General features: G+C 35.0%; 8 protein-coding genes across 12 annotated transcripts in view; 4 read left to right on the forward strand and 4 right to left on the reverse strand.

The window, feature by feature from the left end:
* Positions 1-586: 586 nt before the first annotated feature.
* Positions 587-61,538, reverse strand: LOC131850629 (epsin-2). 5 transcript variants are annotated; one of them, XM_059200926.1, is made up of 11 exons: positions 61,349-61,538; positions 24,693-24,782; positions 21,562-21,853; positions 19,762-19,934; positions 17,057-17,292; positions 14,388-14,511; positions 11,880-11,996; positions 9,184-9,316; positions 8,148-8,335; positions 3,374-3,603; positions 587-1,820 (listed from the first exon to the last, which is right to left on the reverse strand). In XM_059200926.1, exons 2-10 carry the CDS (start codon positions 24,780-24,782, stop codon positions 3,388-3,390), a joined length of 1,569 nt encoding a protein of 522 aa, XP_059056909.1. In that variant the 5' UTR covers positions 61,349-61,538; the 3' UTR covers positions 587-1,820; positions 3,374-3,387. The 5 variants fall into 5 exon arrangements, with proteins under 5 accessions (XP_059056909.1, XP_059056912.1, XP_059056911.1 ...); XM_059200929.1 differs by lacking the exon at positions 61,349-61,538 and adding an exon at positions 60,887-60,962; XM_059200928.1 differs by lacking the exon at positions 61,349-61,538 and adding an exon at positions 46,716-46,762.
* A 524-nt stretch (positions 61,539-62,062) lies between these two features.
* Positions 62,063-76,968, forward strand: LOC131850635 (nuclear pore complex protein Nup85). Its single transcript, XM_059200936.1, has 9 exons — positions 62,063-62,227; positions 62,301-62,993; positions 64,006-64,128; positions 64,532-64,753; positions 65,903-66,012; positions 66,335-66,552; positions 67,441-67,659; positions 69,566-69,665; positions 75,186-76,968. The coding sequence occupies exons 1-9, from the start codon at positions 62,159-62,161 to the stop codon at positions 75,385-75,387; spliced, it is 1,956 nt and encodes a 651-aa protein (XP_059056919.1). The 5' UTR covers positions 62,063-62,158; the 3' UTR covers positions 75,388-76,968.
* Positions 76,969-83,100: 6,132 nt separating this feature from the next.
* Positions 83,101-83,908, reverse strand: LOC131850638 (oxidized purine nucleoside triphosphate hydrolase-like). The gene has a single exon (XM_059200939.1). The coding sequence runs from the start codon at positions 83,797-83,799 to the stop codon at positions 83,293-83,295; it is 507 nt and encodes a 168-aa protein (XP_059056922.1). The 5' UTR covers positions 83,800-83,908; the 3' UTR covers positions 83,101-83,292.
* Positions 83,909-90,414: 6,506 nt separating this feature from the next.
* Positions 90,415-94,665, forward strand: LOC131850622 (ecdysone oxidase-like). The gene is made up of 3 exons (XM_059200916.1): positions 90,415-90,556; positions 91,914-92,047; positions 93,061-94,665. Exons 1-3 carry the CDS (start codon positions 90,415-90,417, stop codon positions 94,663-94,665), a joined length of 1,881 nt encoding a protein of 626 aa, XP_059056899.1.
* Positions 94,666-104,226: 9,561 nt separating this feature from the next.
* LOC131850646 (uncharacterized) lies at positions 104,227-108,800 on the forward strand. The gene is made up of 4 exons (XM_059200947.1): positions 104,227-104,342; positions 107,647-107,785; positions 108,045-108,215; positions 108,753-108,800. Exons 1-4 carry the CDS (start codon positions 104,299-104,301, stop codon positions 108,798-108,800), a joined length of 402 nt encoding a protein of 133 aa, XP_059056930.1. The 5' UTR covers positions 104,227-104,298.
* Positions 108,801-114,949: 6,149 nt separating this feature from the next.
* On the reverse strand, positions 114,950-118,362 carry LOC131850626 (uncharacterized). The gene is made up of 4 exons (XM_059200921.1): positions 118,262-118,362; positions 118,054-118,171; positions 116,798-116,960; positions 114,950-115,149 (listed from the first exon to the last, which is right to left on the reverse strand). Exons 1-4 carry the CDS (start codon positions 118,315-118,317, stop codon positions 114,968-114,970), a joined length of 519 nt encoding a protein of 172 aa, XP_059056904.1. The 5' UTR covers positions 118,318-118,362; the 3' UTR covers positions 114,950-114,967.
* A 722-nt stretch (positions 118,363-119,084) lies between these two features.
* LOC131850652 (uncharacterized) lies at positions 119,085-125,931 on the reverse strand. Its single transcript, XM_059200953.1, has 5 exons — positions 125,599-125,931; positions 124,223-124,352; positions 120,641-120,772; positions 119,732-119,855; positions 119,085-119,217 (listed from the first exon to the last, which is right to left on the reverse strand). The coding sequence occupies exons 1-5, from the start codon at positions 125,878-125,880 to the stop codon at positions 119,148-119,150; spliced, it is 738 nt and encodes a 245-aa protein (XP_059056936.1). The 5' UTR covers positions 125,881-125,931; the 3' UTR covers positions 119,085-119,147.
* Positions 125,932-142,697: 16,766 nt separating this feature from the next.
* The window catches only part of LOC131850623 (lipase 3-like), a 1,580-nt gene continuing 98 nt past the window's right edge, over positions 142,698-144,179 (forward strand). The window contains exon 1 of the mRNA XM_059200917.1: positions 142,698-144,179. This exon is cut by the window's right edge and continues 98 nt beyond it. Within this exon, the coding sequence (XP_059056900.1) occupies positions 142,707-144,179 (1,473 nt within the window). The 5' untranslated portion in view covers positions 142,698-142,706.

The following is a 144,179-nucleotide window of genomic DNA, read 5'->3' on the forward strand; positions in this document are numbered from 1 at the left end:
TTTTTCTTTATTTAGTGTCGATATTAAAATTAATCGAAAACTAGGAGAAAATTCATTTAGACAACTAATATATTTAATTTATTGTTTTTAAAAAGATATATATTTCTTTATTTAGTGTTGATTTCTGACAATCAACAAACATCTGTACATAATCGGTGCTACAGGCAGTCCCCTTTGTTGGGGCTGCATTGAGGCTAATGTAACGGCCGCTCACGTAATCCTGGAGTGCTTGCAGTGTCCACACAACGAACACAAATCCTCGGAACGGTGAGGTCGCTCCGTGAAACGTGTGAAGACACAAGAAGTCTTCTGTACTTCTGGGAGGAGCTTGGCTGGCAACGTTAGTCTCCGATCTACACGCACAACGGCCCAAAAGAGAGGTTCATTGCGGAAAATGGAGTCCACACTACATTACATTATAATGTCCAATTCAAAAGTAATCGAAAACTAAGAGAAAATTAATTTAGACAACAAATATATATCTTTTTAATTTATTGCCTTTAAAAAGATACCTATATCTTTTTAAGTTTTCGTTCAGAAATACGTGATAAATTTTCTTTTTTTTTATTTCATTTTTAAATCCCTCCTAATTTAGTTGGTCTCCTTTCAACCGAAATCCACAATTTACACAATCAACTATTGTACTAAGTCATCGTTACACAAACTAACATTATTGACAATAAATAATTACATTTTGGCGTACAAAAATATATTGTAATTTTGACATTTTTAGGTTATTTATACCTGACAAATAAAAAATATATTTGTCAGGTTATCTTAATATGACATGTTAACTTGCCACAAGAGTAGGGAACTTTTGAATCACCCATCAAAGTTATAACAAAATTATTCTAAATATATCTTTTATTTTAAACCTTATTCCTATGGTCCTGGGTTCGAGTCCTCGATGCAAACATTTGTATTCACGAGTATGATTGTTTAGTATCTGGGTGTTTTCTATGTATATTATGTATGCATTTACTGATCTATCTAAATATTTATAGCAGTTGTCTAGTACCCATAATACAAGCTCTGTTTGTCTTGGGACTAGATGGCGCTGTGTGCATCGTCTAGAGACAGTATTATTATTAAATTTGATTAATAATACATAAAAAGTGCGTCAGTTCTTCTCTAAGTAGCAAAAATTTCATTTAATATCACTATATTTAAAAATAGGACGCACAACAAACTTATATAAATGTTTTGTCCTGTTCCTTCAAGTTATTCTCATAATTAGTAAGTGAGAAAACACTACAATACATATATTAGGTTAGGCTGCTGATATACAGTCGGTCAGTACAAAAATTATCACAGAATTACCACTTTGTCGCATATATTTAGAATAGTTTTCATTGAAGTTTTGATACGCATTCCAAATGTTCCCTACTTATGGCAGTCGTCTCTTAATAGATGGAGGTGCGAGTGAGACAGGTGTATATACACATCCTCTTTACGCGTACTCCATATTTAGCTACGTGTCTATATAAAGCCGTGTCTGCAGAAACTATTGACTTGGTTGGTCCGTAGTGATTTACACGAAGCAGCGGACACGGCTTTTTTTACCATGAATTAACTATTGCGATTATAATGCATTACTAGATGTATTCTAATAAAATTCACATTATTAAAATACATTTAGTAATACAATACCTTATTCCAGCATCTCTACACGCATATATTACCTCGAGTAGCATTTACAATAAATAGTGTCATACGGGGTACTCGGATAGTGCGCGTAGTGTGTAGTGCGTAGTGTGTAGTGTAGTGTGGAGCAAGCGACGAGTGCGTGCAGTGGCGCGGCACACTGGTTTATCTCCACTCTGTAATTATAAACAAAATGCATTGATTATTATCACCTCATCACTGTAGCGTTATATGTGACGGCCGCGATGATCTAGATCCAATTCCCAAAACGGGGGTACGTGAAGTTACACCGAGGGTTTTTTTTAGGACTACTCTAATGCTGTTGGCCGCAGCTGGCCTTTACAGCTTCACCGGACGATAGGAGGCGAGTGCAGATGGCACTCCAAACCAAAGAAGGAGTTATGGAGCGGCTGAAGGCCAACTCCTGCCTGACGGATACGACTTTAGTTGGAGGGCACCGCTAGGGGTTCGAACCTCGGCTCAGGCCGTCGTAACATCGGTCCCCGTTTGAATCGGACGGGGGATCGATCGAAGGGGACACCAAGGAGTATGTGCGGCTATCAGTAAAACAAAAGTGCACACACACTCACAAACTTTCACATTTATAATATTAGTGCGAACGTTATAATAAGGGGCACGCAAGGTTTGAGATCTCTTTTCAAGTGGTACGCAGCAAAAACTATTTGGGAACCACTGGTTTAGATATTTAAAAGAAGAAAGATATTTAATTCTTATTGTGATGAGACACAAGAGACAGATTAAAAGAACAATGATAACTATGACTATACAAAAGTGCTTAAATTAAGTTTATTTGAGTAAATGATTTTCTATTCTACTCTATTCTAGCTGTTTAGCATACATTTACTTCCGATAGTCGCGTGTTCGATTCCTCGCACAGTACAAACGTTTTTATTAATGTGTATGATTGTTTGTATTGATCTGGGTGGTTTTTATATTATGTAATTACAATAAGAAATGTCTAAGTATTCGTATCCGTTATTTAGTACCCATAACACAAGCTCTGCTTACTACGGGACTAGATGACGTTGTGTGAGTTGTTCCGGGGGAATAATAATTATTATATACGATGTGATGAGGTGTAGCTACTTAATTTATATTTCTTTTATATATATATATATATATGTAATAAATGTACAGGTGAAATAGTTGTACTACATTAGAAATATAAATAGAAATAATCTATATTCAAATAAACTCATTACAAGCACTTTATTAATAGTCATATTTTGAGTCTACCATTATTCATTAGTAAGTTTATTTGATAGTGTGAGACAAAAATTTATAATTTTAACTCAAAAATAATATTTTTATTGTAAGTTGGAATAATGATTAAATTTTAAATGTTATCACTCGTTAATAAGGCAAATTAAAGATATATTAAAAATATTGCCAGAAAATGTACGTCAGTTTGTATGTAACTTTAAACATCGTCCATTCGGTCCCAACCTGTCCGAAACGTAAACTCTGAGCGCCCGGACTTTACTATATCATTTTAATTGATAAATAAATATATGTATTGGCATAGAATGGAATAGAATAGCACAGTTAGCAATAAAGATATATTCTATTCTATTATATGCCAATACATATATTTATTCAACAATTAAAAACATATTATATGTTATAGTGTCATAATAGGCAACACTAGCCCCTTGCCAAAGAAAGAAAATAAAATAAAATATATATATATCTATATAAGGGTGCATACCAGTGCGCGGAGGGCTAGGAGAGGAAGGGGTTGGGGGTCTGCCGCGAGTGAGGCGGCGACCACGGGGACGTCGCTCTCGGCGCCGCCCACGGGTCCGACGCGGGGCCCACGGGGCCCACGGGACCTGCGGGGCCCATGGGAGCTGCGGGGCCCATGCCCGCGCCCGCGGGGAAGCTCACGCCGCTCAGACCCATCTGCTGCTGCTTCAGCTCGTTGATTGTCAATCTCGCCTGCACACACACATTATGATATTAATACGTACGTACAATATTACGAGATTCAGACGTAAATGAACCTTTGAAAGTTAGCAAATAATCTAGAAAATAAATTGAATTCAATTATTGAATTGAAAAAGCCACAAAAATTGTTTCACGTATTATTATTGAATAACAAGTGAAACAATTTTTATGGCTCGGTAATACGAGAATATATATAAATGAAAGAATGACCGTTGTCCTGCAACAACGAGTGCTGCTTGTAGGGACTGGTCTGCTCCTGTCACTACGACTGATTTAATCTTATTGCATGATTATATTTGACCCAAAAAATTTGTGCTTGTTGGTGGTTTGTATCCACACGTTTCGACTTGTAAATGTAAACTTACAAGGATTATTTAAAAGAGCAACACACAAGTTTCTTGCTCGTTCTTCTTGTGACGAGACAGCTTTCCGAACGAGTGGTAGATAAAAAACAAATTGTTATGACTATTCACAAGTGCTTGAATTAAGTTTATTTGAATAAATGATTTTCTATTCTATTCTATTCTATTCAGGAAAGAAACTATACCCTAGTGCGGTTTCAGAGGAAGGAAGCTCCTCTGAAACCAGCCAGCATAACATCGTGGAATAAACTACCTGCCGAAATTTTTCTAGAGATTACAGCTTTGTGTTTTTTAAGTAGAGTATATCAAAGTTAAAAGTAAGTAACGCGCACGTGACACATCTAGTATTTCAGGCATCCATAGACTAAAGTAACCGCACTTAGATTGTGGAATTAACCACATGTCGAAGTTTTCTCTAAAGTCTACAGCATTGTTTTTCAAGTAGAGTATATCAAAGTTAAAGTCAGTAACGCGCACGTGACACATCTAGTGTTTCATGCGTTCATAGCTACGGCAACATTTTACCATTAGACGAGCTGGTAACATGTTTTCTAATATCATTAATACATAATATAAAATTAAGTCGCTGTCGCTGTTTGTCCGTCGCTATGTATGCTTAAATCTTTAAAACTACGCAACGGATTTTTTAAATAGTTAGAGTGATTCTAGAGGAAGGTTTATATATATAATACATGTACACTCATGTGAAGCCGGGGTTCAAAAATCGAGGGTTGTTCATTTTTTAACCTTTCTTTAATTGCCTGTAATTTCATAAACATAAGGGTATATTTTTTCTGATAGCTCTGATGACTTGTTATTATTTCCTGTTTTCGGTCTATCGACTTTTGAGATCTGTTTGATATTAGATATATTATTATAAATTTAGTCATATACAATCCTCTCTCTAGTGTTAGTGTTTTTTTTTAAATAAATAGATCACCATATTTAAACATTTGAAGAGGTGTGTGTACACGCCCCTTTACGGTTTAGGTCTAGGATCTACTTCGTCGAGCACCTGAGAGCTTGATAGATGAGAGAGACAGAATAGAAGTGTGTTTATTGTATTTTTTTTCGGACTACTCTAATGCTGTTGGTCGCAGCTGGCTTTTACAGCTTCACCGGACGATAGCGGGCGAGTGCAGATGGCACTCCAAACCAAAGGAAGGACTTATGGAGCGGCTGAAGGCCAACTCCCGCCTGACGGACGACTTTAGTCTGAGGGCACCACTAGGGGTTCGAACCTCGGCTCAGGCCGTCGTGTAAGAAGCACTATTTATGATGGACGACTGAGGCTTTGCAGCTGGCTACCGCAAGGGAAACCCCAAGTAGCGCCCGTGACTTGTGACACGGGTGTAGGTTTAAAAGGCCCTTTTAGAATGAATTAACACTCACCTTCACTACTTGCAGCTTCCCCCCAGGCCCAACTAAGACCGGGATAAACCCATTGCTAATACAATTCACTTTAATATCCAAAACACAACTGGCACGCACTGCGCTCGTCGACTGAATGCCGCGGCTCACGCAACGAAAGAGGATTATTCAACTACCGACCTCCGTATTTGTAGACCAAAGTCAGTGTAGTAGGTTGGTCTATAATAATAAATACTAGATGGCGCTATTTACAATATTCGTAATAATCCTTACATTGGGTACTTCATTAGTACTAAAAACAGACTACCTTTTTTTAATATATTTTTAAAATATCGGATTTTTTCTACAATAATGATGTGAATTCTAACAGTTGTAACATTGATCTCCGTTGAATTGGACGGGGGATCGATCGGAGGGGAAAAAATATTTCGGCCTTATATAACGATTTTACACGTGTCGCGATTAAGCGCAGCTGCAAAAAACAGCAATATTCATAATATTAATACTAGATATAAAGACAAACTCGCTGTCCCCAAGTATCGTTTAGAAAAAGTTAATAGGTCTTTTATGGGAATAGGTATCAAAATTTACAATAAGATACCAAAGGATATGTTGGAATTCCCTTAAATAAATTCAAAACATCTGTTAAATCATATTTACTGAGCAAAGCCTATTACTCACTAAACGATTACTTGAACGACGAGTGTGCATGGCAATAGTTGTTCATGCACTGAATTTTCATTTAATGTTAGACATAGACACCTATATAAATATACATTGTAAATAAACTGGCTTTAAAAAAAAAAGTAATTTAATTGAGTTTCTTGCCAGTTCTTCTCAATTGGACCTATATACCGAACTGGACGGTAGGGAAAAATAAAATTATAATGTAAAAATTTGACGTTCATAAGCGGTTAAAATGTCCTACATGAATAAATGATTTTTGAATTTGAATTTGAATTTGCAGTTAACGACGGCCCGAGGGTCGCGCAGTTGCGTTTCTAATGGTACACGTGCCGTGCGATAAAGATTCTAGGAAGTGGACGGTGGTACGTGTAGAAACTGTGTGTGTGTGTGTGTGTGTGATGTTGATCGATAATAGTTTAGTTTAGTTTCATTTATTGACCAATGTAAAAAACATCTTTACATATATGGCAAGTCATATACAATAATGATATTTATAAAATTTAAATTCGATTACAATTATATTATTAAATAAAATAAAATAAATTAATTACGTACACAATACACGGTATAAACAATTATAATACGTTATAATAATGTTTAAAAATCATGATTACGGTATAATTATATAATTACATTTTGAGTCATATATTCTGTTATATTATAAAAAGGATGTTTTTCAAAATAATATTTTATTTTCAATTTAAATTCTTTTAGGGGTAACTGTCTGATAGTAATAGGTACCTTATTATACATTTTTATTTTTAAAGTAATGCCATGTTTAAAAGTTTTATCGAGTCTTGTTTTTGGCAATTGTATATTATCTTTATTTCGCGTGTGGTAATTATGATTATCTGAAATCTTACTTAGCTCATTTCTTTTATCGTTTATATTTAATAAACTGTGGTAGTAGTGTAATAATGACTATAAACATCACATCAATCACCATATTTATGGATGATAATAAATGATAGACATAGAGACACATTTTTATATACATACAGTACGTACATATGATGACTTTATGCATTACATTGTAACGTGATTTACTAATTGTATTCACCCTTACCTGTTCTTTATCTTTGGCTCTGACCCGTTTAAATGTTTCACTGTATTGTTTTTAAATAACCAATTTATATATAACTTTAATATTAAAGATTGTTCAAAATCTACCCTGTATCATCGTAAGCACAGATATTATATTATATTAGAGTCCGTTAGTTTTCTGTTCCCGCGCTTTCACTTCCCCTCCCTAACTAGTACTGAACCGACTGTACGGCGGCCATGACGCGCGCGCATTGTGTTGTGAATTAAAATAAATTAGAACTGTGAAACCTACTGTGAAACTGGAAAGCTAGCGAAGATATCTTCGAGACCCTGAAGCCCAAGAAATCCGCAGAACCATACAGGTACGTGACTGACGTTTCCCTAACATTTTGGTAGCAGAGTAGTTTCCCAAACAAAGATAAATTCATGAGATTCTGTTATTGGGTTTACTAACTATGTAATACTATATATTGTCTATAAATTGTATAAGCTGTTTGTTGCAGGTGAATAATACGATGTTGTTGGTCGAGACGATGTATATTACAGATGTTAATAGACTGACAATGTGTACATAGAAATAATGATCTTATATACTAAATAACAATAGGAAAATGTAAGGTGGGGTGACACAGTTTAGACACAGCAGTGCTTAGTAGACAATATTGAATTTGTCTTACTAGACATTATTAAATTCAATTATTATTTTGTTGTATCTAGGTGACTGTGTCCTATACTGTTGATTACCTAAAATAAATAATAATAATAATAATCTCAGGACAATTCACACAGCGTCATCTAGACCCAAGTTAAGCTAGCTAAAGCTTGTATTATGGGTACTAAACAACTGATACATATACATAGATATTTTTTTGTAAATACATACATATTATACATAGAAAACACCCAGACCGTTACAAACAATCATACTCATGAATACAAATGTTTGTGCCGTGCGAGGAATCGAACCTGCGACCGGTCGTAAATCGGTGTGCTAGACCGCTAGACCACCGAGGTGGTCAATAAATAAATAGACATATAATGTGATGGTGATGGTGGTGAGGTGTGGTGTACCGGGTGCGGGGGTAGGAACACGTTCCGTGCGGGCTCGGGGGCTGCGAAGGGGTTGGGCGCGGGCGGGTCCAGCGGCGCGGGCTGCAGCAGCCGCTCCAGGTTCACCAGCGACGAGTTCTCCCCGAGGAACGCCGACGGGGACTTCTTCATCGCCGCCACCGGAGACGACGGCTTAGCTAGGTTGTCACCTGGAAACCGTTATAATATCATGACGATTCGCGCAGCGCCATTTAGACCCAAGTTGAGCTAGCTGAAGCTTGTGTTATGGGTGCTTGACAACTGATATAACATATACATATATATTTTTTTCGTAAATATATACATATTATAAACTAGCTTTTGCTCGAGGCTTCGCTCGCGTTAATTTATCCCCTTGGAGGTGGAATTTATCAAAATCCTTTGTTAGCGGATGCTACGTCATAACATCTACCTGCATGCCAAATTTCAGCCCGATCCGTCCAGTGGTTTGGGCTGTACGTTGATAGATCACTATGTCAGTCAGTCACCTTTGAGTTATATATATTAAGATAGAAAACACCAAGACTGATACAAACAATCATACTCATGAATACAAATGTTTTCGCCGTGCGAGGAATCGAACCCGCGACCATCAGTACAGCGATGAGTTAAACCGCTAGACCACCGAGGCCGTAAAATCTATACATATAAATAAAATTAGAGTATATGTTTGTATTATTGAAATAAACATTTTTTACAATTTTTGTCTGTCTGTCAGTTTGTTCCGGCTAACCTCTAAAATGGCTGGACCAATTTTGCGGAACTTTTTTTGGCAGGTAGCTAATGTAATAAGGAGTAACTTAAGCTACTTTTATTTTAACGGCGTGGTTAATTTAATTGACTTATATAAAAGGAGGCAATTCTAGTTTCTAATTATGAAAAATGTCATTTTTATATTTAATCGATATATATTTATATGTCTACACCACTACCCACCACATTTTAATTTTAGAAAAATAAGGTTAAGTTCCTCGCGGACGAAATCGCGGGTACAGCTAGTATAAACCAACAAACATACCGAGTGCAGTGAGGTCGAACGGGTCCGGCTCGATGTTGTTGTTCTGATGGGTGCGCGGCCGCTGTGACAGCGCATCGAACTGTTCCAGCTCCGAAGACGAAGGCGATGACAGCACCGACGCTTGCGATTTACTCTGCACAAACAATCAAACAATATTTCATTTAAACACATCTATTTACGCTACAATTCGTTTAAATGCCTCTCGTGTATTAGACAAGGACAGACATACTCCACGATGTAGGGCCGAAATGAGCCGAGTACACCCGCGCCGCTGCTGCTATTTTAATATCGAACTAGTACCAAGGTGTACATCGTGTATTAGACAAGGACAGACATACTTCACGATGTAGGGCCGAAATGAGCCGAGTACACCCGCGCCGCTGCTGCTATTTTAAGGGGGTCTTCCTATGTGATGGGTTGAAAAAATCGATTTTTTTTTTTTCATAAATTGCTCCCTTAACATGTCTAGAATACGGTAGTAAAGCGATTTTAGAAAATTCGAAGTCGTTTTAAAGATACAGCAGGTAAAAGAAAGAGCGGTTCGGAGCGGTGAGTTGGCAGTTAGAGACCGGGCCTATTGTGTACCGTCGGCTTTATACCTGGCCTCCCTTTTATTAATATATTTGTTTATACAAGTTTAGACACGTTTCTACAGACTTAAACAGAAATTAAGGAATAGGAGGAAAAGGAGCAGGTAAACTTACTGATAAAGTTATCCAAGAAATTACAAAATTCTACGGATTAGCAATTCGACGCCATCCAGATTCGCTTGAAGATATGAGAAAGGAAGTTTGGGCAACGTACTATCACAAATGTTCTTCTGATGAAAACCCTCAGCATCAATTTTGTCCAGAAGGCGAAGACAGTTGGTGTAAATGGCGTAAGGCTGAAGCTAATAATGAACTGGACCAATTTCATCACGATAAACCACCTCTAATTCCGCAAGTCCAATAAGCTATCAAACCGGTTTTCGAAGATTTATCGAAAGACGAATTATTAATTCGTTGTTTAGGAGCAGAGACACAAAACAATAACGAATCTTTGAATTCTTTGATTTGGACTTTCGCTCCTAAACATCTTCATTCTGGTCCCAAAGTTGTTGAAATTGCTAGCTACTTAGCAGTTATTATCTTTAATGAAGGTTTTCAAGGTATTTTAAAAGTTATGTCGATTATGGGATGCCCTGTTGGTCGTGAAGCCCAAGCGTATGTTGAGAAACGGGATGAAAAGCGAATCTTACGCTCTGAGCGGCGCGTAAGTGATGTCGTTAAACAAGCCAGGATTGACTCAAGAGCTGAACAATCTGCTTTAAAAAGAGTTTCACGAGGAAGAGGAAGGAATACTCTATGGACCAGGCATCGCCGATTGAGAGTAAGTTGATATTTTAATAGTTTTTAACGGACTTGAAACTTTAAACGCGTTTTTCTCAAAACTGTGTTTTTCAAACTTTCCTCCATTGTATCTCAGAAACGGCTGGACCGAATTACTTGAAATTTACAGGGCACACTCAATATATGTAAACGCATGGAATGAACTATTATCAATCGAAAATTTTCAAAACTTCGATTTTTTTATAGCAAAAAAAAAAAAAAAAAAAACGCCTAATTTGCAACTTTTATTTCAAATGTCTATCAAAAATCCAATTTTTTTTATATTCATTTGATTATAGGTCATTCCGTGCTTTTAAGCCTACAAATTAAAACGCCGTTTTTTTTTTTTTTCAGATAAGCCGATCAGCCGGAATCGTGGAGGAAGTGGGAGCTCTTTTTTTCGAGGCGGGGGTGTTCAGAGCGCTGTAACTCTAGTTTGACTGAATATTTTTAGCTGAAATTTTATATTTATACTGTCCAAATATGTGTTAATAAATGATAAAAAACTTGAAGCTCTAAATATTTACTGGTCGTAGAAAAAAAATCCTAAAATATCCCTAAAAAACAGGCCGTCACATAGGAAGACCCCCTTAATATCGAACTAGTACCAAGGTGTACATCGTGTATTAGACAAGGACAGACATACTTCACGATGTAGGGCCGAAATGAGCCGAGTACACCCGCGCCGCTGCTGCTATTTTAATATCGAACTAGTATCAAGGTGTACATCGTGTATTAGACAAGGACAGACATACTCCACGATGTGAATAAGGTGAATATCAAAATGGCTTAATTCAAAATATACATTTCAAGACAAGCATTTAAAGTATATTTTTTTTAATTTGAGTTAATTATTTTTTCCTTTAGTAGGTAGATTAAAAAATGTAATGACTATTCAAAAGTGCTTCAATGTAAGTTTATTTGAATATATGATTTTCTATTCTATTCTATTTTAAAGTTTTAAATTTACACAGAAGTGTTATATATCATTTTAAAAGTATTTAGATAATGATTAAAACGGCGCGGTTAATTTAATTGACTTATATAAGAGGAGGCAATTCTAGTTTCTAATTTTGAAAAATGACATTTTTATATTTAATCGATATATATTTTTATATCTAAAACACCACCTACCACATTTTCTACAATAAAATTTCATTTCATATCATTACTCATGTATACAGATGTTTGTACCGTGCGAGGAATCGAACCCGTGACCATCGGCAGTAAAGCGGTGTCCTAAACCGCTAGACCACCGAGGCCGTCATGATAAAAGTAGCAAATAACGAGATAATGCCATTCGAGCATGAGTTGTGAAGTGGTTACCTGTGTGAGCGGCGCCCAGGGATCCGCAGGTAGAGCTGCGGGGGGCGCGGCCGCGGCGGAGCCCCAGGCCTCCCGCGACGGACTGCCCACCGCCGACCACGACTCCGGGGACGTCTCCTGCACACACCACACAATTACCAAACATATTACGTCACAACAGAGTTTATTTGTTTATGTTATCACTTTCGCTGTTTCGAAAGTAGCACAAGATGGCGGCGTATGAACAGTGATTCGAACAATCAAGGCATTAAAAAAGTAATTCAAGTGAGTTTCTTGCCAGTTCTTCTCAATTGGATCTATATACCGAACTGGACGGTAGGGAAAAAAAATGTAAAAAATGTAACGTTCATAAGCGGCTAAAATGTCCTACAAGAATAAATGATTTTTGAATTTGAATTGTACAAACAGCTCACAAATGGAACGGATGAGTCGTGCACAGGTTTCTAATCTATATATATAGACATAAAATTGGAGTGACTGTTTGTAATATTGAAATAACCGTTTTTTACTACTTGCATATGAATATAAATACGGTACATACACCAAAATAACATTTTAAACAATTTTTGTCTATCTGTCCGTTTGTTCCGACTAAACTCTGAAATGGCTGGAAAATAAAAGTAGCCTAAGTTACTCCTTATTACATCAGCTACATGCCAATAAAAGTCCCGTCAAAATCGGTCCAGCCATTTCAGAGATTAGCCGGAACAAACAGACAGACAGACAAAAATTGTAAGAAATGTTATTTTGGTGTATGTACCGTATTTATATTAATAAACGGTTATTTCAATATTACAGACAGACACTCCAATTTTATTTATATAATAGATTTAACACTGTATTATTCTAAATGATTCAAAATTGTATTATATTAAACTACGTTTAAATTTTGTTTGATCAGGCCACCAAACTGTGACTCCGACCAAAAAACAATACAAATCTATTAAGTAAACTACTTACATATACACATATACTATGACATATGTGAAAGACACATTCTAGCGTACAACTCCACAACACAAGTGCACTCATCATCCTTACCATAGATTCGGCGAAAACACCAAAATCCATATGCATCGACTGACAAACATACTTTTTATATAATACTTCAATAATAATAATAATAATAGACCTATTACAAAAAGCCGTCATACTAAACACATGCCGAATAGTCAGAAAATTTCTATCTTCATCACATAACTCATCCATGCTTGGCTAAGGCCCGCGTGTTTGAATATATTACCCCCGTAATAAGGGAGGTATAATTCATATAATATATGTATGTAATAATAATAATAATAATCTCAGGATAATTCACACAGCGTCATCTAGACCCAAGTTAAGCTAGCTGAAGCTTGTGTTATGGGTACTAGACAACTGATACAAATACATAGATTTTTTTTTGTAAATACATATATATTATACATAGAAAACACCCAGACCGATACAAACAATCATACTCGTGAATACAAATGTTTGTGCCGTGCGAGGAATCGAACCCGCGACCATCGGTCGTAAAGCGGTGTACTTGACCGCTAGACCACCGAGGTCGTCAATAGAAATTCAATGAAATAGAAATCTTATATATACAATTCTTGTGTCACAATGTCAGTTACCATACTCCTCTGAAACGACTTGACCGATTTTTATGAAATTTTATATGAATGTTCAGTAGGTCTTAAGAATCGGCTACTATCTATTTTTCATACCCCTAAGTGATAAGAATTGTCCACCCCTAACATTATTTTTACTTTTAGGGCAATATTTTTTTATTTATATTTTTTTAATAATAAACCCTAAATTTTCACCCTTCTATCACCAACCCCTATTTTTTTATAGCGTTATTAATTTAAATGGCAAAACAACGTTTGCCGGGACAGCTAGTATCTTAATAATATTATAAACGCGAAAGTTTGTGAGTATGGATGGATGTTTGTTACTCTTTCACGCAAAAACTACTGAACGGATTTTGATTGAAAATTTAAAGTAATATATCTTATGCATCAGAATAACACATAGCCTATATTTTATATACAACTAGTTTCTCGCCCCAACTCCGCACTGGTGTACATGTATTAAACATATAAACCATCCTCTTGAATCACTCTATCTATTAAAAAAACCGCTTCAAAATCCGTTGCGTAGTTTTAAAGATTTAAGCATACATAGGGACAGACAGCGACAGCGACTTTGTTTTATACTATATAATGTAGTAAAACCGCGGGCACAGTTAGTTTGCCATAATTTTTATTTAAAACCTGTTTAAGTATATTAATAAAGATATAGTTATTGATAAAAATGTATTTTTGGCAAATAATACCTTTTTTCCGGACTACTCTAATGCTGTTGGCCGCAGCTGGCCTTTACAGCTTCACCTATCGATAGGGGGCGAGTGCAGATGGCACTCCAAACCAAAGGAAGGACTTATGGAGCGGCTGAAGGCCAACTCCTGCCTGACGGGTAATGTGGAATTAAATTAGTAGAAATTAAGCAATCGGTTACAAGTACCTGTCTTTGTTGTGGCGACGTGAGCCCCCATGGATCAGTGGCTGGTGCAGGTGACAGGTTCACATCCAGTAGGTCCAACAGGTGAGACTGCTGCGGCTCTGGCTTCTTTTCCACACCCGTAGCCCTGTAATATTCATTCATTCATTCGTTACTGTTCATCGCAATACTCTATACATATAAATAAAATTGGAGTGTCTGTTTGTAATATGAAATAACCGTTTTTTACTATATACATATGAATATAAATACGGTACATACATCAAAATAAAATTTTTTACAATTTTTGTCTGTCTGTCTGTAAGTCAGGATAATATTTTAAGAAAGGTGTTACATATGAATGTGGATGGTTATAAGGGCAGAGGAAGGCCGAAAAAGAGATGGATGGACTGTGTGAAAGATGATATGGTAAGAAAGGAAGTAAATAACGAGATGACTGCGAACAGAGATGAATGGAAGAGAAAAGCATATTACGACGACCACAAATAAATCGGATAAGGAAGAAGCAGATGATGATGTCTATCAATCTGTTTGTTCCGACTAATCTCTGAAATGGCTGGACCGATTTTGACGGGACTTTTTTTGGCAGACAGTTGATGTAATAAGGGGTAACTAAGGCTAGCTACTTTAATTTTAATAATGAAATTTTACACTATTCTCATCTAACGGTTTACGCAGACACTATTGGAGGAGGTAAGTGACAAATACACATACATGAAAGTTATACTATTTACAATGAGTTTATTTATATATTACTACTTATATGTGAATGTTACTGTATTACACAATGATACGAGATTCGAACCGGCACTAACACAGTCATGCTCGGTTGGAAGCACTCCATGCACTGGAAGATCCAGCATTGTTGGTTCTCTTCACAGGACTTCAAATTACCACTGCAATTGACCCACCACTCTTGACGGAGAAGTTTCTCCAGTCTGACGGGGAAGGATATGGAATAAGATGGGAAAGGAAGAAGGACTAGTTATAGAGGCATTGGAACGTGTAGTTATATATATATATATATACTGTCTTACTGATTAAGTTTTTTTTTGACAATTCACACAGCGCCATCTAGTTCCAAGCTAAACAGAGCTTGTGTTATGGGTACTAGACAGCTGATATAAATAAATAAATATACAATTTTTTTGTACATAATATACATAGTAAACACCCAAACCGGTACAAACAATCATAATCATGAATATAAATGTTTTGCCGTACGAGGAATCGAACCCGCGACCATAGGAAGTAAGGCGGTGTGCTAAACCACTAGACCACCGAGGCTGTCTTGATGTGAAATGAAATTTTATTGCGTATTGACCTTTGTTATCACAATTATTATCAAATCGAATTATATAGCTGCCTTTACACATATGCTCTTATACCTGCCGAATCACCTTTCACTAAGGAAAGAATAGAACAGAAAATAATTTCCAGGGTCATTGGGCTCCCTAAAATATAGTCGAGCGCAGTGATGGCTGGCTCATCCGTCATACTCGTGAACGAGTGCTGCTTGTAGGCTTGCTTGCTCTTATCACTACGACTGATTTAATCTTATTGTGTTATTGTATTTGGTTCTAAGTATCATTTTCATTTAAAAAAAAAAATTAAATGAAAGGAATCTACGAATACTAAAATATAGTCGAGCGCAGTGACGGCTGGCTCATCCGTCATACTCGTGAACGAGTGCTGCTTCTAGGGACTGGTCAGTTCTAATCATTACGATTGATTTAATCTTATTGTGTTATTATATTTGGTTCTAAGTATCATTTTCATTTAAAAAAAAAAATTAAATGAAAGGAATCTACGAATACTAAAATATAGTCGAGCGCAGTAATGGCTGGCTCATCCGTCATACTCGTGAACGAGTGCTTGTAGGGTTGCTTGCTCTTATCACTACGACTGATTTAATCTTATTGTGTTATTATATTTGGTCCTAAGTATCATTTTCATTTAAAAAAAAAAAAAAAATGAAAGGAATCTACGAATACACGCCAAAGAGTGAATATAAAAAAAATATTAAAATGCATTTTAAATGACAGTGAAATTACACGAATCGTACAAACAAACACATACGAAAGAGTTAACAAATCACTCACGTATACGGGCGCTACGATATATACAATTTTTTTTCGGACTACTCTAATGCTGTTGGCCGCAGCTGGCCTTTACAGCTTCACCGGACGATACAACTCACTTTAGTATCCAAAACACAATCGGCATGCTCTGAGCTCGTCGACTGAATGCCGCAGCTCACCCAACGAAAGAGGATTATTCAATTTTTTTTCGGACTACTCTAATGGTCTTTACAGCTTCACCGGTCACCGGACCGACGACGACGGCTGAAGGCCAACTCCCACCTGACGGATTTTCAGACTACTCTAATGCTCTAGTCCGCAGCTGGCCTCTACAGCTTCACCGGACGTTAGGGGGCGAGTGCAGATGGCACTCCAAACCCGCGGAAGGACTTATAGAACGGCTGAAGGCCAACTTCCGCCTGACGGATACGACTTTAGTCTGAGGGCACCGCTAGAGGATCGAACCTCGGTCAGGCCGTCGTAATTTCGATCCCCGTTTGAATTGGACGGGGAATCGATCAGAGAGGACAAAATAATCGTGTAAAGGCCATGTATATAAACAAGATAAGTAATAGTAATAGTAATACTGACTGGAAGTCGTTCTGCGACTGGCTGATAGCGAGCTGCAGGCGCACGTCATCCGAGCGGCGCCGTCGCTCCTCCCGCTCCGCCTCCTCGCGGGACATGGCGAGCGCCAGCTGCAGCTGCAGCTCCTCCTCGCCGGCCGTGAGGGGGCGCGCCAGCTCGGCCTCCCGCCCCCCTCCCGCGCCCCCGCCCGCGCCCCCGGCGCCCCCGTTCGCGCCCCAATCGGCGAACTCTCCGCCCATCTGCGAAGCCGTCGCGTCACTCTGCGTGTTTACGCGCTCGCTCAGACAGGGGACCGAGCCCCACGCACTGTCAGCCGTGATACCTCTGTCGCGCTTGTTCCTGGCTACTTTATTCTCGCTCTGCAATATATGTTCCGGTTCGTGTACGTCATTTGACACGAGGACCGCCACCGTAATCCTGCATCCATGGATAAGACCACACGAGGGACATATATATCAAGGACGACACAATATATTATGTAATATCCCTGATCAACGTTCACGATTAAACCTACATACAAAAATGAGTACTTAATGATATAATTTTTTTAATGATTTCAAACAAGCTCACGGTCTACCTGATGAATGGCAACCGTCGTTATAAAACTATACATATATAGCACCACGGGAGTAACGTCGTCACCTGACGCTAACCGTATCCCTCATGCGTTCCCACTCCTGAGGATAAAGATGTCATTCCTCTATACCCTATAATTCCTCTGCCACATAATTCAAACCGAAACACACAAAGCAGTATATAAAAATAACCCAGGACAATTTACACAGCGCCATCTAGTCCCAAAACAAACAAACATTGTGCTATGGGTACTAAACGACAGATAAAAATACTTAAATATATTTTGCATACAATCAACTATCATAAAACAATTTCCTCCAACGGCGAGGCAATGAACCCGCGACCGTCGGAAGCAAATCGGCAGTCTAGCGGTTTAACCTTTCGAACGTTTTGACACAGATCTGTGCAACACTCTTAAACCGTATTACCGTCTTATCACAGATCTGTGCCCGCAAAACCGTGACTTCTTTTTAACCAATTTTATCATTATTAAAACGAAATAAGATTCAAATTCAAATTCAAATTCAAAAATCATTGATTCATGTAGGACATTTTAGCCGCTTATGAACGTCAAGTTTTTACATTATATTTTTTTCCCTACCGTCCAGTTCGGTATATAGATCCAATTGAGAAGAACTGGCAAGAAACACAATTGAATTACTTTTTTTTAACATCCAGTTTATTTACAATGCATAGGTATTTATATAGGTGTCTATGTCTAACATTAAATGAAAATCCCGAACATGAAAACTATTGCCATGCACGCTCGTCATTCAACGCTTGAAACAATGACGATAGAACAACGATTGAAACGCATTTGAGAAAATACAACAGGCGCGCGCATACTGCCTCTTCACTTTCGGTTGCTACGACAAACGACATACATTCGAAAGGTTAACACACCGGTATACCGTCGACATCACCATAATCATCACACAACCGCTAATAATCAATTGAAACTATTTTATCACAATAAAACGAACAAAAAAAAACATAACAGCGCATCAAACTCGGACAAACACAATTTTATTTCTAAAATTAAATTGGCAGCATGTACATAATAATAATAACAAAAAAACTAACAAAGTACACAGATCTAGCAATAGAATTAAAAAAACAATGGAAAGCACACACCATCCACATAGTACCCATAGTTTTGTCATCCACAGGAATTATACCAACAAGTCTGAACAAACACCTAGACACGTTGCATATCCCCTCCTCTACAATAGACCTATTACAAAAAGCCGTCATACTAAACACATGCCGAATAGTAAGAAAATTTCTTTCTTCATCACATAACTCATCCATGCTTGGCTAAGGCCTGCGTGTTTCAATATATTACCCCCGTAATAAGGGAGGTATAATTCATATAATATATGTATGTAATAATAATAATAATTACTCATTAAAAAAACTGTACTTTAATAGAACATTCTTCATTGAACTCCAGAAATCTACAATGATACATGTTCTATAGTTAGAAAATTTTTAATAATACCTCACATTCCTACTGAATAAAATAAAATATGCGAACAAGTGACTTGGTAAAAAAATTTTGGTAAAATACATATAATAATAATAATAGAATAGTCCGCAAATTTTGTCATCGTAATCATTTATTTAATCATTGTCATTGGTGATATTCACCCGCAATGACAAGTTTAACACCTCATCAAAGGGAGATATATAATATATACATATATATAAAAAAATAATAATAATAATCGGTACTAATGACCAGCTTAAGCTGTGAAAAAGAGATAATAAATAATGATAAAGGATGTGTGTTACTCTTTCACGCAAAAACTGAACTGATTTTGATGTAACTTTGCATCAAAATAACTAGGCTATTTCATATTGAAATTTAACGCAGTCAAACCGCGGGTACAGCTAGTAATATTATAAACGCGAAAGTTTATGAGTATGGATGTTTGTTACTCTTTCACGCAAAAGCTGAGCTGATTTTGATGAAACTTTACAGTAATATAGATTATACATCATAACAACATATAGGCTATAAAAATCACGCGGATGAAACTACGAAGCAAAACAAAAAATATATATACATTGACTTATAAATGACAAACTAACATACAATTAATGATTTATATATATTATAAATATTATACCGCGGGATAGCCAGGACTAGAGGGCGTGTCGAGCGCTCCATCGCTGCCGAAAGCGCTAGCGCTTTGAGCGAACCGCTGTTTCGCTTTCAGCGCTCGCGCCCGTTCATTCTTCAGTCGCTCGTCATCTTTCAACAGATTGACCAGCTGTTTCGCTTTCTCTCTAACATTTAGACCTGGAATTTAAATATAATAATAATAATCTCAGGACAATTCACACAGCGCCATCTAGACCCAAGTTAAGCTAGCTAAAGCTTGTGTTATGGGTACTAGATAACTGATACATATACATAGATTTTTTTGTAAATACATATTATACATAGAAAACACTCAGACGGATACAAACAATCATACTCATGAATACAAATTTTTGTGCCGTGCGAGGAATCGAACCTGCGACCATCGGTAGTAAAGGTGCTTGACCGCTGGACCACCGAAAATAATCTTATATATAAAATTCTCGTGTCACAGTTTTCGTTCCCATACTTTATATTCTATTAGTTCATAATTTATATTTTACTAGCTATCCACCCCGGCTTTGAACGGGTGTACATGTATTGTACATATAAACCTTCCTCTTGAATCACTCTATCTATTAAAAAAACCTCTTCAAAATCCGTTGCGTAGTTTTAAAGTTTTAAGCATATATAGGGACAGACAGCGAAGGCAAGAATGGATAAGATAAAGAATGAATACATTAGAGGAAGTATGAAAGTGGCGCCGGTGTCAGAGAGGTTGAAGAGTAATCGTCTATCATGGTATGGACATGTAATGCGTAGGAACGAGGATAATATTTTAAGAAAGATGTTACATATGAATGTGGATGGTTATAAGGGCAGAGGAAGGCCGAAAAAGAGATGGATGGACTGTGTGAAAGATGATATGGTAAGAAAGGGAGTAAATAACGAGATGACTGCGAACAGAGATGAATGGAAGAGAAAAACATATTACGACGATCACAAATAAATGGGATAAGGAAGAAGCAGATGATGATATGGACAGACAGCGACAGTGACTTTATTTTATACTATGTAATGATTTTATTACCGAACTGGACGGTAGGGAAAAAAAATTATAATGTAAAAACTTGACGTTCATAAGCGGCTAAAATGTCCTACATGAATAAATGATTTTTGAATTTGAATTTGATTATTTATCCGTAGATATTGTCACATATAGTCATATGTGACAATATAGTAGTCACTATGAGTGTACTATGCCCTTCAGCCAGTATTTGGGACGTGGGATTTGATGTCCGACCTTGTGTACTATGAACTCATATGACTACAATACATACAAACAGGACGAAACAATAGAAATGCTATCACAGAAATCACATAACTATTATCTAATTGTATAATTTTATATTATACTTTTTACTATAAGTCCAGCCGTATGTGTTTGTTTAACGGATTTTGAAGCGGTTTTTTTTTAATAGAGGGAGTGATTCAAGAGGAAGGTTTATATGTATAATACATGTATAGGAGGGGAATGTGATTGTTAGTAATGTGGACTCATGACCCCATTACTAGCAATGTACCATATCAGGTTGACCTCCACGCGGTTCCCCCTGGAAACCATCGTGATAAATTTCCGGTAAATTTGTCATGATGTGCTAACTGACCTGGCCTTATGCTCATCTTATCATCCTCCACTGGTGCCCCGCCAGCGTAAACCGTTAGCGCAGGCGGGTGCAACATTTCATTATCACCCCCAAAAAAACAACCCACAACCTTTGTATGTACAGTAGTATGTTAAACCACTAAATCATCGAGCTCGTCAAATAGCAGTAAGTAAACAAACCTTGATCTTTACATTCCTCCATATACTGAAAGTCCTTCAGTGTGTGTATAGCGTATATATTCTCCTTGCACTGCATAGCCACCTTCTCACTACCAGTCTTGATCAGATACTCCATCAGCACCAGCGCCTTGTACACGTGCCGCCAGTTCTTGCCGTGGTCGTTCAGCCTCTTCCAGATCATCTGCATGATCTCCGTGAAAGCCATCACGTTGTAGGTCAGGTCGGCGATCTCCGCCATGAGGGTGCTTGATGGGCCCCATGGGTCGTTCGATGTGGCCTCGCGCACTTTGACCTGCAAATGTAATGGGAAACCATAATCGTGATGGCTGATTTGATAGGCCAAAGTCACGTGACAAAGTAGTCAATGTGGACCTCTATTATTTCTTGCAGCCGATATGCAGTTTCTTTATTAGTTTTAGTAAGGATTCCTATTTTTTTCGGAAATATAGCTTATGTCACCCAAGGATAGTGCAGTTTCCTAATGGTGACAGAATTTTTCAAATCAGTCCACTATTTTCGGAGCCTATTCAATATAAACAAACAAACAAACCTTTTCTCTTTATTATATTAGAACTAGCTATACCCGCGACTTCGTCCGCGTGGATTTAACAAAAAAGTTAGAGAATTTTTCTAAAATAAAAGTAGCCAAAGTTACTCCTTGCATTACCTACCTGCCAAAAAAGTCCTTTCAAAATCGGTCCAGCCATTTCAGAGATTACCAGGAACAAACAGACAGACCAAGAGGCAAGAATTGTAAAAATTGTTATTTTGGTGTATATACCGTATTTATATTCATATGCATGTAGTAAAAAACGGTTATTTCAATATTACAAACAGACACTCCAATTTTATTTATATGTATAGATTATAGATGTAGATATGTCCTGAAGATTCAGTCTTTACATTGTAAATGCCGAAAAAAGATCTAAAGGAACGATGTCGACGCCGCTCTGTTCCTTTAGATCTTTTAAACTACGCAACAGATTTTAATGCAGTTTTCAGCAATAGATAGAGTGATTTAATAGGAACTTTTATATGTATAATACATGCGTATTACAGTATAGAACAAGCCGAGAAATTCAAAGAATAATAATACACCCGTGCGGATCCGGGACCGGAAGCTTGTGCTAGAACAATAAAGGGGATTTTAACTGATTGTTTTTAATTCACGTCCTCAACGTCTGATTTACCTATATTACTGTAGAGTTTCTTCAAAATCCGTTTAGTTTTTGAGTGAACGAGTAACAACATCCATCCATCCATATATACATATATATGACGGCCTCGTGGTCTAGCGGTCTAGCACACCGCTTTACGTCCGATGGTCGCGGGTTCGATTCCTCGCACGGCACAAACATTTGTATTCATGAGTATGATTGTTTGTATCGGTCTGGGTATTTTCTATGTATAATATGTATGTATTTACGAAAAAGAAAAAAATTATCTATGTAGTTGTATCAGTTATCTAGTACCCATAACACAAGCTTTAGCTAGCTTAACTTGGGACTAGATGGCGCTGTGTGAATTGTCTTGAGATTATTATATTATTATTATTATATATGTGTATTAAGTACACATAATGTTTGAAAGCGTTTGTAAACTACACACATATTAAAAATTACATAAATATATAAAAAACATACATCATTTATAATTTAATACAAGCCAAAAAATACTTGAAAACGGGCTGTTAAAATTTTCATAATCGAATCGGCACTGAACCTTGACCTCGTAGGTGTATACACTACGGGTAAATTCATTAGCATTCACTACGCCGATCGTGTGAGAGAACCTTATTGTTTTTCCTTGGTTATAAGATAACCATGGAAAAACTATAAATCTCTTACGACCTTGTATGTTAAAATGCCGGCCAATGTGATAAACTCCAGTGAATGTTAGCGTAACAAATGTGGAAGTTATATATATGAAAGTAGAAATAGCAATAGAAATAATCTTTATTCAAATAAACTCATTACAAGCACTTTTGAATAGTCATATTTTGATTCTACCACTCATTCGGAATGCAGATTCATCACAAGAAGAATGAGCAATAAACTTGTGTGTTGCTCTTTTTAATATATGTTTTTTTTATATAAATAATTACAGTATAACAAGAGGCATGCGATAATCAACATAGATATCGCTACGCACGCAAAGTATGTCTGTCTATCTTTCTGTTTCACGACTAAATGTATGAATAGATTAAAAAAAAACTAATTTTTTTATCGAATTAGGTGTTAACTAACTTATATTATAGACGCGAAAGTTTCTGAGTAAAGATGGATGGATGTTGTTAACCTTTCACGCAAATACTAAACAGATTTTGATAAAACTTTACAGTAATATAGGTACATTAGAATAACACATCCTTGTTAATGATCGGTTCAGTAGTTTTTGTGTGAAAGCGTAACAAACATCCCAATTTTGACATCTATACATATAAATAAAATTGGAGTGTCTGTTTGTAATATTGAAGTAACCATTTTTTATTACATGCATATGAATATAAATACGGTACATACACCAACATAACATATTTTACAATTTTTGTCTATCTGTCTGTCTGTTTGTTCCGCCTAATCTTTGAAATGGCTGGACCGATTTTGACGGGACTTTTATTGGCAGGTAGTAGATGTAATAAGGAGTAAATTACTTTTATTTTAGAAAATTAAAGTGAAATTCCACGCGGACGAAATCGCGGGTACTGCTAGTTTATAATATAGTGTGTTGGTGAACTACATGTGGACTGATGATCTTATTACTAGCCATATACCATGCCAGGTTGACCCCCACGCGGTTCCCCCTGGAACCCATTATCATAAATTCTTGGTGAATTTGTCACGATAACGCATTAGCCCAGGCGGGTGCACAATTCCATTATCATCATCATCTGCTTCTTCCTTATCCCATTTATTTGTGATCGTCGTAATATGTTTTTCTCTTCCATTCATCTCTGTTCACAGTCATCGCGTTATTTACTTCCTTTCTCACCATATCATCTTTCACACAGTCCATCCATCTCTTTTTCGGCCTTCCTCTGCCCTTATAACCATCCATATTCATTTGTAACATCTTTCTTAAAATATTATCCAATACAATTCCATTATCATACATAAAAAAATCTACATTACCTGAGCATCGGAGTAGTTGTGGGCGAGGTTCTTGATATTTCTCCTCAAACCGGACACGTTGACTTGCATGTCGTCCCGCCCTCGGGGCATCTGAAATGTATCACATCTTAAATTAATACGTCTAACAAACAAACATACAGATAATAATAATAATAATAATCTCAGGACAATTCACACAGCGCCATCTAGACCCAAGTTAAGCTAGCTAAAGCTTGTGTTATGGGTACTAGACAACTGATACAAATACATAGATTTTTTTTTTTCGTAAATGCATATTATACATAGAAAACACCCAGACCGATACAAACAATCATACTCATGAATACAAATGTTTGTGCCGTGCGAGGAATCGAACCCGCGACCATCGGACGTAAAGCGGTGTGCTAGACCGCTAGACCACCGAGGTCGTCAAGATGTGAATGAATAATGGCAAAGTAAAAGTTTATTTTTATTTATTTATTAACTCTATTGCACCAGACAAACAATTATACAAAGAACATACAGATAATCTATACATATAAATAAAATTGGAGTGTCTGTTTGTAATATTGAAATAACCGTTTTTTACTATATACATATGAATATATATACGGTACATATAACAAAATAACACTTTTGATAATTTTTGTCTGTCTGTCTGTTGGTCTGTTTGTTCCGGCTAAACTCTAAAATGGGTGGAACGATCATGACGGGACTTTTTTTGGCAGGTATCTGATGTAATAAGGAGTAACTTAGGCTACTTTTATTTTATAGAAAAATAAAGTTAAATTCCACGCAGACGAAGTCGCAGGAACAGCTAGTAAAAAATAAAATTTAAAAGAAAGATATGACTTTGAAACGCGCGCAATCTTGGCGCGTGACGAGAGACCATGAAAAATAATAAATGTAATTCCTCAGAATTGCGCGCGTAAAATTTAAAAGAAAGATATGACTATGAAAAAAGATATGAAACACGCGCAATCTTTGCGCGTGACGAAAGAACATGAAAAATAATAAATGTAATTCCTCACAATTGCGCGCCCTGTCTTTCCGGCGCTAAATCGTGTATGCTCCTGATCGCGAGTGAAACGTGTCGTGTAAAGGTAGCTATTAAACATTACGCTATAGCCCCAGGGATCGTGAATTTGTGTGACCCTGTGCTAAACCTAATTATATTACTCAACTAAAAAAATACACCGACCAAAAACAAGCGACCAGAAATTCCCCGTACCTTTCGCTAGACGCGTACTTGCATGTGTTGATTGATCTCAGGGTTGCCAACCTTATGATAGGTTTTTTAACATTGTCTATATTTTTTATATTCTAAATATAGTGGAAATTGGGGGCTCTTCGTATCCTCGGGGCCCTGGGTTGCAGCCCAAAAAGCTTAGGTAGATCCGCCCTATAGCCCTTTACAAAAAAAATCTAAAAAGAATCGTATGATAAGTTTTTTAACATTGTCGAATTTTTTTTATATTCTAAATATAATGGGAACTGGGGGCCCTTCGTATCCTCGGGGCCCTGGGCTGCAGCCCAAAAAGTCCTTAGGTAGATCCGCCCCTGCAAAGCCCTTTACAAAAAAAAATCTAAAAAGAATCGTATGATAGGTTTTTTAACATTGTCGAATTTTTTTTATATTCTAAATATAATGGGAACTGGGGGCCCTTCGTATCCTCGGGGCCCTGGGCTGCAGCCCAAAAAGCCCTTAGGTAGATCCGCCCCTTTACAAAAAAAAAACTAAAAATAATCGCTAAGCGAAAATCATATCTTGACGACCACTGTACAAAGATTTAAATGTATTGACTGTTCCATGTCAATATATCTACGAAGTGTGCATATTTGTAAGAATGCACATCAAATTATTTAGAAAAAAAGGTGAATACTGTAATTTTAACGTAAGGAATCCAAATAATCTCATTCTCCCATACAATACTACAAACTTGTATAGCAGAAATGCCTATTGTATATCAATAAAAACTTACAATAAGTTGCGGGATGATATAAAAATACTAGCGATAAATATGTTCAAGAGAGAGTTAAAAAGATGGCTGATCAATAAGTGTTTATACTCTGTTGATGAGTACTTTAATTCATGAAGTAGGTAATCGTAGTACTTTGCCCAGAAATTTAAATTTAATTTAATAATGATCACTGATAATAATGAAACTGAGAAATATGTATACTCTTATAATAATAAACGGACACTGTTAATTTATGCATGCCAGTTTCTGGTGAAAAGTGTGATACATAAATTATAATTTTTAAAATCCTGTAAACCACCTTTCAGGCAAAATAAAGATATTTGATATTTGATAAAGCGACCCCCGAATGCCCTTGAAACTAAAGGGTAAAGTTTATAAATCTATCATAAGACCTGTCATTTTGTATGGATCTGAATGTTGGGCCGTAAAGGGGATGGACGAAAGGCGTGTGCATGTGGCAGAAATGCGAATGTTAAGATGGATGTGTGGGGTTACCAGGAATGACAGAATAAGGAATGAGTATATACGAGGAAGTTTGAAAGTTGCGCCGGTTATAGAAAAGTTGCGAGGTAACAGATTGAGCTGGTATGGGCATGTTATGCGGAGGAATGAGGACCATGTCTTATGGAAAGTGTATAATATGAATGTGGATGGATGTAAAGGGAGGGGACGCCCTAAGAAAAGATGGATGGATTGTGTTAAAGATGATATGAATAAAAGAAGAGTATGTTTAGATATGACGACTGATAGAGAGCAGTGGAAGAGAATGACATACTGCGCCGACCCCAAATAATGGGATAAAGGCAAGGCAATGATGATGATATTTGATAAAGTGGGCGGGATGGAAAACGACGGTGATTTTTTAATAAAACGGCAAGTGAAACCACGAGGCAGTTTCTATTGTAATTCAGGTATGGACGATAAACGATTAAGAAATGATGAGTAATGATAATTATCATGTTAGATTAAGATAATACGGAGGTATAGATAAACATGTCTCGGATGACTCAAAATGATGAAATTTTGCATAGTTTACGCTTTTTGTTTTTATTTAATTTTGTTTTTATTTATTTTATTTTTATTTAAATCTCTAAACATTGTATAATTATAATTTATTTAGTGTAGCATATATAATATAAGCATCATATATTATAATGTAAAACCTTGACGATCATAAGCGGCTAAAATGTCCTACATGAATAAATGTTTTTTGAATTTGTATTTCATAATTTGTTTAACTTATATCACATTTCGGTTGGGGGCCTGGTGATCTGTATTACTGGTTATGACTATCTCAGACACCAGCACCTCACAGCAAATCGATTCAAATAATAAATGAAAAAATGTATTTGTTATTTGAATGGTCAAGAAGCTGACTGCACATCTGATGTTGACTTTATTTAGGGTCGAGTTAACTGACTATGTCTATGTGACTATGTGACCCTGGGCTTTCCATCGTTTAACATCAGATGGGCCGTATGCTTGTTTAAAAATGGTATTACTCGATTGATGTGTTTTTTAAATTAAAAACGATATACATAACAAATACTGCAAGCTAAATTTGAAAAATAATTAATTTTTATATGAACACAATGTTTATTGCGTTATTGTGAATATAATAGAATAGAAAATCATTTATTCAAATAAACTTAATTTAAGCACGTCTATACCAATATTCAGCTCTATGCGAATTTTGGCTAACTGAAATGTCTATTTTGACTGGACTATTACAAGTGTAGGCACACTATATATTGCTAAAAAGCCTCATCATCATCATCATCGCAGCCCGGAAGACGTCCACTGCTGGACATAGGCCTCCCCCAAAGATCTCCACGACGATCGGTCCTGTGCTGCTCGCATCCAATGCCTTCCAGCGATCTTGAAGCTATAACGCCTCATATATATTGTCAATAAAATTTTGTCACTATGATATAAAGACTGAGTCATTACATAGTATAAAACAAAGTCGCTGTCGCTGTTTATCCGTCCCTATGTATGCTTAAATCTTTAAAACTACACAACGGATTTCGAAGCGTTTTTTTTTATAAATAGAGTGAGTTATTCAAGAGGAAGGTTTATATAGATAATACATGTACACCCGTGCGAAGCCGGGGCGAGTAGCTGTTTCTACATATACAAATCGCAATCGAAAGTCCACATTGTAACTGTGATATTAAAGTCAAATTTCAAAATATTTAAAGTTCTGTATTACACTAGTATTGTACTGGATATGCGATGTATTGTGACGACTATAGGCGAGTCACCAAGCTCTTGTAAAAATAATCATAATATTAATTTGAAGAGAATACCAGCTGAGTTTCTTGTCAGTTCTTCTCATCTCGAAATCATCCGAGCTGACGGTAGATTTGACATATCATAAGACTCTATAATAGACCTACATGAATAAAGATATTTTGTTGAATTTAGAATCGAAATTTATTGCCAACCAGCTGTTCCCGCGACTTCGTCCGCGTGGAATTTAAATTTATTTTTCTAAAATAAAAGAATTTAACTGATATAAAAGTTACTCCTTATTATATTAGCTACCTGCCAAAAAAAGTCCCGTCAAAATCAGTTCAACCACTTCAGAGATTAGCCGGAACAAACAGACCGACAGATAGACAGACAAAAATTATCAAAAATGTTATTTTGGTATATGTACCGTATATATAATATATTCATATACATGTAGTAAAAAACGGTTATTTCAATATTACAAATAGATACTCCAATTTTATTTATATGTATAGATTAGGTACATTTCTATTATAGTAGTATGTAAAAGACAACAACCTCAGCTAAAATGTTTGTAAACAAAGAAATCTCTCAATAAATGAAATGCGGACGAGTTGGGCGGGCCAACTAGTAGTATATAATAATAATAATCTCAGGACAATTCACACAGCGCCATCTAGACCCAAGTTAAGCTAGCTAAAGCTTATGTTATGGGTACTAGATAACTGATACGTATACACAGATATTTTTTTGTAAATACATACATATTATACATAGAAAACACCTAGACCGATACAAACAATCATACTCATGAATACAAATGTTTGTGCCGTGCGAGGAATCGAACCAGCGACCATCGGTCGTAAAGCGGTGTGCTTGACCGCTAGACCACCGAGGTCGTCAAAATTATACAAAGGTCATTAACATTAGAGATAAATGAATCTACACATTGACACGCTGCTTTGTTTACGCCCAAAATAAAATTTCCTTCAAACAAGCACGCCCCACTTGACGTCGCAGCTTTTCCAAACAAAGCTAAATATAACTTAATCAGAGAGAACAAGATGTATAAATTCTTCTTTAATTTCCTTTTTAATACCCGTTGCGTTTTAATTACAGTAGACCCGCGGTAATCCGGCCCCGCTTGTAATCCGACATGGTCTATTATTTATTATTGAATCTTTTTTTGACAATCGTCGCTAATGCATGATTGAACAAGTTTGAACTAGTCTTGTATATATCCACTGTTATACTCAACGCCTATTTGATTATGATTGCTTAGTTGAATTTGACTACTCCCATGTGATGAAGATAGTGGTGTTCATTGTTTACTGCCTTTTTTCATTGTGTATCACCTATCAGTTCAGAAGCGAAAGCACAAAACACTGACAATTCAAGAAATATGTGATATTTCAGACCACCTAATTCATAACGAATCTTTTAGTAGTTGACATACATAATGAAGTAATATTTGTACATGCATACATATATAACATAGAACCTTATCACTGGACCTGTAATTTGTCGGATTACAAAGTACTCTTTTGTAAAAAAAATCCGGACTATAAGGGACCCCTTAGGCCCCCTCTATGATCCGACAAATTCGATTGTGCGACACTACCCTGCAAAACGATTGTCGGATAACCGCGGGTCCACTGTATTTATAAACTTTCGTGTTTAATATACATTATTTATATTATTAACCGGTGTTCAGTTTGAAATTTCTGTGTATCGAATATAATAAATGTACAATCCACACAGCGCCATCTAGTCCCAAGCTAAGCAGAGCTTGTGTATGTAGAATTGCTAACCGTCCTGTTTTCTCACGACCCGACGACTTTTTGTAGTGTCGTGGGACATCCTGAGTAGTTAATAAACAGCATATTTTATATATATAACTAGCTGTCCCGGCAAACGTTTTGCCTTAAAAAAAAATTTGGGGTGGACTACCCCTAACATTTAGGGGGATGAAAAATAGATGTTGGCCGCTTCTCAGACCTACTCAATACGCTCACAAAATTTCATGAGAATCGGCCAAGCCGTTTCGGAGGAGTATGGGAACGAAAACTGTGACACGAGAATTTTATATATAAGATTATAAATAATATACATATATAATTATAAAAGAAAATCCAATACTTGTATTTAAAAATTTAATTACTCTATTCCATCTATTTTAACTGCATATGAATTTAACTATTGTTTACTGGTTTTTGCAACTCTTGTTTCTAAAATGTAAATTATGGGGTAACAACCCAGTGTTATGGGAGCTAGACAACTGATATCAATACTTAAAAATATACATTTTCTTCATACCTAAGGTTTCCTTTTTTTTTATATTAAAATTTGAGCGTGTTTGACCGCAATCTCACCTGATGTTAAGTGATGATGTGGTCTAAGAGATAATTACAATAAAAGAGTTCTGATTTCATTTTACTTGGGGCTGGATGGCGCCGTGTCGATTCTCAAAAAGAGAAAAAATCAACATTAATAATGCACGCGGCTTTGTTTATTCCCAAAATAATTTTTCCCGCCAACTCTACCGTGTACATGACCGGCTGGTTTTGATAACAAAGCCGCTAAATATATTTTGGGATCGACGACCTCATGCTCTCCTTTATGTTTATCTAGAGATGACAATGACAAGATGGCGGTGCTAGTTCGATTAGTACACCGCCGTCCGATGGTCGCAGATTCGATTCTCGGACTATACAAACATTTCATGATTATTATTGTTTATATAACTTTGGCTGTTTTCTATATACTGTACTTTATATATATTTTATTTGCTTATGGCGGACTTAACACCATAAGGTATTTTCTCCTAGTCAACTATTGGGCAAACAGAGATTTATGTGGGCAGTGCATATAAAAAAAAATGTATGCCATTTCGATAAGGGGTTTGAACTATTAATCGGTAATAAAGATACCTGGCTCTGCCACTTGCATAGATCTATTGTGCTTGCCTTTTTTCAGAGTTCGCTATTCGCTCTTCACTAGACCCGTCAGGGACAAGAATTGAAGGATATTCTTAGGAGTAATGGTTTTTATCTCCTCAAGATAGAGTGCGTACTTTCCGAATGAGATATTTCGTTTATACAAGAGCGGGCTACAACCACATAGGATAGGCTGTGGTGTTTCCCCTTTCATTTGCATGTACTATGTTACGGATTTATATAAAAAAAAATGTTATATATTTCTACTACTACATTAGTAGGGGGTAGTTAGTAGTGGGGAGAATGGTTTTTATTTCCTCAAGATAGAGTACTTACTTTCCGAATGAGATATTTCGTTTATACAAGAGCGGGCTACAACCACATAGGATAGGCTGTGGCGTTTCCCCTTTCATTTGCATGAACTATGTTACGGATTTATATAAAAAAATGTTATATATTTCTACTACTACATTAGTTAGTAGTGGGGAGAAAAATCCGCCGATTGCTAGCAATGTACCATATCAGGTAGACCTCCACGCTGTTCCCCCTGGAAACCATCGTGATAAATTTGTCACGATGGGCTTACTGACCTGACCTCATGCTCATCATCCTCCACTGGTGCCCCGCCAGCGTATACCGTTATCGTAGATGAGTGCACCTTTCAATATTCTTCCATAACAACTTCATTGATAATTTTCTATAAAACTATATAAGATGGTAAGGTTGTATGTATATAGTGATAAAAAAAACTTACGTGCTTAAAATAAATAATAAAAAAATGCTCTTTATTCATGTAGGTCTATTACAGACTCTTATGATATCAAATCTACCGTCAGTTCGGAATGATTTCGAGATGAGAAGAACTGACAAGAAACTCAGCTCGTAGTCTTTTCATTTAAACTCTTTTACAATAATACAGAATCATTAAAATGGTGGACTGGGAGAAAATGCCTTATGGAGTTAATTCCGCCATTTGCACCTTTTTTTTTGTATTTATGCATTAATGTTTTAATAAATAAATAAAAATAAATTAAATACAAAATTGGGAGAATAGAGTGAACACCAGCATCTGCTATTGCAAAAGCAATTTTAATATATAAATAAATGCTATTCTTTGAGACTTAATGAATTGAACGTATATATCTATATATACGAATATAATCTAACTATATTATTATTAACTAATTGTGTTAGGACATGAAACCTCTTTTTGTATAAAAGCTACAAAAATATTGTAATTAAAGGGAAATAAAATCTTTTCTATCTGTAAACAAAGTATGTTATTTATTATTAATTTCGTTAATCTTCTATACATATAAATAAAATTGGAGTGTCTGTTTGTAATATTGAAATAACCGTTTTTTACAACATGCATATGAATATAAATACACCCAAATAACATTTTTTTAAATTTTTGTCTATCTGTCTGTCTGATTGTTTGTTCCGGCTAATCTCTGAAATGGCTGAACCGATTTTGGCGGGATTTTTTTTGGCAAGTAGCTGATGTAATTAGGAGTAACTTAGGCTACTTTTATTTTAAAAAAATTAAGTTAAATTCCACGCTGACGAAGGACAAAGTCCGAAAGACAGAGATTAGCCGGAACAAACAGACAGACAGACAAAAATTGTAAAAAATGTTATTTGGATGTATGTACCGTATTTATATTCATATGCATGTACTAACAGTTTATTTCAATATTACAAACAGACACTCCGATTTTATTTATATATATAGATAATTACAAAATAGAGCATGAAAATTTGTACGGAACAATTATTTTTGTCTTTATTTTTAGCATTTTATAATTAGCCTAACTAAAATAAAATTAATAACAATATATACAGATTTTGTTGACAGGTAGAAAATAAGTTTTTTTATATCTTTTTAATAACAAATCAGCTTTAAAACAAAAATAGGTTTCATGTGCCAACAAATTGGACAAACCAAATCGATATTCGATAGCGAAAAATGGAAGCGAAAAACGTATGATGTTGGCGGGTAGCGCGAAACTTACTTTTGCTGTGCAAAAAACTCGTGTTAGATTTGCTTTTAGTCAAACACTGCCAATGCGTGCGGTGACCGCCTCTGTAGACAATAACGTTATGCACAATAACTCTTATAACCGTTAGTATCACATGCAGTTATATATAACCATACAACATACAAAATAAATCATTTATTTATTATAGAAACGATAAATATCTCGAAATTAAAATCTGAAATTTAACCATCAATAACATACTTTTATTGCATTTAAAATTACATAATTTTCTCATCATATACACAAAAACTTTTAAATTATTGTTCTATGCCATTTTAATTTTAAAAAAAATTACACATTTTAGAAACGATAAATATGACGATCATATTATTAACAGCTGTAATATTCTGAAATTTACCATAAATATATACATGCTTTTATTGTATTTAAAATTACATAATTTTCTCATCATATACACAAAAACTTTCAAATTATCATTCCATGCCAGCTGTAATTAAAAAAAAAACGTAAATATATTCAAAATGAGGCTTGAGCATTTAACGTGATTTATAAACGTGTTAACCTCAAACATTTACATAAACAACACGAAAGTTATATTAAAAATTAATTTTAACATGGAACATATGAAAATTCTTTTAAAATTAATTTTAAAAATACACACAACAAATTAGTAATCAGTACTTTCAAACATCACATTATGATAGCATTAAAAGACTTAAAAAACATGATTAGATTAAAAAAAAAACAGTGCACAAAAATTAGCATGTACATAGGCAGATGACGCGCAGCCATTTGATGTGAAATAATGAAAATGCAAAAACAAACAACTAGCTAATACTAAGCAGAAACTTAAACACAACGCTTCAATTAAAATAATTCCTTTGCCTACCAATACACTACGCTAATTAAAAAAAAAACGCAATTTGCAATTTCAACTAAGAGCAAAAGGGATGGAGTAATATAGTTCTGTTCTATTCATTTGGAATGCACTTTTGAAAATGGAATGTAATAATTTACTTACAATATTTAAAATACGAACAGTTCATTTGAAATTGGATAATACTTTTTAAATATTTACTCTGTGCTGTTGATAGCAGAGTGCAAACGTTTTCTGTAGATATATGAAAATAAGTTACATATTTCGGTTTGTTCACTGACTGTAATGGATTACTTAGTGGGAGGAAGCCGTGCAAGACCTACCAACATAGACACAGACCTACAAATAACCTGCTTTATAGACGCTACATACTGAAATTATGGATGTATGATACTGTTTTCTCGAACTTATTTTATTTTTTATTACATGAAACCTATTTAGTTCGGCCTTATTTTTTATAGACACGTTTCTAATTTCGAATTTTTTTTTCTAAACATTCAAATAAATATTAGTTTAAAATTAACGAAGTTTCATAAAAATGCATTTTATAAAAAAAAAATGTTAAATACATATTGGTCTATTTTCTTAGTAGTGACTCAGAAGGGGGTACCGTAGAGGACATTGTGCAATGTCACCCTTTGATTCCTCGCGCGAAACAAACATTTGTATTCATGAGTATGATTGTATCTGTCTGGACGTTTTGAAGGGAGGGCATCCTAATATCCACCAGAAAAAAAAAGTTTATTATACTTAGTACGTCATTAAAGTTTTATTTTGAGTGAAATGCGCCATCACAATCAAATTGTATACACATTATATATTATAGTTAATTGACGATTGTGACAGTCTCGATGGTCCAGCGGCGTACACACCGCTTAACTTCCGATGGTCGCGGGTTCGATTCCTCGCGCGATACAAACATTTGTATTCATGAGTATGATTGTATCTGTCTGGACGTTTTCTATGTCTAATATGTGTGTATCTATAAAAAAATATGAATCTATGTATTTATATCAGTTGTCTAGTACCCATAACACGAGCTCTACTTAGCTTGGCACTAGATGGCGCTGTGTTAATTGTCCAAGGATATTTTTATTATTAATTAAAGAGTATTTACACGTACGTACAGTGTACTGTCTTATTCGATCCCAAGTACAGTGCACACAACCTGCCACACACCGAAGTCAGCAGATTGGGGTCGACGTCGTACCCGTTATGTGTCGGGTATGGAAGTTTCATTCCAGCCGGATGATCTGGCGCCGGTGTCGGAGAGGTTACAGAGTAATCGTTTATCATGGTATGGGCATGTAATGCGTAGGAATGAAGATCATAACTTAAGAAAGGTGTTACATATGAATGTGGATGGTTATAAGGGCAGAGGAAGGCCGAAAAAGAGATGGATGGACTGTGTGAAAGATGATATGGTAAGAAAGGAAGTAAATAACGTGATGACTGCGAACAGGGATGAATGGAAGAGAAAAACATATTACGACGACCACGAGCAACACATAAGTTTCTTGCTCGTTCTTCTTGTGATGAGACGGCTTTTCGAATGAGCGGTAGATTAGAAAAAAATGATATAAATGATTTTCTATTCTATTCTATTCACAAATAAATAGGATAAAGATGTATTATACACAGTACTTACAGTGATAACTTTAGTTGAAGGTTTACTTTGACAGAAATTCGCCATCACAATCAAATTCCTCACAATTTATAGTCAAACAAAAAACATAATTTTTACGTTCAATATATATTCTAGATCACTGCTCTGTTATCTATATTAATACTAGCTGACCTACGCAAACATCGTCCGAGTTACATTTTCGCCGGTTTTGCAAAACTTTTTATTGCTGCTCCGAGCCTAATGATCGCAACGTGATGTTATATAGCCTATAGTCAAATAAAAAATGTAACTTCTACGCTTAATATGTCTTCTAACTTGATAATCTGTAATCTATACTAATACTACCTGAACTACGCAAACATCGTCCGAGTTACATTTCCGCCGTTTTTGCAAGACTTTTTCAAATTCAAATTCAAAATATCTTTATTCATGTAGGTCTATTACAGACTCTTATGATATGTCAAATATATCGTCAGTTCGGAATGATTTCAAGATGAGAAGAACTGAAAAGAATCTCAGCTCTTATTTTTTTTTTAGATAAATGTACATATTTATAATAATACATTTCATTTAAATTCAAATTTGGGAGAATAGATTGAACACCAGCATATGCTATTGCAAAAAAATAAAAATCTAATCAGTGTTGAGAATCTGAACAGACCAGTCCCCACAATTTTCATTGCTCCGCTCATATTGGTCGTAGCGTGATGTTATATAGCCTATAGCCTCGATAATGGGCTATCCAACACTAAAACAAATTTCAATATCGGTTCAGTAGATCCAGAGATCCATACAACCTCACAAACTTTAGCTCTTTATAATATTAGTATAGAGTGAACAGGGGATTGTTAATAATGGCTTCGGTGGTCGGTGGTCTAGCGGTTTAACCGCCTCACTTCCGAAGGTCGCGGGTTCGATTCCTCGTACGGCACAAACATTTGTATTCATGATTATGTTTGTATCGGTCTGGTTTTCTTTGTACATTATGTATGTGGTTACGAAAAAAACCTATGTATTTGAACGCAGACGTATACTAAGGGAAATATTCTAACAATCCTTTTATGAGTTTTCTCAATATAAAACAGGGGGTGGCCAATAGGTCAATCGCGATTGCTAGTCCATTAGATCGTGGCAAGGCAAAAAATATAAATACGTAGACCAGAATGCGCAACGTAACCGTAAAAAAGTTTCCCAATTTCCCAATATAAATACGGTACATATACCAAAATAACATTTTTTACAATTTTTGTCTGTCTGTCTGTCTGTTTGTTCCGGCTAATCTCTGAAATGGCTGGACCGATTTTGACGGGACTATTATTGGCAGGTAGCTAATGTAATAAGGAGTAACTTAAGGTATGTTTATTTTAGAAAAAATAAACTTAAATTCCACGCGGACGAAGTCGCGGGGACAGCTAGTAATATATATAACTATAGTACACTAAATACACTATTTCACTATTAACTGTACACTTTATTTCTTTATAAGAGTCTACAGCACGCTGCTCTGTCCGAGTGCTAAACACAAACTGATGATGTCAATTAAAGGACAACCACTCTGACTCATGATGAGGTGTTCAAATATCAAAGTCATGACTAGACTTAACATCATGAGAACTCGATGCATCTTTTTTTCTAAATCATTTATATATGTAGGACATTTTAGCGGCTAAAATATCTGATTTATTTAAGAACATAAAATTTTTTATTTATAATTTTTCCCTACCATCTAGTTCAGTATACAGATTCAATTGAGAAGAACTGGCAAGAAACTTAATGTCTTCGGATAGGTAATGCAAAGCGATGCGAGCCTTGAAGGTAAATAAGATTTTTATCTATCTATCTATAGTTTGTTTTTTAATGTGGCGGCGTGGTGGGCCGGGTCATTGGGCTCCCTAAAATATGGTCGAGCGCAGTGATGGCTGGCTCATCCGTCATACTCGTGAACGGGTGCTGCTTGTAGGGACTGGTCTGCTCTAATCACTATGACTGATTTCCTCTTATTAATTGTTTAACCAGTTGGTTATGTATTCAATATTTTTTGTTTTTGAGTATTTAATAGAATTAGTGCTAATCGGTGGTTTGTATTCACACACTTAAACTTAAATTGTAAGTAAGAATAAATTATTTAAAAGAGCAACACACAAGTTTCTTGCTTGTTCTTCTTGTGATGAGACAGCATTCCGAATGAGCGGTAGGTTAAAAAAAAAATGTTATGACTATTCAAAAGTGCTTCAATGTAAGTTTATTTGAATAAATGATTTTCTATTCTATTTCTATTCTATTCTAATCCCGGAGACTAAACTGACACGTGTAAATATCAAATTTTCATAGAATGTTACCACCTATAGCGGGGTAATGGTGTACCTGCGATACCGATTTATTTAAAAGGCAATTTTAATTTTAACAGATTAGTTTTAAATCTTTAAAAGACGTGTCCACAATAGAATCTAAATATCTAATTGTTATAATGTAGATATTAATCATCATCTGCTTCTTCCTTATCCCATTTATTTGGGGTCGGCGTAATATGTTTTTCTCTTCCATTCATCTCTGTTCGCAGTCATTCCGTTATTTACTCCCTTTCTCACCATATCATCTTTCACACAGTCCATCTATCTCTTTATAATGTAGATATTAATATATGTAATTATTAGATTTATTAATAAAATTTGCATGATTACTGAAAAAAGGTTTATTACAGCGCAACCTACTATTGTCACTGGGGCTTAACTTTATGTGCATATCTGTCTGTAATGCGAATAAATGACTTAGATAGATAGATAATAGTTTTTATTTGTATCTTAGTACACACATATAGGCTTAATTATAACATCAAACGACAAGTACCTACAATATAACAATTCAATAAGAGTAAACCTGCATGTGTGTACTACAGCAATACAAAACTGCTACATAGCTCAGTGTGGAGAATCACTAAAGGAGCAAAACACTGATTTTCAGCTAGGTCCTCGAGGGTGAATAATGTACCTTGTATTTTTTTTTTAATAAAGTAAAATGAACTGAACGAAATAATGTGAAATAAATAAGTAATAAAGGAACTTGGAAAGTAGGAAACAGTTAGAGTACCAGAACGTTATAAATACTGAGATACTATAATTTAATTTGATATATATGAATACTATGAATAGGAATATAATAAATGTGTAAAAAATAAATAATTATAGCCATGAAGGAATGAAAAATGTATTAATGGAAAGGAAAAGAATTAGAACTTACATACTTACATACAGAATTTTAAAATTTACGTATATATACTAGTGTTTTCATTACTATCGTCGTATTTATACACGGGGTATATTGACAGACAATAGGGGCGTCCGTCGAAATATGTAATTTTTTGTAAGTACCGTATATATAATATATGCATTTCATTTAAATTTTATCTTAATATACAATAAAAATAATTTTTATACCATAGTGATATGATGGCCATGCAAAATATATTTTTTTTAATCTCTCTTGATTCAGCATTAAAAAATACATGCAATCCTAAATTCTCACCCTTCTACCATCAACCCCTATTTTTTAATATTAGTTTATATGACAAAACTATGTTTGTCAGATAAGCTACTTTATTCATATATATTTCATGGTGTATAAGTACCAAATTCAGATGTAATTTTTTTTATCGGGGGATTTCTGACTATTGTCATGTGCCAAGACCTGTAACATTGCGACCTATATAGATCTATGCTCGCCCTTTTTCAAAGACCCGTGAGGGACAAGAATTTCAGATGTAATAAAAAAACAGACAAACCAAAAACAACGACTAAAACCTAAGTCTAGGTGTCGCCATACATCTATACATATAAATAAAATTGGAGTGTCTGTTTGTAATATTGAAATAACCGGTTTTTACTACATGCATATGAATATAAATACGGTACGTACACCAAAATTTATACATTGTTTTCAATTTTTGTCTGTCTGTGTGTCTATCTGTTTGTTCCGGCTAATCTCTAAAATGGCTGGACCGATTTTGACGGGACTTTTTTGGCAGGTAACTGATGTAATAAGGAGTAACTTAGGCTACTTTTATTTTAGAAAACTAATGTTAAATTCCACTCGGACGAAGTCGCGGGAACAGCTAGTTACATATATAAACGTAATACCATATAACATTCTGCCTCCCCTTAGCAATACAAACATTAGCGAAATGGAACTGTTTACGATGCTTTCAACTGCCGAGCTCGTCCAAGTACAGAAGTACTTCGTAAGTACTAAATTATATTGCATATATATATACTAGCTTTTGCCCGCGACTTCGCTCGCGTTAATTTATCCCCTTGGAATTTATCAATATCCTTTCTTAGGGGATGCCTACGTCATATCAGCTTTATGCATGCTAAGTCTCAGCCCGATCGGTTTAAAATTGACAAAGTTTCATACAAACTTTCATCCCCTATTTTATCCCGTTGGGGGTAGAATTAATCAAAATCCTTTCTTAGCGGATGCCTACGTCATAACATCTACCTGCATGCCAAATTTCAGTCCGATCCGTCCAGTGGTTTGGGCTGTGCGTTGATAGATCACTACTTCAGTCACCTTTGAGTTATATATATATATATATATATATATATATATATATATATATATATTATATATACAAGTTGACCCCGCAAATGATGTTTTGCCATATAAATTAAAATCGCTATTAAAAGAGGGGTTAGTCCAAAAAATAAAAAAAAATGTTAGGGGTAGACAGAGCTTATCACTAAAGGGTATGAAAAATAGTAGGCGATTCTCAGACCTACTGAATATGCATAAAAACTTTCATAACAATCGATCAAGCCGTTTATGGACGAGTATGGTAACTAACATTGTGGTACGAGAATTTTATATATATAATATACAGACATACATATATTTTTTAATTATCTATAAGTGAAAGAATTTTTCTTGTATCTCTTTTTAAAGTTGGTGCAATAAAGCATTATAAATAAGAAAAAAGTGTAATTCCAATAAAATGGCAGATAACGCAAAGTTTGGTAGACTGTCCAATGAGCCTCCTAAACCTACATCTATTGTTGCAAAACATCTTGTCCAAAGCACGAACCGGATCTGCCTTTTCCTGGGATTTTCCTGATTTTCCTTTCCTTCTTGATAAGCTGGTCATATTCAAATACTGAGGATCAGGGGGTAAGGGGATTGTTAGTAATATGGACTCTTGACCCCATTGCTATCAATGTACTATGATAAAGTTATAATCAAATACTGAAGATCGTATATGCTCAAATTATCACCCTCCAGTTGGTGCCATTATCATTTCATTACCACATACAAAAAAAAAATTACTGAGGATCTTATACAAGTTGGTGCAATAAATAATCATTATAAATAAAAAAAAAGTGTAATTCCAAAAAAATGGTAGATAACGTAATCTTTGGTAGACTGTAGATGAGCCTCCTAAACCTACATCCATTGTCACAAAACATCTTGTCCAAAGGACTAACCGAATCTGCCCTTGCCCTCTTGATAAGGTCATATTCAAATACTGAGAATCGTATACAAGTTGGTGCAATAAATCATCATTATAAATAAAAAAAAAGTGTAATTCCAAAAAAATGTCAGATAACGCAATCTTTGGTAGACTGTCCAATGAGCCTCCTAAATCTACATTACATCCATTGTCGCAAAACATCTTGTCCAAAGGACGAACCGGATCTGCCCTTTCCCTCTTGATAAGGTCATATTCAAATACTGAGGATCGTATACAAGTTGGTGCAATAAATCATCATTATAAATAAAAAAAAGTGTAATTCCAAAAAAATAGCAGATGACGCAATCTTTGGTAGACTGTCCAATGAGCCTCCTAAACCTACATTACATCCATTGTCACAAAACATCTTGTCCAAAGGACGAACCGGATCTGCCCTTTCCCTCTTGATAAGGTCATATTCAAATACTGAGGATCGTACACAAAAGCTGAACAATACACACTCACAGGTGACATGACGTCATTCTTTATCGTGACTGAGCATCAAATGGTCATCACGTTATCTTATAAAGTAATTTACAATAGAATCTATAAATATAAATAAAATTATAGTGTCTGTTTGTAATATTGTATGAACAGTTTTTTACTACATGCTTACGAATATAAATACTGTACATACACCAAAATGTCAATTTTTACCATATTTGTCTGTCTGTCTGTTTGTTCCGGCTAATCTCTGAAATGGCTGGACCGATTTTGACGGGACTTTTTTAGCAGGTAGGTGATATAATGAGGAGCAACTTCGGCTACTTTTATTTTAGAAAAATAAAGTAGCGGGTACAGCTAGTTATATATATAGATGCCCTTGGAAGATGACTACGTATTAATTCTTAAAGGCCTTTAAAAGTCAATGAACTCAACGGTAAAATGCTAAAGAATAGGCAAAGTGGAAACGAATTAGAAGAAACCAATAAATATGAACGTAAAGTTAGATAGACTAAAACTAGACAATATATAGAACGAGATGATAATGAGAATTTAGCAATTAACGACAATAATGTACCAGTAATTCCCAATTGAATCAACACGTGCACTGACTTTGCACGGATTAAAGATAAAGTTCAAAATTAACATAATAATCTAAAAATCTAATAAATAATCTCAGGACAATTCACACAGCGCCATCTAGACCCGAGTTAAGCTAGCTAAAGCTTGTGTTACGGGTACCAGATAACTGATACAAATACATAGATATTTTTTTGTAAATACATACATATTTAGCATAGAAAACACCCAGACCGATACAATCATACTGTGAATCATACATGAACGCGCGACCATCGGTCGTAAAGCGGTGTGCTAACCGCTAGACCACCGAGGTTGTCAATTATTTAAATAAATACTATTTCCTAATTGTGATATATGATGTATTTATGATGCTTTATATTTCGAATGCCAAATTCTAATTTTTCTCTTTATTCTATTGTTCCTTTCATTTTACTTCCTGGCCCTAGTTTTGTAGTTTATATTTGATGTTATTCTTACGACAATTCCTTAGTTTCCTTTATCGTAATGGTAACTATTAGGTACAGTGGTTTGGGCTGGCAAGAAATCTAGTTATATATTTTGCTAATTCTTACGACAAGTTTCTTTTGCACAAAATATATCTAGTTTTGTCTGTTCGAGTGAACAATGCACTTGCAAAGTGTAAAGGTGAAACGTTGAAATCCACGTATAGCTTCGGATTACTGCAAGAGGTTCCCAAGAACGAACTGACTGTAGATGCCACGTAGATTTAGGGCACTCGTGCATCTGAGATACCGTTAGTTGCTTCACATAATGAGTTCATGTCTTACATCCATATCTGATGGCTGAAATCTACACATATAAAGAGTGTCTGTTTGTAATATTGAAATAACCGTTTTTTACTACACGCATATGAATATAAATACGGTACATACATCAAAATTTCATTTTTTACAATTTTTGTCTATCTGTTTCGGCTAATCTCTGGAATGGCGGGACCGATTTTGACGGGACTTTTACTGATGTAATAAGGAGTTACTCCTTATTACACTACTAGGCTACTTTTATTATAGAAAATAAAAGTTAAATTCCACGCCGTCGAAGTCACGGACAACAACTAGTTTTATAATATATTTTTTTACAAAGGAAGTGTTTCTAAATCTTCTGATTTAGAACATACTCTGGTAGTTTGTTGTAAAACCTTACGCAATTTTCATAAAACGAAATACTTAGGTAAAATCAGTTTGTTAGTTTAATTCTACAACCAATGTCATTGGCATGACAGTTTTTTTTTTGTTTTTTTTTTTGTGGATGATAATGAAATGGTGGACCCGCCTGCGCTAACGGTTTACAATGGCGGGGCACCAGTGGAGGATGATAGGATGAATATAATATCAGGTCAGTTAGCCCATCGTGACCAATCACTAGGAGTTTATCACGATGGTTTCCAGGAGGAACTGTACCATGTTAGGTCGACCTCCACGCGGTTTCTCCTGGAAACCATCGTGATTAGCAATGGGGATTACTAGTTCCCATTACTAACAACCCCCCTCTGGCATGTCAGTTATCTAATCCAAGACAACGTTTATCGATATCGATATATATATATCGATATATATCGATAGTGTATCCAAGACAACGTTTCTTGGATACACTATGGATAATAAATTCAGTCATAAATCTCATATCGGAAAACTGTGTAATAAACTCGCGTCAGCCAACTTTGCCTTAAGTAAATTAAAATCATTAGTTAACAAAAAAAGCGCTGAAGTCTGTATATTACGATACCGATACCGATATAAACAAAATACTCAGGCAGCAAAAGCTAGCAATAAGGATTATTTGTGGTCTCCACAAGCGCGTATCAGCCAGACCATACTTTATAAAAGAAAAAATTAGGACTGTAATTTCATTGTATATCTACCACAGCTTATTGACTATACACGATTAAAGCAATGAGTAAAATAAGACTTCCGATAATCATAATTACCATACGCGTAATAAAGGCAATATACAGTTGCCTAAAACAAGACTTGGTAAAACTTTTAAACAAGGCATTAGTATAAAAATCAAAATGTATAATAAACTACCTATGCACATAAGAGAATTACCCCAAAACAATTCAAAACTGAAAAAAATCCTTTTTAATATTATAAAAAGGATTTTTACCGGATTTTTTTTGACCTAAATATAATTAAAACACTACGAAACATATTATGTTATTAGTTATTATTAATGTAATTTTATTAATTAATATAATTTTATTTAAAAATGTAATTTTGTTAATTAATGTAATTTTATTTATTAATGTAATTGTAATTTGATTGAATTTATATAAATATAAATCACTGTATATTATGACTTGCCATATATGTAAAGAAGTTTTTTACATTGGTTAATAAACGAAATATGAAATATGAAATAATCATGTGTCATGAGCCCGAACTAGACGCGTTCTAACCACATCATCACGAATGATCGAACCATTCAGCACAACATCACACTGAAACTATGAAACGACGAAATCAAGTCATTCCCCTCGCTCGTATTTGCGCGGATATGATTAGCTATTGAACATTGCTATTCAAAATGTAACTTTATTGCCAGTTCGTACGGTATCGTTTGGTGTTTTAAAATTGTTCGTAGTCCCGTTGTTATTGTTATTGCTGACTAGCTGTACTCGCGACTTCGTCCGCGTGGAATTGAACTTTATTTTTCTAAAATAACAGTAGCCTAAGTTACTCCTTATTACATCACCTACCTGCCAAGGTTCATTGCTATTCAAAATGTAACTTTATTGCCAGTTCAAACGGTATCGTTTGGTGTTATAAAATTGTTGAAAAATCTTTCATTTTAGAAAAATAAAGTTAAATACTTTATTTTTCTAAAATAAAAGATTTTCTAATACAAAAGTACGTTAAGTTACTCCTTATTACATGAGCTACCTGCCAATAAAAGTCCCGTCAAAATCACCAATCACTAGGAGTTTATCACGCGACTTCGTCATTTGCGTGGAATTGAACTTTATTTTTCTAAAATAAAAGTAGCCTAAGTTACTCCTTATTACATCAGCTATCTGCCAAAGTTTATTGCTATTCAAAATGTAACTTTATTGTCAGTTCAAACGGTATCGTTTTGTGTTATAAAATTTGTTGAAATTAACTTTATTTTTCTAATACAAAAGTACGCTAAGTTACTCATTACATGAGCTACCTGCCAATAAAAGTTCCGTCAAAATCGATCCAGCCATTTCAGAGATTAGGCGGAACAAACAGACAGACAGACAAAAATTGTAAAAAATGTTATTTTGGTGTATATACCGTATTTATATTCATATGCATATAGTAAAAAACGGTTATTTAAATATTACAAACAGACACTCCAATTTTATTTATATGTATAGATTACCATTTTCCACTAGGTGACTAGTCAGTTCGTTTGTCACTTCAGTTGCAGTAAATATTTACTTTCCGTCATACACATGTTCCTATGGTTTAATTTTGTGTAATTTTCCTTTTAATATATCCGCAGTAAACAAAATGGGAGTATTGGGTTTTCCGATAATAAATCATTACATCTAATAACCATTACAACTGTTTACCATTCTGGTTACATTTATAAACACTTTAAAAATGACTTTAATGTTCGCCAGAAAAAAAATATATTCGTCTGTAAAAAAAAATAAGTATTTAAACTTATTTTTTATATACTACGATGTTGGCAAAGAGGCATACGGCCCATCTGATGGTAAACGGTTACCGTAGCCTATGGACGCCTGAAACACCACGGGTGTTACGTGCATTATATTCAGTTACATAAAAAACAGTTTTTAATATACATTATTTATATTATTAACCGGGTCTTAACACGAATAATTTTACGGCAAATAAAGGTATTTACCTCTCTCGACGTTTCGACTAGGTTGCACTAGCTGTAGTCACGATCATCTACTGAACGCTGGAACAAATCACTGGATTGAACTACATGCGCCTAAGGTCCTCTACTGATCGCCACTATTACCCACGAATGGTCCGGGGGCGATTGAAATTAAAAAAACATCCCAATTTGAACAGAGAGGATTGCTTAAAATTATCATCTGCGTGGAATCATCAAGAACACATATTGAGACAAAAGTCAAACCCGTTTCATTAACACAGTTAAAATTAAAACTTTAATATTTATACACATATAAATATATAAATATAATATATAAAAAAATAATAATAAAAAAAAAGTTATATACATATATATATATATATAAACTTCTGTAAACAATATCGCATGCCGTGGCAATCAGTAATTAAGTCAACACTATATACCTGAACTTTGCAAGTTATAATAATTGTAACCTCATAGTGTATGTCTTGTTGGTCGCTCAAATAAATAAATAAAATAAAAAAATAAAATAAATAAAAATGAATCTAGTCATAAATAAGTCAAGCAAAGTCGACATCGCTGTTACTCCAGTCAGCTCGTGACCACGGCTAGTGCAACCTAGTAGAAACGTCATGAGAGGTAAATACCTTGATTTTCCATAAAATTATTCGTGTTAGCACACGGTTAATAATATAAATAATTTATATTCCAGGTTGTTGAAAAACATACTTTTAACGCATGCAAATCATAACCAAATATGTGGCGAAATATGCCAAACATTCGTTTGTTCGTACATCACGCAGGTGTATGCGCGTGCGCACCGTAGGCCGTTGACACCCGCTCATGTGTTGGGTACTTCCGCTTTGTAATGCTCCGTGATAATAACTAGTTATGGCTTATGGATACAGTAACGTAACATTCACTTTTAACTTGGTAGTGGCGCATCGCTACAGCAGATATGCGTAACAATCATTTGAAATAAATAGACAGATACTTTATATGTAACTTTGTTCTTCATTGTATAGTATCTAAAGAAAATATATAAAAATACTAGCTGTGTATGCGATTTCACTCTCGTGAAATTTATAGCCTACAGTTATACAAAATTGTAAACTATATTACTGTAAAGTTACATGAAAACCGGTTTAGTAGTTTTAGCGTGAAAGAGTAACATCCATCCATACTCACATACTTTCGCGTTTACAATATTAACAAGATATGTTAAAGAATGCATGTATAAGATCTCATTTTTAATTTTGAGTATCTGGGCGACCGTGCTGCGTAGACGTTATTTATTTTTTATTTTATTTATGAAAGAATGACGAATTTCTATACAAACTTTTAATGTCATAATTACTTAATTTAATCAACAGCCTAATTAATACTAGTCCGCGTATCTTCACCTGGATCATATATTCCCCCGTTTTTGCGACATTTTTCATTGCAGCTCGGCTCCTATTGGTCGTAGCGTGATGTTATATAGCCTATGACACTCACAAATACCGTGTCTTTCTATTGGTAAAGGAATTTTCAGAATCAGTTCAGTAGATCCAGTTATTAAAACCTCACAAACTTTATAATATTAGTACGGACACTACTTTTTCTATTATCTTGTGATAAAGAATGATATGAGATATATATCTCAGCATCTCCTGCATTATCTTCACGACTGCAATCCCTTATAGCATGCCTAGAGCTATAGTCATCTGTTGCAACATTTAATATCCACATTTCTAACTAAATATGATCATAAAACGACGACCTCGGTGGTCTAGCGGTCTAGTGCACCGCTTTACGACCGATGGTCGCGGGTTCGATTCCTCGCACGGCACAAACAATTCTATTCACGAGTTGATTGTTTGTATCGGTCTGGGTTTTTTCTATGTATAATATGTATGTTTTTACAAAAAAAAATATCTATGTATATATGTATCAGTTGACTAGTACCCATAACACAAGCTTTAGATAGCTTAACTTGGGTCTAGATGGCGCTGTGTGAATTGTCCTGAGATTATTATTATTATTATTATAAAAGAATCCAACAAGATTAATATAATAACTTGATTAATGTTATCAGTATTTACTGGGAGAAATTTAAATTGACAAAATTAATAATTTTCAGATTTGATTCCACGATGTTTGAGGTCTAAAATCCGAGTACCTTAACCACTACGCCACAGACGCTCACGACGGACTTCCTACTTCCTTAACAAGGCAGCTTCCTCCTCTGAGGTACATCTGTGTCAACATGTTTGTTACCTGATAAGACAACCTTAAAATCGACATTCTTGGACATGTCTTGACTTATTTATACCGGATTTTACATAGCAAAAACGTATGTCAGCATTCTTGCAATTTATTAGTCATGAATGATTCTGAGAATCATTACGAATACGATTTTAGGAAGTGTTTTCTATGTATGTATTTACAAAAAAAAATCTATGTATATATATCAGTTATCTAGTACACCCATAACACAAGCTTTCGCTAGCTTAATTGGGTCTAGATGGCGCTGTGTGAATTGTCTTGAGATTATTATTATTATTATATTTATTGAGAGATTTCTTTGTTTACAAACATTTTAGCTGAGGTTGTCTTGTACATACTACTATAATAGAAAAGTACCTAATCTATACATATAAATAAAATTGGAGTATCTGTTTGTAATATTGAAATAACCGTTTTTTACTATATGCATATGAATATATTATATATACGGTACATATACCAAAATATCATTTTTGATAATTTTTGTCTATCTGTCGGTCTGTTTGTTCCGGCTAATCTCTGAAGTGGTTAAACCGATTTTGGGCGAAGTTGGGCGGGTTAACTGCCCAACTTCGTCCGCGTTTCCATTCCCCACCTTTTGTAATATTTTTCATTGCAGCTCCGCTCCTATTGGTCGTAGCGTAATGTTATATAGCTTAATGTCTTCCTCGACAAATGGACTATCCAACACGAAAACAATTTTTAAATTCGAACTACAATTTCTTAGATTAGCGCGTTCAAACAAACAAACTCTTCCGCTCATATTATAACTCTAGCTTTTGCCAGTGGCTTCGCTCGCGTTAATTCATTAGTCTACTTAGACAGACCGCAGGAACTTTTCTGCGCAAATACAATTTGCTTACTTTCGGGTGAATCTCATCCTACAACCTCAACATAAGCAGTGAAATTACAGTAGTATCACGGGCGTCAATGATAACGTGATGTCAGTAGAATGTGAGTAAATCGTAGAGCAGACCGGTCCCCATACGCAGCACTCGTTCACGAGTATGACGGATAAACATAACAGACGTATTCGACTTATTTGTAGATGCGTTTACTAATTCATTGTGTGTCCGTTAGCGACACAAGATATCGATTTCCCGCCGTATTTCCTATAGGTCTGTTTACTATATTTACTACGCGAAAGTTCTAGGTCAAGTTTACGGTTTGTTTGCTACATACAATGTTAACTTCTAGCAGAGTTTGTTGTTCGTTTAATATCTTCTTTAACATTATATATAAGCTTATCTTAGGACTAGATGGTTCTGTGTAAATTGTCTTTTTGCTCGTTATTATCTATACATCTATACATATAAATAAAATTGGAGTGACATTGGAGTGAAATAACCGTTTTTACGAATATAAATACGGTACATATATCTAAATAATATTTATTACAATTTTTGTCTGTCTGTCTGTTTGTTCCGCTTAATCTCTGAAATGGCTGGACGGATTTTGACGCGATTTTTTTGGGCAAGTAGCTGATGTAATAAGGAGTAACTTACGCTACTTTTATTTTAAATAAAGTCAATTTCTACGTGGACGAATACGCGGATATAGCTAGTTATTAATAATTTCTATTTTCCACATTTGAAATAGAAATAGAAATAACTTTATTCAAATAAACTCAATCCAAGCACTTTTGAATAGTCATATTTTTTTATTCTACCACTCATTCGGAAAACAGACTCATCACAAGTAGAGCGAGCAAGAAACTTGTGTGTTTTTTGTTTGAATAAACGTTATTTTAAATAAATAAATACACAAGTAAGAGGCATGCGATAATCAACAGAAACCGCTACGCACTCATTCTTAGTACGATCAGATTTGATCTGTTTACACATCAAAAATTGTCAATTCAGTAACAAGGCTACTTCACTAAATGTAGTTTATTCACTGTTTACTAGCAAACGAGTTTGTAATCATTATCAAATTTAAATATTAACATTTTACAAACCGGTTCTAAAATCCTTCGTCCGGTTTTCGTACTATCTGCTAATGTAAAAATAACTGTATTTTTATTACGTGTGTATCTTTACGTAACTGGACATACAAACAAACAAGTGCCACTTGAATATGGTCTTATGGATGATAATGGTATGGTGCACCCGCCTGCGCTAACGGTATACGCTGGCGGGGCACCAGTGGAGGATGATAAGATGTGATGAGGTCAGGTCAGTTAGCACATCGTGATAAATTCACCAGGAATTTATAAAGATGTGTTTCCAGGGGAAACCATGTAAAAATCAACTTAACATGGTACATTGTTAGGAATGTGGTTATTAGTGCAAATTATTAACAAATCTCTTCCCCCCGATATCAATATGTTTTTTTAATGGATAATGGAATGGTGCACACGCCTGCGCTAACGGTTTACGCTGGCGGGGCACCAGTGGAGGATGATAAGATGTGATGAGGTCAGGCCAGTTAGCCCATCGTAACAAGTTCACCAAGAATGTACGATGGTTTCCAAAGGGAACCGCGTGGTGGTCAAATTGACGTGGAACATTGTTAACAATAAGAGCATCAGTCCACATTACTAACAAGTCTATTCACCCGGTACGATTATGTTTTTTTAGTGGATAATTACAACTAGGCCCATATTATAAATACCTTATAGACTAACATACATATAAAATAATATTTAAAAACCAATTCAATGATATTGTCTGTGTGATCACGGCACTGAAGACGGCAATCTGCCACGGTAGCGCCGATACACCACACCTTTCGGCCAGTAGTCCTCTTTCATGAAGGTGGGCAGCAAGTCGGTGGGGACCAGGGCCACAAACGCTTTGAAACTCGCGTTGTGACTCGACTTCAGCTGCGTCACCCTCAATGTCAGGTTACTCTAGGTACGAATATAATCGACAATGTCCTGCTCCTTAGTGACGTGTAGACGGGACAGGTACATTGTCGTGGTCGGTGTAGCAGCACGCAGCAGAAAGTTGGGCCCAGTGAGTGCAGTGCCACAATGATTCCTGATAATGGAATGGTACACCCGCCTGCGCTAACGGTATACGCTGGCGGGGCACCAGTGGAGGCTAAGATGAGTATGAGGTCAGGTGAGTTTTTTTTATACTACTATGGTGGCAATCGAGCATATGGTCCGTCTGATGGTAAATGGTTACCGTAGCCTATGGACGTAAAATTTAAATCAAACATTATATAGTATAAAACAAAGTCGCTGTTGCTGTCTGTCCGTCCCTATGTATGCTTAAATCTTAAAACTACGCAACGGAATTTGAAGCGGGTTTTTATACATATATATAATACATGTACACCCGTGCGAAGCCGGGGCGAGTAGCTAGTCATATATAATCGAATTTCGGCTATTACTATAATTAATTTGTGACATTTAACATATATATTGTAGGTGAAGCTACACTGCAGAACAAAATGACCTCACGTTTTCTAACAGTAGGCCAAGGTTGGTCACTTGGTTGCAAATAAATTTTCACAATATCGCTCACAAATTATGGATGTAACAACGATGCAGTAATAGATTTGGTGTACATATCAAACAGTCGATTCCTCGCTGACAAACATTTGTATTCATAAGTATGATTGTGTGTATCGGTGTTTTCTATGTATATTATATATTATGTATGCATTTATAAAAAATGTATTTAAGTATATCTAACAGATTTCTAGTGCCCATAACACAAGCCTCTGTTGAGACTAGATGGCGCTGTGTAGATTGCGCAGGGTTATTATTATTTATTTATTAATTCTTTATTGAACAAAAAACTTCTCTCCCAGCTAACCTTATAGTATAAACAGAAAGCGTTGTGGGATATTAGCGAGAACTGTTTTAAATTTACTAATACATATAAATATACAGTAAACAAAATTACTATATACATATATGAATATGTAAGATATATATTATTATTATTAATGTTTGTTTTATTCCAATTCCTCGTTCTTGTGATGAGACATCGAATAAAAAATTGTTATGACTATTCAAAAGTGCTTAAATTAAGTTTATTTGAATAAATGATTTTCTATTCTATTCTATTGGTTAACAAACAAAAGTGTTATACTGGGACGAAGTCACGGTCTCAATTAGTCACAAAAACACAGCTACCTAAAGCTTGTGTTATACCATAGGTCCTAGATTATTGATACAAATACATAGATATCTTTTTCGTAAATATAAAATATAACGATAATAGACGACCTCGGTGGTCCAGCGGTCTAGTACACCGCTTTACGACCGATGGTCGCGGGTTCGATTCCTCGCACGGCACAAACATTTGTATTCATGAGTATGATTGTTTGTATCGGTCTGGTTTTCTATATATAATATGTATGTATTTACAAAAAAAAAATCTATTTTTTATCAGTTATCTAGTACCCATAACACAAGCTTTAGCTAGCTTAACTTGGGTCTAGATGGCGCTGTGTGAATTGTCCTGAGCTTATTATTATTATTATTATTAAAATAGAAAACACTCAGACCGATACAAACAACCATACTCATGAATATAAATGGTTGCGCCATGCGAGGCATCGAACCCGCGACCATCGGAGTAAGGCGGTCACCGCTAGACCACCGAGGCCGTCAAGTAAGTTATCACGTTATGTATTATTCACTATTATTTTTGTTACTGCGTCGTCATGTGGTTAAAAATTCAGCGAACAGATATAGTTACGGGCGGGGTTCGATCCCCGCCCGTTTGTACTCGAAATAATTTTTATTTGTAAATAAACAGGCATTTAAAAAAAAAAGTAATTCAATTGAGTTTCTTGCCAATTCTTCTCAATTGGATCTATATACTGTACTGGACGGTAGAGAAAAAATTAAAACTATAATGTAAAAAAATTGCCGTTCATAAGCGGCTAAAATGTCCTAACATGAATAAATGATTTTTGAATTTTGAAATGGAGCACCCGTCTACGCTAACGGTATACACTGGCAGGGCTCCAGTGGAGGATGATGATGAGAGGAGTACAAACTTAATACAAGCTCCAATTAACTTGAGACTAGATGGCGCTGTGTGGATTGTCCCTTGTTATTATTACTAACTAGCTGTACTCGTAACTTCGTCCGCATGGAATTTAACTTTATTTTTCTAAAATAAAAGTACTCCTTATTACATCAGCTACTTGCCAATAAAAGTCCCGTCAAAATCGCTCCAGCCATTTCAGAGATTATCCGGAACTAACAGACCGACAGACAAAAACTGTAAATAATGATATTTTGGTGTATGTACCATATTTATTCATATGCATGTAGTAAAAATGGTTATTTCAATATTACAAACAGACACTCCAATTATATTTATATCTATACATATAAATAAAATTGGAGTGTCTGTTTGTAATATATATGTAATCTATATATATAACAATATGTATAGATTACATATTGTTATAAAAAAAACATATTTTCAGGAGATAATTGTCACCTGACGTTTAACAATACAATAAATGCGTTTCAATCAATCAACATTATTACAATATTCAGAAGCTTGATAATCTTATCATTGATAAAATGTGAATCGCATCAAAAAAATATTTATATGTACGAAATAAAAACATAATAGGTCTGAAAAATATTTTATTACGTAAATGAAATGGCTACTTACGGCCCAAGGGGGAAAAGAAGGGTATTGTTAGTAATGTGGACTAATAACCACATTGCTACCAATATACTATGTTAGGTTGACCTCCACGCGGGCCCCCAGGAAATCAACGTGATAAATTCATGGTGAATTTGACACGGTGGGTTAACTGATTTCACCTCATGCCCATATACTAATATATACATTACGTTTACTATAATTTGTAAGTAGTATATAATTTGTAGTTATATAATTTGTTAAGTCTGAGCTTGTTCTATTAACTCAGAAAAAGGAACATTTTAGAATAAACACCAGAATCCCAAGAACACGGGACATCATGGGAAGAACTACGACATATATTTTAAGTAATCTTGCGAAATTTTATTCAATAAATTATAATACAGACAGAAAAAACTTAGATAAGTGTAAATAATAAAATTACCAGTAATAGAAACACTTATTTATAAGATTCTACCCACGGATGAATTGCTTACAGATCGTCAAACAAAATAATGATTTTATTTATATTTAATTATATGGAAAGCTATATATATATAGGCCACCAATGGTAAGGATGATAAGATTATCATCCTCCACTGGTGGCCCGCCAGCGTAAAACATTAGCGCAGGCGGGTGCACAATTCCATTATAATCCAAAAGAAAAAATGGCAACGCAAAAGTTATGGAACAGGCTCCGCATGATGACTCAAAATACACATACACAAGTAAATTAACATTTAATTTTTTATTCTGACCCGCGGACTCCGTTCCGCCTCAAAATTCAATATGTCAAAGGATTTTTGAAGTTTAGTTACACAATAAATTCTGAACGCTGTTTGACAGGTATCAGCAGTTTGTATGGGAAAAATAAAATTGTTGTTTGTACTATTTTACACGCAATTTCTTCATATTTTATGACCATTTAACACCGCTTCATTCACGAGTATGATTGTTTGTATCGGTCTGGGTATTTTCCGAAAAAAAGAATGTATTTGTATCAGTTATCTAGTACTAACAATTAGCCATTCTAGATGCCGCTGTGTGAATTGTCCTGAGATTATTATTATTATTATTTAAACCTTCACTGGACTTCGAGTTTTAAAATTAGTGATTCGAGACGTTATAGTTTTACAGACTAACAGTAATTCATTTTTATTATATATCTAGATAGGATATCTTACCGGAAATTGATGCATCTCAATTTAACGTTAATTATCTTGTTACACAATAAAATAATATTCTTCTAAATTACTAATAATAAATGTCTTTTATATTCACATTAAATAAATAAACCTACTAGTACAATTTAAAATAAACATAAATAGTAAAAACCAACATCACTGCACCGAGACTAACTATTAACAATGCAGTTTACTTATAACTGTATAAAACATAAAGTTGACATCTTACGATCAAGGTAAAAAGTGGATGTTTTGTTTACTATAAAAAAAACAATACAATATCCTACTTTGCAAGACCTTCATGCTCGGTAGTTTTTGTTTAAGAGACGATAATAGAATGGTGCACCTGCCTGCGCTATCGGTTTACGCTGGTGGGGCACCAGTGGAGGATAAGATGAGCATGAAGTCAGATTAGCAACTACATCGTTGCAAACTCAGTAGGAACTTATCAGGATGGTTTCCAGAGTTTTTTGTTTGTATGTGATAATGAAATGGTGCACCCGCCTGCGCTAACGGTACACTCTGGTGGGGCACCAGTGGAGGATAAGATGAGCATGAGGTCAGATTAGTAATTACATCGTGACAAACTCACAGTTTCCAGGGCGAACCGCATTCACATACTTAATAAAAAATAATAAATAAAAAATTTGGCCCAAAAATAATAAATAATGTTAAAGTTGGACAATCCTTATTACTTTGGGGTATAAAAAATAGTAGCCGATTCTGACATACTGAATATTCATATAAAAATTTTGTCAATTTTAAGTCCGAGGAGTATGGTGAGTAACATTGTGACATGCATAAATCTACTATATATATACAAAGATTATGCATAATAGTAAATTCCAACACAATCATAACTCATTAATATTCAATAAACTGTGATACACATTGTATATTTGATGCTTGCATACGTAACTTGCCTTTCACACTATGTTATGACGTAGGCATCCGCTAAGTAAGGATTTTGATGAATTCTACCTCCAAGGGGATAAAATAGGGGCTGAAAGTTTGTATGAAACTTTGTCAATTTTAAACCGATCGGGCTGAGACTGTGCATGTATAAATCTACTATGACATCCTCTAAGATTTTGAGAAATTCCATCCCTAAGGGGATAAATTAACGCGAGCGAAGTCGCGGGCAAAAGCTAGTTTAATGTATATGTATACTGACGTAAAAGCTACCGACCTCCTTGCATTAACTAGCCATATAACACAGATACATTTTACAACAGAATAACGAGTGAAGATAATTGAGTTTTACTTTGAAAATGGATGGTCAATTTTTGCAACGCAAAAGTATTTCTTTTTCTCATTTTTCAGAATTCGACAAAAATCTAAACCTAACATTTTTTATCAATTTTTATCATTTTTATCAAATGGCGCATATGGTTTTAAAGTTGCAACAACTGACCATCCATTTTGTCAATTATCTTCACTCGCTGTTCTGTTGTAAACTTATCCATGATAAAAATTTCCAGGGATTATATTTTTTAATTCTGAAAATAGAAAAAAATATATGTTAATAGAAAAAAAGTTATTTAATTTTCAAAATGTAAAGTGACTTCTGGATCACCCTGTATATTATCTAAATGTCAAATAGTTTCGCTAGCTAATGACTGATTTAATACGTTGTTACATAAATTATTATTTATTATTTTTATTCGATATATATATTATTCTGGTTGCGTGTTCAAATCACGTCGGGGTTACCACTGTTGCGGGTAAATGATACGATGTTGTTGGTAGACGATGTATATTACAGATGGTAATAGACTGACAATGTGTACATAGAAATATTGATCTTATATACTAAATGACAATAGGAAAATGTAAGGTGGGGCGACACAGTTTGGACACAGCAGTGCTTAGTAGACTGTATTGAATTTGTCTTACTAGACATTATTAAATGCAATTATTATTTTGATGTATCTAGGTGACTGTGTCCCATACCCCTCATCATCATCATCATCATCTGCTTCTTCCTTATCCCATTTATTTGGGGTCGGCGTAATGTTTTTCTCTTCCATTCCTCAATTGTCCCATGCCACGATGCCTACAATATTCACAATTACCATCTCTTATTTGTTTTTATAATAATAAATACTCCAAACTTTTCGCTCCAAACTCCAGCTACGTCAGTTCCGTCCATCCATCTATCTACTTGTCAATGTCACAAAGATTATTTAGTCTGCCGTTTCGCATGCTGTGTCCCATAATATTATATACCTTGTCGTTTCTAAAGTCTTTTATTACTATTCACTCCTTCTTAACAACACGCCAACCACAGACGTAACAGATGTAAATATATAAGTAGACTTTGATCTGCTGTTTACAGCGCTGCTAGTGAGTGTGAGACTGCCTTAATATTCCTAAAATATTCAATATTTACCATTACTTCCTTACTAATATAAATGCGAAAGTAATTTTGTCCGTCCGTCTGTCGCGCCAAAACTACTGAATGGTACAAACATTTTTATTCAGGTGCACGATTGTTTGTATCAGTCTGAATGTTTACTTACTAATATTATAAATGCGAAAGTAACTGTCTGTCTGTGGCGCTTTCACGGCAAAACAACTGGACCGATTTGGATGAAATTTGATACACAGATAGTCTTGACCCTGAGAAAGGACATAGGCTACTTTTGATTGCGAAACGGGTTGTAAGTGGTTGAAAGTGGAGATGGAAGGTTGTATGGAAGTAACATAATTTAAAAAATATTAAAGATAATTTTTAGGTTGTTGATAAAATATAAATAAATATGACATTAAAGTTTTAAAAATTTTACCCTTAAGGAGGTAAAATAAAATAGGGCATGAAAGTTTGTTCCTCAGTTTCGAAGCTGGAAGGATGAAACTTTTTTCCATTTCTAAATTTTTTTCATTATATTTTATGTACCTAATAATAAAATAAAATGAAAAAAATTAAAAAGCCATGGAAAAAAGTTTTATCCTTCCAGATTAGAAACAGCTTATTTACAATTTATACACAACATATACTTTTATATAGTTAGTAAAGAATTTATCTTTAATATTAAACTTATTTCATCATCATCATCATCATCGCAGCCCGGAAGACGTCCACTGCTGGACATAGGCCTCCCCCAAAGATCTCCACGACGATCGGTCCTGCGCTGCTCGCATCCAATGCCTTCCCGCGATCTTGACCAGATCGTCGGTCCACCTTGCTGGAGGCCTTCCCACGCTGCGTCTTCCGGTCCGTGGTCGCCACTCGAGTACTTTACTGCCCCAACGGCCATCTGTCCTACGAGCTATGTGCCCTGCCCATTGCCACTTCAAAGTCGCAATTCTAAACTTATTTACTTTAAGATTAATCTAACCATCCACTAAAAATTAAATGATTTATGCTATCCAAGGCCACTCTTCCACGCGGACGAAGTGGTGGGAACGGCTAGTTTGAATTTGAAACATATTTGTATTTACAATAAGGCTAGAAATGGCTGGGAGAAATTTGCTGAGAGTATTAAGGATTTTCCACATATAGTAAGGTTGACGTCTTCCGATTATGATGATTATGATGATGATGATGACGATGACGATGATGATGATGATGATGATGATGATGATGATGATGATGATGATGATGATGATGATTAATGGTTTACAATTATAAAATGTCATTTGTTGGTTTTATTAAAAAGAAAAATTATTTAATAAACTATAAACTAACAGGAACACAGTTACAGCAAAACTTATGTATACATTTGTAAATTTGACATAAAGGTTTTTTTATTATTATTCTTATTTACACTATATTTTCACGGCTTTTACTGATTTTTTTACCACACTTAGGGCCCAAAATCAAGTGAGTTATTTATTATTATTATTATATAATGTCATTTCCTGGGTTTTTTTATTTAATAATACATTAAAAATAAAATTTCCTTGTTGATCACAGGGCAATCATCGATCAATGACTCAATAGGGAAAAACAATAAAAAAAATAATAGATACAAATTTACAGTATTTATAAATACATGTATAAAATAAAATAAAACAAGACTTTTAAATAACTATTAATATCATTAAAAGAGTAATAATGTGGATGGTTTATTTTTAAAAAAATAATTCTCATAATATTGTAAACATGTATAATATTAATTTGAAAAGAATACGAGCTGAGTTTCTTGTCAGTTCTTCTCATCTCAAAATCATTCCGAACTGACAGTAGATTTGACATATCGTAAGTTTGTAATAGACCTACATGAATGAAGATATTTTGAATTTGAATCGAATAATCTTATTAGTTGTTTATCTGCTGTCTAAGATTGCTTCCAGAAATGTAATTAAAAAAACTGTGTTCTTATCTGTGATTTATATTATTCTGTATCCTAATTGTGCATAATTTTATCTTGTTTCAATAAATATGATTTCAAAATTAAAAAAAGGGTTTTCATAGGATTCTGGTACTGATATAAAATTGGAGTGCCTGTTTGTAATATTGAAATAACCATTAATTACTACATGCTTATGAATATGAATATAAATATGGTACATACACCAAAATAAAATTTTTTTAAATTTTTGTCTGTCTGTCTGTTTGTTGTGGATAATCTCTGAAATGGCTGGACCGATTTTGACGGGACTTTTATTGGCATGTAGCTGATGTAATAAGGAGTAACTTAGGCTACTTTTGTTTTAGAAAAATAAAGTTAAATTCCACGCTGACAAAGTTGTGAGTACAGCTAGTCTATAATAAGAATAAACTGGTGATCATGTTTGTTTCATGATCATCAGTTCATTTTTTTTGCATACAGAAAAACTGTGTCATAGATTAAATATATGGTATAGTTTTTATAGTAATTTGCACACATAAAATATTAGACATTTAAAAAAAAATTGCATACAAATGATAACAACCTGTTGAATTAGTGTTACAAACTTTGGTGACTGACATGAGGCTAAAATTGTATTTAATTTAATGTAGTAAGTGTAGAGAGAAGTTGTTATGTAGTTTATTAACTAAAGTACTACATACTGTTTATATTCTCATTAAAAATACTTGTTTAATTCTATTTCTCAATAATTTATCATATTGATTCATTTTAATTGCTACCTATTTCTATACTCATGAAGTTAAATAAATTCTGAAGCATACTTTATCAAGCTATCACATTGTTATATAAACATTTTTATCACAATATAAACAACTTACATAATAACAACAGTAATGGGACCTGGGACACCAACACTAAACACTAATGTAGTAACACAGTCTACCAAATTATTTCTACATAAAGTAACACTTTTATAACACTTAGATTACTCAGGTATAACCTGCTATCAATATCGAAACTAGATAACATTTATCATATCAATACATGGCACAAAGAACTTCTAATTCGTACATTTGACGTCACTAAACAACTACACAGCCCCGCAATCTGTGAATAAACAACCGACTTGGTCTATATTCACCAAATGACTAGAGTTTCCAATTTTTACAAACGAAACGAATGCCATACTTTTGTAACTTCTAAATAAGTTCGCAAAACATTCAAAAGTGCACTTGAATGGAGGTGAAGGTCTAAGGATGCCGATATAGCGCGTGAATTGCTCAAACTATTTACTACATAGAAAGTTAGTGACAAGCAAAATTTGGAGCAAGAAAACTTACCAAGTGGCAATGATTCACTATATTGTATTAAAAACACGCTTTTTTCTGTTATTTATGTAATATATTACACATTATATTATTATCACATAACACGGCACGAAATCACTACGCGAAATCTAATAATTTTGTTTAATTCTGGTCTAAACAAAATAGTTTTTTTTGAAGAATTGACAAATTTTGACTGAAATCAACATGTCTTCCAATTGCAATGTTGCCAGATTTACGTGAGTGAGTTGTAGTGATGCGACAAGTGATTGACTGATTGTCATGTATGTGAATGTCAGCAATTGAATTTGTATATTTCATCCACAAACAATAATTGGATTTATAAAACAATGAGAAATTCTTTTAGCATCTATTCTGAATTGATACAGATTATCACTTTAAACAATTTTTCTTCTTAGAAATCAAGTACATATGAACAGAAAAGATAAAATATTGTCATGATTTTTGAAAGAAAGTGACTAAAAACTGAAAAAACTTAAAAGAAGTAAATATTAAAATTTCTATTGAAATAAGATTTTACATGTTTTCTTATTTACAAAGACAAAAATGTCCTTTATTTATTAGAAATAAGGTTTAAATTCTTTTTACGGTGTTTACGAAAAACACAGAGTAACATAAATTCAGAAAAATACGACGTATGACTGATGTCATGACATGTACGTATGACAGTAGCTCTGATCTGTTTACTTTGTTATGGCTTGCTTTACTTTCCAGCGATTGCAATTTAAATTTTAATTTAAATCGAACTGTTTTTTCTTGTTTATTTTTTCTCATGTAAAAAATTTTAAATACAAGTTTATCAAAATGAATATCAGTTCAAGTACTCCTTCGATTGCTAATAGAAGTACATTGGATAAAAATATTAAAACCTTCGTGAGTTTTACCTAATTTAAGGTTATGTTAACTGAATTTCCACATTTTTTTTATTATGCTCTTTTATTTTTAGGTTCTCCCGGATAAATGTTTTGAGAAACGTGTCGCCTGTACTTGGCGATGTGGAAATAAGTTTACTATATACCCTCGAAGTCAAACTACTAGTAAAACGCCGGTAGACTGCAGTGGCGACAAAATTCTCAATATATCTCAGGAGATATTATTATTTACACCCATTCTTAGAAAACTGGTAAATGAATCTAATGGCACCTACCTACTACTACAGAAGGCGGCTGAAGCAGCAAAAACATCGGATAATCAAGTTGAATTTCTGAAACTTTCGCGCCAATATCGCTCTATTATCAGAGTCTGCATAGAGAACTTACAGGAAGCCGCCGAGAAGGAGACCGACGGAGTCGAGAAGAATTCTCTATTATCACATATAACGATTTTCTATTCTATAGAATGTATATGGCATTTATGTGAAATCTTATATGTGGACAACATTCCGGGTGATATAGTGTTGCCATTCTTGCTTGAGTGGGTGCGGTTCCACTTCCCCTGTCATGAGCAGGTTGCTGCACAGCTGCTGGAGGCCTGCGAGCGAGGTTCCGAGGACCATCCGGAGTATTGGGACACAGTTATTGGCATGGTGGTTCAAGGAAGAGTGGATGTTGCGAGAGCTCTACTCAAACTCCACTCTGCATCAGAGAGTAATGAGTTCAAGCTAGTGGATAATTCATTAAGAAATATGCCTGTATATAGTGTAAGTAAATCTTATATTTTTACATAGTTTAAAGTATAGTTGCATCAATGGTCTGTTCGCTTAGATCTTTTAACATTTTAAACGCCATGTAGGTCACCGGTGACCTCATAATATCTGTATCTTAGTGCCGCAAAGGTCACCCGTGACCTCACTTTAGAGATGTATTGAGCGCCAGCATGTGATTTTGTCATACATTTGTAGTACTATAATGACCGGAGTAATGCTCAACAACAATACTCTCTCATGACCTCGCGGCGCATGCAAATAGAAAATGTGTTTGTTGTTGTTGTAATTTAGTGATTTTAATGCAGTTTATAGCAATAAATAGAGTGATTCAAGAAGAAGGTTTATATGTACAATACATCTACACTCCAAAGCCTCGGCGGCTGTATTGTACATTATAAAAAAATAAAACACTTAATATGTAGACAATTAACAAGTATATAAGTTGTTATCAGATATATTTATGAATATATTATACTATATTCTATATAGAGACTATATATAATGTTTATATTGTGTGTGGTACCAGTATCTAATTTATAATATATATATGCAGATACCTAACTACCAAAAAAAAAATTATACTATATTATAACTATTTATATATTATACTAATTATATATATTCTATATAAAGAGTAAAGCTGTTCAAGGGAGTATGCTTATAATCTAGGTCATGAGAATCAGTTTTCTTTATAAACAATTATTCTATATCAGTATGATACCTACCCAACTGGTACCCAAGAGGACATAAAAGAAGCAGAGGCAGACAGACAGATGGGAAGATGACATTAGGAAGGTAGCGGGGAAAGTTTGGACTAAGAGTGCAAGGGAACTAACTCTATGGAAATACTTGGATGAGGCCTATGTCACATGACAGACTGTTGATATTCAGATATCGAGAAAAAAAAAAAATTAATAAACATAGACTAACAGGACCATAGTAAATAAAAGCCTTTATTATTATTATTCTATATCTGTATAAAGAGTTGGACTATTCTTCTTTACAGGTTTACAATGGGATCTCAACTGGAGAGTTCACTATAACATGGAAGCACTGGCAGGCTGAATGCCGCTCTAAACTGTCCAGCCGTACCCTTGTATCTCAACCTAAGCTGGAACTTATAATAAGGGTAATACTTTAAATATTTTAATTAGAGTTTATATTTATTAAAAAACCAATGTTAGGATCAACAAAAAAATACAAAATATAAGTTCTGATTTGATCATATTAGTCTTAACCTAACTACTGTCTTTAACATGTTAAAGAATGCATGCATGGCAAGTTCAGGGTATTTATTGACTGATGTATCTGTTTTGGTATGACACCTGTAGTTGAGAGGACGATTGAAACTACTGTTAATTTTATGTGCCAGAGTTCGGTTATTTCAGTTTTAAATTCTTTATATTTTAATATTTTTCAGCTATCATACTTGCAGGTTGTGTGTGTTTATTATTAATATTAATGTCTCACACACAATTAATAATACATATGCTCAAGAACAAAAATGTATTACTAAATTTCCTTTCAATCAGCTAATAATCGGCGAGTACTCAGCATTCGAGTCGGTCCGCGAGATGTACTCGTCGTGGTTCGACTTGGTGGGCGGCTGGGTGATGTACACCGCGCCGTGGTCGCGGCGACGAGAGCTCGGGGCCGCCGCCGCAGCCTGCGCCGCCATGAGAGCCCCCGCACCCGCCCCGCGCCGCCGGCTGGAGACCACCGTGCGCGCGCTGCTGGACGGAGACCTGCACCAGGTACGCAGCTCCCCGCGCCGCCGGCTGGAGACCACCGTGCGCGCGCTGCTGGACGGAGACCTGCACCAGGTACGCAGCTCCCCGCGCCGCCGGCTGGAGACCACCGTGCGCGCGCTGCTGGACGGAGCCTGCACCCGGCTCCCCGCGCCGCCGGCTGGAGACCACCGTGCGCGCGCTGCTGGACGGAGACCTGCACCAGGTAGAGCTCCCCGCGCCGCCGGCTGGAGACCACCGTGCGCGCGCTGCTGCACCAGCTCCCCGCGCCGCCGGCTGGAGACCACCGTGCGCGCGCTGCTGGACGGAGACCTGCACCAGGTACGCAGCTCCCCGCGCCGCCGGCTGGAGACCACCGTGCGCGCGCTGCTGGACGGAGACCTGCACCAGGTACGCAGCTCCCCGCGCCGCCGGCTGGAGACCACCGTGCGCGCGCTGCTGGACGGAGACCTGCACCAGGTACGCAGCTCCCCGCGCCGCCGGCTGGAGACCACCGTGCGCGCGCTGCTGGACGGAGACCTGCACCAGGTACGCAGCTCCCCGCGCCGCCGGCTGGAGACCACCGTGCGCGCGCTGCTGGACGGAGACCTGCACCAGGTACGCAGCTCCCCGCGCCGCCGGCTGGAGACCACCGTGCGCGCGCTGCTGGACGGAGACCTGCACCAGGTACGCAGCTCCCCGCGCCGCCGGCTGGAGACCACCGTGCGCGCGCTGCTGGACGGAGACCTGCACCAGGTACGCAGCTCCCCGCGCCGCCGGCTGGAGACCACCGTGCGCGCGCTGCTGGACGGAGACCTGCACCATGCGCGCGGTACGCAGGCTCCTCGCGCCGCCATGGACCACCGTGCGCGCGCTGCTGGACGGAGACCTGCACCAGGTACTGATCGCTCCTAAGAATATCCTTCAATTCTTGTTCATGGACCAGGCCAGCGAACTCAAAAAAATACGCGAACACAATAGATCTATGCAGATCGTAGCTCTACAGGTACTATTATGAGATCTATTATAGTTGCTTTTTTGCCTTGCCTAAGATTTAAAGCTATAATCTAAGCACCGTATGAGAGTCAAAACCCCTTAATAAAAAAATATCTGTTCATCTAAATCTATTACAGATACTTAAATATACCGTGAGTTTTGAAACTAGATTATTTTCAGGTTATACATGAGATCCAACAAATATCGGACAACGGCTGGTTTGCCACACACCTCACAGACATGTTGTATCACTGCGGCAAGTTGAAGATACTTGATATGCATCAGACAAAGTTAGTATTCACTTTATACTCTTACTATCTACTCGCTCCGGCTTCGCACGGGTGTACATGTATTATATATATAAACTTTCCTCTTGAATCACTATTAAAAAAACCGCATCAAAATCCGTTGCGTACTTTTAAAGATTTAAGCTAAAAAGATATAGGAATTTTGAAGAGCTGAGTTTCTTGTCAGTTCTTCTCATCTCGAAATAATTCCGAACTGACGGTAGATTTGATATCATAAGAGTCTGTAATAGACCTACATGAATAATGATATTTTAAATTTGAATTGAATAATCTGTACCTAATCACCGTATGCTCTATGTTACAGCGTTACAACTCGACTAAGAGATAGTCTCATACTAGAATATGGCTGTTTACTCATGGAGCACAAGTCATTGTGGTCGGTGGGGCTGTCGTACCTGGCCTCCTGTCCACCTGAAGGTCTACGGCGCGCTGAGCTCATGCTGGAGAGGGTGCCGTTGCATTCAAATGCTAAAGCTATGAGAGTGCTCGCTGAGGCAAAGAAATATGGACTCTTGGGTGTTGGTAAGTTGAATGGTTTTACAAACTTTCCTTCCTTTGAGCTATTGTTAGGGTTCACATCAGTATTGTAAAAAATCCGATATTTTGAAAAGATATTAAAAGAAGGTAGTTCGTGTTTAGAAGTAATGAAGTATTAAATGTAAGGATTATTACAAATATTGTTAATAGCGCCATCTAGTATTTATAGGCCGAACTAAGTTGTTTGTCATATGGTGAATGTTATCTCCGCTTCTCTCTCTACTACATGGACTTCGGTCTATAAATACGGAGGTCGGTAGTTGAATAATTCTCTTTCGTTGGGTGAGCCACGGCATTCAGTCAACGAGCGCAGAGCGTGTCGGTTGTGTTTTGGATATTAGTATCCAATAGTATAAGAAATGGGTTTATCCCGGTCTTAGTTGTGCCTGGGGGGAAGCTGCAAGTAGTGAAGGCGAGTGTTAATTCTAAAGGGCCTTTTAAACCTACACCCGTGTCACAAGTCACGGGCGCTACTTGGGGCTTCTCTTCTGGTAGTCGGCTTCAAAGGCTAAGTCGTTATTATTTATTAGTGGTTCTTACATTATGTTAATTCGAGACTAGGATTTTATTTGTACTACTATGGTGGCAAACGAGCAAACGGCTGGGCTGGGCTCTGCGCGCGTTATAAGAGTGTGGTCAGCGCAGTATGTGTGTGCGCGCGTTATAGTGTGGTCGGCAGTGTGTGTGCCGCTGGGCGCGCGGCGGCTGTGGCGGTGCGGGCGCGGCTGGGCTGGGCTCTGCGCGCGTTATAAGAGTGTGGTCGTGTAGCGCAGTGTGTGTGCCGCGGTATGGGCGCGCGGCGGCTGTCGGGCGGCGGTGCGGGCGCGGCGCTGGGCTGGGCTCTGCGCGCGTTATAAGAGTGTGGTCGTGTAGCGCAGTGTGTGTGCCGCGGTATGGGCGCGCGGCGGCTGTCGGGCGGCGGTGCGGGCGCGGCGCTGGGCTGGGCTCTGCGCGCGCGGTGCGGAGTGCTGAGCGCGCGCGCGGCGGACGGCGTGCTGCGCGCGTACGCTGGCGGCGCGCCGCTGCCCGCACGCGACCTGCTGCTGTCCGCCGGGCCCGAGCTGCTGCGAGCCGACCGTCTGCTCTTCCTAGGTACGAACATGCCATTATATAGATTGGTCCTTCGAGCCGGATCGGTTTGTAGCTATAAAATTTCTTTATTTAAATAAAAGTCACTAGTTTCAACGTATATTGTAAGAAGCAGTGACGTAGTCACCTAGGAGCTAGGCGGGGCAGTGCCCCGAGGCCATCAAGCTCAGGGGTCCTTCGAGCCCATACCAGAAAATATTGATCGAACTTTTAAAAATTAGTCCCATTTTCAAAATAAATATCACAAGTTGCAAGTCAACTTTAATCATGGTTACTTTCAGAATTCCCCTAAATTCTTTCTGTGGGTTGGCAGTGTTGTCAATTTGACAGATAGCGATATGTACGTTTTAATAAAACTGTGATGTAGGGCCCCACTGCCGAGCAGTGAACCACTTTTTGATTTGCCCCAGGGCCCTTGATTATTTAACTACGCCACTGGTAAGAAGTAGTTATAATCATAAGCGACAGTTCAGACAGGCACAATACATTTCATTATATTTAATAAAGTATGTAAAACACAATAATAGACAGTACGAAGAAAGAATATTTAAAAGTAAGTTAAACACTACTTTTTTAGTTAGAGCGATTGAAAAGTTATGATGCCTACCGTTACCGTTATAATGTAATATATTTATAGATGACTTATATATGCTCATATAATGTAACAATAATATAATTGAGTGAAACTATCACTGTAACGATACAAGCGATCGATCCGGCTCAAAGGACTATTTGAGTAACAATCAACACCCATAAACAATTCACAACTCTGTAGGATAACGGAAAATAAAGTTTAAAAAAATCAAACGAAAAATTAGACACTGTTTTACTAGAACCCCGTCAGAAGGGTCAAATTTAAGTTACTATAGTTGTTTGGTCTCTATCGGACCGCAGTTATAGTTATGTGTGTATCTGCCGGCCGGCCACCGTTTGTATATTACAGTCAGTTGCCAATATATAATCGTGAAGACACAACATCGTTTTATTTAAATTTAAATCTAAATATTACTTCTCCCAAAGTAAACAGAAAGCAGCTTTAACACAACCAACAGTGGTTATTAATCTATACATATAAGAGTGTCTGTTTGTAATATTGAAATAACCGTTTTTTACTACCTGCATATGAATATAAATACGGTACATACACCAAAATAACATTTTTACAATTTTTGTCTGTCTTCCGGCTAATCTCTGAAATGGCTGGACAGATTTTGACGGGACTTTTTCTGGCAGGTAGCTGATGTAATAGGAGTAACTTAGGCTACTTTTAATTTAGAAAAATAAAGTTAACTTCCACGGTAGTCGCGGGAACAGCTAGTGATTTAATATATTACGAGTGTGGTACAGCTGAAATATAATACTAATCATATATAGTCATAATTTGTAATTCGCGGAAACTTTCAATAGGGAATCGAAACGATAATGAAACTGTCACTCGCACCATGCTACAACGCACATGGTATAGTGGACTTTCAATTTATACAATATTCAAATTACAATATTTTCCTCTCTTATTTTCATAGTTCATTCATAAGAACCACGCTCTTGTTGGCGCAGCTTCCATCATGCTCTTTAAATTTAGTTTCTGAACTTGACAATATAATAATAATAATCTCAGGACAATTCACTCAGCGCCATCTAGTCTCAAGTTAAGCTAGCCAAAGCTTGTGTTACGGGTACTAGATAACTGATACAAGGACATAGATAATTTTTTTTTTCGTAAATACATACATATTATACATAGAAAACACCCAGACCGATACAAACAATCATACTCATGAATACAAAATGTTTGTGCCGTCGAATCGAACCCGAGACCATCGGACGTAAAGCGGTGTGCTACACCGCTAGACCACCGAGGTCGTCGAATAATATTAATTTTTAATAACTTTATATGTTTATGTTTCAGGAAAATACTGCGACTTCCATCGGTTGTATAAAACTAGAGAATTCAAGAAGGCTGCCAAACTACTGGTCTCGTTGTTGACATCAAAAATTGCTCCCGACTAGTAAGTAAACAAGTAATTCTGTATAATATATAAGTATTTACAAAAAAAAAATACATCTATGTATTTGTTAGGGAAACTACTCTGCTACCAAAATGTTAGGGAATTTACTCTCTGTATATATATAGTAAAAAATGATGGAAGCGTCAGTCATGTACCTGTATGGTTCTGCGGATTTCTTGGGCTTCAGGTTCTCGAAGATATCTTCGCTAGCTTTCACACACTTTCACAGTAGGTTTCACAGTTCTAATTTATTTTAATTCACAACACAATGCGCGCGCGTCATGGCCGCCGAACAGTCGGTTCAGTACTGGGTAAGGGAGGGGAAGAGAAACCGCGGGAACACAAACAAACGGACTCTAATATAATAATCTGTGCTTACGATGGTACAGGGTAGATTTTGAACAGTATTTTTTTTATGGAAAGATGCACCCGCCTGCGCTAACGGTATACGCTGGCTACAATAATATAATTGAGTGAAACTATCACTGTAATATAAGCGATTGATCCGGCTCAAAGGACTATTATAGTAATGATAATGAAGTTAAACACTACTTTTTTAGATGCTTTATATATGCTCATATAATGTAACAATAATATAATTGAGTGAAACTATGACTGTAATATAACGATACAAGCGATCAATCCGGCTCAAAGGACTATTTGAGTAACAATCAGCACCCATAAACAATTCACAACTGTAGGACAACGGAAAGCCAAACGAAAAATTGTATTATATACCTATAAAACTAATTTCACCAAAAAAAAACAAATTAGAACAAATTTTATTTTTTTTATACCGAGGAACAAAACCGTTATAAAAAAAAATCAACTATTTTATTTACTTTTCTCTGAGTAAACAATACTTACAACTATAGTGTCTGCGCTGTAACATGTGCGCGGATGACAGTTGCCTGTATTTATAGACTGGGGCACCAGTGGAGGATGATAAGATGAACATGAGGTCAGGTCGAGGGGAACCGCGTGGAGGTCAACCTGACATGGTACATTGCTAGCAATAAGATCATTAGTCCACATTACTGACAATCCTCTTTCCCCCCTCTAGATATAGCAAAGCCTATTACTCACTAAACGATTACTTAAATGACGAGCGTGCATGGCAATAGTTGTTCATGTACTTGATTTTCATTTAATGTTAGACATAGACACCTATATAAATATACATTGTAAATAAACCGGCTTTTAAAAAAAAGCAATTCAATTGAGTTTCTTGTCAGTTCTTCTCAACTGGATCTATATACAGAAATGGACGGTAGGGAAAAAAATTAAAATTATAATGTAAAGAACTTGAAGTTCATAAACAGTTACCTTCCTACATGAATAAATCATTTTTGAATTTAAATTTGTATCAGTTATGTAGTACCCATAACACAAGCTTTAGCTAGCGTAACTTGGGTCTAGACGGCGCTGTGTGAATCGTCCTGAGATTATTATTATTTACTTATCTAGTAATAATATTAGTAAGTAAGGATTCACAGAGTATACGCTGAGCCCAAATGTAACTGATTCGAATAAAACAAACATAATCTAAGTAAAACCTATGGCAGAAAAACCATTGTATGTGAAGTCGTACAGATTTATAATAAACTCCCCAAAGACATTAAAGAATCGCAATCAATAACTACATTTAAAAAACTATTGAAACACTATATAATAAACCACTATTAGTAATCTCAAAAAATATGTCGCTATAGATATATATAGTGTTTTTCTTATAATTTATTTATTTTTATTTGTAAATATCATAAATAATTAATAGATAAATAAAATATAAATAAAAATTAATATTAAAAAAAAAGAATAAAAAACATTAAAAAAAATAAACTCTCTAATATGCCACATCTAGTACATGATGATCTGATACATCTGTGTACATGTGAACAGTAAAGCTGGTGTGTCTATGCGCGGTAAGCAACCAATAAATGTTATCATTTATCGTAATACTGCGTAGACTTTGTTACTGCACCGTCCGCATTATATATGTACACCTTCTTTTGTATTTCCACTAATATTTAATTTTGTATAAGTTTATGCTTTTAGTTCTCATGTTAAGTGAATTATTTGTAATTCTTAATGAGAATAAATATCTAAAACCTAAAACCTACACATTAGCGAAAACTGCAACGGAAATCGGTAAAGCTGAATAATAATATTTGTACGCTTTATTATGATTACATATTATAAAATAAAGTCGCTGTCGCTGTCTGTACGTCCCTATGTATGCTTAAATCTTTAAAACTACGCAACGGATTTTGAAGCGGTTTTTTTAATACATAGAGTGATGCAATAGGAAGGTTTATATGTATAATACATGTACACTCGTGCGTAGTCGGGGTGAGTAGCTAGTTAAAAATAAAACAGAGGCGGGAACGACAACCCGCGAGTTTTTGAATTTCGAACAAACAGTAAGAAGATTTTATTTAAATATAATAATATTTTATTTATATGCTGTTTTCCAGCCAGTTCAAATCCACAGGTATAGTTATTTAAAATGTTTCGTCATTTAAATTGTGGCGGGAACGAAACCCGCGAATTTTTGAATTTCGAACGAACACCAAGAAGTATTTGTTTAAATATTTTAGTTGTATGTCGCTTTCCAGCCAACTCAATTTATTATAAACTTTGATATTGAAATAAGATATTGTTAATTTAAAGTGGCAAGATAATAAATTCATAAGTGTAGTCATAAAAATGTATCATCGTTCAAATTAAAATAGTGGCGGGAACGCGCAATAAAGTTTTTGAATTTCGATCGAGCACTAAGTAGTATTTCTTTTTATTACTTTACTTGTATGTTTCCAGTCAGTTCAAATTATAATAAATTTTGATATATTGAAACTACGGTGTATATATTATTTTGAAGTGGCAAGATAATAAATCCATACGTGTAGTTATAAAAATGTATAGTCTTTAATAAAATAGTGGCGGGAACGAAACCCGCGAATTTTTGAATTTCGAACGAACAACAAGAAGTATTTGTTTAAATATTTTAGTTGTATGTCGCTTTCCAGCCAACTCAATTTGTTATGAACTTTGATATTGAAACTAAGTGCATTATTATATATACACCTAGTATATATTAGTTTATGTGGCAAGATAATAAATCTCCACGTGCAATTATTAAAATGTTTCACCGTTGAAATTAAAATAATAGCGGGAACGAACCCGCGAGTTTTTGAATTTTAATCGGAACTCGCGAGTTTTTAAATTTCGATCGAAACTTGCGAGTTTTTGAATTCCGAACGACCACCAAGAAATCTTTATTTCAATATTTTAGCTGTATGTTCCTTTCCAGCCAGTTCAAACTACATATTAGGAACTTTGATATCGACACTAAGGTGTATGTATTAATTTGAAGAATCAAAATAACAAATCCATACGTGTAGTTATAAAAATGTATAGTCGTTAATAAAATAGCGGCGGGAACGAAACCTGAGAATTTTTGAATTTCGAACGACCACCAAGAAGTTTTTATTTAAATATATTTTAGCTGTATGCTTTCCAGCCAAGGATGTTAGGGAGCTTTGTAACCGTAACCGAAACTATCGGATATCCGATAAAAAAAATTCGTAACCGTAACCGAATCCGAAATAAAAGTGTCAGATAAAATCGGATAGGGGCGGAGCCTAATTGAGACACGTTATGTAACTATTTTATTAGTTATTTGTAATTTACTTATGAAATTCCTTAAAAAAAATAACATTCGTAACCGAAGTTATCCGAAACTAACGGATAATCCGAACTAATTTCATATCCGTATCCGTATCCGTATCCGGTATAATAATCATTCCTATATCCGAAACCTAACGAACTGGCTGGAAAAATCCCTCTTTCCAGCCAGTTCAAACTGCAGATTACGAACTTTGATATCGAAACTAAGGTAATATTAATTTGAAGTGGTAAGATAAAACACGTGTATACACTTGAATACTATCATTATCTATTACAGACCAATGTCATACGACGATGACGAACTCAACCGGACCACTTAAAATAAGGAAACTAAAATGTTTCTACTAATCTAGTACTATATAGACCAAGAGCCCACGACTGCCAGACATACGTCATTTTAGTAAACGTGAAAGTTCTTGTATGTATGTCCCCAACACAGGTAAGAACGATCCCCAAACATGAAACCTGGATCGTGGTTCCTTTGGTAGGTAACAGGTAACAAAGGTGTAAAAAATTTCATATCAAATTCGTTATTTTAAGATGCTCCATTTTTTCACATATTGCTCGTAACAATATTAACTTGCTCTTGCTCAGTTTGAGATAACTCTCAATAATATATATAAATTTCAGGTTATTAAAATGACGTAAATTTATTTATAAAATAGTATAGTTTAGGGGGGTCCGGCGGGGGGTTGGAACCACAGTAAGGGTCTGGCAACGAGCAGAGCAAGTTATAATAATGTTACGAGCAATATGTGAAAAAATGGAGCATCTTAAAATAACGAATTTGATATGAAATTGTATACACCGTTGTTACCCAAATTACGGTTTCAATGAGTTTAGGATAAGGAACCAAGAAAACTGTCTGGCAATTTAGGAAACTCAGTTTAATAGTTCTCTCAATAATATATATAAAGTTCAGCTTTATTAAAATGACGTAAGTTTATTTATAAAATAGTATAGTTTAGGGAGGTCCGGCGGGGGGTTGGAACCACACTACGTGTCTGGCAATGAGCAGCGCAAGTTATAATAATGCTACGAACAATATATGAAAATATGGAGTTTCTTAAAATAACGACTTTGATATGATTTTTTTACAGCTTTGTTACCTGGTACCTGCCAAAGGAACCACGATCCAGGTTTCATGTTTGGGGATCGTTCTTACCTGTGTTGGGGACACAAATAGAAGAACTTTCACGTTTACTAAAATGACGTATGTCTGGCCGTCGTGGGCTCTTGCTCTAATAGTATGGGCGTGATAAATGTAAATGTAAAATTTTGGAAGTTTCTCGGTTTATTTTTAACTTTTTTTTTGTAAATACATATCTGTACATATAAATAAAATTGGAGTGTCTGTTTGTAATATTGTATTAATAATTTTTTACTACATGCATATGAATATAAATACAGTACATATACCAAACTAACATTTTTTACAATTTTTGTCTGCCTGTCTGTTTGTTCCGGCTAATCTCTGAAATGACTGGACAGATTTTGACGGGAATATTTTTGGCAGGTAGCTGATGTAATAAGGAGTAATTTAGGCTACTCTTATTTTAGAAAAATATTATTTCAATATTACGAACATACACTCCAATTTTATTTATATGTATAGATTAATTGAATAAAAAAAAATACAAATGTTCGCGCAGAATCGAACCCACGACCATTGGAAGTAAGGCGGTGAACTAAACCGCTAGACTACTTGGGCCGTTAAGTTCTAATTATGACGCCAGAACGCCTAGTTAAAGAAACAGTTGTGTACTCAAAAGACTGTATATTCGCCGTCCTTTGCCTGCCCATTTATTAAAAAAAAAAATTTTGTTTCAGTTTCTGGGAAACACTACTTCTAGATACACTACCGCTTCTAGAGTCAGACGAGGCGGTATTTTCCTCATCAGATACCTTCGAGATCATGTTATGTCTGGAGTTGAGGACCAAAGAGTTTGTTGGGGAGAAGGCAGATCTACTGCGCTTGGCTCTTGCAAGAAATCTAGCCAGGACATGTCTGGAGGATGTCGAAGATGAGTGATGGGAAACTGCACTGGACTTATAATATCGATACAGTGCACTGTTATAAAAAATAAAATCATTGACTATACTGATCAGTCAATATTGCAAATAGTTTTGTTATTGGTCAAAATAAAGTGTTTAATCTACCACAGATTTACAAGTTGGCGTGGTGTAAAAATGTTCAAAATGTTCTTTAAAATTACAAATAAATATTAGCTACCTTTACACAACACGTTCATTCACGTGCGATCAGAAACGCGCGCGATTTAGCGCGGGAACGACCGCGCGCAATCGTGACGATTTTTTTTTAAAGAAATAGAAATAGAAATAATCTTTATTCAAATAAACTCATTACAAGCACTTTTGAATAGTCATATTTTGATTCTACCACTCATTCGGAATGCAGATTCATCACAAGAAGAATGAGCAAGAAACTTGTGTGTTGCTCTTTTTAATAGATTTTTTTTTTATATAAATAATTACAGTGTAACAAGTAAGAGGCATGCGACAATCAACAGAAATCGCTACGCACTCATTATTAGTGTAATCAGATAATATTGTCAGTGCTATGTATTTAAAATTTTTCTACAAAAACATTATTATCGTTAACGAATTCTTCAATTTTATAGTAAGCTTTTTTGCAAAGGAAGTGTTTTATTTGACATTTAAATCTTTTTTCTGGCAGATTTATAACAGACTCTGGTATTTTATTGTAAAACCTTACGCAATTGCCATAAAACGAATTACTAACTTTAGCCAAACGACATTTAGGTAAAATCAGGAAAAAAGGATGTTAATGGAATGGTGCACCCACCCGCGCTAATGGTTTACGCTGGCGGGGCACCAGTGGAGGATGATAGGATGAACATGAAGTCAGATCAGTTAGCCCGACGTGACAAATTCACCGGGAATGTATCTCGATGGTTTCCAGGGGGAACCGCGTGGAGGTCAACCTGCCATGGTACATTGCTAGTAATGGGGTCATGAGTCCACATTACTGACAATCACCTTCCCCCCATGAAAGAGGATTTTTTTTTATGGATGATAATGGAATGGAGCGTCCGCCTGCGCTAACGGTTTACGCTGGCGGAGCACCAGTGGAGGATGATAAGATGAGCATGAGGTCAGGTCAGTTAGCCTATCGTGACATATTCAGCAGGAATTTATCACGATAGTTTCCAGGGGAACCGCGTGGAGGTCAACCTGACATGGTACATTGCTAGCAATGGGATCATCAGTCCACATTACTAACAATGCCCTTCCCCCCATGAAAGATGATTCACACGTGTAATAACGTATGTGTAAAGGCAGTTAATAATTTTAGTTGTTTTGTTCGTTATCAGTGTTTTCAGAATCGGAGGGTCAGTAAGAAATACAAAACTGACCGTTTTTTGTGTAGACCAGAATAGAACTCGGGAGTTTAGATCTAAGTAAACCACTAGGCCGCTCGCATCAAAAGTATCTTATACAGTTTTTATATATGAACTGTTTTTGAAATTATTCATACATTAATATTATATCATATTAATAACAATGGCGAAATATGTGGACAAATTTATTAATACTGACATTCTTTTAATATTTATACCATATTTCATGCTGTTTGGGAAACTACTCTCTGCTACCAAAATGTTAGGGAATTTACTATGTCTGTCACGTACCTGTATGGTTCTGCGGATTTCTTGGGCTTCAGGGTCTCGAATAAAGTTTCACAGTAGGTTCACAGTAGGTTTCACAGTTCAAATTTATTTTAATTCACAACAAATGCGCGCGCGCGTCAAGGCCGCTGTACAGTCGGTTCAGTACTAGTTAGGAAGGGGAACGCGCGGGAACAGAAAACTAACGGACTCTATTATAATATAATATCTGTGCTTACGATGATACAGGGTAGATTTTGAAAACATGCAAATAAATACATTTCATTTCATTTCAATAAACTTAATGTCAAACACTAAATTGAACTTTTATGTGAGTGCAATTAGGTGCAATATCTAATCCAGTGCCAAAACTAACATTCACAATACATATAGTTACTAAATCGATTTAACCCAAAATTATTTAGGATGACTTCTAAAGCATTGCCTTAATTTATTTGTAAAGTATTATCAAAGTCATGCCTCATTAATATACACAGAAACTCATTAATATAAAAGAAATATAGTCTATGTGTTATTCTGATCTATAAGCTGTATTATTGTAGTTTCATTAAAATCCGTCGAGTAGTTTTTGCGTGAGATTAATAAACATCCATCCATGCACAAGGGCGGATCCAGGTTTGGCGCCAGGAGGGGGTCACATAGTCGTGGTCAATTCAAGAACTTATTATGCAATATTGATAACAACAGATACAAGTAAAAAGTAGGTATTTTATTAATGTACGTAAGTACTGTACTTAAAAATATTAAAATCTGTATGGTAATAAATATATAAAAATAAAATCATTATGTTCAATTAGTGGTCCACCTAAGTCCTGGGCTCAGGGGGGTCATGACCCCATGACCCTCCCTGGATTCGCCGTTATCTATGCATACTCACAAATGTCCGCGTTTATAATATTAGTAATCTTTATCTATAATTAAGTTATATGACTGAAAGTCATATGTAATGGTATTGATGCACCAACCATGGTTGCCATACAGATGGTATAAATTTGACCTGATAGGGCAGATTCTTACCAGAAAGGATAAGGCCTGTTACTGTTGAACTTGTAACAATCACTAACTGTTGCTAAATACCGCTAAATTTTAACGGACTCCAAAAAAGAAGTTACATTTTTTTTATCGAATGTTTGTTCATAACTTCGTAATTAATAAATCGATTTTAAAAAGCTTTTATTCGAGAATATACTTTCAAATTGGTGAAATGTTGTTTTTTAGTATTTGGAGTCGGTTTTTTTAAGTAAATTATTATAACTTGTACCGTTGGTCTAACCATTGTTGAGTCATGATTAACCATATTTTTTGTTCAGTTCAAATGGATACGCATCTGAATTATAATCATGTAAAAAAGTGAGTGAGAACGAATCAAATAAACTTGTTTTTAGTAAAAATCTTCATTTTTATTGACTCCTTAATAATCTTGGACAATTCACACAGCGCCATCTAATCCCAAGTAGAGCTTGTTATTCAAATTCAAATTCAAAAATCATTTATTTATGTAGGACATTTTAGCCGCTTATGAACGTCAAATTTTTACATTATAATTTTATTTTTTCCCTACCAATTCGGTATATAGATCCAATTGAAAAGAACTGGCAAGAAACTCAATTAAATTACTTTTTTTTAAAGACAGTTTATTTACAATGTATTTTTATATAGGTGTCTATGTCTAACATTAAATGAAAATTCAGTGTATGAACAACTATACGGTTACGGTTACTAAGTAACTGACAAAAATACTTGAACACTTTTTAAATATAAATACATACAATAATGATGTTATGGCTAGTAACCATAATACCATAGTGCTTTTTCAAAAATATAAATACAGAATATATTGCCGTATACGATATTGAAACCTTCAAGAAAAGATCATATTCGTTCTTAAAATGACGGCCTCGCATGTCTGGTTTAGCACACCGCTTTATTTCCGATGGTCGCGGGTTCGATTCCTCGCACGGTATCAACATTTGTATTCCTGAGTGATTGTATCGGTCTGGGTGTTCTCTATGTATATTATGTATGTATTTTAACCCTTCGAACGTTATGACACAGAACTGTGCACCCCTCTTAAACCGTATTACCGTCTCGTCACAGATCTGTGCCCGCAAAACCGTGACTTCTTTTTAACCAATTTCATCCTTATTTAAAACAAAATAAGGTTGAAACGCATTTTAAAAAATACAGCTGGCCGCGCTTACCGCCTCTTCATTTTCTATTGCTGCGAGACGACAGACATTCGAAAGGTTAAAATAAGTATCTTATTTCTTTATATTATTGTCTAGTACCTATAACATAAGCTTTATGACCTTTTCGGGGAACTTGGTGTACGATTAAAACGCATAAATGTATGCTTACAGCATATTTAATGGGTTTTACAAAATTATTGAATCACATAATCACAGGCGGAATGTAGATACTAATGAAGGTTTATCTTAAACAATAAGTAACAGTTTGTTAATCAACAGTTATATAATCTAAAAAAAACATCTCAATATATGGAAGAGTGGGATGCACCTGATAGACATTGCTTAGGGTAGGCCACGGGGACGCGACCACATGGTGTTTCAGGCGTCCATAGGCTACGGGAACCGTTTACCATCAGATGGGCCGTATGTAGTATAAAAAAAATTGCTATCCTTACTAGGTCATCCCAACACTATGTTATTGTAAACGAACTGTTTTGTTTTTTCATTACTTTATCTGATATTTAATTATGTATAATTATAGATATTTAATTATATTATTTTTGTCAGATGTTGATTTTTTATTGTAATAATTTACCGATAAAATCTTATAGCAGAATAGCAGAGAGCGTTTTGTCTCGATGAATAACTATTAAATTTATTATAAGGAGTAATTGTAATATTGTTCATGATTTGAAACATAATGTTGATAACATATTATTAATATTTCAAATAAATAATAATAATTAACAATAATTCAATAGTAGCTCTATTTGAAATAGATTCATCTTCAGTTTTGCAATTGACTATTCGACAATTTCACAATTGCAAATGAAAGTACTACATAGCTTTTACTGCAATTCTCAAATTGTTTATATAAAATCGCAATATTGTATCTAATCTAAGTTGTTAGCTACAGTCTACATAGTTAAGTCATAATTAGTTGAATTGTTTACTGTTTTAATGGATTTATATTATTTTGTTTTATACCACTAACTGGTGTGACGAGTTTGGTAGCCGAACTGAACACTCGGCTTTCAAACTATATCGGTTTAATTGATGATGATGATTCAAAAGCGAAATTTGATCACCAATAGAGCAGGTCGTAACGCTTCTAATAATGGTTGACACATACTGATGGTTCCAATCGCCTGATGTCTCATTCAGAGATGAAATTTGATCACCAATAGAGCAGGTCGTAACGCTTCTAATAACGGTTGACACATACTGATGGTTCCAATCGCCTGATGTCTCATTCAGAGATGAAATTTGATCACCAATAGAGCAGGTCGTAACGCTTCTAATAACGGTTGACACATACTGATGGTTCCAATCGCCTGATGTCTCATTCAGAGATGAAATTTGATCACCAATAGAGCAGGTCGTAACGCTTCTAATAACGGTTGACACATACTGATGGTTCCAATCGCCTGATGTCTCATTCAGAGATGAAATTTGATCACCAATAGAGCAGGTCGTAACGATTCTAATAACGGTTGACACATACTGATGGTTCCAATCGCCTGATGTCTCATTCAGAGATGAAATTTGATCACCAATAGAGCAGGTCGTAACGCTTCTAATAACGGTTGACACATACTGATGGTTCCAATCGCCTGATGTCTCATTCAGAGATGAAATTTGATCACCAATAGAGCAGGTCGTAACGCTTCTAATAACGGTTGACACATACTGATGGTTCCAATCGCCTGATGTCTCATTCAGAGACATTTGATCACCAATAGAGCAGGTCGTAACGATTCTAATAACGGTTGACACATACTGATGGTTCCAATCGCCTGATGTCTCATTCAGAGATGAAATTTGATCACCAATAGAGCAGGTCGTAACGCTTCTAATAACGGTTGACACATACTGATGGTTCCAATCGCCTGATGTCTCATTCAGAGATGAAATTTGATCACCAATAGAGCAGGTCGTAACGCTTCTAATAACGGTTGATACATACTGATGGTTCCAATCGCCTGATGTCTCATTCAGAGATGAAATTTGATCACCAATAGAGCAGGTCGTAACGCTTCTAATACCGGTTGATACATACTGATGGTTCCAATCGCCTGATGTCTCATTCAGAGATGAAATTTGATCACCAATAGAGCAGGTCGTAACGCTTCTAATACCGGTTGATACATACTGATGGTTCCAACAGCCCGATGCCCCGTTCGAAGATGAAATTTGATCATCAGTAGAGAAAGAAACTCGTAACGGTTCCAATAGAGGTCATAACGCTTCCAATAGAGGCCCTAACGCTTCTAATAACGGTTGATACATACTGATGGTTCCAATTGCTTGATGGTTCGTTCAGGGATGAAATTTGATCATCAGTAGAGAAGCTCATAACGCTTCCAATAGAGAACACTTAATAGCAGTTCACATACTAATGGTTCCAATTGCCTGATGCCTCGTTCAGATGAAATTTGGTTATCAATAGAGAAGGTCGTAACGTTTCTAACAGCAGTTGACACATACAATTGGTTCCAATTGCTGATGATGATGATGATGCCTTGTTCAGAGGTGAAGTTTGATCATCAATAGAGAAGGTCGCAAAACTTTATCATGCTGATAGTGGCGGAATTAAACAAAATAGTATAAATCCATGAAGTAATTAAATGGACTTGTACACATAAGTAATTTGTTAAAATAATTTTAGATGAAGGTAAGTTTATCATAAGTTTAGAGTCTAATAAAGACTTATGTAAATTATGGATTATCTAGTAACAGCTGCACTGTATACTTATGTCTAGGTGTCGAAACATGTGTATACTAAAATCGAACAATAAAACAATAGAAAATATAGTACAAAATTAAGTACAAGTTAAAACATACATGAAAATAAATCTGGGACACTTTCCATATCAGCCACACTTGCAATTAATAAATGTTAGTCAGACAAACTCAATATTGTCTACTAAGCACTGCACAAACTATGTCATCGCCTTACATTTCACTACTGTTATTTAGTATATAAAATCAATATTATATTGTACATTTTGTCCGTTCACTATCATCTGTAAATATATACATATTAATATTACATTTCACATTGTTTGTCCGTAATGGACTCTTAAACAACTGAATCGATTGCAAATTTGATTTGCGCATTGTGTGCAATTTGATCCAACTTGAAAGATAGGGTAGCTTACATCTCAATTCATATTTATAGCCGCAATATAATTTTATTCGAGAACCTTAGCCACAGCAATGCTTCTGGCCGGGTCTGCTAGTCTATATATATAGCTTCAACCAACAACATCATATTACTATTCTGCAACAATGGTGACATCTACATGATCCAGCCGACTATGAGACTAGTACAAAAGATGAGAAACAGCATCCTATATAACAATATAATCATCCTCTGGGCCGTTCTGCTACATTGTGCTACATATTAAGTACTGTGGTAATTGTGTTCTATCCCAACAAAGCTTAAGAAAACTCAAACTTAACATTAGATATGAATAAACAACATTATGAATTAGGTACAATCGATTATTAAGTAATAACAATACTGTTTTAATACTGGCTATATAAAGTTATAACTTTCTGGCCTCTAAAAACAATAATTCGAGAATTAAAATACAGTAACAATGTACTGCCAAACTTATGTCTCTTATCATTAAACTAAACTATATAACATTAGTCATAAAGCCAGGTGAATACTTATGCATCTGAATCACTCAAGGAACATAGTTGTAATTTGATAGTAATTGCAATATTCATACTAAATTAATCATGTGATTGTACAGTTTATATCAAGGTTTTATTACTTTCAATGTTCTAATTTATGAATATTACTCACTTTCAGGTATAAGTGAGTAATATGATGAATGAAAGTAATGAAAAGTAGTGAGGTCACTGTATATGTTATGATACCCTGTAGTTATTACATAATTCTTCAAATATAATCACTTACAATTGAACTGAATACTTTATAATACCCTGTATTACATAAATCTACAACTACACAGTCAGCAATAGTCAAGTACCTTATTTAGTAACTTTAATACTAAATAATACACTAAGAAAGAAATATACTATTGCATTTTTTTTTAACACTGTTTAAGGACTATTTTGGTTTGCATAAAATGCTTCCATAGAGTCAAGCTCCTGAATCTTATAATCTAATATCGTATCGTTTCCTTGATAATGGAATTTAGCATAAAAAGCTTTATTCTTTAACATGTAAGGAAACCAGAGCTTATCATCCGGCCACATATCACTGAATGGTACATGCTCATAATTAAACCATTTTGGAGACATTTCATCTGTTTCAGCTGGAGTTCCTTCGTAGTTATTAGTGGAAAATACCCTTACGTCCATCAGCATGGGGTCACCTTCAAATGTGAACTCCAAGTGGCCGATGTTTTTTAAATCGCTGGTCTTCACGTTAACACAGCTTTCTTCACGGAGCTCACGTACTGCAGCCTCTACGATTGTTTCGTTTTGCTCAACTTTACCACCAAATCCATTCCACTTGTTGACACCGAAACCGCGTTTTTTGAACCCCAACAATATCTGATTGTCATTGCGTATAAACACTAGAGTGTACACTTTTTTGAAGAACATATTTAGAGTAATTATACGTCTGAATGATACGTATAAAATGAATTTTAAACATGAAAAAAAGTTATTTAAAATGGAATTATATTCAAGAAACCGCGGAAAGTCAGCTGACCAGTACAGTCAGACAGAATTGTCAAAATAAGGCGGCAAATAGAGCTAGTACAAATGTCAAAAATGGTATAGAGCGAAGTGTCAATGTTTAAACTGTCAAATTATTTGTTTTTTTTACTACGTAGCTGGCAAACAAATTTACGACCCATCTGATTTTCAGATAGAATATGAATGCCTGAGACACTAGAAGTGTAACGTACACATTGCCTTTATCAGCTAAGTAATCATAATTATACCTATTTTAGTTTCTATAAATATTATTGTATTGTTTACATGAGATAAATTTAAGCCATGTTAAAATAATTTTTAAATAGACTTTTTTATTTCACTTAACCTTATTGGAAAGGATGAGAATATAAGCATATACAGCCGTAATATAAATAGACAATATAAAGACAAAATGCCATAAACTGTCAACTTCAACTATTCTATATTTAGTTTCTATGTACTGTGAATTGAAAAAACTTGAACTGAGGTAAAACTTTGAAACGAATCGCTGTTTTTAGGTAGTTCTTTATTTCTTTTATTTATTATTATATTTTTAATTAAATATTTATTGAAAATTTTATATTTTCTTTCAGTTTAAAAATATTGCGTTTCTTATAATTTATACTCTATGGAAATGGACAATAAGTTATGAATGATTATGATGATACAAGTTAGTCTATCGTGGCGAATTCACTAAAAATTAGTTGTGATGATTTCTAAGGCGACCGCGAGGAGGTCAACCTGATAACCTGACATTAGCAATTAACCATTTGACACTAAATGACAGTAATTACTAATAGTTATTTAAAGTCATAAATAAAATATGTTTTTTAACCACAATAAAAAGAAGTGTGTTATAAGTTTCACATATCTGTGTGTCTGTCTGTCCCATTGGAACTCCTAAACGAATTAACCGATTTTAATCTGGAGTTTTTAGAAATAGAAATAATAATTAATCAAATATTATTTGTTTTTATTCTACCACTCATTGGAATGCAGACGCATCACGAGAAGAATGAGCAAGAAACGTGCGTGTTGCTCTTTTAAGTAATATTGTTCTTAGCTACGATTCATTAGAGATATTTTACGGGAGATATTTATAATTTTACTATTTTATAGGTTCCGTCGTAATATCTATATTCAAGACAAGAGGACTGTTAATAATAATAATAATATTTCAGGACAATTCACACAGCGCCATCTAGTCCTAAGCTAAGCAGAGCTTGTGTTATGGGTACTAGACAACTAATATAAATACATAGATGCATTTTTTTTGTAACTAAATACATACTCGTACATAGAAAACACACAAACCGATACAAACAATCATACTCATGAGTACAAATGTAAAGAGGTATCGAACCCACGACAATCGGATAGTAAAGCGGCGTGCTAAACCACTAGACCACCGAGGCTGTAATAATAGGCTGTTGCATGAGGCTGTAATAATGTCACAGATAACATAAAATTACATAGTAATGTGGACTAATAACTGCATTGCTAGCATGTACCATGTCAGGTTAACCTCCACGTGATTCCCAGTGGAAACACTTTCCTAGTGAATTTACCACAATGAACTAACTGACCTGACAGCTCATGTTCAGCTCATCCTCCACTGGTGCCCCGCCAGCGTAAACCGTTAGCGCAGGCGGGTGCACAATTCCATTTATACATATAAATAAAATTGAACTGTCTGTTTGTAATACAGAAATAACCGTTTTTTACTACCTGTATTTGAATATAAATACGGCACATACACCAAAATAACATTTGTTCCAATTTTTGTCAGTCTGTCTGTCTGTTTGTTCCGGCTAATCTCTGAAATGGCTGGACCTATTTTGATAGGACTGTTTTTTGCAGATAGCTGATGTAATAAGGAGTAACTTAGGCTACTTTTATTTTAGAAAAATGAAATAAAATTCCACGCGGACGAAGTCGCGGGGACAGCTAGCTATCCATAAAAACGGTGACTTTCTGCCAATGTCAGTGCCAGAAACGATTCTCGTGTCGTAACACTAAACAACAATGTATTATGTAGTTATATTTATAAATATTTGTTGACTTTTTATTATTACTGATAATAAGAATGATGATAAGCAATTCCTCTCTTAATGAACCCAAACTAATGTAACACTGTTCATTAGTTTGGGTTTTATTATGTGAGATAGAAGACATATAAAACGTGGTAAGTATTATACACAGTTACATTGTTTTTAAATCATTATTATTTATTTATATCATATATCTATATATATATATATCATCACATAGTATAAAACAAAGTCGCTATCACTGTCTGTCCGTCCCTATGTATATAACTAGTTTCTTAACAGTTCTTCTCATCTCGTAATTACTCCGAACTGACAGTAGATTTCACATATCATTCATCATCATCATCATCGCGTCCCGGAAGACATCCACTGCTGGACATAGGCCTCCCCCAAAGATTTCCACGACGATCGGTCCTGCGCTGCTCGCATCCAATGCCTTCCAGCGATCTTGACCAGATCGTCGGTCCACCTTGCTGGAGGCCTTCCCACGCTGCGTCTTCCGATCCGTGGTCGCCACTCGAGGACTTTACTGCCCCAACGGCCATCTGTCCTACGAGCTATGTGCCCCGCCCATTGCCACTTCAGAGTCGGAATTCTTCGGGCTATGTCGGTCACATATCATTCATTCATTCATAATTTGAGAGCTGTGCTCTTGTCGTTGGAGTTCCCGCCACCTTCCACGATCTTCCATCAGTCTTTTTAGCTGTTGATACGACACGACTCCAACTTGTTCTTTAACTTGCTTGATATAGTTGTGTCTCGGTCTTCCCCTTCCTCTTTTTCCATCTATTTTTCCTTCAATAATGTTATTAATTAGTTCGTCGTGTCGTATCAAGTGCCCCAACATTTTTCTCCGCATATCATAAGAGCCTGTAATAGACCTATATGATATATTGATTAATATAAGATATATTGAATAAGATAAGATATATAAAGATTTGTAAAATAGAGGAAATCACTGAATTTTACATTTGTGTCTGTTTGTTTGCGCTATTTGTTTGTTAATCTCGGAAACGGCTTTACCGATTTGCGTTGCGGTTTTCGCTAATGTGTTGTGGTAGGTTTTACTTAGAATATAATGTTTGTTTTATTCGAATCGGTTACATTTGGGCTCAGCGTATACTCTGTTAATCCTTACTTACTAATATTATTACTAGATAAGTAAATAATAATAGTCTCAGGACAATTCACACAGCGCCATCTAGACCCAAGTTACACTAGCTAAAGCTTGTGTTATGGGTACTAGATAACTGATATATATTTTTTCGTAAATACATACATATTCTAGAAAACACCCAGACCGTTACAAACAATCATACTCATGAATACAAATGTTTGCTCCGTGAGAGGAATCGAACCCGCGACCATCGTAAGTAAGGCGGTGTGCTAAACCGCTAGACCACCGAGGCTGTCATAATAATAAATAAAGTAAAATAAATGCGAAATTCCTTCCGTCCGCTGGAAGAATTTCGCATTTTTTTTTTAATGTCAAACATTTTATACTCGAGGAATTGTTTTTTTTATAGTCACTAAATAATTACTTGAATGACGAGCGTGACTGGTAACAGTTGTTCATGCACGGTATTTTCATTATAGACACCTATATAAGTAAACATATTAAATAAACTAGCTTTAAAAAAATCCAATTGAATTTCTTGCCAGTTCTTCTCAACTGAATCTCTACTGAATTGGACGGGATAAAAATAATAACACAAAATTGTAACAAAGCTAAAATGTCCTACATGAATAAATTATTTTTAAATTTGAATATAACATAGGGGTAAAAAGAACATACAGCTCATCTAATGGACTACTACTAACACTAGGGGAATTGCAAGTGCGTTGCAGTTCGAAGTGGTGGAATCATAAATAAAACAAATTCGCATTACAGTAAAATTCGGTATTATATATAATTTTTAATATTTATTTTTTAATTATTTTTTTTATAGAAATTTATATTTAAAATATTTTGTTTTATATTTATATATTTTTTTTACATGTCTCATACTAGACACGCAGTAGCGTGTCAAGGCTACAGTATATTATCCTAAGTTATAAGAAGAAATGATATTATATATTGTTAGAAATACATTTCAGGACAGACCATTGAACTTGGCACCCATTTAGATCTCACCTCTTTTGTCGTAGAAGTCAACAATCAAGGTATATATCATAATATTAAACTCGGCTATCATTTCACATTTATGTTTTTGATGGGAATTATATTAGTGAACCGCCAACAATTCTCTGCATCACTCATGGTTGCCTGGTAGATAACGCCGCAAAATCTTAAGTCCGCCATATGTACACATTGTTTTTGTGTATTGAAGTTAAATAAATAAATAATTAAATACTCAAATTTAATGTATTATCTACTATCTACTAGCTCTGCCTGCAACTTCGTTCGCAAGGAATAGAGGACGAATGAGCAATTTCCATTTCATCCCCTATTTTATTTTAAGGGTAAAATTCGTACAAACTTTGACTGTCATATTGATAGACAAAAGCTGACAAAATAAATTTCAAGCTTCTAGCTTTAAAAATGATGACCTCCATAGAACATTTCATATCCCCAATTTCAACCCTATACAACCTTTTATTCGCATTAAAAAGTAGCCTATATCCTTTCTCAGGGTGTAGACTATCTGTATAACAAATTTTATTTAAATCGCTGCAGTAGTTTTGGCGTGAAAGCGAAACAGACAGACAGACAGAGTTACTGTCGCATTTGTAATATTAGCGAGGATAATTCGCATCGTAGTAAAATTGACTCAAACTTAATGTATTGTCCATTTAATTTCAGAAGCTATCGAGACAGACGGACAGACAGACAGACAGACAGACAGAGTTACTTTCGCATTTGTAATATTAGCGATGATAATTCGCATCGTAGTAAAATTGACTCAAACTTAATGTATTGTCCATTTAACTTCAGAAGCTATCGAGACAGACGGACAGACAGACAGACAGTCAGACAGACAGACAGACAGACAGAGTTCCTGTCGCATTTGTAATATTAGCGAGGATAATTCGCATCGTAGTAAAATTGACTCAAACTTAATGTATTGTCCATTTAATTTCAGAAGCTATCGAGACAGACGGACAGACAGACAGACAGACAGACAGAGTTACTTTCGCATTTGTAATATTAGCGATGATAATTCGCATCGTAGTAAAATTGACTCAAACTTAATGTATTGTCCATTTAACTTCAGAAGCTATCGAGACAGACGGACAGACAGACAGACAGTCAGACAGACAGACAGACAGACAGAGTTACTGTCGCATTTGTAATATTAGCGATGATAATTCGCATCGTAGTAAAATTGACTCAAACTTAATGTATTGTCCATTTAACTTCAGAAGCTATCGAGACAGACGGACAGACAGACAGACAGACAGACAGACAGACAGACAGAGTTACTGTCGCATTTATAATATTAACGATGATAATTCGCATCGTAGTAAAATTGACTCAAACTTAATGTATTGTCCATTTAATTTCAGAAGCTATCGAGACAGACAGACAGACAGACAGACAGACAGAGTTACTGTCGCATTTATAATATTAGCGATGATAATTCACATCGTAGTAAAATTGACTCAAACTTAATGTATTGTCCATTTAATTTCAGAAGCTATCGAGACAGACAGACAGACAAACAGACAGAGTTACTTTCGCATTTGTAATATTAGCGATGATAATTCGCATCGTAGTAAAATTGACTGAAACTTAATGTATTGTCCATTTAATTTCAGAAGCTATCGAGACAGACGGACAGACAGACAGACAGACAGACAGACAGACAGAGTTCCTGTCGCATTTGTAATATTAGCGATGATAATTCGCATCGTAGTAAAATTGACTTAAACTTAATGTATTGTCCATTTAATTTCAGAAGCTATCGAGACAGACAGACAGACAGACAGACAAACAGACAGAGTTACTTTCGCATTTGTAATATTAGCGATGATAATTCACATCGTAGTAAAATTGACTCAAACTTAATGTATTGTCCATTTAATTTCAGAAGCTATCGAGACAGACGGACAGACAGACAGACAGACAGAGTTACTGTCGCATTTATAATATTAGCGATGATAATTCGCATCGTAGTAAAATTGACTCAAACTTAATGTATTGTCCATTTAATTTCAGAAGCTATCGAGACAGACGGACAGACAGACAGACAGACAGACAGACAGACAGACAGACAGACAGACAGACAGACAGACAGAGTTACTGTCGCATTTATAATATTAACGATGATAATTCGCATCGTAGTAAAATTGACTCAAACTTAATGTATTGTCCATTTAATTTCAGAAGCTATCGAGACAGACGGACAGACAGACAGACAGACAGACAGACAGACAGAGTTACTGTCGCATTTGTAATATTAGCGAGGACATTTCGCATTTTGGTAAAATTGAAACTTAATGTATTGTCCATTTAATTTCAGAAGCAATGACATGTCTGGACATCCCCTGTGGTACGTACACGCAAGGCCCTTCGGGTATTGCTTTCACGAATCTTGTGAAGCATCTGTTTGCAGCACAATGCCTGATCACTGAGGACTGGCCTGATGACCATTATTATAAAGTTGCAGGTATATTAACTATATACTTAATTATATATTTTAATCTTATATATAAAATTCTCGTGTCACAGTTTTCGTTCCCATACTCCTCCGAAACGGCTTGACAGATTCTCATGAAATTTTGTGAGCGTATTGAGTAGGTCTGAGAATCGGCCAACATCTATTTTTCATCCCACTAAATGTTAGGGGTAGTCCACACCTAAATTTTTTATTTTATTTTTTAGACAAAATTTTTAGTTTCTATTTTTTTATGATGCAACATACAAAAATACATAGAATCCTAAATTTTCACCCTTCTATCATCAACCCCTATTTTTTTATAGCGTTATTAATTTATATGGTAAAACAACGTTTGCCGGGACAGCTAGTGTAACTATAACTTTATAATATATATTTTAAAGACAATTATTTAATTGAAACTGTTTAACTCTGATAAGTGCGACGGTAGACTGGTAGAAAATGCCATCAGACTGTCCCATTAGACACTCAGGTAATATGTTAAAAGTTACATTTTTATTTTATTATATATTTTATTACTAACATAGGATAAGTTATGTCATTAAGCTGTTAAAAACACAATGGATCATGTTGTCTGAAATAAAAATTATTATTATTATTATTATTAAATCATTTTCAAATTAACAGTTTTTCAGTAAATATAATATGAAAATACTAGATGTGCACGCGACTTCGTCCGCGTAAATTGTCGATACTTCCATATAAGCTTTCATCTCCCCTTACAACCCGTTACAACCCTTTTGTTTTGGATTAAAAAGTAGCCTATGTCCCTCCTCAGGTTCTAGACTATTTGTGTAACAAATTTCATTTAAATCGGTTCAGTAGTTTTTGCTTTCACGCCAAAACTACTGAACCGATTTAAATGAAATTTTTCGATCAGACAGACTGACAGACAAAGCTACTTTCGCATTTATAATATTACTAAGGATTTACGGCACTTACATAAAAAAAACAATTTTAAATATTATTGTCTATATGTCTGTTTGTTCTGTTAAACTCAGAAATAGCTAGACAGATTTAAACGGGACTTTCACTTGCTGATAGCGAAAGTTATAAGTACTTGACGACCTCGGTGGTCTAGCGGTCTAGCACACCGCTGTACGACTGATGGTCGCGGGTTCGATTCCTCGCACGGCACAAACATTTGTATTCATGAGTATGATTGTTTGTTTCGGTCTGGGTGTTTTCTATGTATAATATGTATGTTAAAAAAAATCTATGTATATGTATCAGTTGTCTAGTACCCATAACACAAGCTTTAGCTAGCTTAACTTGGGTTTAGATGGCGCTGTGTGAATTGTCCTGAGATTATTATTATTATTACATATACTATGTTATATGATTCCAGATGGTGATAGCTTCGACTTCATCGTAATAGGTGCAGGCACAGCTGGCTGTATACTCGCGAACAGACTGTCACAGGTTCGAGACTGGAAGGTGCTGCTTGTGGAGGCTGGTGGTGATCCGCCACTGGAGTCTATCGTTAGTATCTTTTAATTAATTTAATTTATTTATTAATTAATTTTTGTAATTGCAATAGCAAATATACTTGCGGCCCACCTGATGGTAAGTGGTACCGTCGCCTATATATATGAACAGCACTATGAACATCACGTTAACATATGACTACTGCTATACCACTCAAACATTTCATTCCAGAGGACAAACATATTATGCCTCTTATCCTCTAACTAGCTTTTTCCCGCGGCTTCGCTCGCGTTAATTTCTCCCCCTAGGGGTGGAATTTATCAAAATCCTTTCATAGGGGATGCCTACGTCATAATATCTTTATGCATGCAAAGTTTCATATCGACCCGATCGGTTTAAAATTGACAAAGTTTCATACAAACTTTCATCCCCTATTTTATCCCCTTGGGGGTAGAATTAATCAAAATCCTTCCTTAGCGGATGCCTACGTCATGACATCTACCTGCATGCCAAATTTCAGCCTGATCCGTCCAGTGGTTTGGGCTGTGCGTTGATAGATCACAACGTCAGTCACCTTTGGGTTATATATATTTAGATTTAATATCAAATACGACCCACCTGATGGTAAGTGGTACCGTCGCTTATACAAGAACAGCACTACGATTATCACGTTATCATTTGACTCCTGTTGTGATACCAGCTTTATCATACCTGAGGATAAAGATATCAAGCCTGGTATCCTGTATCCATCTTATCACACAAAGCAACCATAGAAATTATCTGCATTGAAATGTTCTTTATCCCATAAAGATAATGTTAATTCAGTAACTCCAAGATAATCAGATCAGCAATACTTGCAATTAAGGGCAGTAATACAAACTAAATATTGTACTGCCACTAGTCTACTAAGCAGTGGAATGTCCATTTCCTTAGTCACTCTCATCTGTTACTTCTCTTAGTTATTGTTTAAGTATTTTAAAGCATAAATTTTATCTAATGATTATTTTATCTCGGGATCGGAAAACTAAACTACAAAAAATAACAGTTATTAGTGAATATGTTTTCAGATCCCCAACTTCTCTGGCGCTACCCATAGAAGTCGACATGCGTGGCAATATTACACTGAGAAAGATGAAAATACTAACAAAGGTTGTGTTGATGGCAAATCCTTTTGGCCTCGAGGAAAGGTTCTAGGAGGCACTGGGTCTATAAACGGCATGCTACATATGATGGGTACTCCGGGCGACTATGAATCGTGGCACTTAGACGACGATGATGGTTGGGACTGGTCGAATATTAAAAAATATTTGAAGAAAAGCGTCAAAATTGTAGACCCTTTTATATTAAGTAATCCAGACTTAAAACAACATTACGGCACTGATGGTGAATTTGTCATTGATCAGTTAAATTCTACTCACACTGATATAGTTAACAAATTAATTGACGGATATAAGGAATTAGGTTTAAATTATTTGGACAATTTAAACGGTCTTACACAAATGGGAGTTGGAAAAATTAGAGGAGCAAATTATAAAGGCCATAGAGTAAGTACTGCAACTGCTTTCTTAAATCCCATAAAACATCGTCAGAATCTGTACATTTTAAAGAATACGTTTGCATATAAAGTTGATATTGACGAGAATAATTTAAAGAGCACTGGTGTTAGAGTCATGCTTCAAAATGGAGATGTAGCGACGTTCAAAGCTAAGAATGAAATTATAGTAAGCGCAGGTGTGATTAATACACCTGTACTTCTTATGATTTCTGGTATTGGTCCAAAACAGCACCTCGACGATCTAGGTATAAAGGTGTTAGTTGATTTACCTGTAGGCGAAAATCTGCAAGATCATGTAAGAATACCAATACCAGTGACTATAGATACTGGTGCTAAACCAAAAGATGAATTATATTGGAATAAAGCAGCCGCGCAGTATTTATTAGATCACAGTGGTCCACATGCAACAAATTATGATCAACCAAATATAAACGCGTTCCTATCTGTACCAGATGGTAAAAAACTGCCTGATGTACAGATAGATCATAATTATTTTGTACCAAATACATCTTACGTTTACAAAATGTGTACAGATGTAATGTCGTTTAAAGATGAAATATGCGAACAGTTTAAAATGTTCAATTCAGACAAGGAAATGATTATATTTTTCGTGTCTTTATGTAGACCTTATTCAAGGGGAAAAATACTATTACGTTCAACTAATGCAATGGATTCCCCAAAAATATTTCCGAAATATTTTAGTGATCCAAGAGATGTTGATATTTACATACAAAGCTTGAAGAATGTAATGAAAATTATTGACACTCCAACATTTAAAGGAATGAAGGCTGAAATAAAAAGGATTCTATATGAAGATTGTGATGATGCAGAATTTGGGAGTGACGCATATTGGAAATGTATGATTAGAACAGTGACTTATAATGTATATCATCCTGTGGGGACAGCTAAGATGGGGAGTACTGACGATCGGTCAGCAGTTGTGGATAGGAAATTAAAAGTGATAGGTGTTAAAGGTTTAAGAGTTGTAGATGCTAGTATAATGCCAACTATAACAAGTGCCAATACTAATGCTCCAGTGATGATGATCGCGGAACGAGCGGCTGATTTCATTAAGTTTGATTATGGTGTGATAGACAATAAAAAAGATGAGTTATAGATTTCTTTTATTGACTTTTTTATATTACATACCAGCTGACCCCGTGGACACCGTTCCGCTTCAGAATTAAATAATATGTCAAAAGTTTTTTGAAGTTTAGTTACGCAATTAATTTCTGAACCGAGGGTCCGAGAAATTTATAGCGGAACTAAACTGACAGGCACGAACAGGGTGTATGGGAAAATAAAATTGTTGTTTTTACTATTTTCCATGCAATTTCTTTATATTATTATTTTCTCATCACTTAAACCTGTTCCTTGCAGATTTACAAATATTTCAAAATTAGCTAGAGTAACAAACATCATTTCATTTTTTATTCCGTTTTAATACCGTCGGCATGGGTACCTCATTGTCGTACATTTCAGCTGCTCAGCAGTGAGATGTGTTTTAGTCGCAGAGTCTGATAAACGAAGATAGCTAGTAATAGTGATTGCTCCTCAACAGGTCGACCTCCACGCGATTTCCTTTGTCAAATCATTGTGATTATTTTTGGTGTCTTCACCATGATGAGGTAACTGATTGACTTTAACCTCACCCTATCATCATCTACTGTGGTCTCGCCGTTATATACCGTTAGCGCAAATAGGTGCACAAAAGGGTAAAAATTATACAATCTTTGACTATTATATTTATTTACATTTAGTCTACAATCTAAAAAATAAGTTTCAAACTTCTAGCTTTAAAAATGAAGATACTTCCATACAACCTTGCATCTCCCATTTCAACGCCTTACAACCCTTTTTCGTCTTAAAAAGTAGCCTATATTCTTTCTCAGGATCTAGACTATCTGTATATTAAATTTAATTTGAATCGGTTCAGTAGTTTTGGCGTGAAAGCGAGACAGACAGAATCACTTTCGGATTTATAATATTAGTAAGGATTTTCTCTATTTGAGTATTTAATTGTCTTAGTGCTAATTGGTAGTTTGTATTCACACACTTCAACTTAAAAATGTAAAGTAACAATAAAATTATTTAAAAGAGCAACACGCAAGTTTTTTGCTCGTTCTTCTTGTGATGAGACAGCTTTCCGAATGAGCGGTAGATTAAAAAAAATGTGACTGTGTCACTATTCAATAGTGCTTCAATAAACGATTTTAATGAATAAATGATTTTCTATTCTATTCTATTCTAGTTTCTGTTGTATTGTTAATTGTTCTGAGGTATCTAGCATCCTCTCTGTTTACATTATAAATACAATATTTACTGTACAAAAGAGGGCCATTCGCTCCATTTATGGTATGGGTTCCAGGGAGTCATTGCGAGAGTGCTTTAAGGAATCAAATATCCTCACCGTTGCTTCTCAATACATTTATGAAAATATCATCTATGCCAGGAAGAATATAGACAGTTTCAAAAGAGTTAGTGATTGCACCAATAAAAGCTTACGTAACAATAACAAACTGATTTTACCTAAATGTCGTTTGGCTAAAGCTAGTAATTCGTTTTATGGCAATTGCGTAAGGTTTTACAATAAAATACCAGAGTCTGTTATAAATCTGCCAGAAAAAAGATTTAAATGTCAAATAAAACAATTCCTTTGCAAAAAAACTTACTATAAACTTGAAGCATCCGTTAACGATAATAATGTTTTTATAGAAAAACTTAAATCCATAGCACTGACAATATTATTTGATTACACTAATAATAATGAGTGCGTAGCGATTTCTATGTTGATTATCGCAAGCCTCTTACTTGTACTGTAATTATTTATATAAAAAAACATATATTAAAAAGAGCAACACACAAGTTTCTTGCTCATTCTTCTTGTGATAAATCTGCATTCCGAATGAGTGGTAGAATCAAAATATGACTATTCAAAAGTGCTTGTAATGAGTTTATTTGAATAAAGATTATTTCTATTTCTATTATCTAGGATTACAGTAATGCAAACAAATTAATGTTAATTAAATGACAACAGTTCCCATTCCGGTGTAGTTAATCAGTTTAATGTTGGATCTTATAATTGTTTTGGCGTTATCCGATTGAAACTGCTAATCAAAGTGAAATTAACGCTATTCTAAATAATGATGTCCATTTAGTTACAAGTATTATGGCCTCGGGGGAGAACAAATCACGATTAATGATGATATTAAACACGTAATTAGGGACGTAAAATTAGACGTGAATAATTAGATACACTGATACAATAAATTCAAATTGGCAGTACATAAAAAACATTATTTATGGGATAGTAAAGTAATTACTAGTATATTTAAATATTATACTTTAGCGACACGCCCCAGTTTGGCATGACCCTAGTCTTATATTACTACCACAGATAACATAATATTACATATTACTACTATATTTAACACACATAACACGCTCCAGCTTCCAACGGTCCTAACAGTCCATTTTGAATCAGCTATTTGTTTTTATAAGTATTTGTAAACTGCACTATGCCAGTTAGTAAGGTGATTCTTTTATTAAAACTAAGATATCTCCTAAAGTGTTCATTGAAATCAAATTATGTATAGGACAATTTTGTTCAAAATTAAATAGAAATAGAAATAATCTTTTCAGGTAAACTTGATATAAGCACATTTTTTTTATTCTACCGCTCATTCGGAATTTTGACTTATCAGAAAAAGAAGAAGAATGAAAGAAACAAATACTTAGAATAAATAACGTGTTTATTTGGATAAGGATTAATAACCTTTGCAAATAATGTATTATTTTAGAAGATTATCATAAAGAAGGATATAGTGAGTTAACTTTAAAAGATACACATATGTTGTCACGGATTTCTTTTAGGACTTTTCAAGGAGAACAATTCCGTTGAAGCGTTACCTCCGTTTCAACGGAATTGTCTAATGTGTCTGATGACTGAGAGGTGCTAGGGGTTTTGTTAAGGAATGTGGTTGAGATGAATGATGAGGTTTTAATAAGGAAAATACGGAGATAAAATAAAATGCCACTTATATAACAGCGATATATACCTAAAGACTGTAACTAAAAGAATATGTCAAAAAATATTATTATAAAATTCAAAAATAGTATAAAAATCTATGAAGGAGTTCCTTACATCCGTCATTCATATTTTTGCATAATTTTAACCATTAACGCAGTGCACGCAAGGAGAGCACTCAAAATAACTATTTTTTGCCACATTTTTCCTATTAGTCATAGCGTGATGTTATATAGCCTATAGCACTCGGGAATAAAATTCCTTTCTAACAGTGAAATAATTTTTAAAATCGTATTAGCAGAACCAGAGGTCAAATTTCATTCAGAGCAAATTCAATTTGTAGTTCTAATACATAGAACTACAAATTGAATTTGCTCTGAAATATGATCCTAGATCTATAAAACACTCTATAAAATCTATAAAACACTCTATAAACAATCTATAAAACTCATATGTGCTTTATATAGCAGAAATGTCTAAATGTTCTCCTAACACCAGAAAACTTTCCCGTATATCACCTACTTTTCTTATGTCATTTCATTCGTCATTTTCATAATATGTTATGACAAGACATAACTGAAATAACTATTGTAATAATAGTGCCATTGTGAACACGAGAATTGTGAAATATGACATGTATAATTATTCAGTTTTCATAATATTTCTGTTTCCAATAAAACTTGGGGTATCATTAATAAGTGTTAAAGATAAAGGAATTCTTTCAATAAACAGACAATCTGTAGCAATCCAATTTTACATCGACATTGAAAATAAAGATCGTGTCGGAAATTGTAGGGTTATATCTCATCCTGAAAATTGTTGTTTAATCAATAACGCAGAAGACTGCAATATCGTGTATGTTTATGGTGAACATGTGCTTGTTCTAAAGCCTAAACAACTGCAGACATTGCTTTTCATTTACCCTTGCATGTACAAACACGATTTAATTGGATATTGTGATTTTGTTCTAGACTATAGATGTGTGGACAGGAAATATAAAAGACAAAATATAAGAATCAATTTTGATACCACTGTAGGCAGAGGAAGAAAAGCCAACGGTTTTTTTCGTGAATATATTGGTGATCATAAAATAGCAAATTGTGATAGTCTAGATCAGGACTCGTTAGATGAGTGTAGTCCAGTAGATTGCGACTTAAAATATCTTGGAGCCCGGTCGTTTTTCGATAACAGAATTAATGAATGCGTAGAAACTCCCGAATGTAAGGGCGATGTTAATAAAGAATTACCAGATGTAATATATGTCCCATTTATTAATATATGTAGAGATCTAGACCATCCGTTAACACTTGGTGATATATTTGCTATAAGTACAGGTCTCGGTGTAGTGACAGAGTCAACAAAGCATGGAGGTAATACTACAGTGGAGTTGAAATCGAATTGCACGACGATATCTCAAAATTTGTATTTATTAAGGGATATGATGTATGGGAAACTTTGTCCAGTGGCTCATGGTGAAACTGTTGATTATAGCAAATGTTGCAAGACAGCCTTTTTATCTATCATAGGCTGTATTGCAGCTGTATGTGGGGTAATCCTCTCAAGTATATGCTTCATTAAGGTAATAATATGGGTGTATAGAAGTTTATTACATAAAGATTGGAATAAGTGCCGCAGAAATGTTTACAGAAAGTTTAAGAAATCTGACAAATCTAAAACCTTGGATAGTACTGCAGTAAATAAGAATGTCAGAAATGCTTTACTACGCGATATTATAGTAAGAGATATACCAATAGAGCTTCGACATAGTGCTGTAAATATATGTGAGAGAATGGATAAACAAATGAGGAAGAAGAGAAGATATAGAAAATCTGATATTGGCAGCCAAGTTAGCTTATGTAATGAAGAAAGAGATGCTCAGTCTGGAAGCAGTTCTTCTACTAGTTCTGTACAAGATAATAAGAGAGAAAAACTGATAAAATAAATTTTTATTTTACAGAATTATATTTCACTAGCCTTTGCCAGCGGCTTTGCTCGTTAATTTATCCCCTTACGGGTGGAATTTACCAAAATCCTTTCTTAGGTGATGCCTACGTCATAGTAGTAGTACTTTATGCTTTTTACCCCAATTTTATCCCCTTCGGGGTAGAATTAATCAAAATCCTTTCTTAGCGGATGCCTACGTCATATCATCTACCTACATGCCAAATTTCAGCCTCATCTGCCTAGTGGTTTGGGCTGTGCGTTGATAGATCACTATATCAGTCACCTTTGAGTTATATATATTTAGATTAAATTAATATTAACAGACTACTTAGTCTACCATAAGTAAATGTTTACTTACCTCGAGAGATAAATAATTCTCAGAAATCTTTTTCAGAAAGAGTCTATTTATTTTAACGAATTAGGTGTTTTTTGCTGGAGCCAATTTTTCCCTACTTAAGTGATTTATATTATTTGCTTTTTATATTATTTCGCTACCATTAACCACAAATATTTGGTGAGACCACAAATATTTGATACAAAACCTGACCACCACCATCAGGGGGGAAAAGGGGATTGTTAGTAATGTGGACTGGTGAATAAGATCACCAGTCCAGATAGCTTTATTTTTCTAAAATAAATGAATTTTTCTAAAATAAAAGTAGCCTAAGTTACTCCTTATTACATCAGCTACCTCTCAATAAAAGTTCCGTCAAAATCGGACCAGCCCTTTCAGAGATTTGCCGGAACAAACAAACAGACAGACGGACAAGACTTGTAAAAAATGTTATTTTGATGTTTGTACCATATTTATATTCATATGCAGGTAGTAAAAAACGGTTATTACAATATTACAAACAGTCACACACCAATTTTATATATATGTATAGATGTTTAGTTAAAAATATATTGACGATCTCGGTGGTCTAGCGGTCAAGCACACCGCTTTACGAACGATGGTCGCGGGTTCGTTTCCTCGCACGGCACAAACATTTGTATTCATAAGTATGATTGTTTGTATCGGTCTGGATGTTTTCTATGTATAATATGTATGTATTTACAAAAAAAAATATATATCTATGTATATGTATCAGTTATCTAGTACCCATAACACAAGCTTTAGCTAGCTTAACTTGGGTCTAGATGGCGCTGTGAGAATTGTCCTGAGTTTATTATATTATTATTATTATTGTATAGTTATAAAATCTCAGATATATACTATATCTCGTATCAAATAGAGGTGCATTGCTAATAAATATATAAGTATTTACGACCTTTCCGTTACCCATTTCTTTGTCATTACGATTACTCTAAATTATAGTCAATTTTATCCAGCCTCTACATTGAAATATTATATGCCTAGATGAGATAATACACTTAACAAATCTGTCTACATCTATTGCGGCGATGGCGCCGCAAACATCTAGTACCAATTTCGATAAAAAACAAGTTGGCAATTGAAATGGCAAATAATCTTACGGCGTCCTATTTGGGGACAACATTATTACCATACCATCTTATCTTATTAATTTTATAAAGTTTGTGAGTATGGATGGATGTTTGTTACTCTTTCACGCAAGAACTACTGAACGGATTTTGATGAAACTTTACAGTAATATAGCTTATAGCATCAGAATAAGAAATGGTCTATAAATTTAACGCGGGTAGTATCGCGGGCACACCTAGTATTACACTAAAAATATTGTAATGTGATGGTTAAAATTAAAGAATACAGTATAGTGTAAACTAAATAGATGGCACAATATTTACATCTATGTATAGGTATATTAGTTTCATTACATAGTATAAAACAAAGTCGCTACCCTTCTCTGTCCTTATGTATGTTTAAATCTTTAAAACTTTGCAACGGATTTTGAAACGGATTTTTTAATACAGAGAGTGATTCAAGAGGAAGGTTTATATGTATAATACACATGTATTATACATATAATACATGTGTATTATACATATTATAATACGGGTGTACATACACCCGTGCGAAGCTGGGGCGAGCAACTAGTAATCTATAAAGAAGATATTTTTAATTACTGTTATTAATAAAAGCTAGTCTTATGAAAAACTGAAGGTAAGACCTTTTTTGACTCGCTTGTATCCTAAATATTGTAGCTTCAAATTTAATCTTATTTATGTATATAATATACATAAATAAGATACACATACACATAGTCATACACACATATACATAGTCTCCCTCACTCTCTCACACACTTATACACATAATGATTTTTTTGCATCACTATCAAATGCAGGCATAGGCGTTATGTTTTGTTTATAACTTCAATGTTCTTTGCAATATTCTTTGTTCTGGTAAATTTGAATTTAAAAGTTATATCAATTTTATTAGACTAACCTAATGTAAGGAACGTCATAGCATGAATATTTTGGAATTATATAGACTCGGTGGAGCGCGTCGATATTCGCAACACAGTTTTATACTTCTGTGATAGTCATCGTTTCTTCAGTAATTTTGTAAATAATAAATAAATAACCTTGGACAAATAACAGCGCCATCTACTCCCAGGATAAGCAAAGCTTGTGTTATGGATACTAGACAACTGTTATAAGTACATAGATAATTTGTTTTGTTTTGTAAATAATAAAAATAATAATAACTGTTATACAGCCATCTAGACATAGATAATTTGATATAAATACATAGATATTTCTTGTTTGTAAATACATACATAATATGTATAGAAAACACCAAGACCGATACAAACAGTCATAATTATGAATACAAATGTTTGCACCGTGCGAGGAATCAAACCCTCCACCATCGGAAGCAAAGCGGTGTGTTTAATGCTAGGAACTGTCATGTTAGAGTATTATCTGTGCTAGAACTACAGCATTATGTTTTGAGTGATCTGTGCCTCTCTCTGCCTTGGTCAATGGTGCGTGACGCCACGAATATTTGCAAGCTCTACATTGTATTTTCTTTACAATCATTAAAACATATATAAAGATATAATAAAACTCTTTATTATTGTATATACAAAAACCCATCATAACACTTATCTGCTAAACCACCGAACTCTTCAAGTTTTGTACACGTGTCTCTGTTGTTTCTGTTTCAAGATTCTGTATGCTGCCATAAGTGTAGCTACGGTATTTGTTCCGTGCTCTATTCTCTAATACACTAATACCTCAATGGGTTCTGTATTTTCACGCGTTTTGGAAGTTATTCAATGTCACGAGGTGAAATTTATTGGACATTAAAACGAAATAAAACTGGTTCTTTAAGCAGTAAGATATATGTGTAGGGCGTTAGCATATAAATCATGTGAGATCTCCATTATCCGTGTGTATGGTGAACTTACTGATTTATCGCAGTTAATGTACTTTCCTACTGTATTTTATGCCTTATAACAGATTTTATTGAATGGTAAATATGCATTAGATAAAATAATGTGCGTGACATATAAGGACAACCTTATTTCTAGCTTTTAGCCGCGGCTTCGCTCGCATAACTTCACTACATACTTACAAACTTTCGCGTTTATAATATACTAGCTTTTACCCACGGCTTAGCTCGCATTGAATCCATTGAATAACTTCTATAACTCATTATTGGCTACTAGATGCCGTTGAAGTAGCAAAACGTTGATATTTTATTTTTATTTAAAATTGTTTTTTTTTAAATAAAAATATATCCTATGTTCATTCTAATAGCTCCAAGAACATGTGTACAAAATTTAACGATGATCGGTTTAGTAGTTTTTGCGTGAAAGCCTAACAAACATACCTACTTTCACATTTTGAATGTTAGTAAGGATATGTTAAATCAAAATGAAAAATAATTTATTCATGTAAGACATTTTAGCAGTTGTATTTTTTACGTTATATATATATTGAGATATTAAAGTTTATATCAATTGTAGGTATACTTATATATATATCTGATATTAAATGAAAAAATATATATACTAGCTGTAACGTTGTTTGGCCATATAAATTAATAACGCTATAAAAAATAGGGGTTGGTGATAGAAGGGTGAAAATTTAGGTTTGTATGTATTTTTTAATGACACATAATAAAAAAATATAAACAAAAAAAATTGCACAAAAAAAAAATGTTTGAGGTGGATAACCCTTATCACTTAGGGGTATGAAAAATAGATTGTAGCCGATTCTCAGCCTGAATCTTTCTTCTTCAGTCGTTCACTCTTGGAATATGCTTTCATGATGGTATATTTTGTGATATGGTATCATAAAAATTTGTCTCCACCTGGTACGGTTTTTGGCTGCACGAGAACATTGTACCATGGACTGCTGTGTAGCCGTTCTTATACTGTCAGTCCATCTTATCTTACTTGTCAGTCCGTCCTACTGAATATGCATATAAAATTTCATAAAAATCCATCAAGCCGTTTGGGAGGAATATGGTAACATTGTGACACGAGGATTTTATATATAAGATATATTTCTTACCGTTATCGAGTTATTTTAAAAAAAGGCATTTTTCAACACATTTTTTTATTCTTTCCTCCTTTTTCCGTTAAAGAAAAATTTCTTTCTGACCATTATTATTCACATATTTGCGGATTTACTTTTATATATTCCACCAAAACTGGTCACAACATGTTTAATTAAAAATTTTACTGGACTATCTAATGTTGGCAAATGCACCAAGTGCCAAGCCATAACAAAAGAAAAAAAACGTAATATTTTTTTAACTATCCGTCAGCTGGAAGTCTTATATTTACTAAGAAATTATTCTGAAGTGTTATTTGATATGAGTTATGAGAAATTCAGATAGTTTTAATGTTCAACATTAGTTGCTACGCGGTGCATCCTATTATCAAAAGGTTTGTTATCAGTTCTTATCGTCTTATCAATAACACTGCTCATTTTATGTGAATAGACTAAGATTGAGTTTGTACAAGTCATCTGCGTAGGTACTTCTGACTCACCTATTTTTATTTGCAAGTAGTTTTGTAAAAGTCATCTGCGTAGGCACCTCTGACTAACCTACATATTTTTATTTGCAAGTAGTTTTGTAAAAGTCATCTGCGTAGGCACCTCTGACTAACCTACATATTTTTATTTGCAAGTAGTTTTGTAAAAGTCATCTGCATAGGCACCTCTGACTAACCTACATATTTTTATTTGCAAGTAGTTTTGTAAAAGTCATCTGCGTAGGCACCTCTGACTAACCTACATATTTTTATTTGCAAGTAGTTTTGTAAAAGTCACCTGCGTAGGTACCTCTGACTATATAGGTACATCTATCTCACATTTTTATTTGTAAGTAGTATTGTAAAAGTCAGCTGCGTAGGCACCTCTGACTAACCTACATATTTTTATTTGCAAGTAGTTTTGTAAAAGTCATCTGCGTAGGCACCTCTGACTAACCTACATCTTTTTATTTGCAAGTAGTTTTGTAAAAGTCACCTGCGTAGGTACCTCTGACTATATAGGTACATCTATCTCACATTTTTATTTGTAAGTAGTATTGTAAAAGTCAGCTGCGTAGGCACCTCTGACTAACCTACATATTTTTATTTGCAAGTAGTTTTGTAAAAGTCGCCTGCGTAGGTACCTCTGACTATATAGGTACCTCTATCTCACATTTTTATTTGCAAGTAGTTTTGTAAAAGTCATCTGCATAGGCACCTCTGACTAACCTATTTTTATTTGCAAGTAGTTTTGTAAAAGTAAACTGCGTAGGTACCTCTTCTCGCCTATTTTTCTTTGCAAGCAGTTTTGTAAAAGTCTTTTGTGTAGTCTCGGTCTCCCCTGTTTTTATTTTGTAAAAAGCAGTTTCGATTCCTCTCATGGTAACATTTGTATTAATGAGCTTCATTGTTTGTATTTACAAAAAATGGACTATATCTAAGTATTTATATCAGTTGTCTAATATCCATAACACATGCTCTGCTTACCGTGGAACTAGATGGCGCTGTGTTAAATGTCCAGGGGTTATTATTGAATATCATAGGAACAGCATCTCTTATGATTTACTTAACTTCTTCCCGGGACTAAGGCCTGTATATGTGCCTATAATATTACCAAGATTATAATTTTAGAGAATTATCTATAGTAATACTAGTTGTGCCTGCGGTTATCCCCGGGTTAAATTTCAATAAAAATATAGCTTGTCTTATTCTGATGTCTTATTATTGTAACCTATATTACTGTAAAGTTTTATCAAAATCCGTTCAGCAGCTTTTGCGTGAAAGACTAACAAACGTGCATGCTCACAGACTTTCGCTTTTATAATATTACTAGCTACTCGCCTTCGCACGGGTCTACATGTATTATATATATAAACCTTCCTCTTGAATCACTCTATCTATTAAAAGAAGCCGCTTCAAAATACGTCGCGCAGTTTTAATGATTTAAGCATACATAGGGACAGACAGCGACAGCGACTTTATTTTATACCATGTAACGATGATTTAGATATATGTAATAACCTATTTTTAATTCTACTTAGATGTCAAATTTCATGATTGGTTAAGCCGTTAAAGCATGAAAGCGTACTAAACTCACTTTTGCTTTTATAATATTAGTCAGGACTTTATTATATGCCGGGTGTAAGTACTTTTTCTTGCTATACTTGAATGACCTAAAATTAAAGGGTAATAAAAAGTTATGAGAATAACTAATCTTAAAAAAGAACTTAAAAAGCAAGCTGCTTTTTTGGCGTAAAGACATCTGTTACAAGCTATATCCGAGCTCTATTTATTGCCTGATAATGCCTCGTTTAGAGGGAAACACGTGTCGCAATGTAAAATAATAAATAAATAACCCTGGACAATTTACACAGCGCCATCTAGTCCCATGGTAAGTAGAGCTTGAAAAGAATATGAACTGAGTTTCTTATCAGTACTTCTCATCTTGAAATCATTCCGAACTGACGGTAGATTTGACATATCATAAGAGTCTGTAATAGACCTACATCAATAAAGATATTTTGAATTTTTGAATTTTGTGTTATGAGTACTAGACAACTTATATAAATATGTGGATATTTTTTTGTAAATACATACATAACCCAAACCGATACAAACAATCATACTCATGAATACAAATGTTTGCACCGTGCGAGGAATCGAACCCGCGACCATCGGAAGTAAAGCGGTATGTTTAATGTTAGGAACTGTCATGTTAGAGTATTATCTGTGCTAGAACTATAGCATTATGTTTTGAGTGATCTGTGCCTCTCTCTGCCTTGGTCAATGGCGCGTGACGCCACGAATATTTGTAAGCTCTACATTGTATTTTCTTTACAATCATTAAAACATATATAAAGATATAATAAAACTCTTTATTATTGTATATACAAAAACCCATCATAACACTTAACCGCTAGACCACCGAAGTCTTCATAAATCATCGAACCCGCGACCATCGGAAGTAAAGCGGTGTGCTAAACTGCTAGACCAGCGCGGCGCTCAATGTCATATGGGTGTAGATCCGATAACGGTTGGAGTTTGATCAGTAGTGGGGAAGAAAAGCTTCCAGTCGCGTTGGTCAGGTTTCCACACTGTTTAACTCCTCTACCATTGGCACGTGTGAGACACAAATAGTGTTTCACACGTGCTAATGGAGTGTCTCACACGTGCTAATAGTGAAGTAGTTAAACAAAACAATATAAATTCATCAAGTAATGAAATTAACTTCCGCAAACTAACACATAATTCGAGAAAATGTAGCTTACTTATTGTGAACAAATTATCCGGCTCGAAGGACCAAGAACTATGTAAAAAATTACAAGTTTAATTGGTGGAGCTAAATAAAAACGTCGTGATAGTATTTTCACATCTCTCTAATAATATTTTTATACATAAAATAAATTAATATGTAGCGCATTAAAAAAAAATATCAAAAATTTATTTCTTTGAAATAACAAAAGAATCAAAATAAGTAACATAAACAATAAAACTAGCTGACTTGCGCAACTTCCTCTGCGTTTCATTTCTCCATCTTTTGCAGTATTATTCATTGCAGCTCAGCTCCTATTGGTCGTAGCGTAACTTAGTAGCTTAAAGCTTTCTCCGTTCCGGAGATTAGCGCGTTCAAACAAACAAACTGTTCAGCTTTATAATCTTAGTACAGATACAGACTACTTTTCTTGAATTTGTGAACCTTTGCTTTGTTTTGTAGGTTTATTACTCTGTGGCGATACGCGCAGGCGGTCTCTGACTGTCTGACGTTTGCTCTGTCTGTGCTGTGCTGTCAATGTTGGGAAATGATGCCCATATCTGCGGCATCTGGTGAACAGGCTTCAATAGAAGCATTTAAGGTAACATTAAGGTACAAAAATAATAGGGGTTATAGTATGAAATTTCCATTTCAAAATATGTTATGGACTATCCTTATCACTTAAGTGCATGAAGTACTTTCGTTCTATTCTCAAACCTACTGAATAACAAAATTCATAAGAATCTGTCAAGCTGTTTCAGAGTTTCATAATTTTGACGCGAGAATTTTATATCTACATACAGTAATACTATAATCTTTCATCATCATATAATCTTTATTATATCTAAATTATAAAACAGATAGTACCAGTGGTAGACGCTGGCAGGTCTACCGGAGAATCTCTCAAAGCTCAACACCTGGTACTAGACTTCACTCCAAAGGCTGAAGACAACGAGGAAGTCCAAAGGAGATGTTTACGTTTATGGGATCTCGCTCAACAGACACACTTGGAGCGGACAACTGTACAGACAGTAATACGATTTCTATCTTATTTAAATGTACTTATAACAGTTTATTTTGGCTATAATGTTCCTAAATGTATAACGTAATATTGATGATGTAATCCCGGCCGATTTCTGACACTAACGTAATATTGATGATGTAATCCCGGCCGATTCCTGACACGGTGACGGTCTTCAACTCTGGTTTTGCCATCGATGTGCTAGCATGCATAGCAGCAGGTCTTGTGCTGAAAAACAGCGTTGCAGCGCTCCAGCCGCTGCAGCATTTTGCTGAGCACGGACCTATTCAGTAGATGCTTCGACAAACATACACATGCACGCGCACACACGTAATTTGTGTATTTTTTTTTGTAATTGTCGCACTGTTTGTTTTTTTGTTTGTTTAATGTGTGTTTTAGTTTTTTCTTCTACTGAATAAATATCATTTCATTTCATTTCATTTTATGTAAAAATAAAATAATATATAAAAATCCTCGCACATTGCGGATATGAGAGCACACCATTCACGTAATTATAGTAGCTGATAATCGCAGGTTGGACTTTCAGCTCGTCACGTCTGGCATCCAGCTCAAGAATCCGCCGGTTTTCATGTAACGTACACTTACTAATATTATAAAAGCGTATATTTGCCGGTGTGGATGGAGATGAATGGATGGGTTGGAGAAGCCCAGGGCCCCAAGGATACAAGGGACCCCAATCCCCACTGAAACGATATTTAGAACTTAAAAAAGTATCTAAAATATTTAAAAACCTATCACATCCAACATAAGGTTGGTAACGCTGAGATCAATCAACCCATGTGTGAAGGATAGAGACCAAGATGACGAGCAAAGAAATCGGCACCGGTATAGTCGTAAAATAATTGTGTATTAATGACTTATGTCATATAAAAAACATAGATAATAAAAAAGGTATAAAAATAGTTCACAACATCGTTCCACCCGCGTAGCACTTTGCTACACAATTGTGTCTTCGTACAATAGGACCAATTTGCGCACGGATCTCCTCAGCGTGCCCCCTTTAGTGGCCACATCTGCTACTCGCACGACTCCATCTTTGCCTGGGAAGACTTTGGTTTCTCTTCCCATAGGTCATAATCCTCGTGGTAAATCAGGATCGACTAGTAAGACGATGTCAACTTTAAAATTCTTGAACACGCCTCATTGCTGTTTCCTAGGTTTTAAAGCCGGTAAATACTCTATTATCGCTTCTCAATACATTTATGAAAATATCATTTATACCAGGAAAAATATAGACAGTTTCAAAAGAGTTAGTGATTGCACCAATAAAAGCTTACGTAACAATAACAAACTGATTTTACCTAAATGTCGTTTGGCTAAAGTTAGTAATTCGTTTTATGGAAATTGCGTAAGGTTTTACAAGAATACCAGAGCCTGTTATAAATCTGCCAGAAAAAAGATTTAAATGTCAAATAAAACAGTACCTTTGCTAAAAAGGTTACTATAAAATTGATGAATTCCTTAACGTTAATAATGTTTTATAGAAAAACTTTAAATCCATAGAATCACTGACAATATTATCTAATTACACTAATAATGAGTGCGTAGCGATTTCTATGTTGATTATCGCATACCTCTTACTTGTTATACTGTAATTATTTATATAAAAAAAAATATCTACTAAAAAGAGCAACACACAAGTTTCTTGCTCGTTCTTCTTGTGATGAATCTGCATTCCGAATGAGTGGTAGAATCAAAATATGACTATTCAAAAGTGCTTGTAATGAGTTTATTTGAATAAAGATTATTTCTATTTCTATAAGCCAAGCTTAATGAAAATAGTCCATCGTCCAGCCTCAAGGGTAATTGTTGATTGGATGAAGTACCGATTAAAAGATGGAACGGCGTAAGGCTCTGACATTGTTTTGTGACGTATGTTAAAGGTCTGGAATTGATTAAACCCTCCGCTTCTAACAAGAAAGTAAAAAGAACTTTCTCTTTCGGTGCTCTCTCCTTTAAAGTTATTAGGAGAGCGGTTTTGACAGTGCGTACTGAACGCTCACAGCAGCCTCCCATAAACGGCGATGCAGGTGGTATGAATTTCCATTCACAGTCATTTGCAGTAGCGAAGTCTTGTACGGACTGGTTATGGAACTCGGCTAATTGGCGATGCGCTCCCACAAAGGACGTTCCATTATCAGATGTTATTATATATATATATATATAATTGGGATATTTATCACTATAACTTAACACTAGGTATATTGTATATATATTTAGATTAAGGTCGAATTTCGACCACTGGGCGATTACTAGTGTATATCACTATATGGTAGATAAAATGTATTTATATTGTTTCAGACTAAACAAGAGTATACCTCTCAAGAAACATCAGTGGAAATAGAAGATAATGAGGCATCTGGTGACAGTGAATTTCCTGCCATACATACATTACATACATTGACGAAGAAAGGTACAATTTTGACATACTTACCTTATAATCCTTAGCAGAGTAGTTTCAAGCATATTCAGCATCGAGGAGTAGGCATGTGTAGCAAAAAAACGAAAATCAACATCAATATTTTAACCTTTATTATATTATTATTTAATAATAATAATAATCTTTATTTGCCTCAAACAAAAACTAATAAAATTGTTGTCAAACTAAATATATATACTCGTAACTCAAAGGTGACTGACATAGTGATCTATCAACGCACAACCCAAACCACTGGACGGATCGGGCTGAAATTTGGCATGCAGGTAGATGTTATGACGTCGGCATCCGCTAAGAAAGGATTTTGATTAATTCTACCCCCAAGGGGATAAATATAAAATAGGGGATGAAAGATTGTATGAAACTTTGTCAATTTTAAACCGATTGAGCTGAGACTTTGCATGCATAAAGCTACTATGACGTAGGCATCCTCTAAGAAAGGATTTTGATAAATTCCACTCCTAAGGGTATAAATTAACGCGAGCGAAGCCGCGTGCAAAAGCTAGTACAATAATATAATTTAAAACTAATGAAGGAGACAAAACGATCTATAACTAAGTGAGGGCAGTGAGTCCACCCTCTCTGCTATTCTGTTATAGCCTTTATCAGTAAAATAATACAATAAGAGATCGACGACAACGATAGAAAAATGATATATAATGAAGATAATTTAATTTAATATTTTAAGGAATAGAAAATCTTTTATTCAAATAAACTTAATTGAAGCACTTTTGTATAGTCATAACATTTTTTTTAATCTACCGCTCATTCGAAAAGCTGTCTCATCACAAGAAGAATGAGCAAGAAACTTGTGTGTTGCTCTTTTAAATAATCGTGAAGGAAGGTGTTATATATGTATAAATGTGGATGGTTATAAGGGCAGAGGAAGACCGAAAAAGTGATGTATGGACTGTGTGTAAGATGATATGGTAAGAAAGGAAGTAAATAACGAGATGACTGCGAACAGAGATGAATGAATCCATCATCACGGACAGGACCGTTCTTGCAAACAAGCCTGATATCGTGGTGATGGAAAGTTTTTGGTGGACATCACCATACCGCATGACGAGAACCTCGTGAAAGCCGAAACTGAGAAAAAGAGAAAATATCTCGACCTGGCTCACGAGGTGACCGAAATGTGGGGGGTGATGTCCACCGAAATCATTCCAATCGTTGAACGGTCGGTGAACGGTCTTATCCCAACCAGTCTGGAGCAACATCTCAGACGGTTGGGAAGGCGGCTGGAAAGATGCAGAAAGCGGTGCTGTTAGATTCTGCCCGCATTGTATCTGAACCCCGGCCGACTGTGCTTCTACCGGGGGTATGTTGCCATCTCCTCTCCTTAAGAGGGGAGATGAGAATTTTTGGATAAAACTAATAATAATAATAATAATAATAATAATAAGCTGTTCAGCTCTTGCCAACACTGAGTACTTGCACAGACACAACCAGGTAGCCAAAATACTCCATCAAGAACTAGCTCTGAAGTACGGCCTCGCGAATGAGAGGTTGCCGTACTATAAGTACGAGCCCCGGCCGGTCCTCGAAAGCGGCAGCGTCAAGCTCTACTGGGACCGATCCATCATCACGGACAGGACCGTTCTTGCGAACAAACCTGATATCGTGGTGATGGATCGGGCACTTTCGAGGGTGTTTTTGGTGGACATCACCATACCGCATGACGAGAACCTCGTGAAAGCCGAAACTGAGAAAAAGAGAAAGTATCTCGACCTGGCTCACGAGGTGACCGAAATGTGGGGGGTGATGTCCACCGAAATCATTCCAATCGTTATGTCGGTGAACGGTCTTATCCCAACCAGTCTGGAACAACATCTCAGACGGTTGGGATTCCGGGGCGGTTCACTCCCGGGAAAGATGCAGAAAGCGGTGCTGTTAGATTCTGCCCGCATTGTACGCCGGTTTCTGTCCCTGGGGCCCTGAACCCCGGCCGACTGTGCTTCTGCCAGGGGTATGTTGCCATCTCCTCTCCTTAAGAGGGGAGATGAGAATTTTTGGTAAAAAAAAAAAAATAATAATAACAATAATAATAATAACCCTGAACAATTAACGCAACGCCATCTAGTCCCACGATAAGTAGAGCTTGTATTCATCATCATCATCTGCTTCTTCCTTATCCCATTTATTTGTGGTTGGCGTAATATGTTTTTCTCTTCCATTCATCTCTGTTCGCAGTGATCGCGTTATTTACTCCCTTTCTTACCATATCATCTTTCACACAGTCCATCCATCTCTTTTTCGGCCTTCATCTGCCCTTATAACCATCCACATTCATATGTAACACCTTTCCTAAAATATTATCCTCATTCCTACTATACAACTGATATAATTACTTAGATTTTTTTGTAAATACATACATAATATACACTTAAAACATCCAGACCGATACAAACAACTCATGAATACAAATGTCTGCACCGTGCGTGGAATCTAACCCGCGACCATCGGTCGTAAAGCGGTGTGCTAAACCACTAGACCACAAAGACCGATAAGGAAGAAGCAGATGTTGATGATTATTATTTATTATATAATTACTGGTACCTATATTTTTATTATTTTTAGTATTTTTTGATCCCTTTTACGTAACGAAGTCAATTTAATGATGCAATCACGTTCACATTGATTGAGTTTAGAAATAGAAATAGAAATAATCTTTATTCAAATAAACTCATTACAAGCACTTTTGAATAGTCATATTTTGATTCTACCACTCATTCGGAATGCAGATTCATCACAAGAAGAATGAGCAAGAAACTTGTGTGTTGCTCTTTTTAATAGATGTTTTTTTTTATATAAATAATTACAGTATAACAAGTAAGAGGCATGCGATAATCAACATAGAAGTCGCTACGCACTCATTATTAATGTAATTAGATAATATTGTCAGTGCTATAGATTTAAAGTTTTTCTATAAAAACATTATTATCGTTAACGAATTCTTCAATTTTATAGTAAGCTTTTTTGCAAAGGAACTGTTTTATTTGACATTTAAATCTTTTTTCTGGCAGATTTATAACAGACTCTGGTATTTTATTGTAAAACCTTACGCAATTTCCATAAAACGAATTACTAACTTTAGCCAAACGACATTTAGGTAAAATCAGTTTGTTATTGTTACGTAAGATTTTATTAATGCAATCACTAACTCTTTTGAAACTGTCTATATTCCTTCTGGCATAGATGATATTTTCATAAATGTATTGAGAAGCAACGGTGAGGATATTTGATTCCTTAAAACACTCTCGCAATGACTCCCTGGAACCCATACCATAAATAGAGTCTGAGAGGTTAATAAAACCTGATTTCTAGCACTCGGCGTCCCCTATGAACCCGCGCCCGGGTGCGGCTGTACCACTGTAACCCCCGTGTAAAGACGGCTGATTCTTACAGATTTAATATATTGTATACCTGTGTTTCAGATGCTTTGAAAGCTGCGTTTGCGACCAAAATGGCCTCGACATAGGTTCTATACGTTGTTATCCTTTTGGAATATTTACACGAGTTTTTATTTATTTATTTATACTTTCTATTTATACTACAAAAGATTGTTCTGATTTTTTAAATAAATATGATTTAACAGATGTTTTGAATTTATTTAAGGGTAATTCCAATATATCCTTTGGTATCTTATTGTAAATTTTATACCTATTCCCATAAAAGACCTATTGACTTTTTCTAAACGATACTTGGGGACAGCAAGTTTGTCTTTAAATCTAGTATTAATATTATGAATATGCTGTTTTTTGGAAATAAGTCAAGATTTTTATGAACATATAGGATATTTGAATATATAAATTGAGAAGCAACGGTGAGAATATTTGCCTCTTTGAATTTCTCTCTTAATGAGTCACGACTCTTCATACAGTAGATCGCTATCGTCCGGTGAAGCTGTAAAGGCCAGCTGCGGCCAACAGCATTAGAGTAGTCCGAAAAATATATGAACATATTTTTATTACAGAATATATTTAAATATACCATTAGTACCTAGTATCGTAGCACAGATGGCCGTTGGGGCAGTAAAGTCCTCGAGTGGCGACCACGGATCGGAAGACGCAGCGTGGGAAGGCCTCCAGCAAGGTGGACCGACGATCTGGTCAAGATCGCTGGAAGGCATTGGATGCGATCAGCGCAGGACCGATCGTCGTGGAGATCTGGAGTGCGATGATGATGATGTTCTGGGATTTTATTTTTTTCAGATCTTCAACAGGTTTTCAGTTCAATAATAAATAACTTTACAGAAAATTTTTATTAAAAATAAAACACATGGACGATGACGCGGGTACCAACTAGTCATACATAATCCTCATTTTGTGACAGTCAGTTTTGACGCGAGCATCGAAGTGGCGCATGTCAGTCCGCCGTCGGGACGCTCTCTCCGCGTCGTGCGGTACATACTCACTGATGCCGCAGGGGCAGCACTGGCCGCAGGTACAGAAGGCGCAGCAAGCTCGTACAGCATCCCATGCTCCTATATGATCATGTTCGGAGATGTATATGTTTTTGGTAAACTACTCTGCTACCAAAATGTTAGGGAATTTACTCTCTGTATATATATAGTGAAAAATGAGTGGAAGCGTCAGTCACGTACCTGTATGGTTCTGCGCATTTCTTGGGCTTCAGGGTCTCGATGATATCTTCACTAGCTTTCCAGTTTCACAGTAGGTTTCACAGTTCTAATTTATTTTAATTCACAACACAATGCGCGCGCGCGTCATGGCCGCCGTACAGTCGGTTCAGTACTAGGTAAGGGAGGGGCGAAGGAACTGCGCGGGAACACAAACTAACGGACTCTAATATAATAATCTGTGCTTACGATGATACAGGGTAGATTTTGAACAATATGATAAACGTGCATGACAATAGTTGTTCATGCACGGTCTTTTCATTTAATACTAGCTGTTCCCGCGATTTCATCCGCGTGGAATTTATTTTTAAACTTTTTTCTAAAATATTTCTTTTCTAAAAAAAAGTAGCCTAGGTTACTCCCTGTTACATCAGCTACCTGCCAAAAAAAGTTTCGTTAAAATCGGTCCAGCCATTTCAGAGATTAGAGCCGGAACAAACAGACCGAGAGACAGACAGACAAAAATTATAAAAAATCTTATTTTGGTGTATGCACCGTATATATATTCATATGCTTGTAGTAAAAAACGGTTATTTCAATATTACAAACAGACAGTTCAATTTTATTTATATGTACCTATACATTAGACATAGACACCTATTTATAAGTATAAAATGTAAACAAACTGCTTTAAAAAAAGAAATTCAATTGAGAGTTGATGACCCTTAAATAAATTCAAAACATCTGTCTAATCATATTTACTGAGCAAAGCCTATTGCTCACTAAACGATTACTTGAATGACGAGCGTGCATGGCAATAGTTGTTCATGCACGGGATTTTCATTTAATGTTAGAACATAGACACCTATGAGTAAATATTGTAAATAATCTGGCGTTAAAAGAAAAATAAGTAATTCAATGGAGTTTCTTACCAGTTCTTCTCGATTGGATCTATATAGGTACTAAACTGGACGGTAGGGAAAAAAATATAACACTTATAAAAAATTTGACGTTCATATGCAACTAAAATGTCCTACATGAATCAATGATCTTTTAATTTGATTTTTAATATAGAACAGAATAGAAATTCAATGGAGTTTCTTACCAGTTCTTCTCAATTGGATCTATATACTGAAGTGGACGGTAGGGAAAAAATTATAATACTTATAGAAAATTTCATATGCAACTAAAATGTCCTACATGAATAAATGATTTTTTTAATTTGATTTTGAATATAGAATAGAATAGAAGAAACTTATTACAACACAAACCACAACAATAGCGGTATATTGTTGTGGTTTTGTTTTCAAGAAGGGTATATTAAGGTTTCTTAAGGGTCGGCAACGCGCACGTTATACACCTGGTGTTTCAGGCGTCATAGGCTACAATAAACGTTTACCATCAGATGGGCCGTATGCTTGATTGCCACTATCATAGTATAAAAAAAATAACGACGGTCACAGAAAAAGAATATTTAAAAATGAACACAATGAAAATGACATGTTCTAGATCAAATTCATTCCTGTCCTGACATGTTCTAGACGGTTCTTACCAAGTTTCTTCGCCATATTGGCATATTTCAAGTATGGTGTGTCAACCATATTATCGACGGGAGCTTGGCAAACTCGAACCACGTGCGGGGTGGTGGTATTTCTACCATCGACCATTCGACAAGAGCGGCCGAATAGAGGACACGGGCTGTTTGGGTATATTTTCTGAAATAAGGATAACGGACTTGGGTATATTTTCTGAATTAAGGATAAAACTAGGGCGGCCGAATAGAGGACACGGACTATTTGGGTATATTTTCTGAATTAAGGATAACGGACTTGGGTATATTTTCTGAATTACGGATAACGGACTTGGGTCTATTTTCTGAAATAAGGATAACTTTATTAACGATCTTGGTTACCGGTTTAGGCACCGTTGTACAATCGATGGTTGCGGATTCGATTCGTGGCACAGTAGAAACATTTGTATTCCTGATTGTTTGTATCGGTCTGGGTGTTTTCTATGTATATTATGTATGTATTTCCAAAAAAAATGTACGTAAGCGATTATATTTAGAGGCCTATGTCCAGCAGTGGACTGTAGTGGGCTGATAATTATGAAGCAATTAGTTAGTCAATCTAGTACCCATAACACAAGCTCTACTTAGCTTAGATGGCGGTAATAATTAAAAAAAAAATATCTATGTAAAAACAACAAAACAAGGACGGAGAAATAAATGAAAAATCCCATGTATATAACAGTTATCTAGTACCCATAACTCCGTAGAGGATGGTAAGATGGTCATGAGTTAGCCTATCGTGAAAATTTCACCAGGAAATCACGTTAGTTTCCAGAGGGGATAGCGCGGAGGTCACACACACCACTTGACGTGGTACAGTGGTAGCAATTAGTTTATTAGTCTACATTCACCTCCCTCCCTAACAATCCCATTCACCTCCCTTATCAGAGAGCCAAGCAGAAATATAATTTTACACAATGTTTTTTTGGTGTCCGTCAGATTTCAACTTACGACCACTTGGGCGTAATTCAGGTTAGTAAACCTATTAGACCACGACGATTTCATCAGCTCCACTAATGTTTTTGTGATATACATGGAGCTGTAAGGTATAGCCGATAGAGTCCATTTTCCATCATATGGGACCACATCATCATCTGCTTCATCCTTATCCCATTTATTTGGGGTCGGCGTAATATGTTTTTCTCTTCCATTCATCCCTGTTCGCAGTCATCCGGACCACAGTTTATAATAAATTGCAAATATTAACTGTACTTCAACTATCTTTATAATCTTAATACCGTTGGGCATCTTCTAAAGCACTCTGGCAATGGTTTCCTCTCGAGGAGGATCTCAGCGGAAGTGTTCTGTATTCGACCTTTCCATTCTCGTCTGCGGCTCTTGCAGACTGGTCTACATCTAACAAATAAATAAAACATATAACTCTACCAATAGCCCTCAACTGAGGTAGCTTGCAAGTTTGTTTAACACAAGTTAAAAAATACTTACTTGCAAAGATCTTCTGCTTTTTTTGGATCTCGCTTCAACACTGGCAATTTTATCATATCCAATATTTTCCAAAAAGGGTTTCTAAATTTATTAAAAGTATAGCAAAATGTGTACTTTTAAAAATAATATTGAAACATATCAAAGAAATTTGACTTTGACATTTCCACTTTATTGATTGTTTGTAGTAGACATGTGCTAACTTGTAATAAACGTCACTCGATTTAACTCGAGTTGAAAAATATTTTTTTTTTTTTATTATTTCGAACAAATCTAATGTTTTTGGGCGCAGCTAGTCTTGAAAGCTTCACCGAACTATAGGGGGCGAGTAGAACTGACACTTTAAAGCAGCGGAAGGACTTATAGAACGTATAGTCATTTTAATGATAACATAATCGGATGAATATGCGAAAAAAAAAGATAACAACCTCAAATCAATACTGAAATATTTGTGACGAGTGAAAATTGTATGATATGAAATCATCGGAAAATTTCATGCCATTGTCGGTTCAACGACACTCATGTTCTCGCTCTTTCACTTGATTCGTTTATTTACCAGTTGAATACTGCCAACTTGAGTTGGCAGAATTCAACTCGAGTTAACTCGAATTATGCGCAACTCGAGTTAGTAACTCGAGTTGACACATCTCTAGTTTGTAGCAATGAGTGGGCTGAAAAGGCCATCTGCGGCCGACAGGTTTAGAATTTGGGAAAGAACTAACTTTAGAGGGGCATAAGATTTTATATATTCGAACATCTTCCTCAAAAAAACCAGAACTATTAAATGTAAATAGACTTTAATATAATTATAACTATAAATCGATAAAGCAAAATACTATCAATTACCACTAGCAAAATTATGTAAATATCGTAAAGAAGATCAATATCATCAAAGTAGGATTTGATTTTGCATTATGCAGTGGTTGAGAGATGGCGGATGTCCAGGGGGTTCCAGTGACCTGCATCGTAAAACAATGATATCATATTAATACAAATAGAAATGATCTTTATTCTAAACTTAATATAAGCAGTTTTGAATATTGAGATGTAAAATCAAAGATATATGATTTTTACAACTCATCCGGATCGCAGGCTTGAATTCATAAGAAGATGAGAAAGAAACTTGCGTGTTGCTCTTTTAAATTAATGTTGTTTTAAATAAATAGACGAGGCATGCGTCAAGATAGAAACCGCTACGCACTCATTCTATGTGCAATCAGTTAATATTTGACTAAGTCACAGGACTAACAGAAAGTATAGGAATAATAATTAACTTTTTTTTGTATTGTTTAGGTTATTGTCAAGTGCCTGTAGCACCTGTAGCACTACGACTACATAGATCTATTGTGCTCACACTTCCTCAGAGTTCGCTACCTAGACCCGTCAGGGACAAGAATTGAAGGATATTCTTAGGAGCGATGGTTTTTATCTCCCCATATGGAGTTTAGCAAAATCTGCAGATAATGAACTTACTTAGGATGCTCCTGATCCCACACTCGCATTTTCTCACATAAAACTTGCAATTCTGTCTGAGAGTTCGCGGTTGCTTTATAAGGTCTTTTCTTGCAATTTTTACAAACGCCAGTGCAGTTACAAGCTATATGAACAAAATGTAATGGTTGTTGGTAATATATATATTCTTTAAGGCACTAGTAGTACATCTGTGAGATAAATTATTTTTACAATCAGTTATTAAGGAATTAAAAGAAGAATTGAAAGAAGCAACCAATAAGCAAGCAAAGAAGCAAGCTCGACCTGAGGGTCATGAACACCAGGAATGCTTCTTTTAATACCAAATTACCAATACTCTCCTGGTATCTCTAATGTATTTACATACATGCCCATCTTTCGCCGAGTTTAATCCAATGTAACAGCGGGTGAACTTTTCTCTTTGTCTCAGATTAATTTAATTTTATTGATCTTTACATCACTGGAGAGTCAGATAAGAATAGCTTGTATTATGGGTACTAGACAACTGATGTAAATATTTAGTTAACATTTTTTTGCAAATACATGCATAATATACACAACAAACACTCAGACCGATACAAAGATTTATACTCATGAATACAAATACGAATACTTGCATAGTGCAAAGAATCGAACCCCCGACCACTGGAAGTAAAGCGATGTGCTAAACCGCTGGACCAGCGAGGCCGATTTTTTTTAGAATTCGGTGTTTTTTTGCGGAAGTTTCATTCATCCATCTCATTACTTAATGGATTTGCATTTTGTCGTCGTAACCCTTCCAGTAGCGGTGGTCAGGTATCCGCAGGAATGTTTGCGGTCTCAAATATATGAATAGTAGCGAAATAAAATAAAATAATATAAATATAAATGATTTAACTAAAGATATTGTTGTGTATACAGGAGATATCTTACATGTTTTCATTTTATGTTTATTAGTTGCGTCGCGTGGGTTGTTAGATGAAACATTATCAGGGTATTCCCTAGAGCCTAATGAGCAGAAGAACCGAGGCAGTTTCGCTTCAAACGTCCGATGATCGATGAGACCTGTTCAAAGAATACAAAAATTTGATAGTTCATATGTTAGGTGGTCAACCTTAAATGGTATTTTTATACTCAGAGCAAAATGTTTTGTTTGAAATAACTAATATTGTATGAAATATTTGTTATGATTCTGCATTAAAAATATATACTGTAATGTATCGGTGTACTGTGTGGGTGTCTAAACGATGAAAACACGTAGTTTATAATAATATAATATATTAATGTGCAGTTGTTTGTTGCATCATTCATCATCGCAACCCGGAAGACGTCCACTGCTGAACAAAGGCCTCTCCCAAAGATCTCCACGACTATCGGTCCTGCAATGCCTTCCAGCGATCCTGACCAGATCGTCGGTCCACCTTGCTGGAGGCCTTCTCAAGCTGCATCTTCCGGTCCGCGGTCGCCACTCAAAGAATTTACTGCTCCAACGGCCATCTGTCCTACGAGCTACGTGCCCTGCCCATTGCCACTTTAGTGTCGCAATTCTTGGGGCTATGTCGATCACTCTGGTTCTTCTGCGGATCTCATTTCTGATTCGATCACTCAGAGAGACTCCGACTCACTGGCAACATACTGAACAACTGGCACTTTTAAATTATCTAAATGACAATGAACCAATAATGAAGTCAAGTATATCAAATAACATGGCATATAAATATGAACTCTTAAAAAAAATAATAAAAATAATAATAATATTAAAGGAGTTTGGCGGTCTGTCGCCATTCATATAAAATCCTAAATTTCCGTTTTTCTAATATCAATCACTATGTATTTAATAGCGATATTAATTTATATGGTAAAACAACTTTTGCCGGTTCAATTATCAAAACAGTTTCAACGTAGTCAATTCAACGCACTTATCTACAACTTCGTAAATTATATAGATGTTTCTTCATTATATTTAGAGCCAACTTATGGGACACAGTCACCTAGATACATAAAATAATAATTGCATTTAATAATGTCTAGTCAGACAAATTCAATATTGTCTACTAGGCACTGCTGTATCTAAACTGTGTCACCCCACCTTACATTTTCCTATTGTTATTTAGTATATAAGATCATTATTTCTATGTACATATTGTCAGTTTATCATCATCTGTAATATACATCGTCTCGACCAACAACATCGTATCATTACCCGCAACATTATCAGTATTCCTTTATGGAATATTGCAAGTATGGTAAATACTGCATTATATATTTGCTTTGGTAGAAATATATAAATTTTATAGAATTTGGAGTTACTTTTCGGAAACTCTTTTCATTACTCAATGGATTTTTATTATTTTGTTTCCGTTGTGTGTTGTTTCGTAAAACCGACGGATTCTTGAGCTGGATGCCAGATGCAACGCGGTGAAAGCAACCACCTGCGGCATCAGCTTTTTTTTTATATTAAAATTTGAGCGCGTTTGACTGCAATCTCATCTGATCTTAAGTGATGATGTGGTCTAAGCTGTTACACGCAAGCTCAAATAATACCTATTCACTCTTGACTTAAAAGACCCAATGTTGTAAGAGGCAGGAAAAATAGATGCTGGTAGAGAGTTCCACTCCTTAGCTGCTCGCATAAGGAAAGATGATGCAAAACGCTTAGTTCGAGCAGGGGATATCAATAGTGTAGGGGTGGAGCCACTCTCCACGTCTTGCTGTACGTTGATGAAACGGTGCTGGAGGAATGAGGTTGTGCAGTTCTTGATCTTGAGCACATTCGCCAAAATGGAGCTAGAATTATGTGAGCGGTGTGCCCTCATGCCCGCAATGAGCGAGGATTTTTACAAATAAAATTGGCCACATAAGTGACATGCGAGCACATGAACGACAAAACTGGAGTCGAAGACAGTCGCCGTGGCCGAAATAGGCTGGAAGTATATAATTATTTCGTTTAATTCTGCTACCATATTTTGTCGCAGTTTGGTCGCCGAACCGGTCAACAAGGATTATGATATAGGATATATATTAGGATATAGCTTGGAAGCCTAGCTTCCAAGCTATATCCTAATTCTTTTCAATGTGTGACTCCAAAAAACAGCAATATTCATAATATTAATACTAGATTTAAAGACAAACTTGCTGTCCCCTAGTATTGTTTAAAAAAAGTTAATAGGTCTTTTATGGGAATAGGTATAAAAATTTACAATAAGATACCAAAGGATATGTTGGAATTACCTTTAAATAAATTCAAAGCATCTGTTAAATCATATTTATTGAGCAAAGAATATTATGTTATCTGTGCTATTACTCACTAAACGATTACTTGAATGACGAGCGTGCATGACAATAGATGTTCATGCACTGAATTTTCATTTAATGGTAGACATAGACACCTATATAAATAAACTGGCTTTTAAAAAAAGTATTTCAATTGAGTTTCTTGCCAGTTCTTCTCAATTGGATCTATATACCAAACTGGACGGTAGGGAAAAAATTAAAATTAGAATGAAAAAATTTGACGTTCATAAGCGGCCTAAATATCCTACATGAATAAATGATTTTTGAATTTTGAATTTTGATGCCTCGTTCAGAGGTGAAACACGTGTTGCAATATGAGTGTAGACCTAAAAACGGTCGGAATTTGATCATCAAAGAGTAGCTCAGAACGCCTCTAGTTGGGGTGATCGGATATCCGCAATGAATATTTGTGGTCTCACACACCGTAATGGTAGCGGAATAATACAAAGCAAAGTTGAGTTAAGCATTGATTAAGAAACGAGAGGGATAGAGAAAAATTCTTCTAAGATTGTCTACAAAATGATAAACCTTTTTTCTCTACGAATTCCTAGTAATATTTGTGAATGTTCACAATAAAAACACTGTTCTTATAATAATAATAATAACATAACATACACACACACAGTGCACTTACTTGGTTTCGGCCCGTAAGTGTGCAGAAAACCAGCAAAAGCTGAGAGAATGAGACGATAGAGAGAATAATAGTAATAATAATAATCTCAGGACATTTCACACAGCGCCATCTAGACCCAAGTTAAGCTAGCTAAAGCTTGTGTTATGGGTACTAGATAACTGAAACATATATGTATATAGATTTTTTTGTAAATATATACATATTATACATAGAAAACACCCAGACCGATACAAACAATCATACTCATGAATACAAATGTTTGTGCTGTGCGGGGAATCGAACCCACGACCGGTCGTAAAGCGGTGTGCTAGACCGCTAGAGCACTTCTTTGATTCCCTTCTTGTTTGTTCCTGATATAATATAATTTGTTTCTTTATTCCCAGATATTTAAATCTTTTATAGCAAATACAGAGATCCATTAACTAAAGACAATTAACCATAAAGCTTACATCTATATTTTCCCGGAGACAAGACCATAGATAAAAACACATAAAGGTTGAGTCTGATCTTTTTTAACTTAACAATTCCAATGTAACGAACGAGAGGGATCTCGGGGAAAAAATCTCTTAAGATTTTTTAAAACAAACCTTCCCTTACGAATTCCAGCATGGAAACTGCAGTCATCTCTTTCACTTCGGGCTCCTTAATTGTGCCTGTTCTTTCATCTTGATACGTGATATCATTTGATACAGATATATCGGGATATACATTTGTGTTCTGGAATAATTTGTTTTGTTTTTAAATGTCTCATAAAATATTATTGGTGAAATCGCCAAAATGGGCTGACTGACCCTGGATATGGGATAAATAGAGATGTGTCAACTCGAGTTTACTCGAGTTGCGCTGAATTCGAGTTAACTCGAGTAGAATTATGCAAACTCAAGTTGGAAGAATTCAACTGGTAAATGAACGAATCAAGTGAAAGATCGAGAGCATGATTCTGTCATCGAACCGATAATGACATGAAATTTTCCGATCATTTCATATCACACAATTTTCACTCGTCCCAAATATTTCAATATTGATTTGAGGTTGTTATCATTTTTTTCGCACATTCGTCCGATTATGTTATTATTAAAATGATTATGCGTTCCATAAGTCCTTCAGCGGCTTTAAAGTGCCATTTCTACTGGCCCCCTATGGTTTGGTGAAGCTTACAAGGCTAGCTGTGTCCAAAAACATTAGAATTGTTCGAACAATAAAAAAATAAACTTTTTATTCCAGGTAACTCGAGTCAACTCGAGTTAACTCGAGTCAGGTTTATTACGAGTTAGCACATCTCTACCTATAAAGTCAGGATGAGGATAACCTTATTTTAGAAGATTCCACACACTTTCCACCTTTACCGTGCTACCACAATCGGACGAGTGCCCGGTAAAGCAGAAGATGCTCGTCCGGTGGTTGACCGTTATATTTCTATAATGTTAGATAACAAAATATGACTTTGCAGCTCAGTAGCAGGAACATTTTAAATTTAAATAACAATATGCTTTACTAATGCGCCACCTACTCTATTTTTTTTTGTAAATACTCTCTTTCCAAAGGTTGTCTGTAAGAGATAGCATTAGCGATAAGACCGCCTTTTGTACTTAGTTTTTTTTTTGTTTTTAATTTTGTTCATGTCCTTTATGGTGCAATAAAGTGTTATAATAATAATAATATGTATCATAAACATATATTTATTAGTATATTAGTATATATACATATATATTAAACAACACAAACATAATACATATAAAATAATCATATATTCACCACTGTGTCTTTATGCATGTATATATAAAAATTGAACGCTAGAATATAAACTGCTGATCAAAGGCCACCCCCCCCCCCAAAGATCTCCACGACGATCGGTCCTGCGCTGCTCGCATCCAACGGGAGAAGGCGTTGGATATAAAATATAATGAAGAATAAATGAAATAAAATGAACTGTCGAGAAAATTTCTTATGGTATGTTACTAACTGGAGGTTCTATCAAATTCTGCAGTTCAGGATGACTCTGGATGAATTTCCAAAATGCACAACATTTCTTTTGTACAACATCATTATCTAACTCCTTGACTGGGGAGAAATCTATCACCAAATGTTGAGACAGCAATGGTTCACCACAAGACCCTTCGTCAAATGTACTACACTTTGTTTCTGGTGCTGGGGAGTTGCTAGTGGTCTCTACTGATGAATCTATACTGTTCCGAAGGTCAGATACGGTGAGATACGGTTTCAATTCAAACCGCTCATCGTCCATCTTAAATTAAAATTGAAGAAATTTATTATTTTTATATAACACAATATTGTTGACTAGATATTATTCAATATGGCGTATAAATATATATTTTTTATTTTTACTTTTTATTTATTTGTAAAAGATAGGCAAAGGAATTAATACTTATACAGCTTAGCACAATATTGCATGCGTAATAACTGATTGTATGTGTAATACATTTTTTTAATTTTAACTTTTAAATAAGGAACAAAGAAAATTTTAAAAAAGTTTTCGTATTTGCGTAGATGATGAACAATCATACTTAATACCACACCAAATGGCCAACACCATTACCGCACAAAATATTCAAGATGGCCGATAAACGTTAAATTGACATTAAATTCTTTTCGTTTCCTGCAAAAACACTAAAGTTATGAAATCGTAAAAATTTTTGTTAATACCGAAAATCCCGGGATTTGTTACATAAAATCCCGAGATTTTCGGTACCGAAATTTCGTCCGAGATCCCGGGATCAAATCCTCTAGTCGTAACGTTTCCAGTAGCGGTTGTCAGGTTTCCGCACTGGACATTTGTGGTCTCACACATGCTAATTGTAGCGGATTTAAACAAAATAATACAACACCACTAATTAATAAAATGTATCGTTTAAGATAGTTACAAATATTATATTAGTTCTCCGTGCAAACTAGATGGCGCCACAGGTAAATGTAAATGGCCCTATTAAGATGTTTCTCGTTTTAATATAGTATTTTTTTTAATAAATATCCTATTAGCCCTGTTGAATGGTAGTTTTAATTGACCCTCAATAGCAGCTTTTTGACCTCACGGCACCTATTTCTTCATGGATTTTTGCAAAATAACATCTAATCCAATAAAATATATTAATATTTTGATCAAATAACAAAACATTATTAATTTTATTTCCTTAACTGCGTAATAAAATTGTAAATCCAGAAGGATTGTGTATTAATTGAGATAATTTAATTCTCGCATTAATTAGGTTTCTAACCGATGTGTACAGTTATTAGAGGTTTGTTTGGGTGTAATTGAATTAGAATATACCTACTTATAAATTAAACTTAATGTAATTATGTTGAAAATGAATTATCATATTCTCAAGAGATGATAACTCATAACACTAATATTATAAATGCGTAAGTTTGTGAGTATGGATGGATGTTTTTTACTCTTTCACGCAAAAACTTAACGGATTTTGATGTAACTTTACAGTAATACAGCTTATACATCAGAATAACATGTTATATATAAAATTCTCGTGTCACAATGATAGTTACCATACTCCTCCCAAACGGCTCGATATATTTTTATGAAATTTTATATACATATTCAGTAGGTCTGAGAATCGGCTATTATCTATTTTTCATACCACTAAGTGGTAAGGGATCATCATCATCATCATCGCAGTGGTAAGGGATATCCACCCCTAAATATATATGTTTTATTTTTTCGACATATTTTATTTTTATTATTAAAAAACAAAAGATTCGGCATTAAAAATACATGCAACCCTAAATTTTCACCCTTGTAGCATCAACCCCTATTTTTTAACAGCGATTTTAATTTATATGGCAAAATAACGTTTGCCGGGTCAGCTAGTATAGTATAAATTTCATGCTGGTGAAATCGCCGGCACAGCTGGTATATATATATACATATAAAGTAAATGCATCGTGTCTGTCCTCATTCACTACACGTTCCAGATTGCCCATCCTTTTACGTCTAAGATGAGCACTGCATATTTCAGACACTATTACCATATGTCGTTCGCAAAACATTTACAGAGATCATCCCACTTCGAAGTTTAAACTCTATGCTCTTAATATTAAAGTGCCATTTAAGATGTGATCTTCTAATACATTTTCGTAATGTAAAACGATAATATGTTTTGAAACATCTCCGTTGTAATGGAAGGATACGAATAAATAACGGAAAGTTACTTTTGAAGAATCAAATATATAAATAAGTTTGAATTTAGTTTTTTTGTTGTATCAAAGCCTATTACTCACTAAACGATTACTTGAATGACGAGCGTGCATGGCAATAGTTGTTCATGCACGTGATTATCATTTAATGTTAGACATAGACACCTATATAAATACACAATGTAAATATACTGTTTTAAATTATTTATACGTATAATTAGTAAAAATCACGGGATCTTACCACGTTTTATATTTATTTACTGAGTTCCCGATATTTCGGCACTATTTCAACCCCCATGATCAGGGTAAACTGACAGTTTACCCGGGATCATGGCGGTTGAAATACTGTAAATAAATATAAAACGTTGTCATTATTTATCCGTATAATTATTTCGAATCGAAATCTAAATCGAATCCGTCGAAGATTATTTGATTGTTTATTATTTTTAAGAATTGTTCCGATTAGTTTGCATTTTCATTTAATGTTAGACATAGACACCTATATAAATATACATTGTAAATAAACTAGCTTTAAAAAAAAAGTAATTCAATTGAGTTTCTTGCCAGTTCTTCTCAATTGGATCTATATACCGAACTGGACGGTAGGGAGAAAAAAATAAAATTATAATGTAAAAATTTGACGTTCCTAAGCGGCTAAAATGTCCTACATGAATAAATGATTTTTGAATTTTTTGAATGGGGTTGACATGTCTGAAAACAAAAGCCCCAAAATAAATCTAGATAAAAAAAAAGATACATAAAAAATATAGGTAAATATTATCAAATATTCCAAGTGGAAATGTTTCTTTTTGCTTTTATATTAGACTGGCAAACAGAATTAACTCAAATTAAGTGGCATTAACTTTATTACAAGTTTACGAGTTTCCTTACTCCGTATCCTCTTTTAATTAAGGTTATTTAATTATATTAGATTATTATTTTAACGTAGGCACTAAGAAGGCTTTTACTGAGCGGAAGAAACTGTAACTTGTATTTTGGAACAGTGTAATTGCATTATGTAGGTAATTTAAAATTGCGCACTTAACATTCATATCAGTTCTGTTCTGCCCATTTCTTGGCTGTAGTATTGACATTTTTATTTTCAAATGAAAACACTGTTGTAGAAATATGTAGTAAAACTATTTATGACTGAAAAATGTATTTAATGGTGAGATGGTAGAGAGTCAAGTGTCATAATATAATTTTTTTTTATATTTTTGATTATAGAATAGAAATAACTTTTAAATATATTAATATCAAAAGCATTTTCTCAACAAAAACGGTATTGTTTTTTATTATAGTGCTATAGATTTAAAGTTTTTCTATAAAAACATTATTAAAGAATTCGTTAACGATAATAATGTTTTTATAGAAAAACTTTAAATCTATAGCACTGACAATATTATCTGATTACATTAATAATTAGTGCGTAGCGACTTCTATGTTGATTATCGCATGCTTCTTACTTGTTATACTGTAATTATTTATATAAAAAAACATCTATTAAAAAGAGCAACACACAAGTTTCTTGCTCATTCTTCTTGTGATGAATCTGCATTCCGAATGAGTGGTAGAATCAAAATATGACTATTCAAAAGTGATTGTAATGAGTTTATTTGAATAAAGATTATTTATATTTCTATTTTCTATTTATATTTCTATTATTTGGGCTACTATCACCTGCATAGACCTATTCTGCTTGCACTTTTATAAATTTTTATTTTTACGTGAGAAAAATTCCTCATGATGACCCGCCCGTCTCAGGGGTTGGACGTACGGGTATCGTGAGATTCTTACTCACCAAAAACCCCACGATATTCTTCCTCGCCGGTCATCAATCGCAGACTCGAGCTGGCAGTCAAACGCGACCTCGGCGGTTGCACGCAAGCAGGTCCTCCTCAACGTGTGGGGGGAACTCTTCTCAGTTCCCCCGCCTCCGCCCACCGTGGGGAAGGCACCGGAATACGGGATGCGCTGCCCCCCATCTCGGCACTGTTGTTTGGACGGTAGACTTGAACCCCTTAGACTGCCGCCCACACAGAGCCGCACTAGCTCCGCACGTGTCTCTACAAGAGTAGAGTCATAGCAGGAGCGGGCCACCAACGCGACGCTTAATGACCGGGACGGGCCCCACTTGGGCCCGTAGTCCCAGTCTGTGCCACGCCCTTTCGCCGGACTATCAGAACCAATCTATACATATACATAAAATTGGAGTGTCTGTTTGTGTATGTATATGATTATAAATACGGTACATACACAAAAATAACAAATTTTGCAATTTTTGTCTGTCTGTTTGTTCCGGGTAATCTCTGAAATGGGTGGACCGATTTCGACGGGACTTTTTTTGGCAGGCAGCTGATGTAATAAGTAACTTAGGCTACTTTTATTTTAGAAAAATAAAGTTAAACTTCGTTTTTAATGTTATTTTTAAAATTTTTGCAATATTTATTTAAAAAGTTTTATCAATGGCAACTGTATTTAAATTCACGACTTTTGTATTCCATATCGGGTACGGTAAACAAATTAACCACGACACTCTCTTGAAAAAAAATATGATAAACGTACAGAATTTTGTGGTTTGTTCAACGCAAAAGACATATTTCCGTTGTCAGAAACAGCAAACTTAATTAGGTCGTTGCTGATTTCTGTCTGAATGGAACGTGAAAAAAATGTCGCGAGAATTAAAAAAATAATTAATGATAATTGTAATTAGATTTCTTCGAAAATTTATGGTAAACTGAATTACGTGGTTAATTACGTTGCTTTCATGAAAGCTTCATTACCAGTCTCGCTAATTTAGCGAATTAACTTTTTTATGTGACTAGAGTCATTTTTTTTTAAGTTCTGCTTATCCTTTATCGGAGGCAAAGGGAACTGCGCCCATACAGCCATGTCTTTATATTGTTGATTTTCTTGATATATTTTTTTAAATTTGATTTTTGATGGCTGGCTCATTCGTCATGCTCGTGAACGGGTGCTGCTTGTGGGGACTGGTCTGTTCAGGTTGCGAACACTGATTAGATTATTATTTTTTTTTTATATAGCATATGCTGGTGGTCACTCTATTCTCCCAAATTTGAATTTAAATGAAATTGTATTATTGTAAATATGTACAACATTAAAAAAAAAATACGAGCCGAGTGTTTTGTCAGTTCTTCTCATCTCGAAATCATTCCGAACTGACGGTAGATTTGACATATCATAAGAGTCTGTAATAGACCTACATGAATAAAGATATTTTGAATTTGAATAATTTTTATTTTATTTCCACTTTTACAGCTATTATTCACGATTATGTTTATTATATTTATAGCTTCGGTCGTCTAGCACACCGCTTTAATTCACGTGTCGCAGGTTCGATTCCTCGCACCGTAAAAAATGCATTCATGAGTAAAAGTATATTTGTTTGTATTGATCTGGGTGTTTTCTATGTATATTATGTATGATTTATAAAAAAAAAATGTGTCTATGCATTCTCTTCAGTTGTCTACATAGTACCCATAACACAAGCTTTGCTTAGCTTGGGATTAGATAACGCTGTGTAAATTATCTTGTAATATTATATTTATTTTATTATTACAAATGAAAATTAGAAGAATACACAAACGTTAAACCATAGCTTTTTTGTTTCAATTTTTCACGTCTCAGGGAAAGGCAAAAGAACTCACCGCATGCAGCCATTGAAACAAAAGATAATCAATTACCCCGCGATGACAGATCTACATCTGGCACTCGTTCTACTCTGTGGTATCCGTTCACAGATTTATTATCACAGTATAACAGTTTGTTTACTGTTTTCTACTCACGTTTGAACCAGACGTGGCTCGCGCAGTATTGGATTGGTGGAGTTTATTGTTTTCAATTATCTCATAGTTCAGGGACTGTGTACTTCTTTAGAAGCCTTGTGGTTTGCAGGCTCCTTGCCAAGGTTTTCCTCTATTGAACTTTGGAATTGAATCACAGGATTTAAATCTTATTGTAGGATGTAAATGTTGGAATTCTACCGAAGTAGGACCAAAATGTAGGTGATAGACTGAGTGGACTGTATGTGTGATGTAAATCAAACAATGGATAGAAAATGGTAAATACTTATAATGAAGATACGTGCACAACGGTTGTATGTAATACAAAAAATTATAATAAAAATATATGACAATTCTATAAAGAAAATACATTTAAAATCGATAGAAAAATAAACATATTAAAATGTGCAGAGTTTGCAACACTTATTCATACATTCAGAAGCAGTTGCGTGTAGTATAGAATCGCATGTATACATAGAGTACAGGCCTTTTCATATTCAATTCAATTTATTTACTTGAACATGTGTAACATGTGTCTTAAGACTATAATAGTTACAAACATGCCCTGCCGTTGGCGTGTAAATGTAAATTACATTATTATATTTAAAATTATTATTATTATTGCAATATATTGTTATCATTTAAGGAATATATATATACTAGCTTTTGCCCGCGGTTTCGCTCGCGTTAAATTATCCCCTTGGGGGTAGAATTAATCAAAATCCTTTCTTAGCGGATGCCTACGTCATAACATCTACCTGCATGCCAAATTTCAGCCCGATCCGTCCAGTCGTTTGGGCTGTGCTTTGGTAGATCACTATGTCAGTTACCTTTGAGTTATATATATTTAGATATATATATGTTTATGATATATACTTTATTAAAATAAATGCTAGCCTGCTTTGTCAATAATATTATCAAATCAAAATATCTTTATTCGTGTAGGTCTATTACAGACTTACGATATGTCATATCTACCGTCAGTTCGGAGTGCTTTCGATCTGAGTAGAACTATTATATTATCTGTGGTAGAACTGACAAGAAACTCAGCTGTTATTTTCAAATAAGTTTGTACGTGTTTACAATAATACAGATTCATTTTTAAATTAAAAACTGGGATTAATATCCCAGATACAAAACTTATACATTTTATACGTTAATACGTATAAAATATATAAGTTTTGTATATGTCTTCTAATATATAAAATTCTCGTATTCTTCTTTCTTATGTATATCCATTCAAATGTTTATAAATATATATAAATATGTATATATAACAATGTTTGCTGGAGGAATATTGCAGTGGTTGATATGTTTTAAATTTAAATAAAAAGAATATTTAGATTGTATTGTACGTTGATTTTAATAGTGACGCCACGGAATGTTCTAGAAGGAGTGCAAAATTGTATATAAAATATCATCGATGTTCTGTGCCTGACGTTCGAAATTTGAAAATTGAAATTTTATTCTTAAATAAATTAAAGGGCTATTTGCGATCGCAAACAAACAGTATTTGGAGAAATGGGGGGTAGCGGGTAAGGTAAGTGGACTGTATGGACATGAAATAAAGGGGGCGCACAGTACGTACCTGCGACTGTAGAGCGGGTTTATTCTTGCACAGCTGCTGCACTCGATGAATACTAAGTTTAACACAGGCACGCACACAAAGTTACTTATTGTTAATGTCAATATTATTGTTCGATATGCTCAGTTTTTAAAATATTGAAAAATGGCTTGATAATGATGACAACTCACCGAATTATTTCACCACCTGGTGCATGTCCCGGGACTCGTATTTACACACACTAACACTGTCTGATGTTATTGAATAGTTTACACTGTGAAGTCCTTAGTTTTGTTCACTTTAATTTGCTATTTGAATTAATAATTGAGACAAAGCACTCGCAGCCGCGTTCTAGATCTTGATGTTCAAGCGACAGTGGCGCGAAGTGCGCATGCGGCCGCATGCGTAAACTCTCGAGTTTGTTCGAGTACAGGTGGGCGGGAGTTTTTAAAATCAAGCCATTATTATAAAACCCAACAATTATATTAATTAATTTAAAGCGGAGCGGTTGGGACGAGATGTCACCATTCACGTTAGTAGACGAGGTCATCGGGCGACCTCAGTTGACATACTGTGCGCGGGAAAGGGATTAGGATATGGGGAATAATACCATACCACTTGATATGTTTATAAATGGCGCGAACAGTATTTCTAACAAAACTCATCCAAGACGGCTTGACCAATTTTTATGACTCTTTTTTCAATTTATTTTATTTTCTTCTCACATGGTACATAATAGATGCTATTAACAAAAATTAAATACGTGGGCAGTGCCTGAAAATCAGTGGTTTGCTGCTTGGATGCTGCAAACAATACACTGAGGTGCTGCCTTTTTGTGTATGGCACACACAAACACACTACGCTACTCACACCGTTTTTTTGTACCTGTATTGTATTGTATTTTGTTGACTTTAATGTAATTGTATATCTACTTTTTCTATTTTTGTTCTTAGAATAGAATAGAAAATCATTTATTCAAATAAATTTACATTGAAGCACAGTTCTATAGTCATCACATTTTTTTTATCTACCGCACATTCGGAAAGCTGTCTCATCACAAGAAGAACGAGAAAGAAACTTGCGTGTTGCTCTTTTAAATAATTTTATTCTTCCTTTACATTTTTAAGTTTAAGTGTGTGAATACAAACTACCAATTAGCACTAATTCAATTAAATACTGAAATAGAAAAAAATATTAAGTATGCAACCAACTGGTTAAACAATTAATAAGAGGAAATCAATCATAGTGATTATAGCAGACCAGTCCCTACAAGCAGCACGCGTTGAGTATATCTTAATATTTCAGTGCCTTGTGTATGTGTATTTTTAACGTATTTAAAAATGTTATCTATCTATCTAAGATGATGATATTCTTTTATGATGTAAAGCATTATGTTGCCGATGGCAACCTTTTTGATAGTTTTTATGTTTTTTATATATATTAGAATTTTATATTTTGACGTTCTGTTTTTATATACCGTTTGTTTTCTTATGCCATATGGTCTTTATATTTTTGCTAACGAGCTGATTACACCTATTTTACCTCACCTAGGAACGTGTCTCATTTTTAACTACCCCTAATACAGTCCTTCCTTCCGTAACAGCATAAGTACAAGACAATAACAAGACGCGAATTTCTCACTGGTTTGAACGTGTTGAAAAATAACTGCCATCGAAACTTTCTCTAGAACAGATCTCTAGTACGCAGAGGTATTTGATAAACGCAAATTTCTTATGTAAATTGTAATTTATTCGAGGCAGTAAATCTAATTTGAACGCGTCGTGGACCAGGAGTTTTCTTGCTTCCACTTAAATATAACCTTAAAGTTACGATACCCAAAAACTGTGTATTCATTTAAATTTCTTAGGAACTTACCGATGATGGGACATACCAATCCCAAGGAAAAGGGGATAGTTTTTAATTGTTGTAAGAGTACATCACTAGCGTGATTATTGATTGTTGTCACATCACTAGTTATAGATGTTTCTAATTTCTAATTACTAAATCTAAATATATATAACTCAAAGGTGACTGACATAGTGATCTATCAAAGGAGAGCCCAAACCACTCGACGGATCGGGCTGAAATTTGGCATGCAGGTAGATGTTATGACCTAGGCATCCGCTAAGAAAGGATTTTGATTAATTCTACCCCTAAGGGCATAAAATAGGGGATGAAAGTTTGTATGAAACTTTGTCAATTTTAAACCGATCGAGCTGAGATTTTGCATACATAAAGCTGCTATGACATAGGCATCCCCATAGAAAGGATTTTGATAACTTCCACCTCTAAGGGGATAAATTAACGCGAGCGAAGCCGCGGGCAAAAGCTAGTAAAATATAAAGAGTTTGAATGAATAAGTCTTCTTCTTCGTTTCAACGGCAACCAAATATATATGATAATGAATAAGTAAGTACATCATAACAGTAATTATTATTATTACTTATTATTAAAGCCAACATTGTAGCCGTAGTTTTTGCTAATTGTATTGATCAGGCGTTATAATTTTTATTATTTATGTGCCTTCGAGTTACTCGATATTATTATGTACTTTATATTACTGCTTCTAATTCAAGGGAGGATCCAGCTTTGGCGCCAGGAGGGGGTCACATACTCGTGGTCAAGTCAAGAACTTATAATTTAATTTTGATAACAATAGATACAATATGAATGGTTTCTGTTTAAAGGTATCAGTAAAAAGCGCGGGAAAACTACAACAATGGCGACGGCAGGCGTGCCAAATGTCTAGTTTATGACCGTTCCAGACTTACACGACTTTTCGCTTCAGTGCAGCTTTGCTGGAAACTGGGGATTTTATATTATACCGGTATTTTAGTACTAAGATTTGTAGTAATCCCAAATAAGTGATTGCCAAGTTTTCAATTCGTATTAGCGCATGGAGATCCCAGCTTCGCATGGATACATTATAAATATTTGAAATTCTTGACTTGTTCTGTACTATGTCACGCATGTATTATAAAATGAGAGTCACTATCATTCATTATTTGAATTTGGCGCGCATTTGTAGTTGATTTTTTTTTGTTTCGGTTTTTCCCTTTTCAGGGAAAGGCATAAGGACTCAGACCATACAGCCATATAGTTGAATTAAATTTAAACGTCAGAATGACGTACGTCATTTGTCGAGGAACTTTCTAGATGTTTTTAACAGTTTTGCTGAATAATAATACGTGTATAATTGTTTAGAATTTGAGTTGATAAATTTGCGTAATGTGTTGTACCTCTTTTCAGGTGAATTGTTTAAAATTGTTACTGTTAGTAATGCGCCTTGATCTCTTTTTAGAGCAACACAATTGAGTATATTTATATCACATAAAAATGTGTTTGTAAAATACATAACACATTATATACATATAAACCTTCCTCTTGAATTTCTCTATCCATTGGTGAAAACTGCATTAAAATCCGTTGCGTAATTTAAAAGTTATAAGCGTACAAACAGCGCCGGCGAGTTTGTTTTATACTATGTAAAGATTTATAAACATGTTAACGAATGTTTATTTAAGTTTACTTTGTTTCAAATTAAGAACACAAATTTATTAAAGGAAAAAAAATTTTTCCGTATTCGTCCATCTCCTTTTTAATGATGGAACAGGCAAAGATCCTTAGACCGTACAGCCTAGTCTACGTTTAAACTTCTTCATATTTGTGTACAAGTGATGAGGCCAAAGGCCAATTCTTATGTATGTTTATTCATTATGTTTTCATTCGTGTTCAAAATTTTAGTCTTATCCATAAACTATTTAAAGTTCTATCGAAATAGTGGTAACGTATAGATATATAGGTATATATGTTTCAAAATTAGTTAGCATGTCTTGGATGTCGAAAATAAATAGTTTTTTATCGTTGGATTTTTTTTTATTGTTGCTATTCTTAGTAAAGTTATAAAGGCAAAGGAACATACAGTTATATTTATTGCAAAATGCTAAATTGAGCATATGTACATATCTGTATCTTAGCATTATAAAGAAGAAAATAGAGCGGAAAGCCATTATCATTACATGTCTGTCCCTATGTATGGTTAAATCTTTTAAACTACGCAATGGATTTTGAAGCGGTTTTTTTAAGAGGTAGAGTGATTCAAAGCAAGGTTTATATGTATACATGTACATCCGTGCAAAGCCGGGGTGGGTAGATAGTTTCATATAAATAAATATATTACAACATTGTGTTTATACAGAGTATAGATTTAGTAGAAACATAATTATACTGTTATATAAAATTGTTAGATATTCTATCATGTTCCGTTAACTTCCGTTCCGAGCTGCACTTCCTAGGGCGTTCATTAGCTAATTGCACCCACTAATTATATTACGGAGCCCGCGATATATTACATTACTGTTTAACATGAAGCTACGCCTGGTGAGAACGAATTCACCTTCATTTTAAAGGGCTATAAACTTATATAGCAAAGAAGCAGAATGCTGTTTGTTCCTTTGCCTTTATAACGTTTGTAACAATATTTATTAATTATAATTTATTTTTTATAAAACATACATATATTTAAAATAGATATCTATTCGATTAATATAATCTGTAATGTTAAATCTTACCTTCTAAAGATATATTAATTACTAGTATTTACATAACCTAATTGTACAACTAAGAATCTAAAATTGAAAAGCTTAAAAAAAATAATAATATGACTAAAATATATTATTAAAAGGGGTCCCTTTAGGCAATGTTCCGAAGATACTGGCAGCGTTCCCTCTTTGAATGTACGTCAATTTGACCTACATCTTTAGAAGTCAATGTCATTCAAATCGTCAGATGTCAAAGTCATTCTTCTTTATGATCAAAACGGGAAAAATAACTACTAAATGTTATTTTGGTGTATGTACCGTATTTATATTCATATGCATGTAGTAAAAAACGGTTATTTCAATATTACAAACAGACACTCCAATTTTATTTATATGTATAGATTAGTAAAAATCACGGGATCTTACGGACGATATATCGAGAACTCAATAAAAATAAGTGGTATATTGTGACTCGGCTGAGGATGACGGCCTCGGTGGTCTAGCGGTTTAGCACACCGCCTTACATCCGATGGTCGCGGCTTCGATTCCTCGCACGGCACAAACATTTGTATTCATGAGTACGATTGTTTGTATCGGTCTGGGTATTTTCTATGTATAATATGTATGTATTTACAAACAATATACAACTATGTATTTGTGTCAGTTATCTAGTACCCATAACATAAGCTTTATCTAGCTTCACTTGGGTCTAGATGGCGTTATGTATGTATTTACGAAAAAAAAATACATATCTATGTATTTGTATCAGTTATCTAGTGCCCATAACACAAGCTTTAGGTAGCTTAATTTGGGTCTAGATGGCACTGTGTGAATTGTCCTGAGATTATATATTTATTTATTTATTTATTGTGACTATATATACATTGACAAAAAAAGAATATAAATGATCAAATAAAATCAAAAACGAATCTCAAAATGTCTCCACTCAATTTTATGACGTGTCCTACAAGAGAGCGCTACTTTTGAGTGGTAATAAAAGTTTCATACACTCAACGGATATCTACCAGGATCGGGATCGTAAGTTTGACTGAGTCAACTTTACAAACCGGCAATAACCGGATATTTCCAGTTTTATCCGGATATTTCCAGTTTTATCCGGATATTTCCAGTTTTATCCGGATATATCCAGTTTTATCCGGGTATATCCAGTTTTATCTGGATATTTCCAGTTTTATCCGGCGCGCGGGGAGCAGGGCGATGGCGGCGCGGAGTTCGCTAATTCCCGCCGTAAACACGAGTTTATGGGTGACACTTTTATCCGTTAAGATGCTTTTTATGATAAACTGGAGTAATCTCGTTAACTATGGCTCGCTGTTACATGTTTTAAGGATTTTCTGGTTTGAATATAAATCTGAATTGTTTTGGTGGTTCATAGAAATTGAGTCTGTTGAAATAACAATGAGACGGTCGATATTTATATGCTAGCTAGCTGTTCCCGCGACTTCGTCCGCGTGGTACTTAACTTTATTTTTAGAATAGAATAGAATAGAATAATATTTATTACAATCACACATCACAACACAACAATGACGATGCTCATAGCAGCATATAAATTATTATAACATATAAATAGAAATAATAAATACAATTTTCAAAATTGAAGAATTCGTTAACGATAATAATGTTTTTATAGAAAAACTTTAAATCTATAGCACTGACAATATTATCTGATTACATTAATAATGAGTGCGTAGCGACTTCTATGTTGATTATCGCATGCCTCTTACTTGTTATACTGTAATTATTTATATAAAAAAAAACATCTATTAAAAAGAGCAACACACAAGTTTCTTACTCATTCTTCTTGTGATGAATCTGCATTCCGAATCAGTGGTAGAATTAAAATATGACTATTCAAAAGTGCTTGTAATGAGTTTATTTGAATAAAGATTATTTCTATTTCTATTTCTTATACAAATCATTAAGAGAAAAAAATGTAAAAACATTTCTAAAGTAAAAGTTTTTAGAATGTCACTTTTTCAATGTTAATTGTACATACTTTAACCAAATTCACCTTGAAGAGGTCCTTGCGTGTACATTATTCTATATTTCTTAATAGTATTCAGCCAAACTTCTATCAAGATATAACTCCATGAGATTATACGAATATTTATTATATGTAGTTTAATTTGATATTTTACTAGCTGTCCCCGCGACTTCGTCCGCATGGAATTTAACTTTATTTTCTAAAATAAAAGCAGCCTAAGTTACTCCTTATTAAATCAGCTACCTGCCAATAAAAGTCCCATCAAAATCGGCCCAGTCATTTCAGAGATTAGTCGGAACAAACAGACAGACAGACAAAAATTGTAAAAGATGTTATTTTGGTGTATGCACCGTATTTATATTCATATGCATGTAGCAAAAACGGTTATTTCAATATTACAAACAGACACTCCAATTTTATTTATATGTATAGATTAGTAAAAATCACGGAATCTTACGGACGAAATATCGAGAACTCAATAAAAATAAGTGGTAAGATTTCGTAATTTTTATTTTTATTACCAGCATTGAGCTGTATTAATAATAATCCTTGACAATTTACAAAGCGCCATCTAGTTCAATGATAAGCAGCTTGTGTTACGGATACTAGACAACTGATACAAATACTTAGATATTTTTTGACGACCTCGGTGGTCTAGCGGTCAAGCACACCGTTCTACGTCCGATGGTCGCGGGTTCGATTCCTCGCACGGCACAAACATTTGTATTCATGAGTATGATTTTTTGTATCGGTCTGGGTATTTTCTATGTATAATATGTATGTATTTACGAAAAAAAAAACATATCTATGTATTTGTATCAGTTGTCAAGTACCCATAACACAAGCTTTAGGTAGCTTAATTTGGGTCTAGATGGCGCTGTGTGAATTGTACTGAGATTATTTATTATTATTATTTATTTATTTTTATAAATGCATACATAATATATGTAGAAAACTGCCAGACCGATACAAACAATCATAGTCATGAATACAAATGTTTGTGCCTTGCGAGGAATCGAACTCCAACTCTAACTCTAAATTCAGCTCTTATTCTTTTCAAATAACAATCTACATGATTACTACAATGCAGATTTATTTATTAATGCAATTAGAGATAATGTAGTGACCATCAGTATATGCTATATTTGTCAAAAAGGATCTAATCAGAGGCCTTACCTCAAGTGTTAATATTTCTTTTTTTTTATATAGTTACGCCCTTATTTCCATAGACTGAAGGTTCATGACCTTTTTTGCAATTTTTTTTAATCGATTCTTTCTATTTTTTTTCCATGCTTTTATTGTTCCGCGAATAATATGCATTGTGGCTTCCCGCAGTTAATATTTTTTTTATTTTTTTATTTATATTTTTTTTATTTTTTTGTCTTTTTTTCATTTCTTTTTTTTTTCTCATTTGTCTCTTTTTTATTTTATTTTATTTTCATAATACATTATATTATATTACAATAAATTAACTTCGAACGTGTTTGTTACAGTTCACTTTGGTTCCTGCTTCCATTGTTAAGTTAATATAATAAAATTCATTTTATGTAAAATATTTTCCAACTTAATAATTAAACGATAAATTCGCGGTATAATCAAAATTTTGGTACGACTTACTTAATTATGCTATAAAGGTGAAAACTAGGTTACAAGTGCTGTTAAAGAGATTAAGTTACGATTCTTATTGCTCAATAACAACTGTTGTTTACGGCGCAGTCGGATAAAGTGCAAATTGTAACACTCATTATAAAATAAGGTTTTTATATTATACATAACTAGCTGTTCCCGGGACTTCGTCCGCGTGGAATTTAACTTTTCTAAAATAAAAGTAGCCTAAAGAACTAATAATTATTTTGCTCGTCTTAATTTATTCGTTCCATTAGGTACTGATAGGTTCAAACTAATATATTTACATCCTGCATCATCCCTTATTTTATCCCCATGGGGGTTGAATTTATCAAAATCCTATTTAAGCGAACGTCTTCATCATAGTAGCTCCAATTTTTAATTTCAGTTCAATCAGTCGAAAATCTAAGAAGATTTATACAAACTTTCATCCCCTATTTTATCCCCATAGGGATGGAATTTATCAAAATACTTTCTTAGGGGGTAGCTTTATGCATGCAAAGTCAGCCCGATCGGTTTAAAATTGACAAACTTTCATGCCCTATATTATTCCCTTGGGGGTAGAATTAATCAAAATTCTTTCTTAGCGGATATCTATGTGTGCCCGATCCGTCCAGTGGTTTGGGTTGTCCGTTGATAGATCACTATGTCAGTCAGTAACCTTTGAGTTATATATATTTAGATTTGCTTAGGGTAAAGCTAATATTATAAACTATCACACTGTTATTGGTTGCCATACTGCTCCGAAACGGGTTACTGATTTTGATGAAATTATTTATGTACACTCAGTAGGTCTGAGAATAGGTTGTTATCGTTTTTTTATAACCATAAGTGAGAAGGGTGGCCTTCGCCAAAAGGTTGTTATAGAATTTTGGTCAAGTAATAGAAGTTTGGTTTTTTGGATGTGGTATTAAAAAATATATACAGTCCTAAATTTCACCCTTCTACCACCAAACCTCTATCTACCTTCCACCTTCTTCAACTCTTTTTCCAATTTCCAATTTTCAATACTATATTTTTCAATACCGATATTACTTTATATGCCAAAAGAATATTTACCGGGTCATCTAGTAATAATATAAAAACACATTTTCCTCCGCTAACCTCCGCAACAAGCACTGTTCCTTCCGTCTTAGACGCTAAGCAGTTTATTTTATAAGCTGTGTATATTTTCTACGAACATAGAGAAGTACAGACATATAACAAGTTTTCCGTAGTTATAAAAATGTACACAACAATTTTTTCACGAAATATATCAGCTATCGTTATCTTTAGCAAAGATATTACGTCTTGACCTCTAAGTTCAATGAGTAATGTAGATTAACTCAATTGGACCTCAGTTGCGGTCAAATATCCGGCAACATGGACGTGAATTTATTTGTCTTACTAGTTCTAGTTGCTAAAGTTTCCTCTCAAAATGAATCATGGGCAAATAACGTGGAAAACTTTTTTAAAGATCAAACCAATAAAGTGAGTTCATTTTTCAACGAACAACAGCGTAGTTTTGAAGCAGCTGTAAATTCTAGTTACGAAGAGGCAAAACGTGTTCAGGATTCAGTGAATGAGTATTTCGAAGAACAGAAGAGAGTGATTGACGAAGAAGTTAATGCATACGTTGAAGGTGTGAAAGCAACTGGCAGAGAAATTGCAGACACATGGTCTTACGTTCCAGATACAGTTCAGAGAGATGTCAAGAAAGTGGATATATCAGACCAGTATCTAACTATACCGGCAATCATTTCACGCAACGGTTACATTTGCGAAACGCACACAATCCTATCTAAAGGATACTTCTTAAATATCCACAGAATTCCTCGAAATAAACAGGCTAGTCAAGTTTCTTCTAAAACCGTATTTCTTCAACACGGAATATTCGGAAGCTCTGCAGACTGGATAATAAATGGCCCTGATAAAGCTTTGGGATATGTTTTAGCAGATGCAGGATACGATGTCTGGATGGCGAATATAAGAGGAAACAGATATTCTAGACAGCACTCTTGGTGGGACATTAATTCAAAAGAGTATTGGAACTTTTCATGGCATGACGTGGCAATGTATGACGTGCCGGCTATAATAGATTATATTAACAAAGTGAAAGATGGTGACGCGCAAATTTCTTATATCGGACACTCGATGGGTACCACCATTTTGTTTACCATGTTGTCAGTCCGACCAGAGTACAATAATATTTTGCGTGGTGCTATCGCTCTAGCCCCTGTTGTGTTCACATCTGATGTCAATTCATCATTAACCTCCCTAGCTCCGATGGCGAGTAATGTTGCATATATGGCGATGACGTATGGTTCGCATGAATTTATTCCTAAAGAATCCTTCTTGGGTGGTCTTCCTAAAGCCTGTGATATAACACATATAGATAAGTTCATATGCAATCATATTATATTCAAAATTTGTGGATACGATGAAGGACAAATGAACAGCACAATTCTGCCGATATTCCTAGCGCATTTAGGAACTGGCACGTCATGGAAGACTGCTGTACATTTCGCACAGGAAATAGTAGCTGGAGGTAAATTCCAGCAATTTGATTACGATACGTATTATAATAAAAAGGTTTATGGCACTGAAAAACCTCCGGAATATGATTTGAGTAAAGTAACATTGCCGATTTCGTTGTTTTGGGCACAAAACGACTTGTTGTCTAGAGAGAAAGATATAATAAAGTTGCGTAGTAAATTGCCAGAATCAACACAAACGTACATGGTGCCGTACTCGGAGTTCAATCATTTGGATTACATATGGGCAACCGATGTGCATACGCTGGTGAACGAGAAGGTCCTATCCACTTTGGAGAGTATATTTGGAAATGACCGCAGA

The sequence above is a fragment of the Achroia grisella genome, unplaced genomic scaffold (genome assembly GCF_030625045.1).
Source record: "Achroia grisella isolate CSIRO2021 unplaced genomic scaffold, CSIRO_AGI_Agris_v1 utg778, whole genome shotgun sequence".
Taxonomy (NCBI): Eukaryota; Metazoa; Arthropoda; class Insecta; order Lepidoptera; family Pyralidae; genus Achroia; species Achroia grisella.

Coding starts and splice junctions, on each gene's coding strand:
- LOC131850629 (XM_059200925.1), bottom strand. CDS start 36,397: ATGGCGAATTTCTGTCAAAGTAAACCTTCAACTAAAGTTATCACT. Junction 24,783..36,352: donor CTTCAACTAAAGTTATCACT/GTAAGTACTGTG, acceptor GATACATTTCAG/ATGCCCCGAGGGCGGGACGA. Junction 8,336..9,183: donor GTTCGACCTCACTGCACTCG/GTATGTTTGTTG, acceptor AACGGTTTCCAG/GTGACAACCTAGCTAAGCCG.
- LOC131850635 (XM_059200936.1), top strand. CDS start 62,159: ATGAATATCAGTTCAAGTACTCCTTCGATTGCTAATAGAAGTACATTG. Junction 64,129..64,531: donor AGCTGGAACTTATAATAAGG/GTAATACTTTAA, acceptor CCTTTCAATCAG/CTAATAATCGGCGAGTACTC. Junction 66,013..66,334: donor CTTGATATGCATCAGACAAA/GTTAGTATTCAC, acceptor TCTATGTTACAG/CGTTACAACTCGACTAAGAG.
- LOC131850638 (XM_059200939.1), bottom strand. CDS start 83,799: ATGTTCTTCAAAAAAGTGTACACTCTAGTGTTTATACGCAATGACAAT.
- LOC131850622 (XM_059200916.1), top strand. CDS start 90,415: ATGACATGTCTGGACATCCCCTGTGGTACGTACACGCAAGGCCCTTCG. Junction 90,557..91,913: donor CCATTATTATAAAGTTGCAG/GTATATTAACTA, acceptor ATATGATTCCAG/ATGGTGATAGCTTCGACTTC. Junction 92,048..93,060: donor ATCCGCCACTGGAGTCTATC/GTTAGTATCTTT, acceptor ATATGTTTTCAG/ATCCCCAACTTCTCTGGCGC.
- LOC131850646 (XM_059200947.1), top strand. CDS start 104,299: ATGTTCAACATTAGTTGCTACGCGGTGCATCCTATTATCAAAAG. Junction 104,343..107,646: donor GTGCATCCTATTATCAAAAG/GTTTGTTATCAG, acceptor TTTGTTTTGTAG/GTTTATTACTCTGTGGCGAT. Junction 107,786..108,044: donor CTTCAATAGAAGCATTTAAG/GTAACATTAAGG, acceptor ATTATAAAACAG/ATAGTACCAGTGGTAGACGC.
- LOC131850626 (XM_059200921.1), bottom strand. CDS start 118,317: ATGATAAAATTGCCAGTGTTGAAGCGAGATCCAAAAAAAGCAGAAGAT. Junction 116,961..118,053: donor GCTTTAGAAGATGCCCAACG/GTATTAAGATTA, acceptor TCCTTATTTCAG/AAAATATACCCAAACAGCCC. Junction 115,150..116,797: donor CAATATGGCGAAGAAACTTG/GTAAGAACCGTC, acceptor ATGATCATATAG/GAGCATGGGATGCTGTACGA.
- LOC131850652 (XM_059200953.1), bottom strand. CDS start 125,880: ATGGACGATGAGCGGTTTGAATTGAAACCGTATCTCACCGTATCTGAC. Junction 124,353..125,598: donor AGAATTTGATAGAACCTCCA/GTTAGTAACATA, acceptor AAATTATTCCAG/AACACAAATGTATATCCCGA. Junction 120,773..124,222: donor GCTGGAATTCGTAAGGGAAG/GTTTGTTTTAAA, acceptor TTCTTTGAACAG/GTCTCATCGATCATCGGACG.